At 31.6% G+C, this 144,179-nt stretch overlaps 12 protein-coding genes and 1 long non-coding RNA gene across 34 annotated transcripts; 6 read left to right on the top strand and 7 right to left on the bottom strand.

Annotated features, from left to right (window-relative positions):
* Nucleotides 1-2,390: 2,390 nt before the first annotated feature.
* LOC108330719 (allene oxide synthase 1, chloroplastic) lies at nt 2,391-4,286 on the top strand. The gene has a single exon (XM_017565236.2). It carries the CDS (start codon nt 2,539-2,541, stop codon nt 4,102-4,104), a length of 1,566 nt encoding a protein of 521 aa, XP_017420725.1. The 5' UTR covers nt 2,391-2,538; the 3' UTR covers nt 4,105-4,286.
* Nucleotides 4,287-17,737: 13,451 nt separating this feature from the next.
* LOC108338556 (protein JINGUBANG) lies at nt 17,738-20,115 on the top strand. Its single transcript, XM_017575509.2, has 2 exons — nt 17,738-18,789; nt 19,107-20,115. The coding sequence occupies exons 1-2, from the start codon at nt 18,208-18,210 to the stop codon at nt 19,896-19,898; spliced, it is 1,374 nt and encodes a 457-aa protein (XP_017430998.1). The 5' UTR covers nt 17,738-18,207; the 3' UTR covers nt 19,899-20,115.
* Nucleotides 20,116-25,373: 5,258 nt separating this feature from the next.
* LOC108323674 (uncharacterized) lies at nt 25,374-31,893 on the bottom strand. The gene is made up of 8 exons (XM_017556175.2): nt 31,548-31,893; nt 31,102-31,235; nt 28,534-28,628; nt 26,803-27,863; nt 26,520-26,680; nt 26,288-26,364; nt 25,890-26,190; nt 25,374-25,802 (listed from the first exon to the last, which is right to left on the bottom strand). Exons 1-8 carry the CDS (start codon nt 31,891-31,893, stop codon nt 25,653-25,655), a joined length of 2,325 nt encoding a protein of 774 aa, XP_017411664.1. The 3' UTR covers nt 25,374-25,652.
* Nucleotides 30,891-31,593, top strand: LOC128197925 (uncharacterized). The gene is made up of 3 exons (XR_008250648.1): nt 30,891-30,996; nt 31,097-31,260; nt 31,507-31,593. It is a non-coding gene; the product is annotated as an uncharacterized LOC128197925 (long non-coding RNA).
* Nucleotides 31,894-43,208: 11,315 nt separating the features above from the next.
* Nucleotides 43,209-47,494, bottom strand: LOC108324916 (probable transcription factor KAN4). Its single transcript, XM_017557867.2, has 6 exons — nt 46,225-47,494; nt 45,873-45,949; nt 45,556-45,595; nt 45,178-45,286; nt 43,785-43,887; nt 43,209-43,662 (listed from the first exon to the last, which is right to left on the bottom strand). Exons 1-6 carry the CDS (start codon nt 46,706-46,708, stop codon nt 43,531-43,533), a joined length of 945 nt encoding a protein of 314 aa, XP_017413356.1. The 5' UTR covers nt 46,709-47,494; the 3' UTR covers nt 43,209-43,530.
* A 13,635-nt stretch (nt 47,495-61,129) lies between these two features.
* Nucleotides 61,130-64,264, bottom strand: LOC108341071 (B3 domain-containing protein REM16). Its single transcript, XM_017578724.2, has 4 exons — nt 63,986-64,264; nt 62,849-63,524; nt 61,861-62,042; nt 61,130-61,707 (listed from the first exon to the last, which is right to left on the bottom strand). The coding sequence occupies exons 1-4, from the start codon at nt 64,097-64,099 to the stop codon at nt 61,369-61,371; spliced, it is 1,311 nt and encodes a 436-aa protein (XP_017434213.1). The 5' UTR covers nt 64,100-64,264; the 3' UTR covers nt 61,130-61,368.
* A 9,093-nt stretch (nt 64,265-73,357) lies between these two features.
* On the bottom strand, nt 73,358-77,257 carry LOC108331396 (B3 domain-containing protein Os11g0197600-like). The gene is made up of 7 exons (XM_017566045.2): nt 77,099-77,257; nt 76,758-77,009; nt 75,708-76,251; nt 75,290-75,465; nt 74,369-74,861; nt 73,928-74,097; nt 73,358-73,781 (listed from the first exon to the last, which is right to left on the bottom strand). Exons 2-7 carry the CDS (start codon nt 76,842-76,844, stop codon nt 73,467-73,469), a joined length of 1,785 nt encoding a protein of 594 aa, XP_017421534.1. The 5' UTR covers nt 76,845-77,009; nt 77,099-77,257; the 3' UTR covers nt 73,358-73,466.
* A 4,097-nt stretch (nt 77,258-81,354) lies between these two features.
* LOC108333586 (uncharacterized) lies at nt 81,355-83,942 on the top strand. Its single transcript, XM_017569059.2, has 3 exons — nt 81,355-81,599; nt 81,673-81,984; nt 82,984-83,942. Exons 1-3 carry the CDS (start codon nt 81,504-81,506, stop codon nt 83,731-83,733), a joined length of 1,158 nt encoding a protein of 385 aa, XP_017424548.1. The 5' UTR covers nt 81,355-81,503; the 3' UTR covers nt 83,734-83,942.
* Nucleotides 83,943-90,604: 6,662 nt separating this feature from the next.
* On the top strand, nt 90,605-106,333 carry LOC108319620 (nucleobase-ascorbate transporter 3). Its single transcript, XM_017550816.2, has 14 exons — nt 90,605-91,002; nt 91,393-91,490; nt 91,583-91,759; nt 97,675-97,775; nt 97,897-97,972; nt 98,076-98,135; nt 98,215-98,399; nt 98,493-98,589; nt 98,800-98,886; nt 98,976-99,034; nt 104,877-104,968; nt 105,058-105,135; nt 105,231-105,391; nt 105,907-106,333. The coding sequence occupies exons 1-14, from the start codon at nt 90,852-90,854 to the stop codon at nt 106,123-106,125; spliced, it is 1,641 nt and encodes a 546-aa protein (XP_017406305.1). The 5' UTR covers nt 90,605-90,851; the 3' UTR covers nt 106,126-106,333.
* A 2,513-nt stretch (nt 106,334-108,846) lies between these two features.
* LOC108321300 (probable disease resistance protein At4g33300) lies at nt 108,847-112,305 on the bottom strand. The gene is made up of 5 exons (XM_017553015.2): nt 111,547-112,305; nt 110,632-111,026; nt 110,143-110,498; nt 109,814-110,025; nt 108,847-109,727 (listed from the first exon to the last, which is right to left on the bottom strand). The coding sequence occupies exons 1-5, from the start codon at nt 112,244-112,246 to the stop codon at nt 108,916-108,918; spliced, it is 2,475 nt and encodes an 824-aa protein (XP_017408504.1). The 5' UTR covers nt 112,247-112,305; the 3' UTR covers nt 108,847-108,915.
* Nucleotides 112,306-114,459: 2,154 nt separating this feature from the next.
* LOC108328012 (probable disease resistance protein At4g33300) lies at nt 114,460-118,089 on the bottom strand. The gene is made up of 5 exons (XM_017561818.2): nt 117,291-118,089; nt 116,371-116,762; nt 115,777-116,132; nt 115,483-115,688; nt 114,460-115,387 (listed from the first exon to the last, which is right to left on the bottom strand). The coding sequence occupies exons 1-5, from the start codon at nt 117,964-117,966 to the stop codon at nt 114,561-114,563; spliced, it is 2,457 nt and encodes an 818-aa protein (XP_017417307.1). The 5' UTR covers nt 117,967-118,089; the 3' UTR covers nt 114,460-114,560.
* A 5,479-nt stretch (nt 118,090-123,568) lies between these two features.
* Nucleotides 123,569-126,797, bottom strand: LOC108331934 (protein OSB1, mitochondrial). 2 transcript variants are annotated; one of them, XM_017566965.2, is made up of 4 exons: nt 126,259-126,797; nt 126,001-126,139; nt 124,894-124,969; nt 123,569-124,305 (listed from the first exon to the last, which is right to left on the bottom strand). In XM_017566965.2, the coding sequence occupies exons 1-4, from the start codon at nt 126,780-126,782 to the stop codon at nt 124,046-124,048; spliced, it is 999 nt and encodes a 332-aa protein (XP_017422454.2). In that variant the 5' UTR covers nt 126,783-126,797; the 3' UTR covers nt 123,569-124,045. The 2 variants fall into 2 exon arrangements, with proteins under 2 accessions (XP_017422454.2, XP_017422463.2); XM_017566974.2 differs by having other exon boundaries at nt 124,900-124,969.
* Nucleotides 126,798-133,813: 7,016 nt separating this feature from the next.
* LOC108321675 (mitogen-activated protein kinase kinase kinase 5) lies at nt 133,814-143,816 on the top strand. 21 transcript variants are annotated; one of them, XM_052879813.1, is made up of 21 exons: nt 133,814-133,963; nt 134,080-134,397; nt 135,374-135,492; nt 135,581-136,115; nt 136,214-136,301; nt 136,878-136,940; nt 137,069-137,232; nt 137,340-137,415; nt 137,606-137,665; nt 137,738-137,863; nt 138,040-138,255; nt 138,611-138,711; nt 138,806-139,201; nt 139,284-139,333; nt 140,000-140,179; nt 141,200-141,462; nt 141,721-141,849; nt 142,143-142,603; nt 142,690-142,770; nt 143,041-143,096; nt 143,377-143,816. In XM_052879813.1, exons 1-13 carry the CDS (start codon nt 133,929-133,931, stop codon nt 138,984-138,986), a joined length of 2,082 nt encoding a protein of 693 aa, XP_052735773.1. In that variant the 5' UTR covers nt 133,814-133,928; the 3' UTR covers nt 138,987-139,201; nt 139,284-139,333; nt 140,000-140,179; nt 141,200-141,462; nt 141,721-141,849; nt 142,143-142,603; nt 142,690-142,770; nt 143,041-143,096; nt 143,377-143,816. The 21 variants fall into 21 exon arrangements, with proteins under 21 accessions (XP_052735773.1, XP_052735772.1, XP_052735779.1 ...); XM_052879812.1 differs by having other exon boundaries at nt 138,806-139,333; XM_052879819.1 differs by having other exon boundaries at nt 138,806-140,179; nt 141,200-141,259; nt 141,375-141,462.
* Nucleotides 143,817-144,179: the final 363 nt, after the last annotated feature.

Genomic DNA, 144,179 nt, shown 5'->3' with positions numbered 1-144,179 from the left:
AACGTTGACAGATTTAATCAAATCACTCATCATCTTCGATCCACCTCCCATTTCTCTTGTCTTTGACAAAGACTCATGCTTTTCTTCCCACTTCACATTCGTATAGCTTTTGTCATCACCGTCTTCACAACACCATTTGAAGAAATTGCAACCACCTTCATGTCCAGTCTGTGAAAAAAATAAAAATTAAAACCACTTTCCACTCAAACAAAACCCTACTTCTACACGTTCTTACCTTGTACTTAGGGCAGCTCCAGAATTGCTTCCCTCTGTTCTTAGCAGTTCTAGCTGTTCTTACCACTGTTTTCTCTCCACAGAGGCAAAGGGGTGATACACCATCAATGGTAGATACTCCACCACCACGAAAAACGACATCACAGTTTTGATTCCGCCACCCATTGCATGTCGAAGATGAACAAGAATGCGACTTTTGCACTTCATTATCCATCACTTCGAAACGAACAAAGAACGCGCACCCTCCCACTTCGAATCGAACAAAGAACGCGCACCCTCCCACTTCGAATCGAACAAAGAACGCGCACCCTCCCACTTCGAATCGAACAAAGAACGCGCACCCTCCAACTTCGAATCGAACAAAGAACGCGCACCCTCCAACTTCGAATCGAACAAAGAACGCGCACCCTCCCACTTCGAATCGAACAAAGAACGCGCACCCTCCAACTTCGAATCGAACAAAGAACGCGCACCCTCCCACTTCGAATCGAACAAAGAACGCGCACCCTCCCACTTCGAATCGAACAAAGATACACCTGATTTTTGGATCGAACTTAGGATCCCATTTTTGGCCTCTCACGCGAACCCTAATATTAAAAACCCTCAATTTCTTTCCCCAATCTCATGTGCATTCGTCAATTAAAACCTCTTGGCCTTTAATTTTTTCAAATTTCCTAGTATGCCCTTACCCAAAACTGAATAATCATACGTGCATACCAATTATTTAATACAAAAATCGTTTTAAATGCCACGTCTGATTAGTTACTGCACTCAACCATGCCACCTAACCAATACCGTAACGGCCGTTTCTCCAAATTAACGGCAGGCCTGTAATTGATTCAATTTTACAAAAACAAGGACTCAATTGATACGCCGAAAATGAAGAGGACCTATTTGAAATTCATGACCAAAATAGGGACCTACGGAGACATTAAACCAAGATTATAAAACACCAAAAATAAGATAATTTAGGATATGTATAATTGCCATAAAAACATATAAGAAAAATATATAATAAATTTAACTGTCTTATTTTGTTAAGTTTATCAAATTAGAATTATATGATATATGTATTTAATACGTTACTTTTAAAAAATAATTGTATCAATTAAAGGTATTTATGTTGTAGTTAATTTCTTTTTGTCTGTTGTGATGGTCATATTTTATTATGGTAGGTGTGAAGTACAAAAGTTAAAGAACATTATGTTGAATTTCTTTTAAAAGATAATGAAATTTAGTTAATGTTAATTATTTAGTTAATCTTAAATCTTCATAACTCATGTTATGTTATTTACTTAGGTTGAGAACTTAAAAAATTTGCTCCGTTCCTATATTGCGCTTTATTTTGAAATATAATTATTGTTTTACGTGATATTTTTTTATAAATTGAACTATTATACTTTAAATTTAATTTAGAGAGGATGAGTGAACCTTAATATTTAAAAAAGAAATCAATATAAAGATAATTAAATAATAATTTTTCTATTGATTCTTAATTTGTTATATTAATATATATGGACATATTATTATTTTATACTTTTCACACCTTGCACTACATTCTTGAAACTTGGTAGAACTTTGGAAGAGTAAGCAACTAATAGTTTGTCAAGGTATACTAATTACATTTCATAGGAAATATGTCAAAGTATATGTATTGCTACATTGTGTACATAATGATATAATTTTTTCTGTGATAGAGAAGAATCTCAAGAAAAAGTCATCCAAAATCTTGTTTAATAGATCTACATCATTTGGTATCTACGGTGAACACATGATAAACTAATTATTTAGTTATTAAATAACATAACGAGTCTTACATGTTTATATAATAATATGGATAATCTTATTTTTTTAATTTAAAAATCCATTTTTTGTTTTGACTTTGCTATTGTTTTTATTACACTAAAAAAAAACTACCTTGTTATGCCTCTTTTTTTTTCATTATAGCCATGCTTAAGTAATAATATAGTAAATTAATTGGACTAGATAGTAATTTTTGGTGAATTAAGGTGGAATGAACAGTAAATATGAAAAAAATGGCATTTATGAGAATTGAATTGTTAATAGAGAAAAAGAAAGATGGACGGAGGAAGAGGGAAACAAATAATGCAAAAATCTAAGTATGGTTCCCACTGGTCATAATTTTTCAGGTCAACAAAAACGACCAGTCTCTTGTACGCACGCACAGGCACACCCCCTTCAAGCTTTGTCTATAAATAATATAACTACACACTTAAACACATCATCACCAAAAACCACCCAACAACTTGACACCAAAAAGGAAGCAGAAGAAGAAAAAAAAAAATGGCAACATCGTCTTCCTCGACACTCTCCTCGCCATTCCTGCGACTGGAGTTCCCCTCTGCGAGAAAACAACGCTCTTCCAATTACGTGCCCTTCATCAGAGCGTCAGTTTCTGAGAAACCACCACCGGCAGTGTCGGTCACCTCCCCCGAGCCCACCAAGCTCCCGATCCGCAAAATCCCCGGTGACTGGGGTTTGCCGGTCATCGGTCCCTTAAAGGACCGTCAAGACTATTTCTACAATCAAGGGCGCGACGAGTTCTTCAAATCCCGCATCCAAAAGTACCAGTCAACGGTCTTCCGTACCAACATGCCTCCCGGTCCCTTCATCACCTTCAAACCAAACGTCGTCGTTCTACTCGACGGCAAGAGCTTCCCCGTCCTCTTCGACACCTCCAAGGTCGAGAAAAAAGATGTTTTCACCGGAACATACATGCCCTCCACCGACCTCACCGGCGGCTACAGAGTTCTCTCCTACCTCGACCCCTCCGAACCCAAACACGCCCTCCTCAAGCAGCTCCTTTTTTTCCTCCTCAAGTCCCGTCGCGCCCACGTCATCCCGGAGTTCCACGCCTCCTACAAAGACCTCTTCAACCAGCTCGAGTCCAACCTCGCCGAAACCGGCAAAGCCAGCTTCGGCGACGCCAACGACCAAGCCGCGTTTAACTTCCTCTCCCGGTCCCTCTTCGCCGCCAACCCCGCCGACACCAAACTGGGCCAAGACGGCCCAAAGATAGTGCAGAAATGGGTTCTCTTCCAGCTTGGCCCAGTCCTCCGCCTGGGTCTCCCCCAGTTTCTGGAAGAATCCACCATTCGCACCTTCCGCCTCCCTGCCTCCCTCATCAAGAAAGACTACCAGAGACTCTACGACTTCTTCTACTCCTCTTCTTCCTCCGTCCTCGACGAAGCAGAGCGATTGGGAATCACGCGCGACGAGGCTTGCCACAATCTTTTGTTCGCCACCTGCTTCAACTCCTTCGGCGGGATGAAGCTGTTCTTCCCCAACATCATCAAGTGGATCGGACGGGCGGGGGTGAAGCTCCACGCGCGCCTCGCGCAGGAGATTCGCTCCGCCGTGAGAGACGCCGGCGGGGAGATCACGATGGCGGCGATGGAGAACATGCCTCTGATGAAGTCCGTGGTTTACGAAGCCTTCCGCATCGACCCTCCAGTGCCGTTGCAGTTCGGGAGGGCGAAGAGGGACCTTCTGATCGAGAGCCACGATCACGCGTTCCAGGTGAAGGAGGGGGACCTGCTTTTCGGGTACCAACCGTTTGCCACGAAGGATCCTAGGATCTTCGAGAGGGCCGAGGAATTTGTGGGAGACCGGTTCGTAGGGGAAGAAGGGGAGAAGCTCCTGAAACACGTGCTGTGGTCGAATGGACCCGAAACTGAATCTCCCACACTCGGGAACAAGCAATGTGCTGGGAAAGATTTCGTGACCTTGGTCTCAAGGCTTCTGCTTGTCGAGTTTTTTCTCCGCTATGACTCCTTCGATATTCAGGTTGGAACTTCTCCGTTAGGTTCTAAAGTCACCATTACCTCCCTCAAGAGATCAAGCTTTTAGCTTTTAGCTTTTACCTTCTTTCTCTCATTAATTATTACTATTATTCTTCCTTTCACCAAACTGTAATTTTACATTTCTTTTTTCTTTTCCACTTTACTTTCTAAATTTTCTAATCTTCCTGTAATTTTTAATTCCATATACGTTTTATTTTTAAATACGTTTAATTATTATTCATTATTGTGCCAGTCTTTTTCTCTTCATATATCACTTTTTGTTTTTCGTTAATGTTCAAGGTCAAATCACACATTAATGAATTCTATCATCAATTCATCAAAATATCAAGATGATATACTTGTAGTATTCCACGGATGCTATTCACACAATTGAAATTTAATAAAATAATATAACATGTTCATGTTCATGATGTAAGTTTAAGATTTATCGGTATTATTAGATCCGGTAAAATTAACGAGTTTTACTTTTAGTTTCTATGATTTTTTACTTTTTATTTTTATAAAATTTTAAAACACCAGTTGTGTTCTTCAGAAAATGCATCGAATTTTGGTTTTAGTTAATAGAAAATATGTTTCCTTCATTTTTCATCATTCTAAAATTTCAAATCACTGTTTTTAATCTCTAATACTCGTTTTAAAATAATAAATAATTTCACGAACTTTAAGAATTTTTTAGTGTAAACAGCAAATAACACTATCATTAGAACGATAGTTGACTTTCTTTCTTTCAACCCTCACAATTAATTAGTGTTATACAAGTTGGCATCCATTAAAGAAAGGTGTATAATAAAATGGAAGAACAATACATTAAAATTAAAATCATTTAATTATAACGATCTCCATTTTCTTCATTCTTCCTCTATCTCACATACAATAAATATATATATATATATATATATATATATATATATATATATATATATATATATATATTTTGTTAAAAAGTGAATTTTAATTTAAATTTAAATCAATACTAAAAAATCGATTTATAAGATAAAATTTATATTCACTTATATATATATTAATTTAATCTTATCACTAGTTGATACGAGACTTATAACACTGACTTTGATATCATGTTAAGAAATATATTTTAAATCCAACTTAATACAAAAAATTGGACCACAAATAAAATTTGTATTCATTTATTATTAATCGATATAGGACTTCTAACATATATAATACATGTATTATACATAATATTAAATATCAATAAGTAGTCTAATAAAATAACCATAAAACTCAATAAAAAATAATTTTCATTAAACGTAATGATAAAATAATCATAAAACTCAATAAAAATAATTTTCATTAAATGTATATGGTGTGCCGACCAACAACATGATCCGACGAATTGCCAACCAATGGGGCATGGTCGATCCGTGTAGACAGCCGTTGAAGGTAGTTAAAGACTAATTAATAGCGTAACGATCATTAATGGATGTTAAACAAATATATTAGTGGTTAATAATGGTCAATTAATAGATTTGATTACCATGTATATTCTATAAATATAGATATGATATAGGTAAAGACACTCTTGACATAATTCAATTCTTGAAACCTTTTTGAAGAACATTCATATAGAAGTGTGGATAATTAAGATACGAAGCAAGACAGAAATGGACTCCCTTCCCTCCTCGACCCTATATTGCGGAAACATAAAATAAAATTTACATATTATAAATACGATAAAATAACCATAAAACTTAATAAAAAAATAAATTTAATTAAGTGTTAAGTAAGATCTACATATTATAAATTCGTTTTATTTTTATAAAATTCGTTTTATTTTTAATTCACTGAAATCTTTAACAACTTTTAGTTGATACTTTAAATATAAGTATTTTGAGAAAGATATTAAATAGAACAAATTTATAATATACACATATTTATAAATATTACTATAAAAGTTAGTTTTATAAGATGGGATAAAAGTCAAAAGTTCAATTATTTGATAAGAAATAAAATTACGAAAAATAAATTGAAATTTCATATTTTTGAAAAAAGTTTGGGATTTTAAAGTCTAGAAGAGGTAAATGTTGTGATTTGATCTGTGTTTTGATAGCTACAATGTCCTGCCTGAAGCAGATTTGAGAGATGGAGTCTAATAATAGGTTTTGTGGTGGGGGCAATGTGCAGTCCACTATAAGTAGTGGAAGCTCATACTGTTCAACAATAAACAACAAGATAGAATTGGGTTGGGCCCTAATTTCGATGTGACTTTCAACCAATTATATGATATTAATTTTATATATATATACACTGCTAGAGTTGTATGCTATTATCAGGTAACCTTTTCTCCTCTTTTTTTTCCCATCTTTTTAACGTTGGCCTCAGCAAAATGCTTCAAATTCACATGCAAAACAACATAACAACATAGTTGAGATACCACAGAATTTTTAAAGATGTCCTTAAGAAATTATTGAAACAATCAAGTGTGGATCATGTACCCTACATGGTCACTTATAAAGAATATATAAGCAACCGTTATGTATTATATGGATGTTGGACGGTTCATATAGTTAAAAACATGTAATAAATGATTCAGAAGCCGGTTGATTAGACATGAAAACAAGATTATTATCCGTTAGAACTGTGATTAGATCGATACTAATCAAAAATCTATTCTGAAATTTATAAATATATATTTGAGGTGGTAAATTAAGATGATTGTATTTATTACATATTTATTGTTGAGTTTATTGAATCTTTGCTGACTTTGACATCAAAATAATTTATGCAAATAACTTTCTAATAAGATCGAACGAAGTGAAGAACAAATAGTGACATGAAGAACAATTAGACGTACAAAACTTGGATGATTTATATATTTGATTTTATAACCGAAACGCGTTTTAATGTCCTAGATTTTGTTACTATAGGGTTAGACCCGACCGGTCAGGCGTGACTGAGTGCAAAGTCGAATGGGCCGGACGACCGAATTATGAAGTAGGACTTCTTAGCCGATCGGTCCCTACAACAGCGGACAAGAATTAATGTACAGTTAATATTACAACGGCCACTGATAAGTGTTTAAGGTTTGTATTAATGATCATTAAGAGATAAATTAATTAGTCCGATTCTTCTAAACTCTATAAATAGGGGTTTAATTTCGAGGTAAACTCACATTTTTACTCCCTATTAAATTTCAAAAAGTCTAGAGAAAGATTATGACTTGAGCGTCTGAGTGTATTCTACATGTTATCCTTATCCCATTTTAATATGAACAGATTTTATAATTTAATATCTTCATTTTGTGTTGGAATAAGTTTGAAACTAAAAACAATAAAAAAAAAAAGTAATTTAGACTCGTTTGATTGAAAGTTATCAGTTGTCAAATAAAAAAAAAAAAGTTCCAAATGAACTTAAGAACAGTTATTCTAAAACTTAAATCAATATTAGTTGATGATTCTGTTAATTCGATTGATAGGTTTTAACTTTATTGTTGGTTTAATTTTTTTTTACAAGGAAGTTGAAGTTAGATGTTAAATTTGTATTAATTAAATGAATTATAATAATAATTTTAATTTATTAACATATTATTCATCTTGATTTTTGTTTTAGTTAAGAAGTAGAAAGATTCTTTCTTATGTTATCTATATTTTTACCATATTCTTATTATTTTATATATTTTTTTAACCATAGAGTCACTAACGGACCTTAATGGTGACAAGAGAAATCTTCACCCCAATTTTTCATTTTTTAGTTTATATAAATTAATATATAATTTAAAATATTTTTTAATATTTTAATGTATCTTAATATATTTTATATATTTGGTATATCTAAAATTTTATATACATTATATAAAGATTTTTGATATATTTAATATATGTGTTGAAGATCCACCGATGAATAGAGTATAAGATGAGATTTAGAATAACTCTTGTAACAATAAATTGAAAGATAGTTTTAAGGTTTTGACATTTGAATTCTCTAACTTACTTAAAGTAATATTTATTTTGAATTAAATTATTCATTATTTTTTGTTTAGAGCTACCTTTATGTCAGAATAATAATAAATATATTAATACAATTCTTTTGTAAAGATTATATTTTTATCCTGTTAATCTTTTTTTAATTTATTTTAAATATTTTATATTTGTATAAGTGATTTACACATATGGTTATTTGGTCTAAAAAAGTAATACATATTTTCAATACAAAGTTATTGTTTTATAATTTCAATTCAAAATTAAAAAAAAAAGTAAATTAATTATATGGTTCATTAACTATTCAAATATATTTTTTCAAATAATGTTACGTCTTCATTTTAATCGTAGCATAAACCTTTTCCTATATTCATAAAAAGTTTAATCAGTGTTCTACGTACCCTTCAAATTTTCATGTAAATGTTAATTAATTTATTTTACACTTTTCATACTTATACTATCTATTAAATATGTTGACTTTTAGATGTTTTGATTATATCAAATTTTCTAATTCCATTCACTTTGTTTATGTTATTATTTCAAATAACTAATATTCCAATTAATAAAACACAATATTGTTATGGAAGAGTTTTTTATTTGACCATCAATTTTAAAATTCAACATAAAAATGAGTTATTCTTTTTTCATGTAGTCTTTTGCCTAAATTTGTGTTTATTATAAATTAGAATTAGACTAGAATTCACAAGCTCTTAAATATATTTTTACTATTTTCTTACAATGAAGAAAACATATTTTTTATTAAAATTTATTATATTTTGCTTTTTTAATAATGTCCTCTTATTTGATTGTATTTACCAACTAATGAATATAATAATATATTTTTAATTATATTATTTTTTGTTAGAATAAGAGAGAATGTTGCACAAAGGTGAATTGGTTTGAAGTTATAGTTTCAATTTTTAAAACCGTTCAGCTATTCAAGACTTGTTTTATTGAATCTTAAGTATGTATCAAGTTGTAGTAATAAATATTATAATATTATCAAGTGTGTAAAAATTTATCTTTCTGAAAAACAATGAAATATGTAAAGAATAAAGAATAAAGAAAATCACACATAAATTTTATGAGTTTAAATTAAAATAGATTTTACATCTAGTTGCAACCACTTCAAACAAAGTAATAACTAATTACTGTCTTGAATTTGATATTACAATCACTAATCACCGTGTAAAATCACGATCAAGAAGATAAAAACACATCTCTGCAAAAACTCATAGAGAATGATAAATCACCTCTCTTAAAACCACAAGAGATGAAACTCACCTTCCTTGAATAATCACAAGTGATGAAGACACATTCTTTAAAATACCACAAGGAATGAACAACACATTTCTTAAATACCACAAGAGATGAACTTACATTTCTTAAAAGACCACAAGGAATGAAAAACATTTCCCTTACAAACTTGAACACCTTATAACTCAAGAACACTATTGAGGAAACTTAAAAGTTACTATTTCATAACAAGTTTAACCAAAAATGGTCAGAAAGCTAATTTTCGCAATCTAACTTTTATTTTTCAAAACATAAAGCTCTATTAAATTTACACAAGGAAAGAATAAATCTATCTAAAAAATAGCTAAACATAATCGATTATTTTTTAGAGTTTTAAGTTTAGAATACACTTTTTCAATGTAATAATTGATTTTTTTTGAGAGTTTTAAGTTTAGAATAAAAATTTTCAGTGTAATAATCTATTATTAACAAAAATAATTAATTATTTCAGTGTGACAACATTTTTTACAAATTTTTTTAAGAGTTATTAGTGCATTAATGAGAGAGATGCATTGCACTTGTCTTCTACATATCATTTAAACTCTCTTTTATACTTATTTAATACATAAATGACATTTTCAAAACTTCAACATAATTTTTCACATCTTCATTAGCATGCAAGATACTTCAACACAATTTTCTACAAGATGTTTTTAACTTTCCATGTATTTTTTAGAACTTTCATCTCTTTCTTTATAATTCATTATCATCAAAAATTTCTTTTTCATGTGATTTAATGTTAAATAGCCATCTTTATGTTAAATTAACATTTTCACACCAATTAGAATAAGAATTTACCTTTGCTATAACGTAAAATTGAAACTTCTGAACGAAGTATAATCATAAGTATAAGTATTGATGTTTATTAGCCCATAAATGATAACATGAGATTAAAACATCTAAATGAGGAAATAGTACTAATGTATTTAAATCATAAAAATAAGATTGAAGTGTTTAAAATCAACATGCAAGTTATGATGCCTATAAAATTAAATGAAGATAAAATAGTAAATTGTTAAATTTACTATATATTATTCATCAACTATTTGACTCTCGATGAGAACTTTGAAAAGGTTCCATTTTGGACAAATTCTAGGACAATTTTTTTTTTAATTTGATTAATAATCTTTTCTCTAAAATCATTAAAGGTAACAAAAATACGAAACCCTTTATAAAAAGCAATTATGAAAAATTTGAAAACCATCCCTTTAATCTTCCCTATAATCAATCAAATCCCTATTCTCTGTTATGTCATGAAAATGAATAACTAAGACGTCCTTATTCATTCATGTTACTATAAATTTTAATTTTTAATTGCAGTCATATCAACATGATAATAAAAATTAATAAATTGAATAATAGAAGAAAATAAAGGATTATACACCCTAATCAAGGAAACCTAATCATAATCTTAAGAGAAATAATTAATTATAAATAAATGGTTCTCAACCAAACATAAAACACTAATAATTTATGAGAAGTATCCTAAACTACAATACACATTCCCCATAAGCTTATCTAACTAGTACCAAGTAGGTAAGCAATATTTATCATTAAGTTGATAAGAAAATAACATAATTAATTATTTAATTATTAACAGTATTTGTCATGATATATTTTCCTACCTAAAACACGAAAAGTTTAAATATTAATAAAAACAATCACAAAAAGCTATAAGAAAATAGGTTAGGAAATAAAAGTTCTAAGAAAAATTGTATGAGGTTATATTGAGGAAATTAATGAAACCAATTGCAAAATAATAAAATTAGTTTATAACAAAATTATTTATACTAATTTTTCTAATAATAAAATAATTAAGTTTCGTTATTTTTAAATTATTATTAATTTTAAAGTATATCTTCTTAAGTCTTTACAATATTTATCTCAATAACTTATAGAATGACAGAAATAATTTGATTGTAAATAGCGTTATTATATGGGCTGCAAAACACGCGTCGAATAAATGTTAAGGTGTTGCTCCCTCCACCATCCCAAGTGCTTCTGCACCTCCTCACTATTTTCTTTTATTCCAAAAATACCCTACACATCCCCACTATCTTATTGCAATGACTTTCCTTTACTGCTACGTGCGTAGGGCGGTATTGGCGCGGTGACACTGGCTGACACGGGAGGTGGAGGTGTTGTACGCAGCGGAGATGGAGAGGGAAAGGGTGCAGTGCGTGGTGAAGGTCACATGCGACGGGAAGGTGGGAGGGGAAGTGCATGTGAGGGAGGTGAATCTGGTTATGGAAGAAGATGAATCTGGTTATGGAGGACACAGATGGACGACAGCTGAGTGGGAAGGAGGGTGTGGCGATTCTGCAAAGAGGGATGGAGTGTGGAGTGAGGAAGAAAGTGGATGATGTGAGGGAGAAGGAGAGATTTCAGAAGTTCGGATGAAGGATTCACAATAAGCAAACTGACCTATGAGATGGTTACAAATTTCTCGAGTTCTATTCACATCCTACTGCTGAGAAATTTTTACAAATATGCAATATCCGTGCACAAATGTTGATATCCATGCACGGATGTTGTCATCCGTTTAACGCATATTCACATTTCTTTAAATTAAAGGGCAAAAGAGTAATGAAGAGGTGCAAGGAGTCTTATGTGGTGGTGGAGGGAGTAACTCTCTAAATGTCATAAGTATAACCGGTGACCAACATAGGTTACTATTCAATTTTTTTGCCCATTTAGTTCTGGGCTTCTGAAAATTGGCCTACTAAACTTTCCACTTAAATCAGTTTGGTCCATCGGTGTGCAGACAAACAAATACGTTTATTTATATAACTAAATGAGAATATTTCAAAAATAACTTTAAAGAGGTAAATATATGCGATAATAACAATATATTAAAAAATGAATAATGATCCTCAAAGCAACTCATTTATAAATAAATTTACAAACATCTATTTTCACTTTTTTTTACCAAACAACTTTAATTCTCATTTTTTTACTCTACATTCATACTCTATTAAATTATTTTCATTCATTTTATTTTTTATTTATTTAAAACAAAAATGTAATAATTTTTTATTTATTTTTTAAGTTTTTGAAATACTGTGTATCGTTTGGCACAGGGCAAGCGCAAGGTCCCTTTCGAATTTCCCTTCTGAATAATTCATTTCACCGACGTACTTTACTTCCTTCTTCTGGCAACACAGTGAGGGCACACATTCCAGTGTTCAGCGCCACGTGGAAGACGGAGAGAGGAACCTGAATTTTCCGACCAAGCCAAACGATAGCGCATATGAGTTCGTAGGTGTCAGGATAACAACATTTGGAGCATCAAAGTCATTAGAAAAAGAAAGACAAAGAGGTTGATGAATCCCTTGAGGGTAGGGTATACTACTACACAAGTATCTTTGCTTCTTGTTTTTCCTTCCTGTTCATGCATTTTTAGGTTTTTGAGAAATTCTATGATAAACGAAACCTCTGAATGTGCAATGCAATGTATGGAGACAAATATGACACAGGGGTGTTACAAGACAAACGTGTCAATTTGACATGGATTGATGACACCACCATCTGTTACCAGTTTGCAGGTTCTGCTCTATTATTCATCACCATGTTACAAGAATTCAAGATAAAGTTCCTTCTTTTTATTTCACTTTTTATCTTTTTTGAACCATTTTAGGGCAACCACAATGTGGTGGAAAGAAAGTTACTTTTCTCTATTTAAACACTCTCATTGCCATTTTTGTTGATCTTCCATTTCTATAAAATCTAATCATTCTTTGGAAGGCAAGTGCAAATTATGTAACAAAATATAACTTACGGCTCTAAATTTAGTCATTAATTTGTGTAAAATATCTCATCTCAAAATAAGATTAATTTATAATATATAAATAACTTTTGAGATTAATTTATAATATATAAATAACTGTGAATCTAGTTTTAGTGTAAGTTAAGTTATATTTAAAGTTTCACCTAAATTAATGTTTATTATAGTAAATTTTATTGTTTGTTGAGTCTATTAGTAAATTATTATTATGATATTTAATTTTATATTAAAAGTATATATGTTATGATATGAAAAAATATATTAAAAATTTATATTGATTAGTAATAAAATTAATTTTGTAATATATAAATGAATGTAAAATTTATTTATATGTTAATTTGTGAAGTTGAGTTAAGTATAAAGTATATCTAATTGTTTCACTACTAATGATAGTTATATTTTACAGATTGTTTTTTACATTATCAAACCAAATGAATCACTTGTGATATAAAATAATAAAAATGATATTTTGATAACCATATAATTCTATTAAATATGCTTTTAAGATAACAAAAGAATAAAAAAAGTAAAATAAAATAATAGATATAATTGTGTAAATCTCACTTTATATTCAAGAAATTTACATGCCAATAATTGAGTTAAATCTAAAATTTATTTGTTAACAGTTAAAAAATATATTTTACAAGTTTTTCTTTTACACTATCAAACCAAGTGAATTATCTTTGATATAAAATAATGAAAATGACATTTTGATAATCATATAATTCTTTTAAACTATGTTTCTAAAGATAACTATAAAAAATAAAATAATGGATATAATTGATTGTGTATATTTACTGAGAGATCAGTGTATCATTGTCCATCAAATAACTTAAAAAATCGAAAACTTTCTTGCAACTGAAACTTCTCACAAATTTTCTAGGTTTAAACCTGTAGATTAGTTAAGCAACAATTTTATGTTTTTTTTTTTCAACTCTTAAGCAAAAGAGTTGCATAAGAAGTTATGACACTTAGATCTGGGAAGTTAATTTAGAAACCATGATGTAAGAATGTTATATAAAATTTCTTTTTTAACGTTACAATAACATTTATTAACAGTAAGTATAAAGTTCAATAATGAATCTAATAATTTTGTAGTCAGAATTGCTTCAATTTTTCCATTGAAATTCAATAAACTATGCTCGAGATGTAAATAACAGTGAATGCCCCCGGATTTCTCTAATTGAATTAAATATGCGTAATAATTACTTTCATTTAAAAAATTAAATATATATAATATTATTTTATCCTAAACAATATTATAGTTTTTTTTTATGTTATACAAAATAACTATATGATAGAAATACTTTATATGAATTTTGATACTATGCTTACTGAATTTTTGCTTGGCAGTGTCTGGTTGGTCCTTCATAATAATTCCCTTCAAGAAGATCCAAATTTAGGCTATTAGAAATTCCATGAAACTGAAGGAAGGAACAAAAACATTATTGATCACCTATCTATCTCTTAGGTTTCGTAGAGTCACATCACATGGGTTTACTGTTTTAAGGTCGATGCATACTTTGTTTTCACTTTCACAACCTCTGAATGTGTCCCTACCTCATAGGTCCTAACATTGAGAAATAAAACCATAGCAATATCAAAGAATGTCACTTAAAACATATAAGGAAGACAAATGCTCCTCTTTCTATTTCTGTAAAATGCTAGCATAACATTTTCATACAAAATGCATCATTTCACGTGATGTTATCACAGATTCAACTTGTCTACATTTTATACAGCAAGTTGGGCCACACAGAATGGTCGTTTCAGAAAATCATTATAGGATCTCAAATTTCACACTGCACACTTTTTCACTTCCATGATTCATTATGAAGTTCAAGCCTGTATTCTGTGTAATTTAAAAAAAATTTGTTTTTTTAACAATTTTTTTTACAATTTCTTTTACGAAATAGATGGTTTCTTATAGGTTATTTTAAATATACGATCAATAAAACAATGATACATAATTTATTGTTAAAAGTTGTTAAAATATTATTATGTTACGTTTTGGTGTAATATAATTAAGCCAAATTTCTTCTTTCTATAAATATAAAAATCGTTAGTATTTTGTTAGTTCAAAATTCTCTTCCAGGGATTTATATAATGGAATATTTATAACCCAATTTATACAGTAAACCAGGAAAATAAATGAAGGAAACCGGTGTTCCCATATAAAAATATAGGTGAAGGATTATAGTACAGAGATGTATTAAACGTTGGAGCGTGGAATTTCTTGTTGGGAAAAATATATTTTGACACAAATATACTGATAATATATCAAATATTTTGAAATAATATATGCTATTTTTTTACTAATTTATTATTGTATTAATATACTAAACTTAATTAAAAAAATTATACATATGTTATATTAAAATATTGTCAACAAAATTGTGTTAACATATCATTATCTTCTTGTTTTGTAACTACAATTATTGGGATTCTACCTAACTTTGTTATAAGACTAAGGATTGAATTCCCTATATTAATATTGACACCAGTGAACCAATAATATGACACAAAATTTAAAATAATTATATATATATATATATATATATATATATATATATATATATATATATATATATATATATATTATCAAACAATAAAATATTAAATAAATATAACAAGACATTTGGATCAAACAATAAAATATAAAATAAATATAACAAGACATTTGGGATGTTTTAACTTTTTTACAACCATTATGCTATACTTTCATAATATAATTTCGAAGACTAAAATCATTAACGAATACCAATTACATTGACATAAAACACTATATCATAATATCACTATACCAATGTTATTAACAATTTCATAAATCATTCTACATCTATAATTAAAAAACTTATACATGATCCAAAATAATAGTCTTAAACCTTTATATTTTCACCATATTTATTCCAACTTTTAGATGTGGTTACAAATAACCCTTGTAAGCATTTCATTTAAGTTTTTCAACTTTGTTTAACTTATGTTTAATCTTGATCTTCTTGACTTTTACTTCTTTCTCATAAATTCTATTTGCATGTTAGTTCCTAACATATTCTTGCAGAATATTTTATACTATATTACTCACATTTTTCTTTGAACTTGTATTGACTTATCTATCAAGAGAACTATCCAATTCCTATCTTTGGTGACAATAAAATGTTCTTAATACATGGATTTGAAATAAGTAATTGAGCTCAAACACCAAGTAAAATATGAAAATTATGTTTTTAAACAGTTTATTTGTGTGATTCATGTATTCGTACAAATGGAACTTGTTCCGTGTGAGGCATTCATATTATTAGTTTATATTCAGATTGGATCAAAGTTGTAGTGATTTTAAGCTAATGAATTCACAAATCTCTTTGACTTCTTTTTTCCGTTTTAAAATATTTTTCTAGGATTATCACAATTTTGTTTTTATTAGTAACAATATTATGGAATCAACGTTAAATCAATTTTTTACAGAGATACTTTAACAATATTTTTTTTATAATATTTTAACATCATATGTCATTATGTGATTTGTTTAAAGTTACTCTATAATCAATAATAATAATAATCATAAATATCAACATGAATCAATCACAGAATGATACGTAAATGATATTAAAATGTTGTTAAAAAAATGTTTGTATAATATTATATAATAGTGTATAAAAGGTAGTCATAATTTAAAGTTCAAAGTTTAATAGACAAGACGTTAATTGACAAGACTTCGGACCTAAAGTGCAACCTATTACTCCTCATTTGTTAACATGATTGATACCTATATAATTTGTTGTATAGATAATTACGGATATGCTTTAATTTAAATATTACGATAAAGAATAACGTGTGAGTCGTGATGGTGTAATTATAGGTATTGTTCTGATGTATAACCCTTGTAATCAAACAAATTTATTTGTTATTACTAAGAGCTAATATCACAAAAAATAAATATGGTCAGATTACACTATTCTAATTGAAACAATTTAGTCTAAAAAGTAATCAAATTAAAGTAAAAACAAAAGAAACCAAGTTTTTATTACAAAAGAACAAACAAGAATAATTAAGTAGTATCCACACATCTTGTTACCAGAAAAGTTGGTAAAAGGAATATTGTGTTTTGGGAAAACATCTTTTTCTCCCGTACTATTTTATGATTAAAAATTTTTGTTAATAGAATTAATCATATAGCGGATGAAACAACATACTCAACAAACAATAAATATCGTTAAGATAGATTTTGATATTTTGTTAAAAAATGAACTCTAAATATAACATAATTCTACAAAATTGATTTATAAAATGAGATTTACGTCCACTTATATATTATAAATTAACTTTATATCTAATTGATATAAAACTTTCCACGCTCTACAAAATGAATTATCTCAAATTAACTTTTGTCAAATTTATCCAAACAAAAACTGGATTTTTAATGTAATTAATTTCAACAAGAACCAATATCGAAATGGTATATATATTGTTAAACTATATATATATATAACAATCGAAGTCAAATTCTGACACCAAACATCATTAGCTAACATCATAAGACGACATCACATGCATCACTTGAGAAAACATGGTTGTTTCAATCAAACATGCATATAGAACTTGATATATTTCGTAAGATAAGAGAAAGGAAATGATATTAGATGGAGTTAAGTTTCCCTTATTATAAGAGCTTTGGGGAGCTAAAATAGTGAATGAAAAGCTGAGAACGAGGAAGAAGATGTTCCAAAGATGACAGCCATGAAGAAAAAAAAAAGAGTGTAAATATAGGAAGGAAGCTTAAAATAAGACGTGACATGTGTCGAGAAACGATTGACGTAACGATTTGAACCAGCGATTCAAATTCCATATATGAAGTTTTGAACATTCTCTCTCTTGTCTGGGTGGCACCACCAAAGCATTCTTCACACTCTTTAACCTCTCCTTCGCTCTCTCACTTTCTCTTCCCAACCAAGAATCAATCAAAGTCTTCGTCCAAAATTTAGTTTCCTCTTTCCTCTCTCCATTTTCCTGTAGCAGTTCAATTTCTTTTATCTGCTCCACGGTGAATGAAATTACAATACACACGTTAAAGAAGGAGAGAGGATTGTCAATTATAAATTAATTAATTAATTAGATAATTAATTCATATAGGGTTATGTTTGGTGAAAGCTTTCCCCGATCACAGTACATGCAATCGGAGCCCAGAATGTCCAACACGGAGGCTTTAACCGACGACGAGTACACAATGCGGACTAGCAGTTCAGCGTCGCCGATGAGTCCTTATTTCTACGACCAGGGTAGGCTCAGCGGCGAGGGTTCTCCCATGATGATGTCGCCGTGGAACCAGACCGCCAGTTCGCCGTTTCAGAAGGTGCAGTGGTTGCCGGATGATGACGGCGGGAGCTTGCCTCAGAACGCTCTCGTAGGTTCTCTTGTCCGAGAGGAGGGACACATATACTCGCTGGCGGCTACCGGCGACCTCTTGTACACGGGGTCCGACAGCAAGAACATTCGCGTGTGGAAGAACCTGCAGGAGTATTCTGGGTTCAAATCCAACAGCGGATTGGTCAAAACCATAATTCTGTCGGGACAGAAAATCTTCACGGGGCACCAGGACGGCAAAATCCGCGTCTGGAAGGTGTCGCCGAAGAACCCGAGCGTGCACAAACGCGCCGGCACGTTGCCCACGCTTAAAGACATCTTCAAGAGCTCCATTAAACCCAGCAACTACGTCGAGGTTCTTTTCGCTTCCACTTTTGTCTTGCATTCTTTTCACCTTGTTGCTCATGCAAGATTTCGTCACACTATTGCTTTCTGATGTATATCAGAACAAAATGACGATAAAATTACACGAAAATCAAAATACAGATACGTTAATATTTTTTTAATGAATTCTTTTAGTTTTTAATCAAAACAAAAAAGTTTGAATTTTTAATGGAGATGCTGGAATCGAGTTATATTAATAGTTTCTTTCTGGTAAAAAGCATGCACATAAAACAAACAGATGATGATGTGTTGAGGTTTTTCATGCAGTGAATTGTTTTGGGTTTTCAGGTTCGGCGACACAAAACGGCGTTGTGGATAAAACATTCGGACGCCGTTTCGTGTTTGAGTCTCTCCGATAACAAGATGTATCTATACTCTGCGTCGTGGGACAGAACGATCAAGGTGTGGAGGATCGCCGACTCCAAATGCCTCGAGTCCATCCACGCGCACGACGACGCCGTCAACGCGGTGGTGTGCGGCGAAGACGGGATGATGTTTTCGGGGTCGGCTGACGGCACGGTGAAGGTGTGGCGGCGGGAGCCTCGGGGGAAGGGGTTGAAGCACACTGCGGTGAAAACGCTGCTGAAGCAGGAGTGCGCGGTGACGGCGCTGGCGGTGGACACGGATGCTTCGATGGTTTACTGCGGCGCCTCCGATGGGCTAGTGAACTTCTGGGAGGGCGAGAAGGGTTACACGCACGGCGGCGTCCTGAAGGGCCACAAGCTCGCCGTGCTGTGCCTCACCGCCGCGGGGACGTTAGTGTTCAGCGGGTCCGCAGATAAGACCATATGCGTGTGGAGAAGAGAAGGTGTGATTCACACGTGCGTGTCTGTTCTCACTGGTCACGACGGTCCCGTGAAGTGCCTGGCCGTGGAGGAGGACCGCGAAGCCGCCGGCAGCAGAGACCGGCGCTGGGTTTTGTACAGTGGCAGTTTGGACAAATCGGTTAAGGTTTGGAGCGTGTCGGAATCGATGAACAATTATCAGGCGCAGCATCAGCGCATGATATCTGATGCGGAGTCGCTGCCGTCCATCTCCGACAGTAGCCTCTCTTCGGGCTGGGCCAGTGGGAGAAACTGATGGGCCAGGCCCGTCTGGGCTTCGGTTTTTTTATGGCCACGTGTTTTGATTGGATGATTGTGCCTTTTGTTTTTCTTGCTCTTGGTCTCGTATTTTTTGCTCGTTGACTTTGATTGATTGATTCTACGAGATTGGGAGTGTGGCTTGGTCGAAGATCTGTATTATTAATTAACATGTATTAATGTAATGTAATCTGTGTAAGAATGAATGGTTGAGGTAGTTCAAACAAACTTCTTTACTGCTTTGGTTTTCTTTAATTGGAAATCAGATTTTCTCAATAAGCCCAACGATTATCACTCACTAAGATTACCTCCCTTTCAATGTATTTCTTACTGCTATAACAAAAATCAATTAATATATTTTCTTACTATTATTTATTCAAATCAAAACTTATTATTTTATGTTGTCAGATTTATTATTAATTTTTAACAGCTATAATTTAAAGTATAACGTCATCACCTTATAGAGTTTGAATCCCATTTCTAGTTAAAGATGTCTCATATATATAATCTCATATTTATAGGAAAGATTTCTTTTGGAAATTTATTGATAAATACTAAATATTACAAAATATATTTGATAAACAAGAACTTCCATATACTAGTAAACAAATTTTGTTAATGAAAAATTTAATATTATTTTATAAGCTTTTAATAATAATGTTATTGACGATCATTTCATATTCTTTTGAATTTGCATGAGATGTTTAATATATATTTTTTTTATCATGCATACTAATCGATTATTGGATCACATTAACCTAATTTATCTTAAATTTAACATTTAAGTCTTTGACAACATATATAATGTTAGGGATGAAATTCAACCTAACATTGTCAAGTGAGTTGAACTAAAGTTATAAAACATTTATGTTCATATAATAGATCATTCCTAATAATGTCATAAAAAGAACTTATTTTATTCTTATTTTTTAAATGATATATTTGTTAAGAATTCAAGAAAATCTAAGTCTCACATTAGATAGAACTGAATATGTAGAACATCATATAAATGTAAAGACTCATCAATCTATTGTCTTAAAGTTTTGAATAAAGAATTAATGGTGTCAATCCCTTGTGGAATTGGACTTCAATCCATGGTGTTGTGTTTCTCTAAAATAAATCTAATAACAGTGTAAGAGGAGGAAGAGGCACTATCCCAAACCTTTAACAAAATAACCATTTTTATTTTTGTTTGATCTTGTATGTCCTCCTCTTTTTATATAAGTTTTTTGCTCATAACCTTGAAACTTGTCACAATTTTTATTTTATGATTATTAAAGTTTATCATAATTACCATTAACACGATTATTGAATATCATCATAATTAGTAATGAAAACTATTAAAGATCACCATAATTATTATTGATAAAATTTATTAAAGGTTACCATAAGTATCATTAACATAATTACTAAATATTATCACAACTATAATGATTATAAATATTTGAACTCGTCATAGTTATTTGTAACAGTGTTAGAAATCATCATAAGTATCAATATTCAACCGAAGTTTTTTCTAAGTGATGAAGCTGAACTAGATTTGTAGAGCAATTTAAGTCCATATATAAGAGGTTGATCCTACTAATATCACTAAAACACTTAATTCACTCTAATTAAAAAACATAAAAATCATAATATTGAAAGAGTATATATGCTAATAAACACAATTAATCTATATACAGAGAGATTATTCATACGAAAAGAAAGAACTATATATTAGATTAAACAGAGATGGGAATGAAATAAAGATAATATTGTAACATGTGTGTATATTTTAGGCTTATAAGTATGCATAGCATATGATTTGAGTAGATATTCCAAAGGTTGAAAGAGAGGAGGCGTGTAGACATGCTTCTCTAAGGAGTAGTTAGATGATTAATTAATGGTGCATTGGTAACGTGGGTGTATGTATTAAGATATGGAGATATCATGAAAAATATTTTTAAGGGTAGAAAACAGGGTCATGTAATATAATCAGAAATTCTTCCTAATTAATTTCTTCATAAAACATGAATTTTCTCACATTGTGATCTAATTTTGGTCGTGGGCTTTTACCAAAGGCCTTCTTCCCCATTTGATCCAAAAAGTCAATATCCAACTCAAAAAATGTAACTTTGAAGCGCTGATTTGCATAATATTCAGCTATCGTGTTCACACTCTCCAACAAAAATGAAAATGGTGAAAAGCATACAAGTTTTTCTTTTTCCCCACGAAATGCAGGTCAGTGAAGAAGTTTTCACTAGTGCAGAATTGACCTTTAACGTCACTTCATAGACGTTCGTTCACCAAAACTCCAACGTAAATAATTGACCGGTGACATAAATGTAAATAATTGAGTGTGGAGACGTCCGGCCCCCCGTCCTGGAGGGGGCCGGACGTCTATAATATAGTAGACGTCCGGCCCCTCTAACGGACGTTCAAAAGACTGACGGGAGAGTTGAAGATTCAGCCTTTTGATCGTCCGTCCTGGAGGAGGCCGGACGTCTATATATAGTAGACGTCCGGCCTCCTCCAAGATGGACGTTCAAAAGGCTGAAGCAATCAACTCTTCAACTCCACCCTGTCAGTCTCTTGAACGTCCGTCCTGGAGGGGTCGGACGTCTACTATATATATAGACGTTCGGCCCCCTCCAGGACGGACGTTCAAAAGGCTGACGGATGGAGTTGAAGAGTTGATTGCTTCAGCCTTTTGATCGTCCGTCCTGGAGGAGGCCGAACGTCTATATATAGTAGACGTCCGGCCCCCTCCAGGACGGACGTTCAAAAGGCTGAAGCAATCAACTCTTCAACTCCACCCGTTAGCCTTTTGAACGTCCGGCCCCCTCCAAGAGGGACGTTCAAAAGGCTTACGGGTTCAACTACCCTGTTAGCCTCTTGAACGTCCGTTCTGGAGGGGGCCGGACGTCTACCATATTATAGACGTCCGACCCCCTCCACAACGGACGTTCAAAAGACGTTTAAAATAAGGACATACACACCAAAACGCGAACCTGCGAGGAGTTATGCGAACCCGTGAGAGTTCCCTCTGCACCTTGCATTTCCAGGTTGGTTTTTATCTGTTTTGGACCATTTAATCTTACTTTTATTCCGATTAAATTGTTCAGTGATGCAATATCTTTCATTTGGACCGATTAAAAATCGTTTTCGGTGCATTTTGGTGCAGTTTGTTGCGTGTTCTTGGGTGGCGTTTTTTGGCCTACGTTTTAGGTCGTGCACTCCTCCATCTCCCTCCATTTTCATTTCGAATCTGCTCTTCAGACGTGTGGCAGTGCACAAACAAACGTCCAAACCCCGTAATCCTAAATAACCCGTTCAGCCATATAGACGTTCGTTCCGAGACAAATGGACGTTTATATAGACGTCCGTTGTGTCGGAACAGACGTCTGTATAGACGTTTGTTTGTCCCATAACGGACGTCTATATAGACGTCTGACCTGGCACAACAGACGTCTGGTTAACATCACCCACAAAGACATCGGGTTCATGTCGGACGTTAAAAGGCCAAAATAACAGACGTCTAAAGCCCTTTCTGCACTAGTGTTTAGAATTTGCTTTTTTAAAATATGATGATATTAACTAATTTCAACTTAACATAAATCATCATTTTCTAATAAAGAGATATAAGAGTATTTAGTATGTTGTCATTTTTATCATGATCTTATCAATCTTATTTATAGTCAAATATTCTTTTGGAATTAAAATTCTTATATTAAAATTAAGTTTTATGTATTTTGTATTTAGTTAAGTATTATTGTAATAACATCTTTATATATATATATATATATATATATATATATATATATATATATATATATATATATATATATATATATATATATATATATATATATATATATATATATATATATATATATATATATATATATATATATAATTCATAATATTTAAATCATAATATATTTAATTAGTCTTTAAGCAAGTAAGATTGTATCGGAATAGTCGAGATCAAACTTATTATTGCACAATCATAATCTTCAAACGAGTAAGATTGTATATGATAGATCAGGATTAAACTTAAACTTTGCGTAACCTTTTTTTTCAATTGAGTAATAGAAAACATAACGTGCCTACAAACATCTTACATTGTATTGTGTCCAACCCTTTGAATATCATATCTAGATTTGAAACAGTTTGAGATGTCTTGTTATAAATTGAGCTTTCAAACCATATAATTGAGAGGGTGTGGTTCATTTATGTTTCTTTCATAAAAGACTAAAAAATTGATTAGGTTAGGACAAGTTTGAGATATGACATCTTCTAATATGAAACATACACCTTGAGTGCTAGATAAAGTTTCTTATTTTTCTATGCAAATGCGAGATTCCTGTGACTCCTTATGAAGTTCTTATTATGTGTATTAGGTCTTGTCCACCTTTGCTCGCTTCTTCATTCTGTCATCAAAGGTCATTCATAGTACTTACTATTTCTTGTGGAGTAGGTCTTACTATCTCTCTCTAATAAGATGGTGTTTGTATAATTCCTTATTTTTCTAATTTTAAAATTTGTAAACAGTTTTATCTCTCTCATTGGACGCGAAAATGTTTAAAATCTCTAGAATACTCTTGATTATGACATCCAGTATGAGTTGATTTTGTGTTAGTGTGTGTGTTTTCATTCACTTAACAATTTATTTTTTTGGTAGAGTTCACACATGTATTTGATGTATATGACTTTTAAGAAAAGAAATTATCTTTGTAATTATTTAGAAGTTATATAAAAAAATAGTTATTAAAGTCATAAGATGTGTCAGAAATGACTTCTTTAAACTATTAAAAGTTTAACTTAGATAGATTAGTTCTAAGCATGATGGGTTAAAAAATTGACTTATGATTATGATAAAACATATTAGAATTTTCCTTGAAAAAGTACACAACTTGTCCCTCTCCAGCTTGTAAAATAATGAAACTCCTGGTCTTTTGATTCAGTCCACTTGTTTTTCATGTGAGTGTACACTTTACTTTAACTTGTACTTTGGAAAATCATCGTTGCTAAATGACTGACGATTTTCTAAAGATCAATAAACCCTTTAAAATATATTTTGTGTAATTTTGTCACTATGGTGTAGTTGAAAATAAAAAATACTACTCCTATTTTAACGAGGAAAAAGATACCAAACAACATGGAATCAAACACAAATATATAAAAATAAGTTTAAAATAATAAATATATCATTTATTAACTATTAAACTACGTTGAGAGAATACATAATTAAAAAAACATCCTTTTTTATACTCATCTACTCCTATTTTAGCTTAGACCTTTTTTCAATTTTTGCTAGAACAGTAATCCATCAAGGTAGTACAAGAAAATAGATGATGTAATGGGAAAGATATAGAATAAAACTAATTTTAAAGGAATGTAATATTTGTGTTCAAAATTAATATATTTTCTTCTGCAGAAGAGATGGGAAGAAATATGGTGAACAACACACATGCACACTGCTAGTCCTGCATATTGAAATTGACAGTTATTATAGAGAGCCTGAGGTTGTACAAACAATTTGGGGATTGGCCGATGCAAGAGAAAATAGAATAACGAGAAATGAAATTTTTGCTATTAAGCATATGGCCAGTCAGAAGTACAGGGCTCCAGAAACACCAGCCAAATTAGAAATCTATTTATGAATGAGAAGGCTAAGATAATGATTTCTTTCCTAGTTGTTACCTACAAGTGCTTTGCATATCTGAAAGTTTGAATAAGCGTACGAAAGGTCCAAGAGCGGAGGGAATGATCAATGTGATAGTGTACGAGAATGAGTTATCGTAGCTTCTGGTGGAGTGAGCGACTTCAAACCGCTTAAATGCCCACTTGTGTTACCAATTGAGTTTATGTCTAAACCCATAGGACGAACTGGATCACCCCCTTCCAGCACTCTCAGGATCTACATTCAAGTTAAAAAGAAGGGCCTTTTTAATAAAAAAAGTAAAAAGAGTTTCTAAGTAACAAGTTGAACCCATGGAAATCATACCTTTGACATTGGGGGTCTGGCATCGGGATCCACACGGAGACACAACGAAGCAGCTCGAGCCATAGCTTGCCATTGAAGATTAAATTCCAATGGTTTGGGAGAACTGACGTTTTGTAAGATATGACTGGGCTCTAACATGCGTAGAGGGTGAATCCATTCAGGAAGATACGAGAATCCGTTGAACTGTTCCAACTCGCTAATTCTTCTACCTGTTATTAACTCTAGTAATACAATTCCAAATGCATATACATCTACTTTATATGTAAGATTTCCGGCGTCAAGATACTCCGGTGCAAGATACCTAGTTTATGTAAGGTACCATCAATTAGAATCAAAACCGTGATGTCCCTTATCTTGATGGTAAGAAAATATACATGCATAAAAAGCAAATTCGTTACCCTGAAGTTCCTAGAACTCGATCTTCTGTATCTATATTCCATTCTGAGTACCATCTAGCAAGCCCAAAATCCGCCACCTATATCAAAGTTGCATTATTAGATTTAAAATGCAGTTTTTTTTATTTATTTATTTGACGTGTGAAGCATTGTCGTTTATAATTACCAGATTGCAAAAATATTTGAACGTCAAGTACTTTTGGCCAAAAAAAAATGCGGAAGGTGAGTTCATTACCAGAGGTTCAAAGTCATGGGTTAAGAGGATATTTTTGGGTCGAAAGTCTCTGTGCACTATACAACCAACTCTACAGTCTTCATGAAGGTAGCGCAAGCCTCGTGCAGTTCCAATTGCAATCTTTAAGCGTGAGTTCCAATCGAGAGGCATACTCTCATCTCCTGTTAATCAAGTGATAGACTGTTTGATCTCTCTTTTGATTGATGTAAGAACATTCAAAACAAATTACAGAGACAGAAAGAAACGACAATAAAGAAGTGTTTGAAATAAAGTTAGTAAATACCATATAAGTAGAGGTCTAAGGATCCGTTGCATATGTACTCATAAACTAATATCCTCAAATTGCTCTCTGTACAAAACCCTATCAACAGCACAACATTTCTGTGTTGTGCACAGCTCAAAACCCGAACTTCCCTGCAGAAGTCAATATCTGCTTGAGAACCCCCACACTTTAACTGTTTCACCGCAACAACCTGACCATCTTTGAGGATTCCCTTGTGGACCACACCGAATCCACCTTCAGCCAAAAAATTCACATCTGAGAACATATCAGTAGCTTCCTCTAGCTCTTTGTAAGAAAACCGTTTTGGAGGCTTTCCAAATACTGGTGCTTTATTCTGACACTGTGAGCACAAGGGAGGAGGTATTGAGGTAGTTCTGCCCAAAGGTATGGAATTATCTCTGTTGCCCGTGTCGTATCTTCTACTTTGAGCTTGGTCAAACCCGTATTCATTTCTTCTCATCTCTTGATCACAACGCTTAAAATTCTCAAGTAAAGTTTTCGAAGATGGAGATTTAGTTCTTTGGATAGTACTGTTGTTTTTAGTTTTCTGAAACTTCTCGTCTACAATGTGGTTTTGAGGAATCCAAAATACAGTCTTGTTTTCACTAGCCACGGATGCTGTTGGACGCGGCCATAGCGGGGGAGGGCGATCTCTTTCAATGTCAAAGTATAATGGTGGCTGGACATTGAAATCTATCTGTTCGTTGATTGCTTTGTGTATGTTTTTTCCTGGGCCCTGACCCTCGTACAGAGGGTTTTGTTCATAGACAAGGAAAGGAGAAGTCATCGAGTCCGAACTTGACCCTGAATTTACTCCTATATTTCTTATAACAGAAGTACCTGCTTCTTCAGGGCTACCCACTGGGGTAGAATGCATCAATCTTCCGCCTTTTAGCTTTGCAATTTCTATGCCTGGTGAAGAAGTAGCCGAGAAAAAAGGGGTTTGGAGTTCATCGGAACACCCTAAGTTAAGTCTGAGGATTTTTGCCTGTGACCCATTCATCACCACAATGCTACAGTTGAGTTCATCCATGCAATGATTTACCTCTTGCTTTAATTTCCTGTTTCAACAACGTAGGTATTCATCAACAAATTTCTCGTATATTTATCATTCGACAATGAAGCTCCGAAAAATTCTACCTATGAGCAGTTGTTCAATCAAATCCTAGAAAGGCAATGCCTCTTCGAATCTCAAATAACCTACTTGATTAATTAAACTGTTCACTGGACCTAGCAAAGAATTAGGTGGGAAAAAATGTAATAGGTTGCTTTCTCTGTTTACCGCCATGTAATAATCGGAGAGACAATAGTTTAGGCTATTGCATGCATAAATCAATTGAACGATTAACCTGATGCAGTTGGTTAAAATAAGGTTCTCTTGTATGGCTTATCAACTGCTCGTAATAAAAGAAATAGCCAATGTGCTACATATGAATTGCAGAAACCGGAAGATATCAATTATCCCCTTGTAATATATGGTTTAAGTGTTAAAATTAATTTTTCATAAACTGGAAATTTTAAAAAATATGTTAAGATTGTTCTGAACCATGAATAAACGATGTGGTTCTCTTCCACACAACAATTTCTCATCACCAATCCATCAACGTGTCAAATATGCAAAGCCAAATGACCTCATTGCGGCGTGCATGGAACAAATGAGAAACATATTTGCAATGAACAAAATAAACTAATAGCTCAGAAAAAAAGAAATACTTTTTCATGTTTAATTACTTGTCCAGTATGACCCAATGGGAACCGCTCCATCTGGCCTCGGCCGCCACAGCACCACTGGGAGTACCCGTGACCACCTTAATCTTTACCCTTACCTGCATTATGAGAAATAAATACAAACTGTCATACCTTGATATACAGTAATCATTTTACGGAAAATGCATTCTTAAACAAATTAGGAGTGAGAGAACGCGTATTCATATCTCACTTTAGAAAAAGAATTTGGACTAGAAGTATCCATATACTGTTGTATTTATTATTGTATGTATCATATCGGTATATGGCAGAATTATGTATCTTATGGCAGTGTATTACCGAAAGTTCAGTCTAGTTAGTGTGAATACGTCGTAAGATTCTATTTGATTAGCTTGGTATAATAAGGGGCTGATTTCCATGGCCTAGGGCCCTAGTTGGACCCTTTCCCGCATCTTTGACCATCTTCCCACAAAATAAGTAACCATTTCTCACAATTGATTAACGTAAATTGGAGACCTCGAATATCCAGGACAGAGATTCGGCGTGAATACAATCCTGCACTACTGAGATTAGGAGGAAAAGGGGGGAAATAATTCTATAATTACATAGGGGAGGAGGATTAGGGGATTTCTAAGAGAGGGAGAAAAAAGAAGGTAAATGCGCTCTAGCTTGGAGTAAATAATTTCAGACTGCAACAACTATAAACAGTACAATTTGATTTAATAATATTGAAAGTAAAATGTTTTTTTAACAATTTTTTTATAACAATTAATTTATGTGGTAGTCTATGATTGGTTTATTATATATGGATCAATGAAATAGTGAGTAAAAAAATTGTTAAAATATCATGGTCTATGTATTTTTTTGTTGACCTAGAAAATGGAGTGAATGTTTAAGGAGAAAGAATTGTAACAGAAAATAGAAGTATGCACGTCATAGTGAGCTTTATAAAGCTAATACTAGTAGATATAATGCATGAAAAAACGTAAATATTAAAAAGGAAATTTTAAAGCAAAATATTTTATCACAAAAAAACATAATCTTCGTCTATTTGTCCTCACAAATACGTATAGGAACCATAATCATGAGGGTAGTCTGACTCAGTAAAACTAATTGGGATCAACTCTTCACTGTCAAATAACGGCCAAATCTTTTCATTTATGATACTAAAAAATATAATTCAGAATGTTATTTTCACTTTCAATATTTTTTACACATATTTTATATTTACTATTTTAATTTTAATTTTAATTTTCCTTTTATAAATATAAAATTAACTTTTTTAATGATAAAAATAATTCTAAAATTAAATTATCAATTAATGTAATTTAGTGTCAAATAAAAACATTTTCTATTATAAAAATAAAAATTTCTTTTCCATTTTTCTCTACCATGCATGGACAGTTGTTTATCATATCTTTGTGTAGTTTGTCCTACCATGCTTTCTGCATGTGCAATTATTGATAAATCATAAACTCCATTGTAAGACAAGATTTTAAAAGCATATACGAATCCAAAGAATTAAGTCAAGCTGGTACAACTTTGAAGAGATCAGAAACTTCCTCAACTCTGACATGTTACTGAAAAGCAAAGTTGAGGACGTAGTGGTTTATACATTGCCCTCTTTTGGTGGAAAAAAAAATACATATACACATATACAGACATGCATATTTCAAATGATTGATATAAAAAAGACAAATTATTAGCAAAAATTATTGATATAGATTTGACAGAAAGTATATAATATATAAAATTACTGGAATAATAATTTACTATGCTTCTGTTCTAAATTTGCTTTAGTTTAAACAGATAAGAGGACATAAAGATAATAATATTAAATTAAAGTATAAATTTTTAACTCACTGATTGAGGGAAGAAGTAAAATGGAAGAAAATTTAAAATAATGTAGTTTTATAACAAAATAATATAATAAACATTTTCGTATTAAGAAAATAATAAAAAATAGTAAAATGTTAATTTTTTTTAGTTAAATTTAATTTTCGTAGTTAGTATAAAAATAATACAATTTATTAATTTTCATTCTTTATTCTCCCTTTTGTTTTTTTGGATCAGCATTCTTTATTCTACTTATCTAAATCAACAGAAAATTCCACTTCTTCCATTCTATTTTCTTTTAATATACGCAACTCATATTTTTATTCTATTTTTATTTTATTTATCTTATTTAATTATATTTATCTTATGTGTTTCAAAAATTTCTTGTAAAGTGGTAATGCAAACATCGCATTAATGATTGAAAAATACATCTCCGTTCCCGGAAGAAAGAGAATGAGACAAAAACGACAGCGCGAATATGGTCATAAAGTCACAACGTTTTTAAAACCGGAAAAAAAAATTGATAAACAACGAGTCATCATGTTAAAAAAACCAGGTGGAAAACGGAGTCCTTTTCGTCGCACTAAACGTTAAGGGCCGAGGCAACAACTTGAGAGAGAAAGGTGGTGGAAGCGATACCAGTGACAGCAGGTACAGGTTTTCTGTTTACTCGAGTGCATACCTCAATTTTAGTATTGACATCACAGTTTTCTTTAAAATCGTGAATCGTTCGGGAAAATTAAATTTCAAGGTTACCTCAACTTGATTGTGCAACTGAAGCACCATCTGCGCACAAGACTCGGAGATATCTGAAATTCGCTCCGGCAACTTCGCCGCCGGTCCGGTCGTACAGTCTCCAGCAATTCTCGAAAAATGCCAGAATCTTCTGCCTGCAACAGTCCACATCCACACAAAGTTAGTTCAAACTCTAAGCCAGTTGAATCGGCAAGAAGTAGAACAAGTTAAACAGAATTTCATAATATAATTTCAGTGTTCTTCTCAAATCAGCGTGTGAAATTCCAGTATTCATACAAAACGACTACAGAAATGAAACTTCAATTCCATTAAAAGTACAGCATCATAAGCATGTGAATAAAAACATCTAAGTTTTGTTGTGAGAATTAATTCTTTAATTTTGCGATTGTTCAATACGATTCAAAGGAATTGAGATTCATCGAGAGAGTTCAGACAAAAATAGGTACCGGTTTTTTGAGCAGAGTAAACGGCAAGGAGCGTGATGGAGTCGCTGGAGTGAACGACATGAGTGAGAGCCCAGGCTAATGCGGTGTTGGAGATCACCTTCTCCGCCTTGACGGCGACGAGAACCTTGTTGGAGACGGTGGCGGAGGCGGCGGTGTGCCTGGCACTTCTGGAACCCACCGTTTCCTCTCTTAGCATTGGTGGAAGATGGATGAGCGAAGGTTTGGGTTTGGATCGGGTGCTGCGTCGCCTCGTCTGGTCCTCACGTATGCATTGCGTTGCGTGTAGTGTGTGTGATTGAGTGACCTTGATCATTGCATTATTTTGCGGACTTAACTTGAAGCCCATGTCTCCCCAACTGGCATGTCCCAACCCTGGTTCGGTTAATCTAACCAGAGTTACGAGAACTGGGTAGTTGTTTGTTAGTTGTTACTTGAGCGGGGCCTGGTGGTGAGGCTGGTCGTGTTCTGTCTGTGTCTCTGAAGTGGCACAAAGGAAATTTGCCATCGCATAAATAAAGGTCAAAAAATCATTCCCTTACATGTTGAATACAAAAGCATGTAATTACAATTATTACTTTTACATATCAAGTATTTTTTTCATTAGAATATATTTACCAAGCTTTTCATTTATATTTCCTCCATTTGTTACCTATGCGTTTATAGAGATACTATTTTATTAGAATCAAATAGATACACAATAATTGAATTTATAAATTAATTAAAATTAAAAAGTATGAAAATTATAAATAATAAAAAGTAAATAATCTAATATTCAACTTTACATACATAAAACAAAGCTTTTGTTAGTTAAAAAAAATAGTATGATGAAACTTTTTCTTTCATATATTAAAGTCGTGTTAATAATTAAGAAAAAGTTACTTGTATGTTTGGTTGTGAAATTTTTAATAATATAAAATAGGTTTAAATACTATTTTTTTTTATTTTTGTTGAGTCTTTTCAATGTAGTTTTTTTTCTTATTTTTTCAATTTTTGTTAATTTTTTTCAATTTGATTTTTTCTTTAACGACGTTTAAATAGTTAATATAAGCTGACATGGTTTGCATGAAGTGTATTGTATTTCATTACATAATCCATTTTATGTATCTATCAAAATGTTTAATTTATCTTGAAATGAAAATTGGGGTTAAAAAGAGAATTTGGGTTTACAGTGCATGAAAGGAACTCAATATAAGTTTTTTCGTGGCTTGAAGAAAAAAGTTATCCTAACTCCTCCCCTAAAATCGTGTATGTTGCTTAGAGGTATGTCTCATTGTTAATCTTTTTCCTCTTGCTGTAATAGTTGGCAACAACATTGTTGCAATCGTTCCTATCATGGTGGTGGTTTAAGAAGAATGAGATTAACCCACATTTGCAATTTGGAAAGTTGACAACCTTGAGAATGACAGAAACTTCATCGAACGTGGGTAAATAATTTTGAGATTATCCTAACTACAAGGTTAGATTAATAATACCAAATTTTGTTGTTATTTTTAATAGAATTTTTTGTTGGTAACTAATATTGTGTTTGTTATTTTTGTGTTAAATATAAAATAATGGTTCTTCTAATGTGGTGTAGTGTGGTGTAACTATTTTAAATGGTATTGTGAAGAAAAGGTTGATGAAAGGGATGTTATTTTCGTCACAAAAGGAGGAAGATATATGATTTGAAGAATTCACTAAGGGTTTCCAAAAAAAGGATCAAATTATTAGTAGGAGTAGTTTGTATTGTTGGAGTAATGAACATGGTGATGGTGCCACTAATGTTGAAAAAAAATTGATGTGTTTAGGTTATCATGATGTTGTGTTTTGGTTTGGAAAGTTATTAAGGCCGACTCAATTGTTAAGGTTGTAGCACTCTGTTTTGTAATGATAACTAACGAATCAATGGAAGAAGTTATGACTATTTATGTTTTGTTCAAATAAGTCCTAATTTTTGTAAAATTTTGTCAATGTAGCCCTTGTTGGTAATGTTGTTTTTGTAGTTAATTGTACAGAACCTATGAATTGATACATAATAATAGTACATCCAATAAGATTTTTAATAATATAATAACATTAATGTTTGACAAAAATAATACAAAGTACATAATGTATTTCACCATAAAGCAATAATTGCCAAAAATATGTGTAACAAGCTATGTTAAAGATAAATAAAATTAAAGATAAACAAAATAGATGTTCAGAAAGGTTTTATCATTAATTCATTGATTTTGTTTATTATCAACCCTTTTGAGGCTTGAGTTGATGATATTTTTTTTACTTCACAAAAATGCATGCTAGATTTTGCACCTATGTGCATGGTGATAAATCGTTTTATATTGGTCTTTAAATGAACCTTCTACTTGGTTTGATGTCATTACCCTTGTCCTAGGAGCCATAACTATTGACACATTTATATTTCATTTCCTCACAACTTTGTTACATATATGATTTATCTTCAAATTTGGATTTTCTCTTAAAGACCTCTTTAAGGTGTTATTCAACCGCTTAGAATTGATTATCTTAATGTTGAATTATCTGCTACAAGTATGAACATATAGAACTTTCCTTAATTGTCAAGTATTATGTGAAGGCATATACGAGCACAATAAGCTGACCATTCAATTTTTCCTTGAGTCCTCATGCATCTAATCCTAGCTTTCTGTTTATCATATTTTAAGAATTTCATATTTTAGCCACCATACACTGCATAAGTTCTAATAGCTTCCTTGAATTGGTGCTTGTATGTAAAATTTATTTCCATTTTCCATTTATAATCCGTCATAAATTTTAGCATTACAGATGTCCCAAATGGACCACTAATGGTTGTTTCATCCCTCCTGTGTCACTTTTAATGTCTTTCATACTCCCATGATTAGAATGAAGTTTGGGATTGTTGACAAAAGAAGATGGACATCTTGCTTTAATGACGACGATGATTTATGGAGAAATGTGGAAGACCTAATGATGATTCATGAAGAAGTGTTGAAGACTTAATGCTTAGATTAAAGAGTTATTTTGAAATAAGGTAGAATCAAAGCAGCATCACTGGATCATAGAGCTGTCAAAACGGGTAACCCGACTCGACCCGGCTCCGGCTCACTTATTAGCGAGCTGAAAAAATTCGAACCCGATCTGACCCACCACGGGTTGGTGGGTTAAACGGGTTGGCTCACTAGCTCATTTAATTATAATTTTTTTAAAATAAAAAAATTACAATTTTTTAATTCAAATCTAAATAAACATCGCAGCACTAAAATAATGATATTAAATTTCAAAGACAATTCAAAATAAAAATAATGTATCATACAATCTAAGCGTAATCCAAAAATATGTACAAAAGGTAAACAAATAAATTTTTAATATTGATAATTTTTGTATCACTTGTCCATTTATAATATTAGAGTCTTAAATAGATAAATCTATAATATTTTTCTCTCTTGAAACATCTTCTTCTTTATCATCATGTACAATATAATAAAAAAAATGTTAACTAATAATATTGAAACACAAAATAATAAATAATTAAATTAAATTAGGTGAGTTGGTGAGCCAACTCGGCTCACCACAGGTTCAACCTAGTGTGCCGGGTTCTAAGTAAGTCGGGTTGAAAACTAGCCGCATAAAAAAATTACATTTTTTTCAAACTCAACTCGGCTCAAACCCACGATGAGTCCGGTTGACTCGCGAGTTACAATCCATTTTGACAGCACTACTAGCACTACTAGATCACTTGAAAAAAATAAAAGGATGATTGATTGTTGTAGAGAAAAATTCATTTTGAGAAACTGTATGGATTTCAAGAGAGGTATTTTAATCCTTTGTGGGACTAAAATTACAAAATGTAGTCCTTTAATTTAAAAGAAACGATTTTTATTTCTTTGAGCGGTACTAATATTATACGTGTAATACACTGCAACTTTAAACTTCCAGGATTTAAATTATTGAATAATGTTGTAAGATAAATTTATCAACAAATTAAACTCTCAAAGTCTAGCGAAGTAAGCCAAAATATTGTATTTACATATTCTAACCATAAACGCAGCAGAGACTTGTGTGTTTTGTGTAATAAATAAGTGTATGAAATAATTCATATATGATACTAAAATTTAATTTATGTATACTTTAAATCTAATTTAAGAGATTTATATGTTAAATAAGGATTGGAGTGAGAATAGGAATTAAAGAATAGATGTAGCATAGAAGTTCTGGGCTAGTCTTGTCGGGCTTTGAGAATAAAAATAAAAAAGAAAACGAAAGAGAGGCGAGGTTATTGTAAGCATGGGGTGCGACCAGCAAGTTGGAATAACTTCTAAATTCCTCAATCATCTTTCACTTTTTTTTTCTGCCAAACACACCTTAAGGTTTTCATTTCTTTCTTTCACTCCTTATAGAAATTGAACTCTAATAAAGTTTATCACCAAAACTATGTTTGGCTATTATTGTTAAATGGAGTGATTTTAAACTCATATGTATGTATCAACAATTATTTCAAATTTGTTGGTCCTTGCTACAAAAGGCATCATATTTTATTTGAAAAATAAAAAAATAAATAAAAATTTAATCCATGACAATGTAACAAATAACATAAAAGATAAAAATAAAAACTATAATGAAAGTCTATACTCAATGAGAGGAGAGGTAAAAGAGAGAATTAAAAAAGAAATTTTAAACATTATCAAAATTATTTTTCTCAAATTAAATACGTGTTAGTTGTGCAGCAAATTCTTAACATCAATTTTAGAAGTCAAAATCAGTTATTTTTTAATAAGAAAACTTGAAAATTCACTTTTAAATGTAGGTACTAAAATATAATTTTTAATTTGGTAGACTAAAAAATTATTTTTAAATTCGAGAGATTTAAATATTAATTTTAAATTTGAGTGATAAATATATTACAATTAAATTTGAAGGACTAAAATAAAATGAAGTTCAAAAGTGAGAGTATATTTTCTAATTAATAATATAAGTTTCCTATTTATTGATTTCTAAAACTTAATATATGTAAGATTAAATGGATCCGTGTAACACATGTTTATTTAAATACTCTTAAGACTTTATATTACTATTAGGATAAGATTTAATACATAATTATTTTATTTATCAGAGCATTACTCATATAATATTATTGGTCCATGTATTACTAATTTTTTGCCAATATTTATCTATTAGTTATATTTAAATAGGATATATCGTTAAAATAAAGAATTATTATTTTAATAAATTTAATACTCACTTTTAAATAATTTAAAATGACATTAAAAAGTTTCAAAATATAAAAAAAACATTTAAATTAAGGTTGAACAAACAAATTGTATGTGACCAAACCAAATAAACCCAAAATAAATTTGATCATTAGATTATATTAGAAAGCAAGTCATTTGATAAATAAAAAAGTAAAATAGATAATTACAATTGAATTCGAATAACAAATTAAAATTTTATGGAAACCAACTTAATCGAATTTATATTTTAATATTTATAAATTTATAAATATATTTTAAATTTTAAACTTTATTTTCAATATGATAATATTTTATTAAAATTTAATAATAAATTATAAATCCATTATAATAATCATTATTAAAACTATGCATCATGTCTTTTTCAGTTAAAAATTTAATATATTTACGTTATTTATTCAAAATGAAAATAATTGTTAATTAAAAATTTTAATTTAATATAAATTTACAATCTAAAATCTAATCAAATTAAATTGCAATCCCAAAACAACTTAAATCTGAGTAATCTAATAAATTAAATACTCAAATATAAATTTAAAAATTTGAAATTTAAATTAGACTAGATCGGGAAGTTGGATCCAAATATTTAATTTAATGAGAAAGAAAGCGTGACAAGAAAGAGGTATTGAGATGCAGCAGAGAAAATGAAAGAGGCATTGTGACAATCCTTTTCGGGCATCATTGCTATTACCATGTGGTCGCAGTTATGACACAATGAATGATTATCATCCATCAAGGACCACGCTTGTCTTGTCACAACTTCCGGTGCCTTCTATGGACCATGTTACACCATATTATTCTATTTTATCTATTAAACTTTATGCTAATTTTTAATATAACTCATTTTTATCTTTTATTTATGAAAATATAATTACAAAAAATAATAACAATACTTAGGTATTGATGTGTGTATAGTATCAATGTCCTGTGAGTCACGGACGGTCAACACTCCTTAACGCATTGAGAAACATTTGGTCGGTTAGACAGTCGAATCATAAACAGAATTAGTAATAAGAATAATTATATTAATTATAATTTTGATTGTTTTGATTTATAGGACCAAGGTTAAATATTTTTACATAAATTATCTTCAACTCTTAAGCTTAGACCAAAGTTTCTATTTTTGGTCTTCTCTCTCCATTATTCGGTTTGATTGGGTACAGCGAGTGCTACCTCCATAATGCACTCTGATGATAAAGTGAATATTTGTGTGAGTACTTTGATAATAAAACTAATTAACTACTTAGATATCAAATTTGTATTTATAAATTTTAGGATAAACTTCTAATTAGTGTCAGCCTAATCACAGTCCAATTCGATAATAATCGAGATTAGAGTTAATATAATTATTCTTATTGTTAATATTGTTTGTGGTTCGATCATCTAAAAGACCAAATGTTTCATATCAAGAGGTGTTCATTGCCCGTGTCTATTGCTCAATTCATAGCTGAGTAAGCGGTTACTATACAATGTGTATCTGTTTATTGTTTAAATAAAATAAGATTTAAAAATATCACAAATAAATCTAAAATTATATAAATTATTTATTATTAAAAGTTCATGGTATCACTTAACACTCCAAAACACATATATCATTTATCATTATAAAAAAAAAATTATTAAAAAGTAAACAATCTTAAGAGACCAAACTATCAAAGAATGCATAAGACACTTTTAAACCAAATAAATTATCTTTAATCTCATTTGTACTTTTTGGCATATTATAAACATATGAATAACCATGTGTTTGGATTATCAGCAAAGCCTTCGAAGCAATTAATAATTGGTTTTACGAAATTTGTGAATGTTTTCATAAATTTTGCAGAAACGAGGTTGTAAAATGCAAACCAAACCATTGGAAATATCATTAAATATCAATTTATGATAGTTTTAAAAATAACAGAAATCGGTCAAAGATAAACAAAATTAAAATCTTACTTAAAATTATTAATTCAGATAGTTTCTTTAAAATTTTAAACTAGTTCAATATCTATTTAGTAATTTAATTTACATTATATACTACTATGCATAGCGTGGGTGTCTTCAATTTTTTTACGATAAAAATAAAATAAAATTATAATTATAAAAACAAATATAAATAATTTTTACAATTTAATTCTAGATAATTTTTATATATATTATAAAACAAATCGGTATATTTGGACCCTAAACTATATTTGGACCTAACAAGCTACATCACTCGGCCCGTTTATATTTAGTAGATCCCTTGGCCCTCACACATTTCATCATTTAAATAAGTGAAATATAAATAACAACAATAAAAAAATCACCAAAAAAAGATGAAAGATGAAAAGGTTACAGCCAAAGGACACTTTAGGCATAACACACCATTTGTTTACGTTTTTATAAAGTTGACTCCCTCCACCACTACCAAATGTTTCTTTCACCTTCCTATACCTCTCAAAAAAATTTAGTTTCAAAAGTATCCTCTTTTTTACTTTAATTTCAAAAGTATCTTTTTTTACTTTAATTATATTTATTTACATTAATTATACCTTATTTTCACTCTCTTTCTCTCTCTCACTATCCCCTCCCCTCTCTCAACTCTCACTTTTTTAGATTTGTTTCTTTTCACTCCTAACTTTTACTTTCAGATATTTGTTTCTTTTCATCCCCCAACTCTTACTTTTTTCCTTCTCCATATCCGTTTCTACTTTTTCTCTATTTTAGTTTTGGTTTATGGTCGTTGTTCATGGTACGGCAATGTGGTGATGTGTGCGATAGTGTATGCGGTGGTCATTCGTTGATGGTGCTTTGTTTGTGCGTCTACTATACATCCACTCATTCTTTTTGTCATGAACATTCGTTAAGGACATGAATTGTGTATGTAGAAGACATTCTTATACTCAAATTAACTTAGTACAACAACAATAAACATAATTAACATGACTTGTAGGATGCGTTATTTATATTATTATTTATGGAATTTTATTTAGATAGATTTGGTCCTAATAGCTCAAATACCTATTAGCTTCTTAATTGTCAGAGCTAACAACGAACCATTATAATTAAGTATTTTGTATGATATTGTACTGATAAAAAAATAAAATGGATTGAATATATATTGACTTAGTAGTCTGATATATACTGGATAAAAAACGAGTTCTATACTACTATGATCAAGAGGTCATTAGTTAAATAACCACAATTCAAATTAGTCATTAAAGTTAAGGGTTTGTAAAATTGATTTTGATTTTATAAAATAGGTTTTAATTTAAATTAATTTTGAATGATTTTGATTTTATAAATTAGATTTATAAAATATTTGTTTAATTCCTACAAATCCTAAAAAAAAATATCATAAATCATATATTCATGACAGAACTAGGACAATGTGGTGGGCCTTTTACTTTTTCATTTTTTGTACTTAACACGAGATGATTGAAAAATGGATCAGATCGGCAAAACGGATTTCGGCCCACAACAAAAGTGTTCAATTGGGCTGGGGAATGCAGAGGGACACATCTACACTTTTTATATACTTAGTACCTACAGAAAGTGACTTTCTAACAAAGGAAAAGTCAAGTACCTTTTAATATTATATTACCCTCTCTATCAATGTTTTCAAATATTTAAAAAATATTTTTATGCCATTTAAATTTATCTTAACATATATTTAATCACATCTAATTTAATTTATCTTTAAATAATTTTTCAACATTATTTTTTATGTTTAGTATTATCTTTTTATAATTTTTTTCCTTCCAATGATAATTCAGTGAAAATTATTATAGATCAGAAGTCATAACAGAGGTAGGACCAAATGGGTGGGCCTTCTACTTTTTCTTTTTTCTACAACATAAAGGGATTGTTCTTACCACATGAAATGATTTAAAATTTGTCGAAATCAGAAATAAGAACTTCGGCCCACAAGAAAAGTCTTCTAATGGGCCACAATAAATAGAACTACACCTTTCCCCAAGGCACTACGGAAAAGGAAAAGGTAACACCCAGTGCCTGTTTGCTTATTGACCTTTTCTTTTCTAATAAAAAAATATTCCCTTTCTTAATATTTTGTATTTCAGAAGAAAAAAAAAACTTTAAACATGTACTCATGTATATAATTTGGCAAGATATACTTTGTAGACAAACACAGGCAACTTTTTCAGTTTTGGGTAAAGTAATAGTTAAAGTCTATGTTAGAAGTGACGCTAAAACTAATTTAAAAAATATAAATAGGTGTAAATATTATCTTAGATTTTATAAAATTAAATTAGATTTAAAGTTCAATTTATGACATGATTGTTAAAATTAGAGTTCCTATATCTCAGTTCAAGAAGAACATGAATTGGATTTAAAACAACTTTTAATCGCTATTTGAAAATTTTAGTTCTTGAAACCAATTCACAAAATATTATGATTAATAAGAGAAAATATAGAAACTTAAATAAGATCACACGCTAATTTTATACTAGTTTGATACTAAATCTGAGTCTACATCAAGTCCTCCTCTAACAACCTGAGTTGGAGGAATTATACTATATTGCAAAGGGTTAAGAATACAAAGAAACACTCGATTATATCTTCACACACTTCAATACACAAAATTACAAACTAAAGAGGCTCAATAACATATTCTCTCACACCTTGCCTACACAGCTAAGGTAAATAAGAAATCTATACAAGAAAACAAAACCTAAGTGCACCACTTATCTATACAAGAAAACAAAACTTAAGTGCACCACTTATGTACAAATCTTATAAATGTTCTTCCATTTTTAGAACCTTGGAGATTTTTGAGATTCTTCAAAATGGATGGTTGATTGTTCCAAGAATGTCTCAAGACAACTCCTTGATGTGTTTTTTTGTTCTTGTTTCACTTTTTGTTAGAAGGATCAAACTACTTCGTTATATAAACAAGTTAGATCACACATATATATACAAGGTATAAAATCCTAATGCATTTAATCGATTAGGTTATTTCTTTAATTGATTAGGCCCAACTCTCTGTTTTAATTGATTAGATTATTTCCTTAATCAATTAAATTAGGCAGTATAACCATATTATGCTTTTGACATACTTTAACTGATTGTGGACACTGCTTAATCGATTAATACAATTAGATTCTAACAATTTAATCACTTAAGAAATAACATTTTACATAGTTCAACATCAAAAAAATACATTTACCACACTCAAGAAAGCTTCTCCTCTTAACAAATCATTTTACTAGTCAAAATCAAGCTAAATTTAAAGTTTTTTTCTTAATATATTATTAAATTTATGAGTTAGAACTTATCTTATTGAAGTTTATTATTTTATTCGCTATCAGATATTATTCAATAATCTATTAATGTTCAACCTCTCACTCGATATATATATATATATATATATATATATATATATATATATATATATATATATATATATATATATATATATATATATATATATATATATATATATATATATATATATATATATATATATATATATATATATATAAAACTTCTTAACTATTTAAATTCTCTATTGAACTTTTGGTATTGTCTATCGTAAAAATACATCGTTGTTGGTATGTTAAAATAGTTTATAGTATGTTTTAAAACATCAAAATCAGTTTTTATTAGAAATTTGAATTTTCTGCTAAGTTTTTTTTTATATTGTCCTCCAGTGTCTTTGATTATCTAGGTGTTTTACAATATATTAAAAGTCTTTTTAATATACGAAAAGTAATGTATTTTTTGAAGGCATCATCTTTTAGTGTATCTTGAAACTTCAGTAAAGGAACGACAAAAAAATATTCAGCAAAAAAACCCAAATATTCAGAAGAATATTAACCTTACAATAATATATATATTCTTCTATAAAAATGTTTATAAAACAGTTAAAGAAAGATATTTTTATTAGTTGATAGGATAAAGTTGGAGGGTGATTGTTTATATGAATATTAAACTCTTAAAAGTCCTTCTTAAAAGAATGAATCAATGAGATATTCGAGTGTCAAGAGTGAAGAAAGCATATTGTAGTGGTCCGATCAAATTTTACATTTTATGAAGAATATGAATCCTACATTGATGGTTGGAAATAAAAAATCCAAGAAAGAAAACCTCTATCGCACACTCATTTTAATCAGAAAATTAAGTTGTTGAGTGGAAACAAAATTAACAGTAACTTTTTATATTTATATCAATTAATCAGTTAATATATTATGAGTTTGAATGTGTATACAAGAAGACAACACACACACACACATATATATATATATATATATATATATAAATAAATAAAAGAAGACAAAAAAGTTTGGAATATTAATTTGTAAAAGTGAATTAATGTGGGTGATAGATAACATGTATGTGTATGTGGTACATATGTGATGATGGTCTGGCAGAAAACATGACCCACCTGTCTCATATCAGCATTTCCAAATGGGTCCTATTTTGCCTAACTATAACCTATGCATGGTCCATGACCTCAAACAAACCATTCCATTTTTATTTTTCATCATGTTCTATTCTATAGCTTCCACAGAAAATGACATCAAAGACAATGCCTGAAAAATTCCTTGGACTCAAGCATATGTTCTTTAGCATAATTTCTTTATCCCATTCCTCTTCTCTCTCCCAAATACATCCTTACATACACACACAATCAAAATCATTCACATACAACAATTCCTCATCTCTTCTTCATCAGCATCATCATCATCATCCACACATGTCAAAGGCTGGTTATTTAAACTTAACCTAATTTAACCTTAACTTTCTTTACTTTTTTTAACGTTGTTTTAGCTGTTTCAGCAGTTTAAAAGAGTTAACTCTCTGGATGATTCTGCGTGGTCTTTTTGCCAAATGGGTCTTCCAAGGGTGAATTCTAGGTCAAGCATTCCCTCGGAACGTGACAAACTGGTAGAATCCAAGCCATTCACCTGTAATATTATATATATAAATTATTACCCTTGTTAGTGACATAAGCCATTTCGAGAATATTCATAAATGCATGCAACAAAACTACAAGCCAGAAGCTACATCCATTTATGTCACAACTTACCATGCTTTCACTTCCCTTCACCTCACAATACGTCAAACCCATCTCTGCTTCTTGTCTACTGTTCTTTGTTTTTGTCTCTATTGATGATTGTTGCCACGCTGTCCTGAAAAGTGAACAACAAATTAATGTTGAAAGTGAACATCTTCTACTTAGTATTATGTTTTACACTGTGTAACAAAACTCCAAATCCAATTCCTTAATGTGTGCAACTTCAAACGCCATTGCTACATACGAGTTCATCTGATTGCCTTTTCAATGAGGCGAAATGCCATGTGATGCACTAACGGTCAACATCCAAAACTTTCAATTTGCCAAGGAATTAATTGAGATGTTGAAACTTTATATGTGATCTTATTCGGAAATGGAAAGAAGTGAGATTTTATAACATACAACCCTCTTCATGAAGAGAGGAACAGTTTTTGTTTGCAATCTCAATTTTGGTATTGAAACATATATTTAACCAAATAATGAAACTGTATTTCTTTGTAACTCATTCATGTCATTCTCCTTATTGTGTATTTATAGACAAAAATAAATTATTAGGTGGTGGATTAGTTGGTCCACGACCAATTAAGGATCTCACAAGGTTATTACTATAACATTTGAAGTTTATTGTATCACTTTTACTTTTCTTTAAAAAATGTGGCTTATGTAACACATTGAGATTTGAACCACAGGGTAGAACTTTTGCCATGCATTGGGATCAAGAATACGAAAGCATTATTAAGAATCCATGTAGAAAATGACCGCCCTCATACCTACCTATAGAAACCCTAGCTTTTACTCGTCAAAATCTATGTACATGTTTTCAAGCTGTCGTTATAGAAGCTTGTAATAAAAAAAATAAGAAAAAGCCAATGACACACGTGAATTTAAAAAAACAAAAAAAGATTTGGTAAAAAAAGTCTTACCGACACCAAACATTAAACTTTTAATTATAGGGGATGTATAAAACTTAGAAAGTATTAACTTTACACTCAGTTTATCTCTTTTGTGCCAAACATTCACTCAATTATTTTTTCCATTTTCTATTTATATAACAGTTCTTTTTCCGTTAATTTTTTTTCTCTATTTTTATTTTCACGTAAAAGTGAGGTATATGAGTATCGCTATTGTAAAAAGTTTGCAAGGAAAAGAAAAAGAAAATAAACAAAAGGATGAAACAAGAGGGATTTTTGAAAAACCGTGCATATACATTGTTCTCCGACACTCTCGTAGGTTGCTTTTAATGTAATGGTCCAGTTGAATCACCATTAGTCAATAAGTCAACATTAAGTTCACATTAATTTGCATAGAGAAAAAACATCATGGTGTGTGAATGAAATCTGAAAAAGCACAGAAAATTAAAAGACAGAATCGTTTAGGGAACTGATGCAAAAAATGAATGAATAACCTGTGGGAACTTTGAATCGGGTCTGGTAAATTGGGTGAAGGTGCATGCAGATGAACAATGTTAATCCCTTGCCTTGGATTCAATACTGCAATATCTGTCTGCCCATGACCTGCAAAATTCATCAACAATGGAGCCATTGCTCTTCCTTTATCAGACACCAGAGGTTAATAATTCACTTGGCGATTTTGAAACAAGTCCTATATGCCAAAGAGACTTTTGTTTTTAACGGGGAACAGTACTAGGCAAATCATAGAGTTTTCTGTCACACCCGAATCACCAAAGATCTCAAACAAAGAGAATAATAATGATGATAATAATAGAAGAAGAAACGAAAAAAGGGTCCTTGAGAAGGAACACAACACTCCGAGATTCAATTACCTGTGGTGCCTTTGTCAGTGCTCTTCACTGTTCTATACATCTGCATGAACACCCCGCATAAAAGATAAAATGAGAAGAAAAGTCCACAAGGCTAAGATTGCATTACATAATCTAGATACCCCTTTTGTCCCTAGTCCTTGGTTCTACCTTCCCCACTACTAGAGGCAACCTATAGCGACTAAAAATAGTCCTTTTTTCCCTTTCTTTTCTTCTGTCTAGTCAGAAACTAATTCAAAGAGGAAGAATATAGGAACTTCACTCATTAAGCTCAAAGACTATGGAGAAATATAATGGGGAGAGAATAGAAACTACCCCACCTGCAAGTGACTCTTGACGTGGGCTAGGGTTAGATCCTTAACATTCATTAACTCTAACACAGACTTCGGAGTTGCTCCTGCAAGTGTGACAAGACAAACTCAAGATTAGACATAACCTAGAATATATATCTATATCTATATATATTCATACATATGTTTTATCTCAGGACCATCACCTTTTACATTCCAACATATAATAACAAGACCTCAAACAATACTCACACGTATAATGTAATTAGACCATGGCTTATAGAACATCATGGTTTTTAAAGTAATTCAAGAAAAATATGGTTTTTTTTTTCATTGATTTTGGAATCTGCTAAATTTTAGCGATGGATTTCGAAAGACTTACTTTCATGGCCGCCAAGAAGTTGAACCGCGTGAACAAAATGGGCATGGAGGGTGGTGGTCCATCTCATCCGAGGAGCCCTGACGCTTCTTTTGACGCCATTGACGACTCTTGCAGTTCGTTTGAAATCGCGGCCGTAGATGTGAGGCTGAAGGTGGTGGTGGTGGTGGTGGTGGTGGTTATGGTGAGTGAAGCTTCTGGTGTCACCATGAACCTGATGATGGCGAGGATTCAAATCCATTGTTCCAAAGCCTAACTTCAACGTGGGCTCACGATGGTGACCAAGGTTATGGAACTCATGGCTCAAATCACTTCCTCCACTGCTCCCAGAATCAGAAGTTGAACACATGTCGCTGTAAATCACTTTGCCGAAACACCCCACTTCCTTGACCTCAGAAATAGAGGGAGGGCTTATGTTCAAGGAGAGGTCTGGCTCCGGCAAAGATGACAACAAAGTTTGCATTAGCGTATGTGAATTGGTGAACATGGAGATAGGTAGAAAAAGACAGATAAAAATATAGAGAAACCGAAGAACGGAGAAGATCTGTGTTTGTTAAGGTAGTGAAATATATATATATAAGGGAATGGAAGAGTTGAGAGTTAAAGTGAGGGTGTGAAGTGGAAAAGCAAATATAGTAAGAGGTGATGGAATTGAAGAAGTTGAAAGAGGTGAAAGGAAGGGTTTAAGGGTGTGATTATATCATGAGTGACTTATGATTTGAGATGGTGTGGTTATAGGCTTTTAGTATAGGATCCCACTAGGGTTGAAGGAAGACCACCATATGGAAAATTTTAAAAGCTGAAAGAGAGAGAGAGAGAGTAATTAATTTCCAGGGACTACTTGTCACCACTAGTCAGATAAAAAAAAGGGAAAGAGAAAAGATCAGAGTTTTTTGGGGATGGTGGTTTGAACCAAAAGTTAGTGAAAAGGGGTAGCAGTTATTTATGGAAGCTGAGAGATATATTAGTCATCAAAGTACTACTACTACTGCTGTAGATAGATAGATAGATATATATATAGAGAGAGAGAGATATAGATAGAGAGAGAGAGAGAGAAAGTGAAGAAGGGAAGAGTCTGGTCACTGGTTTCCCTTATCTGCAGGTAATTAAATTAAAAGAAAAGAAAAAAGAGAAGTTTGAAGCGGCGATGTAATGGTGGTTCTTGGCAGGAATATGGTTGGATTTCGAGAAAAACAAAAGGGGTACTATTGAATGGAATATAGGAATGGAAATTGAGTGTCTAGTTTAAGACGATGGATCGCGACCGGTTAAAATTCCCTGCTCTTTTTGTTTCTATCAGAGTTTAGTTTATCTCTTTTAAATTGCATTTTTCTTCAATTGGAATATTCCTCTTTTATTATGAACGAGGATTCACTGCCACCCCAAAATATCCTCTTCAAACTCACCCTCCTTTCTCTTTCTCTCTCACTCTCTCTGTTACGTGCAGATGTACACATATGTGCCATTAAACCTCATCGTTTTCTACCTATGACATGCTTAACCTTGCCTATATATACTCACAGGAAAATGACTGTTTCTATATCTGTATTTTCCATACCCAACCACACATCATCCCCACAAAAATTAATTAACACTTAGAACCCTAACTCAAACTCTAATCCCAGCTCTTGGATTCTCCTACATCTTTTTTAACTCGTTTATCAACAACATCTCATTTTCATACATTTCTTAAGCTCGTGTTGTACACGTCCGAATTTGGAGGTGAGAAGAAAGGTTGAAAGATTTAAGAAAAAGGAATATATATATATATATATATATATATATATATATATATATATATATATATGAGTGTGTGAGTATGAGTATAGAGAGTGTAGGTGAGAGCAGGTTGCAGACCCACAACCACATGCAGAAGAGAAAAATATGCTGATAAGGCCCTCAACTATGTTGTTGTCATATCTCTCACAGTGTTACTCCAACGCGCTTTTTGACTTATATACCACAATCTATCTAATCACAACAATGTTACCTAAACTCTCCTTGATAGTTTTTCTGAGACTTATGTCTAGTGATTGGAATTAATAAAAAAAAAAGTCATCACTTTGGTGGGTTTTTCTTCAAACTTTTTAATTGCTCTGTCATTCTGATTTAAAAGTGTGATTTTATTTTATTTTTTTACAATTTGGAATGAATTTTAGTGATACAAAAGTCGTAGCAAGAGAGAAAATGTGGCTAACATATAACTATATGACCATATATGTTTTTTTTTTCAAAATATATACATTTTCTAAATTATCCCTTTATATGTATTAATTGGGATGATACAAAAATTTAAAATATGGATATTTTAAATAACTAAATTTACACTTAAATAGTTACCTACATGTATAAATAACTATAAGGTTAAACTTCGTATAAAGTAACATAGCCACATAAGAATGACTAGGTTGAATGAAACTGAAGGGAAGAGACATCCACTTCCATTGATTTTATAATCTATTTTAAGGCCGATAATACACCCTTCATTTTATTCGAGTAGAGTGTCACTAAACACTACATTTAAATTAATAATAAAGATTTTCTCAATAAAGTTACAATATAAATAGTATGTAATGTTATGTAATCATGACCAATAATTTAATTCATAGATATGAAGGGATTTCTTCATTTTCGTCGTGATATCTTATTGATTCTAGAAAAACCAAACCCTCGTGATATTTTATTGATAGTAGTTAAAAACATAAAAGATAAATATGTTATTGATTCTAGAAACCTACAATTTTGAGAAAATTTAGAAGAATTGAAAGGTAATATAGGAGAAAGTAAAAGATATAGGAGTTGCGATTAATTATTAAAAAAGTAGGGAAGTGTAAGTGTGTGAAGGGAGCGTGGGAGGAAGTGCAAGTAGGAATAGTATAAAGAAGTGCATCCGTTCCAACGTTAACGTTAAGAATTTCAACGCTAGCATTTGTCTAATTATGTAGCATATAATCCTCCTCTCCAATATTCCCTCTCCGTGTTCAAATATTCCATGTCTTATGTCCAACAACACTACCTTTACCTTAAGCAAGTCTTCTTTGTATTTCCAAGATCATCAACATCATCAATGTGTTGTTTTATTAATAGCATATTGATCGGCGTCAAGAAGGGTAGGGTCACGTGAGTTATGGGCGTGAGTTTGTCTAGGCAATAGGCTCTTCTTCTTGCTTTCTTGTCTTGTTTTGATGTTATGTTATTCTGATGTTGCTATATCACTCCAAAACTTTAACATTTTATGGCCTATTCATGCTTACTCCTTTCTTTTCTTTATTCCTTTTCTTCTCTTCCCATCAATGTGCCAACAACATCGAACCATTTTCTTAATCCATTTCTTAATAGATTCCCAACCCATGGTCAGCGCCTCATGCGCTCTAGATTCTCCGGGAACTTCAAGCTTTCCCTTTTCTTTATCATTTTCTATCTCTTCTCTTTTCATTCCTCCAATTATTCAACAATCAGCTTGTGATCTGAGAATATCCGGTCAAAATGTCCTTCTATCACCCCATTGCCATTTGCCTCTGTCCAATTAATATTCCATGTGTTTGTCCAATCTATTCCATCGTATTAAACTATTCAAACTTACACTTAACTCAATTTCACTCTCTCGGTATACTTAAACGTAAAATATATATACATAGATTTTCACACTATTAAGGTATTGTCCGCGTTAAGTCAAGTTTTCACATATTTGCTTTTGGTACCATTTCGAAAGATCTTTACCAAAGGAGATGTCTTATATGTATATAAACATATGTTCATCTTTTCTTTTATCCAACGTTGGACTTTGTTTGTATCCTAACATGATAGACATAAATATTTACTATGATAGACTTTTGCATGACTTTGATAACATATTAAATACACCCTATAAGTAATTTTATTTACCTAACTGAGCTATAGTCCTTGTGTTTTTGATACATATTTTATCATAGTATGAAAATAATTACTTGTCAAGATGAATATTACATGATCGAATCCCTCGAAGATATAATAAACTCAAATATCGATTAAGATAAAATTTGATACCATATTAGAATATAATATCAAGTCAAGATATTTTTTTTATTAAATTAAGATGTATTATTAAAAAAAAGTGAGAGTTAAACGAAATAACTATAACATCCGTAATATCTAACATATCTAAAAATGAAATAAATTCTTATATAATATTTATGTAATTATAATATTGGCAATAATATTTATCTATAAGTTTGGACAAATATTTTATGACAAGAGTGATGCATATGTTAAGTTGTGAAGTTTGTGTCGTGGGTCATTGTTTTTTCTTTAATTGTGATTTGTAGAACTGAACGTGTGTGATTGGGCAGTAACTTTAGTGCAGCTGAAGGAAGAACAGACATGATGTTACACATTGTGTAGTAAATGAAAATTGCTATGTTTCTCGTGATTTACTTCTTATAGGATGCTTGCGTTTTACTATTTTTTGCCAACCTAACTCATGTGGAATGCCATATCACTATTTCATTCATTCATGCAAAGGCATGTGCGTTCGTACACCACTGCCTACACTATTTCATTAGATGTCTCATAAAAACTATAAAAAAGAACTAGGTTGTCAAAGGAACAAAAAAGAATAACAACAACTTTCTGCACTCATATTCAATTCTAGTATCATTTTTTTTTCTAGGGTTTAAGGTAACCTATAGCCTTTAAAATTCCAACTTATTGACAACTTGAGGTTATGTTAAGATTTGTGCTCATTATATTTTTTTATCTAGTTTTTTTTTCTGAAATTGATACAATTAGATCGAAGTAAAGAATTTCATAAATTAAGAATATTTCTACAAAAGCAGTCTATTGACATAATTAATTTGAACATGATCAACGTATCATAGTTAATTTGAATATGAATCAATGAAAGTGTACAAATAAAATATGTTTAAAAATAAGAAATGTAGCACTAAATTTAAACATGTGATTTATATAATGCTATTGTTAGAATGATCTTGAAAATAAGATTAAATTATAATATATATTGAATATAAATGTCATTTTCCGATATAGGTTTAGAATTAAATTAAATTTAAAATCTTTTTTTAATATAATATTTTAAAGAATATTAAAACTATATTGGAATTTATTATAATAAAAAATTTTGTTGATTAGATTTATTATTTTATTTGTCATATTATTATTATCTAATCATCGATATATATTTACTTTTTGTAATTAATATATATATATATATATATATATATATATATATATATATATATATATATATATATATATATATATATATATATATATATCGAACATAAAAAAATGTATTATAAATTCTACTGAGATAAAATCAATTTATAATATATTAATAAATTAAAAATTTTATTTTTTAAATCGATTTTATAAAATTAAATTAATTTAAATTTTATTTTTTAACCAATATGTTTCTATCTTTTTAAAATAGAATTTAACTATTACGATTTGGATTTCATTTGCACTTTGGCCTAAGAAAAGGATAGTACAATAATATTAAAGAAAAGATTAGTAAAACTCGAGATTTGAGCATTGATTTGATGGTAATAAATCCTAATAGGAGTTGTGAAACAGTGGATGAGAAGAATATTAGGTTCCATGGGAATACAGCCATAGAAGCATGTGTTGCTTGGAAATTAGAGTTTCATCTTCCCCTAGTTCATCTACTTTGAGTATCAAAGAAACGACAAAAAAGAAAGCAAGGAATCACCGAAATCAACGCCGTTTAGGCTCATGTGCTCCACGACATTACATGGTCCATAACTCCATGTACTCTCATAACAATTCACACATTTATTATTAACACTTCACTTCTTACATAATCATAATTAATCAACCAATAATCAACATTAAACTACTACTTATATATAAATATAGGAGTTTGGTTTGCTGCTTCAACCAAAACCTTCAACAAATCCTTGCTGCCTTTTTGTAAAGTGTGTGACAGCTTTTAGGGCACACTAGTGCTGCCAAATGCCAAATCCTCAATCAAGATTAATCAATCATGGGATAATAATTCACTAATTATAGTTAACACTTAGGTCAAAATCTCCCTTCCTTTTTTCAAAACAACAACAAACCTGTTTGCCTTTATATGTGATTTTCATATTTTTTAAATTTATTATTATATATTCACTTTTTTTTTTCTTTTCAATACAAATTATAATATACTTAATGTTGTTGGAAGTTCTACATCAATTAGATATAAAGCTAATTTTAAGTATATAAGTGAATGCAAATATTATCTTATAAATTAGTTTTGTGAAATTGAATTAAACTTATAAATTTATTTCTTAATATTATTCCAAATAAATTATACTAATATAAACTTATTCGTTAATGGCAAACTAATTAGGTCAAATACAATATTGATAGATAATAATGCATTACAAGTATGTAAATTAGTTAGGTGGGAAAGTAATCTTAGAATATTATACATTCATTAAAATATGTAGGGTTAGGTGTATTTGTAGAAAAATATAATTATCATCTGTTCAAACATATACTAAATATAAATAATGAAATAAAGAGAAGTGTAAGGACATTTCAGTGAAAAAAATATTCATTTTTTTTTTAAAATGCGTATGCAAAAATCTTAATTGACATATAAAATTAAATGAAATATGCAAATAACTTACGCTCTTAATAAATAAACTTCGTTTCTATTTAAAAGTATCGTATCTTTATATAAAATAAAAACATAGCAAGCTTGTTTCTTACATTAATGAAAAATCTTAAAATTTATTTTTCTTAATTAAATTTTTTAGATGATATATTGAGTCATCTCAAACGATGGACCTTATTATAAAAATACATTCATGGAATCAGATTTCTGTCAAACTTTGTAGAATTAAAATTCCTTTATCTAAATGTCTCGATTTTCTCAGTGTGTGTCACAGTGTTGAACTACATATTTTTTGGTTTTGAATGCCATTTGAAACTTAATTAATAAATTGGTTACTTATAATATAAATAAAGCATCAAAAGACGTTAAATTGAATATTATGGACGATGCAACGGGTGATAATTAATTATCATGTTTGTTTGAATTTCTTGTAAGAAGATAGTATTTAAAAATATATACATAGCATGTTGATGATTAAATATATTTATGAAATTCATTTCCTTTTACTTAGTTGCAAAATTACTTATCAAAATTTGTAATTAAACATTTTTGTCATTTTACTCATAATATATAAAATAAAATATTCCATTTAATATATTCATTAAAGTAAACATTAGATATGATTTGAGTATATTTTAATTTGAAATTTTTAATATCATAAGAAAAAATTATTTTGGTCATTAAAGTTTAGCAATTTTAAATATTAAAACACAAATTTCAATATGTAAAAAGTGCTGAAATCATGGATAAAATCATTCATTAATAATGTCCTAACATCATGAATAAAATCAAACTCTCACAATTGTTCACATAATAGAAAACTAAAAAGGGCAAAATAGAAAAAGTGAAAAGGCGTCATCTTTGAACTGAAAAAGAAAAAAGAAGATATTTTCAATACAATTTCTTCTGCTAATAATAATAACCACCTTTACTTTACACATCAGATCCTGAGAAATTTCAACGGCAGCAGTTCATCATCATGCTCTGCAACATATCACCTGCTGCTGACTGACATAGATCATTTTGTGTATCTTCACGCTAAAATTCACCACCCTTTTGTTTTATTTTTCTAGCCAAACATCATTCAGTTACCTATTATCAGTTCGTATACATGTGCTGTGGTGGAAGCATGAAAAGTTTAAAACTTGGGATAAAAACAAAAGAAAAGAAGTGGTTTGTACACAAAACAGAGCAATTCCTAATACTTGGTACTCAAAAACTGCAAATGGGGCAGCGGATGTAAAGGAAAAAAGGGTGAAGAGAGGAAACTGAAAAAACCAGTTTAGGTAGCAGAGTGGAGAAAAAGGTGTATGCACTTGATGCCAATAGCAGAGAAGCTTATAATATAGATGCAGTGTTGTGTTGTGTTGTGTTGTCTTGGTAATATGTTGTGGCTGGAGCACTGAATAATGTACTGGTGTAATGGGACCACTCAGAAACAGAAAATCATGTGCCTGAGATCAGATTGTGTGGGCATTGCAGAGTGGCCACTCAAAACTGGTCTCACCCAGAGAAAGAGAACTCTTCTCTTGCTTGGTATATGCTTGTAATGTATCTTAATGTGTGTGCTTTACTACGCCACTAAAACTATATTTCCCTCTTCCCTTCGGGTCTTCCACTGCTCAAAATCAAACACTACATTTTATAAATTTGAGTCTAAGTGTCACATAGAAATAAATAAAACACTATATTATTAACTCGTTATTTTAAGGTTGTGAGTAAACACCAATATCAATCACTTATATTGTTAAATCTAAATTTTATTAATATTGTATCTTTTTAATAAACTTTCGTAACGTTAAAAAATGAATTTTAAATATAGTTCGGATAACAGATGGAATAATATATCTAACAAATAATAAATATCATGACTTTAATATCATATTAAGTAATAAATTTTAAGCTTTATTTAACCTCATGCGACCGATTTATAAGATGTAACTTACATCATAAATTGGTCTTCTATGTGAGGTTGTACTTTCAACACATAAACTCAAAATAAGTTCCTCAAATTCATCACAATATTCTTCTGTCTGTGATTTCAAGTTTACACAATTTCGCTCTCCAACTTTGGACAGAAATACAACAAATTTCAAGTTTCATGATTGTAAACGTACACAGAGACACTGCACATTTGCAGATTATCAATCACAAACAGCCATTTCTTTCATTCCTGACCCCTGAGAAAATACAAAACTTAATTCAGAGCTGACATAATATATTCAGTATTACTATTATGATTTAGACCAGTCGTAGTAGTTCTAAATTGGACTAATGATCAATGTTAATGATGTGGTTGAGTAACAGCTGATGCTTACTGTGATAAAATGCAGTGGCAGAAAACAGTGAGCACATATTAAGAACAGAACATAGAAACTATTCCTCATCTGCCATTTTTCTGTCTGGTTATCACTATTGAATCTTTGCGTATCTTCTTGTATTATTCAAGTTCAATCAGAAGATTGAGATTTTAGAACGTTGGATCTCAGCATTTGACAGAAATTTCACTGTCGAAAGCAAAAACTAAAATTTTATATTGTAGTAAGTCTTTAGATTTGTGAAAGTTAATGCGTAACACTGTTTTTCTCGTATTAAAATGTTTCACTATCTGTGATTTTCACTGACATCAATTAACGTTGTTTCCATTTCCATCTCTGCATGCATCAATGGTCTTGCTCTACATTATCCCGTGACAATTTTTCTTAATTTGTGTATATATTTTTAAAATGTATAAATACTTTTAATATTTCGTATCTATTTTATAAAATCTTGTAACTAATTCACACCCTTTTGAAATTTTTTTATTAGTTTAGTTATTGACATTAAATTTATCAACTTTTTTGCTAACTGGCACAGCCCTAATAAGTAATTAATTAATTAAACAACAAAATGGCGACATAGAAAAAAAAAACAAAAATGGGGTCCCTTTCAGCAAGAAGAAGCCAACCCTGTTTCCTATGACGTATGAATTTATGAAATTACTATTTTTAACGTTTTTAATTTTTGTGTTCCAAACGCTACATATTCCTTTTTCCTTTATGATAACTAAATATGAAGATAAATCCACCAAGAGTACCAAGAAAACAACAAAGCCATGACGACTTTGTTTGGCTTTGCACGACCATTACTAGATTACTTCCATTTGTAGCTTCGTAAACTTTTACGGCAATGTTTAATAGAAATTTAATTAATTGCTATACAAATGACCTTTTTAAGAATTCAATTAATTTAGGAGACTAATTTTTAGAATAATTTATTTTATTACTGTAAAAAAATGACAATGTGTGTAGTTAGTAATAATAGTTTAATTTAAAATAAGCTATATATCAATAGGTATATAATTAGTTTAGTATAATATGTATGATATATTTTGTTTTTAATATAATAATGGAAAATATTAAACTTTTAATTTAATTTTAACTCTATTAATTTTATTTAAACTCTAATAATAATTATTATAGTTAAACATAGATTTAATATTTAGTAATTATAATATGTGTCTTTTCATAATTAATTTATATTTAGGTTAGTTTTTAATAAATAAAATTAATCAAATTAAAATTTTATTTTTTTTATTATATTAAAAAATATTAATTTTTATATTGATTCGATTATTTATTAGTTTACTATTAAGAAATAATATTTTGTGTTGTCATTAGATAAGTCAAAGTATAATTAATTCCATTGCTAGTGAAAATATAAATTACATTATCATTAATTTAATTGTGGTACAAATGTGTATTTTTGAAAAAGTAACCTTTATATATAGTTAAATCATTTTCCGTCAAATTTCATATGAAATACTACCCATCCAACGGAAATACGTGTTTCCACTGTTTTTGTTATGTATTGCAAAGTCATAGATATTTAAGTAAAAAATTTATCGAAAAATTGGGCTGAGTATAGCATGTGAGAATAACATGGCTTTGTTCGTGGATTTTTTTCTTGTGTGGGCCGGGTGGGTAAAAAATTGCTTTGTAGCCCAAAATATGTTGAAATAAAAAAAAAAGACTTCTCACTAAATGGGTTAAAGTCCTCTCAGTATTTAGGTTATTTTTGTTTAGTTAGAGTTATAATTTAAAAAATTTGTAAATAAAACAATAACATAATGTTCAAATGCTAACAAGAATTGAAATATATATTTTATATTATTTTTGTAAATAAGACCAGATGTCATCACCATTTTCTTTTCAACTTTTACTAGACATATTAATTCCTAAAATGTGAATTTACATAAAAAAATATTTATAATTTTCTGGTCATGCACAAGTACTGCCATAACCACTTCATAACTGAAACAAAATAAATAAAATAACTTTTCTTCTGTAATGGGGTTTAGTAACAATTCACACCTTCCTTATTTTCAGATAAAATATTTTAGTTTCACTTTTTTTAATATTGTTTTTCTTAGATAAGCTTACTATCATTTTAAAAATCATAAATAGTTTAATTTCAATCAATTTATTGATAAGTTTTCTGTTTATTTCATATTAAACATTATTTGTATCATTTTTCAATGATAATTTGATAAGTAATATATTTTATTTTAATCTAATATTAAAGGACCATAATTATTGAGCTCTTTTTTAACACACATCAATTTTAGTTTATTAAATTGTCAAACATTATTTGTGACATATTAGTTCCAATGTAAAAACCTTTTTTATTACATTTTTTAATATTTTAAAAAAGTATAAATTTTTGTTATTTTTCTTTAATTATATATATACCAATTTAGTGAATAAGTCACTATTATTTTTTAGTGTATAAGAGTTAACAAACACTTGTTCCTAAAGTTTAAATAATGGTTGATGGAAAAACTGAACTTCATTACAACATTAGGTTTGTTAATAATTTACCAAAACATTGTATGAAACAAAACAATGATTTAAGAACAGTGACCGGCTTTCGTAAAAAATAATACTAGAATATTTTAATAATAAAATGTTTAAATTAAAAATTGACTTCTAATAACTCAAATTCATTATATAAAAAATCACCATCTCTCGAACTTCCTTTGCTTTCTCTATATTATTTTGAGTTTGTCTCTCATATGTTTCACGATAAGAGACTACTAATGGATCTACAATGGAGAAGTCATCACTTCTGACCGATTAGAATCTCAAACAGAGTAAGTTCATTCTTTGCTCGATTTTTAAGTTAGTTTAGCATTTTAAAACACACATGGTTCTAAGATCCATGCATGTGACTTAAAATAGTTCAAAGTAAATATTTGTTTAGTTATGATTGTAAAGATATGCTTAGACCTGTGATTTGTTGTCTATGTAATTAGTTAAAGCACTCTATAAAAAATATAGCTCTAATGAACAATTATGAGTTAAGGGATTGTTTAACTAAGATAAGAAAAACTAGTTTTAAATTTAATTCTTATTAAAGATTGATGAATTGCAATATGTATGATGATTATCTATGATGAATATAGTGGATGAATCTGTTTTAGAGTGATAATTGTACATGTTTGAAGTAATTGATTGGATTGATGTTGAGGTTTGAATTTGTTGTGTAACTTGATTAAACTATAAATTTTGATTTTAAGTGGACATATGACAGTTGATTGAATTGATTTGGTTGATGTGTGATAAGGGGATGAGTGAAAAAGTTGTGTTGCATGTTGAGTTTGATAACTAAGTTGGGAAATGAATATGTAGAATAGTGTTTTAATCTCTAATGAACTTATTTTGATTTATCTAGCTGAATTAATGAATGGCATTATTTGGATGGTTGGAGGATTAATTAAGTGTGTTTATAAAATGGTAATGATGAGTGTCGTATGTTTAGTATGGTAGGATTTCCTTAAAGATATGTGAGTTTGATTCAATTGGCATTATAGGATGTTTTGGTCTTGTGAATTTGAGTTTTTGATGTTTATGGATGTGAGCTCTTATAAGACCTTTGATTGATTAAATTGACACTTCTTGAACTAAGACATGGTGAATTTTGTAAAGTTTATTAAATGGAGAATAACTCAAGAAGAGTCAATTTTCTCAATTAAAACTCAAAGATGAAGTTTTTGGTTTTGGTATACCTTCGAGCATAGTTATAGTGTTGTCAGGTACCATTTAGACACTAACCATTGACTTGGAGGCGTTGGACGCCACTTATGAATCATCAGATGCTCTCAAATCAATGTCTTCCTAGGGGTTGTACTATTAGATGCCACTTACTCAACGCCATATGTCATCCTGTTTCCAACCTTAAACAATCTTGAAAAAATTAAGATTCTCGCTTTATTAACCATTAGATCGAGCTGAAAGTTTGACAACTATTCTTAGGCATATGAATCTTTTATTATATGATTATGGATAGAGAATTTTTTTTTTTCTGTTTTGATGTAATTATTGGAAATCTAGTATTTGAATGTTATAGTAATGCAATAAAACATAAAATATTAATTTTTAACTTGAAATTTGAAATAAACAATAGGTGATTTATATTATGAGATGAGTTTAGATTGAATTAAAGTAAATATGTATGATATATGTGGTGATTTAAGATTTTATGAGAATGTCATGAATGAGTTAAGTGTTATATATTGTGTTTGTTAGTTTTCTTGTGATTGTGCTTACTATCTTGGTAATGTTTTTTGTGTGAATTAAAATGTATATGAATGAAATGATGAGGTAGTTATTCCTAGAGTGAAAATGCTACAATGAGTTATTTAAGTGTGAAGTGTGTTAATGATAGGAACTAGACCGAGATCATTTGGACTCCGCTAATACTTGGATTTAGGTAGACAAAAAGAACTAGTTGTGAGAGTCAAGAAAGGTTCTTGTCTACAGTGTCAACACTAGTCGAACTCATTAGATATAAAATTTATCTTGTCATACTCTATGAATTGGGAGAAGTATTAGCATGTTATAGGTATAGTTATTGGAAAGCAAAAGTGGTTGAGAAATGATAGATGAAAGATCTCATGATACTAGTCAATACATTCATTCGCATGTTTTATATATATATATATATATATATATATATATATATATATATATATATATATATATATATATATATACACACGTGGTTATTAGTATAGGTTTTCTATTATTTGAGCCTTAGTATTTATGTATGTGGTTATTAGTATAGGTTTTGTATTATTTGAGCCTTAGTATTCGATGTTGTTTATATGATTTAAAAGCTATGTAATTACTTTTAAACTGTCAGTTCTCTTCTTATTTAAAACTTATAAATTTTAAATTATTTCTAACTTATGCTGTTATCTATATTCAATGATAGTGAATTCCATCAAAGCATATGACAGGGGATCTAAGAAAAGACAACATTGAGTCATTAAAGGATGTTAAATGTTGGAAAAAAGTTTAGAGTTTTATATCTATAATTCATGATATTATGTATATGTCACTTCAAGTAGTTTCTTTTGATATTTAAGTTTTGGTTATAAAGGACTATATTTAATATTATAAATTATATCTTGAATTTTGCTTTGATATAATCATGTAAATTTCACTAGTAAGTTTTGACTGTTATTTTTGGAGTGTTACAAAACCAAGATAACCTCATATTGTTATTTTCAATGAAATTCAAATTTGGTGTGATACAAGGAATGTTTTTAGGAAGTAACATTTTTTGTAAACTTATGAAGTAACATTTTTTTATCTTTCACACATTTAGTTCATTAGTTTTCTCTCATTTTTATCTTAGTCTTACAGTCAAATTTCTCCACTCATTTGTTATATAATTCATGATACCTACATACACATTATCATTACGCAATAATTAATTGAAAAAATATAATGTTAGCCTGAAATTACAAATACTTATATTAATTCAAAAAATCTGTAGGACAGTACAAAACGGTGTCATTCAGGATGTTACTCTAAAAAAGACTAGAAAACTTTGACCATTGACATATTTTTTCTTAGTTTCTCATCCTTTGTTATCAAATTACATTGAAATGCTACATAACAACTCAAGGCAAACTTAATAAAGCACAACAAACCAAAATCAAATTTAATGTCAACTCAAATTTCTATTTTAAGTATACATATATTAGCAGGAAACACGAAAACACTTCATAAACAAACTAGGCATTTCATGTCAGTTAAAATGAACATATTCATTTGAATTTGGTGAAGTGAGAATTCTCCACTTTTCAAACTTTAACTTTGGAAATTACTTAATTTATCTTCTCTTCATAAATGTCCTTAGAAAATCAAAACCAACATCTTGAATAAATTACTTTGAGACACTGATTAAAACAGACTAAAATTTCATCACACTAGATTTGTTCTAGTCAAACTCAATATCTAAAAACTCTGCAGATATCAGTTCATATTTAAACCAGCTAGGTCTAACAGGACCAATAAGAAGTACATACATATATATATAACTACACTGCGCCCCCTTAGAAGACTGATAATAAGGCTAAACAATCTAACTCAATATCCAAAATACACACAACACAACTAAAGAACTTGGTCTGCAGTCCCATGATAAATTATCAACTTACATTGCAATGCTTTCATTCACCCTCATGATGATGCAAATTATGTTTCAGTCAGAATAGCATTCTGTGCTGCTGGTTTTCTTCCTCTTTTTCCTGTTGGAGACATAACAGAAAGAGGAACAATTTCCTCAACAACTCTGAAAATGCTCATATCAAGGACCAAGTTGTCGTTCATTTGGCCAGCTGGTTTAAACACACAAACATCATACTCTTCTAGGTTGTTGTCCAAGACAAAGTGTTTCCACCCACCAGTAAGTCCACCAGTATGACGAATATTATGGTAGCTGTATCTAGCAACCCATTCACCCTTGTCCATGCGCAAGATCACATCTTGAGACATTGGAGGGATGTGTTCTCCTATCCACTTGTTGGGCATTGACTAGTCACAGAAAAGGATTACAATGAATAACAAACACTTACTTAAAGAAAAGACAACATGGTAAAATGTATTGAGTTTCTCCATAACCTGAGATGATTTTAGCTTATGTATGACAGATCAAATAATGAAAGATTGTGTGAGGCAAATGTTTACCACAAAGAATCTCTTGTACACGTGAGAGGGTCGCATGACTACAACCAAACTGTCATCAGTGCGTCCTGCCTGGGCCAATGCTAAGGCATTTTTAATCTCATCATCTGTGACAGGCCTTCTATTTGATATAAATGCCTCTTGTGCAGCACTTCTAACAGCAGAAACAGGTTCAGCATCTAGTCCTGATATTGATTCAAACAGAAGCAGCAGTGTTATAAGGTCAATGTAAAAACAGACCAGGTTTTTTTTTCTATTTTTACTTTTAATCAATTTTACAAACTGAGAAGCATGTGCTAGTCCAACTTATTTTCAAGAAAGAACCACTTAAATGTGTCAACTCCCTGAGATTTTGAATATAAAACCAGCGATTATTTTCTCCATAATCAATCTCAACCACGCATGTTTTCTACATGCAAATAATCAACTAGTTGTTTCAAGATAATCACATAACATTTGAGTTTAAAACACGCAAACAAGAAGCCTACACAAGCAATAACAGCCAACTATCATCAAAGCAATCAGTTGGTATCTGTTGTAGAGTTCAGGGCACATCTATGCAAAAGCAAGTCTTGCCTTATGCTATTACTCACATAACTTTTTCTCATTGTCAGAAAGAAATGATGGATTTAACCTTCACTTGAATTAAGACATCTCACAAACGTAATTTGCTTTAAATCAAAGGTATGAGCAACCATACTTTCTCATTAGCCAATTCATATGCTTCGTTACATAATAAAAGAGAGCCAAATTTCAGTATATGATTAGGGAAAACAAAGGTAATGTCGGAAGCCTACATTCGGCTTCCATTATTTCATATCAGCTATATGTATTTGAAGTTCAAAGCCTAAGAAAACATTGTGGTTTTGAAGAATCAAAAACTGGTCAGTAAATAAAAAATTCTCAAATTTGATCTTCATAAGAAGAAAAAAAGTTCATTAAACAGTAGTAATATCATTTCCTTTCAGTTTTTGACAAGTAAACATGTTACCAGACACCCAGTCAAGTGCTCTCTCTATAACAGTAGACACTTTAGCTGGTCTGCCCCTGCCCCTCCGTTTGGTCTGCACATGTTTAACAACTGAAGCAAGCTTCCTGATCCTTTTTCCATTAACAGTTTCTTTGGGAACAGCTGACAGAGGGACTCCATCCGATGTAATTTGCTCAGCACCAGCAGATTCAACATCTGCATTGAAAGCCTCTTCACTGGGAGTAGGAGTTTCAAAAGGTACATTAATTGGCTCCTTGGTACCATTAGCATGCACAGATTTCCCAGGTGAAGCACATTGCACACCAGCTTTTAAAGGGATGTGACCTTCTTTCATAGGATCTTCTGCATTGTCCCTTTTCTTGTTGAGACTTCCACCCACATCTTCAGCTTCGGTGTGCCCACATTTGCGAACAAAATAAGAAGATGCCTTCTCACACAAGCTCCCCCCATCAAACACTAAAACATCAAACTGAGATTCACCATTATACTTAAAGACTAGGAAATCATTCTCCTTCAAACAGTGATCTTTCACAAACTGCTCCCAACCACATGCAAAGTACAAGGTATCTCCACTAGTAATTATCCCTACGTTCCACGCAACACCACTAGGACCCTTTAGGGTCACATTTGCAGGCGGCTTCTTCTTTAAGTTGTCTGAAAATGTCTTCGGAAGTGCCTGCAAACAAGCTTCAAATTTCATCAATGAGAACGACATACAATAAGCAGCAAAAACATGCAGTTAGAATAGGATACACATCAAAGAGCAACAACAACAACAACTTGGTTGATAACCAACTATTTCCATATCAAGCATGCAAAGTAGATAGTGTTTGCAAACAAGGAACAGAACAACAGAGACAACAACAACCAAATCACAAGACACAAACTATTTAGCTCATTCGTTTTTTTCTCTTTTTTCTATTTGCCCTTCGCCCATATCCTTAAACATATCAGGGTGCATGCAAATTTTTTTACCAAAAAAATCGATACAAAAGAGATGATAGAATGAAACAAAGGGGGTAAAAAAATTGTGGACATAGAATGAAGTTCATGAGCTCAATTCAACCCATGTTCCATTCCTTGCCAGATTTATCATGATTCACAACAGAAAAGTAAGAGGTGGGATGGAATACTAACAAGATGTTGATCATAACCCGTTCGGAGAAACTGCACGAAATGGAGGAATTGAAAATGAGACCAGTAAATGTCCTCCTCCCAGGATCTGCAACCATTACAGCTTTGAACCCCCATTTGAACAGCAACAGTCAAAGATGAAAAAAGTTTCAATCTTTAGTGATTTGAGTCCAAGAGACGGTGAAAGGGTATGAGTTGAGAACAAAGGCACACGGCCCAACGAGTATAAACTGGAATGACAAAACACAGACCAAACCCACTCATAGTTAGATCACTTCTTACAACGTAACAAAAGTAAGAAAAATTAAAAACAAAATGTGATGACACTAATTTCCGACACAAGAAGAATCTTATCGCTCTAACTCTTACGACCAATTTCTTATATTATTTTTTAAAAAAATTACTTCAGTATATAAATATTTTTATAACTTTTTTAAATTACTTTTTACATTTTAAAATTAATTTAATTATCATATTAATATTATAAATATTTTTCTATTTCAAAATCTAAAGCTTTATTTAATTTTTTTTTAGAATATAAATTTTTTACTTTATTACATTAATTTTAAAACTTTTTTTAATTTTGTTTTAATATAAATCTTTTGTAAGACTTATAATTTATAATTTTTAATATATTCAAGAAATTAATTTCATTATTATATTAAAATTAAAATTTGTTTTTTACTTTTAACCTTAACATGTTCTAACAGTTCTATTATAACTTAATTCTTAAATTTATAATGTTAATCTTTTTAATTAAGGAGATGTAATTAATGGTAGAGTGACTAGTTACTGAAACGGACCCAGATGATGCTATTAGCGGTTACCAGTTTACATTCATAAATGTATTTAAATTATTCAATTAATTTTTTTCATAGTTTTTTTTTAAATTCAAATTTGGAAGTTTATTACAGTAACATTTTTTAGAAGCAAATTCAATGTAAAAGTTCATACATACACATTTAACGATTTTTCTAACCACAAGTCTTACTTTAACAGTTATTAATTAAGAAATTAAATTGATTGACTTTTTATTCCAAATAATAATATTTAAAAGGAGATTCCTTTGTAGTATTTTTAATCACATCTACTATAATTATAATATATATATATATATATATATATATATATATATATATGTATATAACTAGCCTCATTTGAAAGAAAAGTTTAAAGTATAAGCAAATTTAGTTAGCCACGTATAGAAAAATATTTTTATTTAAATTCAAATCACTATAGTTTAAATACATCAAAATTGATGATTAAGCTTTTTATAATTTCTTATCAAATTATCATTTAATATAAGTGTGTTATAATTAACAAAAAATTAAATATAACTATAATTTAATATCTTATGAGTGTGCGCGTGCGTATGTGTGTGTGGTGAAGGGGTTTGCTAACACACATAAGTTCTTTTTTTAGTTGGTACATTTTAGTAATGTATATTGGGTTTTAATAGACAAAAATATTCTGATATATTATGATTTTAAGTTATAAGGTCAAGGATATTTGAATAATTTTCATTCTTAAAACACAATAATCAACATTATCAATTATTTTGTTATTAAAATGAAAAACAAATGAATGAAAAAAGCAAACAATAAATTGGAATGTCGTCAGGTTTGGTGTGTGTGGGTGAGAGAGTATGGAGAAGAGAGAGAAACAAATTGGATAAGTAAGAAAAGTGGATTAGAATTAGATGAATGTTTCTGAATTTTTCAGTTGGAGCTACATTATGGATGATAGAGAAAACGTTGGATTAAAATAGATGAAAGATAAAGTGTTCGAGAGGAATGAGGATATGAGTGAAAAAGAGATGAAAGATAAAGTGTTGAGAGGAATGAGAATATGAGTAAAGGTTTCAGCATTTCTTTTTTTTTTTTAGGTTTTGAAAATAAAAATTATTCAAATACCGTTAACCTTAAAACTAAGAATCCATAATATATAAGGATATTTTTGTCTACTAAAATTCAGTACACAAAGAACTTACGTATATTAGCAAACTTTTATATATATATATATATATATATATATATATATATATATATATATATATATATATATATATATATATATATATATATATATAACTTTAATATTTATTATTATTATTTTTCAATATATTTGTTTATGTGTTAAATGATCACAACATAATCACGAAAACACCATATAAAATCACGACATGGACATAAATATATTAATATTTATATAAACATATAATACAATTAGTCTATGAATAGAAATACTATAATTATCAGCACGGCAAATAAATAAAAATCGTACAAAATATTAATATAGTTATTCGATATAATAAATATATTAACGTAATATATGTACAAAGTAATAGGTAAATTAAATAAGTTTTTTTAAAGATAACAACTACTAACGAAGCATTTAACTAAAATACTAAAAATCATTGGACGATATTTTTCGTTTCCACCAAAGATATATTAATATCTAACTCATTATCTGTTCATATCATTGAAAAAAAAACATTATAGACAAAAAAAGATAGGATAAACTAGTTTCAAAATAAATTATCATAACAACTTAACATATCAATTATTAGTTCATCAATAATAACATTCTATAATTCAAATAAACGTATAAGCAATTGACTCTGTACTCAATTTATCTGGATATATACTTTGACACAATGCTTCATTGTAAATATGCACTTGTAGTAAATAGAGTCATAAATGCAAGGATTATCATCCTACTACTCACAAAGTTAATCTTTCACACATAAAACTAATAGTCTAGAGTGAAGACATCCTGTCATTTTCTCCTCCACCTCATTCATCTCTCTATGAGTTGAATGATTGGTAGTATATATTAGGATATCTACTTTATGAAATCTCATATGTCAAAACACACACTGAAAAACACCACAACCAACTCCTACTTTGATTGATTACAATCATTCTCAAATAACATTACAAACCAGATATCACATTAACATTCACAAAACAACCTTTAACCATCACAAACTAGTAAAACACGCATATAAATTAAGTGTTGGACTATGTTAATCTCGTCCACCAAGAGTATATATTCGCTCATCAAGTATCAATTCACTCAACGACTAGATAACTCATCTAGCGAGATCATCACTTAATGGCACATGCTTAAAATATCATGAAATTCGTCTGACAAGAATGGTCTCGGTCATCCTTTGTCAAGTTAGTGAGTCTCTGGTTTTAGTCTCGCTCAACGAGAGTTTTCTCGCTCGATGAATACTAAGTTAGTGGCTCTCTGACTTTGAGTTTGCCCAGCGACCATATTTTTGCTTTACGAAAACCAAGTCAGTGAATCTCATGACTTTGGTTTCGCTCACTAAGAATATATTTGTCCAATGAGTCTACATAATTCTGCATAACACGACTTCTGAAAATTTATGCCTCACAAGCCTCTACCATCCAGCCTAAAATTAACCACAACTGTCAAAACACCAAATTTCAAATAATATATAATTTCAACCAGACAATTTACTTCTAATACACTTTCAATCATTCATCATAGTATAATTTAAATCATATAATCTTTAAAGACAATTCAATTCCCTAATCTCAATTCAACAAGTCAAATTGCATCAGACAATGAAATTTCACAATTACACTATCATATAAGCCTACAACTAATAATTAAAACCTGTCTACCAGTTAAAATCAAAGTAAATAGCTTTTGTTACTTGTTAGATAACCCAAACTACTTTAAGGTTCCTAAAAATTTAAACGAGTTAAAATCAAAGTAACTAGCTTTTGTTACTTGTTAGATAACCCAAACTACTTTAAGATTCCTAAAAATTTAAACTATCTACTATCTATACTATAAAGTAATAAAAAGACTTATATTAATAAATAATACAACCTAAAATATACAATACTCATCAAAATATAAATAGTTAAAATAAAAAAAATGTAACTTTATTCTCGTCCAAATGTTCTTCTAGTAATTATATATACATATATACACATAATAAATATATATATATATATATATATATATATATATATATATATATATTGATTAATAAGTCCAACAATTCACTTTGATTCAAAATTTAACACACAACATTCACATAGATTACAAATGAATCTATACATCAAAGATATTTAATAAACGAAATAACAACCAATGTCTTTCAGAATACTCACACTAAGTATGCTTTAACATCTTATCTAATATCAAATATTTTGATCTACAAGCAACTTTAAGATAAAGGATTGAGATAAACTCATTACAACTAAAGTCACATATATACACGTCACAATATGCAAGAACTTTCCTTCAACTTCATCATCTAATATCGTAATCTATGTGACTTAAATAATCAATGAAATAAGGAAATCTATATTATAATGTCAATAAGTAATATACAAATCAAACAATAATTCACATATCATCCTAAATATGTCACTACACTTTCATACAAGTCTTATCATCTTCAATAATATTTTCATATTGCATAATTTGTAAGAACCTGGATATAAATTAAACAAAATTAAAATTATATATTATTATCACACTATTATATTTTTTTTCTTGTTAGTTTACATATAATAAAAAGTTAAAGCATGAAGTTTATTTCAAAAATAGTTTTTGAAAACCCTTTCATTTTCAATTCCGATGAGCTTTTGCTCATTCTTCTTCCTTCTCCATCAAACAATATTTGACCTCATTCCTTGTTTTCTTCAATATCCAAAGTCATGGAGTGGTTAACCTGAAGGTTTTTATCATATATTCCGATTTCATCTTAAGGTAAGGTCAAGTTTCTTCAATTTTTGTACAATCAATCTGTTAGAAGTTTTACATCGACTAGAGATGAGGTCAAATTATAATATATAAGTGGGATGTTAGTCTCACCTTACAAGCAGATTTTGTGGAGTTGAGTTAGACTTAAAATTCACCTTATAATATGGTATCAAAGCCGTGATTGAAGTCTAATTGAACTTTTTGTTGTGTAGTTATAACAATCTTAGGTGGTAAAACTTTGTTGTAGGGAAAGAACGATGAGGAGGTATAAATGTTATAGTTACATGTTAACTTAAATACAAGAAAGTTAAGAAATTATTGTGAAAAACATTATTGTTCAAAATGTGAAGTTGATTAATATTTTTAATACCGTAAAATTATGGATTTTCTGGGTATCAATGTGGTTATTTTGTTTGGAATTTTCATCATTAGAAAGAATCATAAACTCCTTAGCTATTGTAATATGTGACTAAATTCTTAAAAAAAGATTAGAATAAAGAACAGATTAATTTTTAGAAAGAAAGACATGAAAATGAAAACGAAAAAGAGGGTGTGCAGGACGACTTTACAACCAACATTATTAGTAACTGAGAGAACATGCTTCTACTTATTACAGCAATATAAATTAGTAAGTCAAACAATGCATTTTTTTTCTGTTCTCAGGAAAAAATATACTAAGAGTTTAGGACATGTATTTGGTATTATTTGGTTTCTAAAATTTTAAGGAAGTAAATAGTGTATTTTTTTAAAAATTATAACATAAGCACACATTTTAAGCTAATGGATAAGTTTTACCTCGTGTTTAAAACCATTCAACTTGATACTAATAGAGGTTAAAGTAATCTCATTAAATTGATTAACTAACAATAAATTTTTTATAATATAAAAATACAAATTGTAATTTCAATACCATTCAAATATTTATATATATATTTAACGGGGCCAAAAACAATATTTATATCCTTAAAGACAAATATATCCAGTAGTATAATATTTTAAAACTGAATTTAGAGAATTTAATATGAAATACCTTTTATGTTGTGTTAATTTTCAATCGGCATTAGTTAAATTAATTGTCTCTTAATACAATGAATAGTGTTTCTTAACTAGTGTTAAACATAATTATTTTCAGTTAATTTGAACTAAAATTATTTTTAGTTGATGCTAAACGAAATATTTTTCAACCAATGTTATTTAGAACTTAACTTAAGTAATATAGATAGAACTTAAGTTAAGATAAGTTAAGGATCTTTCAAAAATGACAAAATTAAAAATAAATTACTGTTAGTTTCTTGGATTAGGTTAATTACTACTTTCATGTTAAAATTATTTTAATAAACATTGATGGTTAAATTTGGATTAATTTTGTTGTCTTAATTTCTAGAACTTACTAGTTTTGTCTTGGAATTGAAATGGCAGAAGCTAAACATAGGTCCGATTTTCAAAAAGCTGTATCTGAAGAAATCACAGACAGCACAGTGCATCGAACAAGTAAGCGATTGATGCAACAATTCAACACATTATTATTATTATTCATGCAATCTTCAAAACCCTAATTTTTCTTTTCTGCATAAACATGTTGAAGTGTAAAACACCCCTTCCAAATGCAAAAAAGTTATTTTAAATAATCTTTTGAATAAATGAAAATTTTTAGTTAATAAAAATAATTTTTTATATGAGTAAATGTTGTTTTATCGTAAAAATGAGTTTCGTAAAAAGATGTGTAATTTGGTATTGGGGTGTGTTAATTCAACCAGCAATTATGGTTGTGAAGAATTTTGACAGTAACGAATTACGAAGTCTTATCCACCATCAATATTATTGATTACAGAAGAAGATAAAGTTCATAATTTAAAAATAAAAATAACTAAGTTTTATCTTTAATTTGTGAAAACATCTTTTTTTCTTAAAGTTGTTTTTGATAAAATTGTAAAAAAGCTCAAATTATCATTTAATAAGCTATCGTAATGTACAATTTCACAAACAAACTAAAATGGTGTTCATAAGTTACAAAATTGGAAACTGGAAAAATAATCAGGGCATAGTTATTATTATTATTATTATTATTTATTATTATTATTTTCACATTACATGAATTATTGTAATTTCTACTCATAACAATAATAAATATAATGATATAATTTATAACTATACAAACTCGGATGGAAATTTTTTACATTAATTAAGTATTAATAATATTTAATTTTTTAAATTAAGGATGATGATGAAAAGTGTGTACATATCCATCTAATTACGTTTTCATACATATTGATAGTTTTATTTCCCTTTTCTTCAGCCTAAGATTAGTTTCCGTTTTAAATTAGTAAAATATTTTCAATTAATTTAGTTGGGAATGTAAAAAATTTATATTGACTTTTATTTGATACTCAATTTTTCGTAGTTTATTTGTAAGACATTGATATTTTTACTGTTATGTGTAATTATTTTATTGTTACTTGGTATCATATGTAATAATTATATACTATAACTATTTTATATTTGATGCTGAAAAAAAAATGTATATTAATTATCTTATAATATCATGTTTTATTTATTATGGTTTTTATTTATTTTTTAATTATTTAATTAATTATTGATATAGTAAAGAGAGAAGTAGGAGGACATGTAATGATATATCTATTTATCCAAATAAATGTGAAAAAAAAAGTTATATCTTTTAAATATTGGGTTGGAGATGAAGATAAATTTTTAAGGATGAATTTTCATTTAAAAATGAGATGAAATAGTTTACAAAGAATTAATCCATTAAATGCTTTTATTCAAGTTTTAAAATACATAATGGTATTTTACATTTACCTTTTTAACTTTCTTTAAATTAAAATATCAATGAAAAGGTTAATTATACAAAAAATATAATTACAAAAAAGAAAAGGTCAAGATTCAGTGACATGGCAAAGCCAGAGCTACTGGTATCATACATTGAAAGACTACTTGTAGGAAATGAGACTTCAATCATGGTGAAGAGAAACTGAGGGAGAAATTACTTTTAAAATTTAAATAGAATAAAAAAAGAAAATAAAATGTTGTTTATTGTTTATAGAAAACTTTGGTTTCTTTAAGCAAATCAACAAATACATATTAGTATGTGTTTTGTGTCTTCTCTGATCTATTTGCTGGCATCAAACATTTTTTTATTAACATTACGAATGATTTAAATATTCATGTACAAAAATAATTAACTGATTTTATAATTGCTAATTAATTTACCAGTTAGAATTGTTGTGCATTTATTGACTTAATGTCATAGAATAAACGAATTAATCCTCATAGAAACTGAATAATTAATTTAATTCTCCAAAATATTAAATGCCAAATTAAATAGTGCATATAAATTTAAGATTTGTGTTAATTGATAGTTATTAAAATTAAACAAACTATATGTTCCATACTATTAGAGATCGAATAATTGAATAAAACTAATTATATGAATCAGACGTTTATTAATAAATACACTTTGCATTATAACTTAACTTCAATTTAAAAAAAAAATGCCAATAAAAAACATAGAATGTAAAAAAGAATGTGTAAGTTATGAGTTATAATAAAAAGGAAAATAACCGGCATTAGGCATGTTTAGATATATTTTAAATGCTTAACAATTTTAATTAATATCAACGTAAATACAAAAAAAATAACATGTTAAAAATTGAGTATAATATATATACATATATATATATATATACATATATATATATATACATATATATATATATACATACATATATATATACATACATATATATATATATATACATATATATATATATATACATATATATATATATATATATATATATATATAAACCTTCACATTTTAAATAAACAAAAAAATATTATACAATTACACTATAGTGAATTTTGCCACTAAGTTTTTTTAAGTATTTTCATTATATTTTTTTAAGTATTTCGAAGACAAACAAACATCGACCTAAATACCAGTAGAGCACGAGACTACCTCGGTACTGGCAACAAGAAAATTTGTTAATTATATTATTTTTAATCATATTAATTTTTAATTAGGTTAAACAGAAAAAAAAAATTAAGTGTATTTATAATTTTATTGGACGATCCTAGCCGTCTTAAAAATTTAACTTTTAAATACTATATGTAAAATTATAAGATCTTATAATTTTGCTATTTAGATATCGATTTTATCTGGACTACTTAGACGCGTAAGAATGTATCACATTTTAACTCCTAAAAGTAAGATTCAAATACCGAAACCAGCTTCAGTTCTTGATTTCAAAATTTAAAATATCCTTTTATTATATATAGATGAATATTCAATGGATTGGTAAAATACGAAAATTAAAAAACAAGACTGTAAAATCTGTGGGAAAAAGTTAAAGTGCTAAAATATGGGGGAAAATTCTAGAAATATATTTATAAAATAATATAAGTTAATATTTCTTTTCATTAAAAGTCAGGTAAGGAAACTGAAAGCCTAAACGAGATAAAGTTTATAATAAAGATATTCAGTGTAACTGGTTTAACTATCCACACCTAGCTTAAGTCGGCTTGACTAATTAATAAACTGGTTATATTCTAGGATCATGACATGTAACACACACACATATATATGTATACACATATATAATATAGATCAAAGAGGATGAAATTACTGAAATATGTACATAAAACAAAAGATCTGAGACTCAGAAAACAAACATCCTCAGTGAAGATTGATTCTCAGAAACAGAAAAGAAGGTTAGCAGGTAGATGGAAGGATAGACAATCTGTCAAGTTTTAAGTGGGCATTTTGATGGTCAGGCCCTTCCTTTCCGACCCCAGATATGTACACCTGCATCTCACATTGAGTAACCAGTTCAAAAATGCATGTGTCACCAAAATTTATGTCATTGTCACGAACAAAGGCCATCCAACCCCCACAAAAGGTGTGAACTGTTCGGCCTTTTGCATCTGGTACAGAGTTCACAGTCCAACATTCACCTCTTGAATTACGAAGTATAACTTCAGTTTTGTAAGTTGGGAGATGTGCAGCTGAGAACTGGTATGGAATTTTCTACAATGTAACAGACATTAAATAACTTAACATTCATATTATATATATATATATATATATATATATATATATATAGAGAGAGAGAGAGAGAGAGAGAGAGAGAATAAAATGTAAATATGGATACTAAATGGTTGTGCATAACTCACCAAAGTGTATGAGCCACTGACATTGAACATTTTCATGATTTTAACAAAACTGGGAAAAGGGGAACTAAAAGCTTGAGCTACTCTTTGTTCATCCAGTGCAAACAACATTCTCAAACCAGATTTAGCCTGTGAGCTTAGCTCATCTTCAACCCGATGTCTCCTCGGAGTAGCTGTCATTGTTTAGAGTTCAAAACATAAGTCATAATTTGGAAGTTAGAAACCTTAAAAGAAGGAAAGTATTCAATATTTATTCATTTTGTTTTTCCTTTCAATAGCAAAGTGAAACAGTTTCAATTCTCAAGGAATTGAGTTATGCTGGTTTCCTTTTTTTTCTGAAAATGAAAAAATTTCATAGAAATTTGTTACAAAATAAGATATAAATCTGACATGTAATTGGAATGTTAGTGGATCACAAATTGGGCAAACAATGAAAAAACTTACCCAACTTTTTATGGGCAGCTTTGGACTGAGGGCAAAGGCCCATCTTCTTAGAAGTATTTGAAGCTCTACCAGATTTCTTAAGGTCAATGGATAAAACAGTTTCTTGACCAATCTTGGGCCATTTTTTATCTGATAGATCAACTTTTCTTATGGACTTTGAGTTTACTTTAGCATTCATTGGCATATATCTGGTAGTTCCAGCATGCCCTGCATTCACTCTTCCAACCTGGTCGTCTTCTAGACCATCTTTTCCAACCCCAGCAATGTGAACACGTAATTCACACTCGTTCACAAGCTCAAAAATACAGATATCTCCAATCTTAATGTTATTACCACGAACGAAAGCCATCCATCCTCCACAAAGTGTGTGACTAGTATGCACTCTAGTTGTTGGCACAGAATTGACAGTCCAATGTTCTCCTTTCAAATTATGAAGAATAATCTTTATCTTGCAATTGGGAAGGTGCGCCATGGAAAACTGATATGGGATATTCTGCATTACAAAATTTGTAAATCAGCATCCGCAAGAAATTGATCCCCGTGCACATTCAGGGAGAAGCAAAAAATTCAAGGTTAATGGCAGGCACAGCGAATAAGAAAAAACCTCTAAGTACTATAGATAATTCTGGGTGTGGGAAAATCACTCCAAGATGCATTTAAGTGCAAGGAAAATAATAGTTCCAATCTACCAAGGTTGACTTTCACTAATTCGGACTTGTATGGATGAAAGTTTCAATCAGGGCATCTTTTAATAGTGTACATGAAATGCTTTTCATCCTATGTTTATGAAGGATGAAGGACTTTCAAGGAAAAAGATAATATATATCAATTCAATTTCTCAAGCCAATGAAACACTACGAAAGTAACTTAGCACTTAGTGTAGAGTCATAAAACAACATTGTTTGGAAACTAACAACTCACCAGAGTATATGAACCACTGACATTGAAGCTTTTCATGATTCTAACAAAATACGGAAATTTGGAAGTAAAAGACTGAGCAACTTTTTTCTCATCTTGTGCTGATACATTTGATAATGAAACTCCACCAAGAAAATAATGACCATCTTCCTTTCCATTTCTGTACAGGATGGCAGCCTCTGCGTTACATTGAACAATTCGAGCAATCATGAGTTCATGACTTTGTCAATATACTGTATTTTAGATAGTATTTTCACATATCAAACTTAAAGGAACAAGTACTAAAGAAAAGTATACTGTGGCATATAATTAATGATTTTAATGCAAAATAAGTTTTTCTAGACACGTATAGACTTATTATTGGAAAAATTTTAATAGATCATTTTGTGTGAGAACCAGAATTTGATCAAAGCAACTGTACCTTCATTTCGATGGTCCATGTGAAAAGGCACAAGGCTATCATTAGCCAAACAAGCTTTCGAAGTTTCTTCAGTTTCTCTGAACATTCTAATCGGTCTTACTACCTCATATCGCAATAGTTCTTTACCAACAAACCCTGGTTCATGTTCCCGGTTCTCATATTTACAACCTCTCCTTTTCTTAGCAACACCATCAAATGCAATATCCAAAGAAGAACTCTCCTTCACATCTCTTTTCTGTCCAACAATTTCCTCAAAGTCACTCGAACTTTGACTACATTCAGACATAAATGCTGCCTCTTTCTCACATCCATCCTTATCAAATACTTGGACGGTGAAATGCAAGTGACCTTCGTATCTGAAAACCAAAAGGTCACCACATTCTAGACGATGATCCACCACAAATGACGACCATCCATGATGGAAGAATAGATCATTGTCCTGCTTAAGTAAGTGCACTGTCCATACGTTTCCACTGGGACCAGTCAATGAAAATGACCCGTACGTCCTTCCCTCCATGCGACACACAAATCCATCTGGAATTTTCTGCATAAAAGATAACTTACTTTTAAACATAAAGATTCCAACAAGAAATTTATGATAAACATTATTGGATAGCGACATCAAACATTTCTCAAGCCCTCTTTAGGACTAGGCAACACTAGAACATGAATAGGATAATCCAACTAAGTGTGTAAAATAAATATTACTGTTGTCGTTTTCTAGTTAACTGATAACAAATAGTGCCTTTCAGACAAAAAAAAAAGTTAAAAACTTTTAAGTTACACAGAATTTTCTTTAAAGAAAAAGCATATTTTTTCCCATTTAAACACACTTTACCCTGTTATTGTTGCAGTAGCATAATGATGCTTAGTCATAACACATTGTGCTAAAAACCGAAAGGAGCACCATAAGTTGTAAAACCTAAGTTTAAGATTGAATTTTCTGGTTTCATTCATAAGGGTAGTTAAATATATACTTTGGGAAAATGAAGCTAGGTCTGCGAGAACAGCAGAGAGTGAGAGAGATAGAGAGAAAAATTGGACAGTTACCAGTCTATGAGAGCTGAAGGCAGAGGAATAAACCTCATAAAAATGAGGCTTTCTCAAATTTAACTTCCCCCCACAGTCACACCCCATCAATCAAACCCTATTCCTCTGTTCCTCTCTCGATTTTGATTCTGACAAGGAATTTTGAGTAACGCCTTGGCACTTTTCAACATTAACAACCCCAAAGCGCCTGATTTTACTTTTATTTCGATTTCTGGATAATCACTTGGACCTGATCATAGCCAAATCGCACATCTGAAGGGAGAGAAATGTGAACCATTAACGAGATTGAAAAACAATAATAATAAAAAAGGAAAGGAAGAGAGGGAGTGAAAAGAAGGTACCTTTGGGTGGAGTAGAAGTTGTGATCTACGGAGCAAGCTTGGTGTGAAATTGATATTCTTAATTTCTCTTTTTGTGTTCGTTTTCATTTGAGTCTCATTGTATGCTTCTGCATCAAATTTAGTTTAGCATTGTAACGTGGGCGCGTGCAAATTTAGTCCATGGAAACGACGCCGTCTCTGTGCTCCCCAGCACCAGCGCGTGAGACCTGAATTCTCAATAGAGCGAGTAAGAGAGCCATGAAATCATAAAAAGTTAATTACTCGTTTTTTAAAACATATATTTTTTAATTGTTTTTATAGATACACCATTTTTAATCACTTTATCTACTAAATTTATAGAGATCAAAGATAGAAGTATAAAAATTAAAGTGAATACTTTTTATTATAGAGCTAACAAGTAAAATTTGGAATACAGATTATAAAATAATCCGTAATTATAACATAATAAAATTATAAACAAGTTCCTCTGTGAAGCTTTTAATTATTTTATCAAATTTAGTTTGTAGTAAAAAGTTATATTTATTATTCATGAAATCATTCATATTATAATTTTTTTTTTATTCATCTATCTGTGATTCAATACATATTTTATCTCGTATTTCTCTTTCTATAATTTTCTTCTTCGCTTTATCCTTTAAATGTTATAATAATTTTTTTTTATGTGATGAACTAAATTGAAATAATATATTCACCTTGATTTTTACATATATTATATTATTTTTTTTTGTGTAATATCACGTTGGTTCAGGTCAAAGTCAAAATAAATATAGTTTAGTATTTTTATGTATTGAAAGATTTAAATGAAAGTGGTTAGCTAAATATTTTGGACATATAGGAGACAAGAAAATTAAGTCAACCCAGAATTTCACTCATTGTTTGACTTTTAATTCTCTTTTGGTATTAAATAGATTTTGACACAAGTCAAATAATTAGATTTCTATTTATAGTCATTATCTATATTTGTTCTATTTTTAATAAAAAATGTTTATAAAATATGTATAATATATATATATATATATATATATATATATATATATATATATATATATATATTTGTTAACTTTCTTAAAGTATACAAATTTTAATTGAGAAAAATATTTTTATATACTATGAATTCTAAATTTTAAGGTTAAGATTAGTTAAATAATTTTTAAATTTTCTTTTATTTTTTATTTTAAATTAAAAATAAAAGTTATTAAAATATCTTATGTTTAAAGTGTGTATTTTTTTAAATGTTATTCAAAATAAAATAGAATGTCAAATAAAATAGAATGTCAAATAAAATAGTGATTTTGTTTTTTAAGTTATCTATTCAATTTGATAGTTTAATGATTTAAAATGGGATAAATATCAAAACTAAAAAAAACTTTCAATGAATTTTTATTGACAGATGATGATTGTAATAACAATAATTGTGGTTTCATTGAGATGACAATTATAATAATTACAAAATCTTTTTCTTATTATAAGGGCTTGATTAACAAATATTATCATTAAAAATAACTTTCCAAATTATAGAATTTTCATTATGTATAACAGTTAGTAAAGAATTATTATTTTAAAAAAATCATTATTAATACAAAAACTAAATTATATATATAAACTAAATTATATATATATAGATTTGCTAATTTATCTTACATTCATTTTAATTGATAAAAATATAGGAAAGAAAGCGGTTGATGTACATATAAAAAGTTTGGTTGGGAATGTTCGAAATGGTCCCAATTTTTTTTTGTTCAATGTTGTCCTAAAGAACGTAATTTATGTTTAATTTAGTCTTTTTTACAGACGACGTTTAAACAGTTAAACGGCCAGATGTTCAATAAATGATACATCACGCTTAACACGTCATCATCATCATTATCTCCTACCTCCATAAGCCCTAATTTCCCCTACACAGAAACCCTAGTCACCACCTAACCCTAACCGCCGTCGCCACGGTCACGGCCGACCATCATCTTCGCACCTCCATCATCTTCTCCACCACCTAAGCCCTAATTGTTGAAAATGTATTTCTGATTAAGGTCTCAGCTCGCCAGACCACCATCTTCGTGCATCATCTTCCTCACGCTTCCAAAACCTTAGGCTGCCACCACCGCTGCGTAGCAAAGCCCATTTCAGGTCGTCGTCGCCGTAACAATCGCGCCACTTAACGTGAGAACCTGCAACCACCACATCTCCATCTGCGACGTCATCAAACCTGCAGCAAATCACGAGTCTTCCTCCTCTAGCACCAACCTAAATTGCGAGTTTTGTACAACATTCATAGTCAACAGCGGAATCTCCATGGCCGCTGCTACTACTACCACTCTCCCTTCTTCAACGCGGTGTCGCGGCACACACCTCTATCATCCTCGCCAACCCCAAACCTGCAAACCACAAGAACCAGAAATCCGTCGCGGCAAACACCTCCATCGCCTCCACCATTCAGTAGTCTCACCCCTTCAGCCGTTCGGTTCCCTTCTTCTTCTCCCTCAATGCTCGACCTCTTTCTGCCTTCCAACTCAACGCCACAAAGGACAACACGTAAGCCAATACATGACATTTCACTCTGTAATTACACATCTGGACATCTGGCCGTTAACGATTTAAATGACGTTTGCAAAAGAGACCAAATTGAACACAAATTACATTCTTTAGAACTACATTAAACAGCAAAATTGGGACCATTGCGAATATTTCCAATCAAAATTGCGACCAAAATAGGTATTATACCTTTTTTTTTCTTACTTTTCCTTTTTGCTTTCTCCTATATAAACGAAGCTTTGTAACATAGTGTAGAGGTACGTAGGATAGAGTGTGGTGACTGACAAGCACTACATATAGGTTAAAGTTGCGATTCATATTTTTTAGTTTTTAGCTTTAGGTTTCTCTTAGCTTTCGTATAAGTTAGATAAATTGTTTACTTCACTGGAATTCGTGGAGAATCACACTGGGTGACAAGCAATGAGCATTCTTGGTGATTCTGGTAACATGTACATTTGTTCTCAAATTTTAAATGAATTCTAATGTTTCCTTTTAGTGTTCTTGATCCAGTTTTATAATTTTGCTTGTTAATTGTTTCCTGCACTTGAATTTATTTTCCAGCACCTTTATTTCTTTTATTTTACATTTTGATTTTGGATTATGTTCCCGGTTATGATTTCTGAATTTTGCATTTAAGTTTTTTTCACTTGATTGAATTTTGATGATTGTTTTAGGATTCTATTTCATTCTTTTTAGGTTTTCGGCACTGTTATTCAGTGATTCTGCATTTATCTGATATTGCTTTGGACTTTATCTATTTTCCTTTTATATTTCTAGTATTGAATTACATTTTGAAATCACTTTTCTGATTCATATATTCGTGTTTGTTTTGTCCTATTTTGTTTGGTAAGATTAGAAACATGATTGTTTACCCTTTTATGTGTCAATGAGAACCTGCAATTCTCTGAATTAGAGTCTGCAAGATCCTAAAGTGGGCTTATTTCCAACCAAAATGTCTTATCGAGACATATTAAGATTCACACATATCAAATGAATTAAGTAATCGATTTTGGGGTTGTTTTGTTTTGAACTTGTGATTTTGAATGTTTTTACTCAGTTTTCAGTTTTCAGTTTTCATGCATGTAGCCTTTAGTTTCTTTAGTTTTCCATATTCAAGTTTAATAGTTTGCTTCCTTTTCACATTTAATTAATAGCATGCATTTGGTATTGATTAGAATCTATTTGAATAATATGATTATTAATCTAGGTTCTTCTTATTCTTACCTTCTTTGCATCAATCTATATTAGATATTAACCATTTATTTAAATAGATACAATCATGATTATCAATTAGTTTTTTTTCTTTATATTCCATTTAATTTTTCTTTTCTCCACCCACCTTTAGTATTAATAAACAATAGATGCTTGCTAATTAAACTAAAAATGTTGTTGCAAGTGTAAATAGTAACGAGTTTCACATCAAGTAAGCAACCATTTTTAAATCTGTAAATTATTCAAAAATAAAGGTAGAAGGATTTTCAGGAAGAATAACAAGAAAAAATCATCTATACAAAATTGAATGAAAATAAAGAATAATTAACTCAAAATAGAAACTCAAGTAAAAGGTGAAATTAAACTATATTAGTAAATTGATAGAATATAAATAAAATTTAAAAAATAGTTAAATATACTTTAAGTTACACGCAAAATTTCCAAGTAGATGAATTTTTGGTCGAATTTCGAAACTACAAACATATTTAATTAAAAATAAAGAATCATCCATGGAAATTTTAGAAAAACCAGATACTTAGTCTCGCAAATTCAATTCTATCTTTATCGTCTGCAGAAAAGAGTATTGTTTTGGTGAATCTGAGAGAAACGCTGCAGTTCCGATCACCTCTGCTTTCGTCGGAGGTACTAACGTGTCGCATCGAGGATGATCACAGCTCGTTTTCCTCTTTCCTTCTTCATCGTATTTCTCTTTCAATTCACAGCCTTTGCATCTTCTTCCAACCTCACCTTCATTCTCCAGGTACCCACTTTTTCAATAATTTTTTTTAAATTCTGAATTCGTTTATTCACTTTCACGATTCGTGGAAACCAAGGATGTTCTGAGGGCGGTGTCGGCGAAACAGAAGTGGGATTCGAACGACGTGAGAGTGGCCAATTTGGATGTTGCAAAGGTCAGATTCGGAACTTCCCGGAGCTACGAGTTCCGAATCGGATTGGGCACTGGTAACTTCACCCTCAAATTCGCCGACCAAGTTGCCACCTGGAACAAGTTCAGAACACCCTTTCCCGATTTACCCTCTCTTGTTCATCGTCTCAGTTCCTTCCCACTCCTTCCCACACTCAAATTAGAAGGTCCCTTTTCATTACGTGTTGATGCCCTTCATCACCTTTCGTTATCCCTTCCCGTAAGTAATTTTTTTTTTCTTATTCAGTTCAGATCTCAGTATGCTACGCCCTAAAGTTTTTCTTTCATTTTTTTCATTTGGAACTTGTAGTTGTTTTACTTTGATTGCTGAAACTCTTATCCATGAACAAAAAAAAAAAAAACTTACGCATGAACATGTAGCGAGGAGTTTTAATTTTTATGCTATAGTTTCAAACCATTAGAAATTACCACTGACATGACTTTTAAGTAGATATTGTTTAAGTCAATAAACATACCAACTCACATGGTGTGACCCAGGAAGCTGGTAGCTTGGTCCTTTAAGCATATAGCAGTAGTTTGATTCTTAGCTACGCATAGCAATACGTAGGTAGCATAGTTGTATATTAATTGATACTCTACTTTCTCGCATGCACTAGTCTCTTGACTTTTATTTTGTGGGATGTGCCCTTGGGTTCAGTCCCTGGTCTAAAAAAGGTCAATAAACTTGTGATTGAATGATATTATAGAAACTCCTTACTAGTCAATGCATATACACTGTTAACTCGTATACATGTTTATGTCTAGGCTTTGAGGGGAGTATGTGAGTGAGCCAACGACAGTCATAATACAAAAGAAAAGTATCGAGAAGAGTAAATATCAGCCGTATAGTTAAAATAGACGATTAATATTAAAATTAGTTATAACAATCTTGAACCATCTAAGTATGGACATATGGTCAAGATTCACTTCAATCACCACTACAGAATAAAGATTGAGTCTTATATAACTTCGGATTTTTTTATTGCTGACAGCCTAACATAAAATCTTTCGTCTGTTGTAGCCAGTCATGTCTCAGAAGTTGAAGATATTTTACTATTTTTTTCAATGTTCTGCACTTAGTTTAGTTGGTATTTTTGATGATTGTCCTGCTATTGTTGATTTTTTTTCTGTGCAATCTATGATTGTTCTAGTTAATTCCTATGGATATCGAATGGTCTTGATATTTCAATAAAACCTGAGTTCTGTTTCTGTCTGGCAGATGAATGTTTCCTACACTGGTTTGAAACAAATCCTTGTTGGTGAGGGTATTACAGTAGAAGTTAAAGGAGCTCAAGAAATCTCTCTTTTTTACTCTTCTGATATCGATCTGCCAATGAATGGAAGTGCCGTGTGTAGTGGAGGGAAGGGTGACATTTGGCCCTTTCTGCATTCAACTTGCATGGCTCTGATTCCTATTCGTATATCAGGGTCTGCATCTTTGGTTGCTTATAGAGCTCGAAATCCTTATGCACACTTAGCAACTACATTGATTTCAGAGGATGTTATTGAACTGCTTCCAGAAAAATGTTACCATGGTGGTATGTTTAAAAAGCGAGCATGTCCAATTGATTCCTTAAGTTTGAAATTAAGTATGTTGGAGAAAGTTTTGAGGAGTCTTCTTGGTCGTAAGATACTTCAAGGTCAGCTTTTTGGCCTTCTCAAAGCAAATATTAAAGCATCAGCTGTTGTAAAGTTCCCCATAGAATTAGAAAGAGACATAAGGAACAATGTCACTCATAATCGTTCGATTCCTGATTGGAGAACAAAGCCTAGTTTTGAAAGGTTTTTGTTTGAGATAGTGGCCAGAGTTGAGGAAAACAGGCTCAAGCCTCTTTCAATCAAGAAGGTAAAACCTTTTATTGAATCTGTTTCGGTTTCATGGGCCAATTTGATGTCGAATATGTCATATACAAAGTTGAGACCCGTTTTTCTTCCTCCAGAACCTCTTACACTGGATGTAAAATGGTAAGAGAAACAAAGTTATGATATCTTTTTTAACGAGTTTCTAGATCATGTTTGTAGATTCTTCTGCTGATCTTGTTATATGCAAGAGTTCACCAATTCTTGTAAAATATTACTCATGATTGGTCCTGTAAATACCAACATAGGATAGGAGAAAGAAGTGATTTTACACAATTTATACAGTCTTCCGTTATATGAACTTAATTCTTTAATTGGTACCTCTGATGGAGCAGTCTGGACTAAGATGGTGTGTAACACTGCTGTTATTCTAAGTGGCTGCGCTTCTAATGTGCTTTATGCATGATTATAAATATAATCTGCAAGAACTAAGTTATCCTTAGTGTAATATGTCACTGTTGACATGCTGAAATTTTTAGGAAAGTTTTGTATAGTTGCATACTGTATTTAAATCCATCACCATGGATTTTGGTCTTGGGCTTTTTTCCTCTTCCCGGGTCTTTACATCTGACTAAGAACTTTATAGTATATTTCCCTGTTGGCTCGAACACAGTGAACACTGCATAAAAACCTCAAAATATATCCAAATTCAATGGCACGAGAAGTTGCTACAATTCACCTTCAATTTCAGCATGATTACTTTCTATATGTCAGCTCAATTTCTGAATTTTAGTACCCAGATTTGGGCATACTATACAATCCATACCATTCAAGTTGACCTCCATTCAACTTGGTACTTGCCACTCACCCTCCTGTACTGATCTTGTTGATCATTGTTTGGTAATTTAGTGACATTATCTAAGGAATTGCTATGCTTAGTAGTGATTTCATCCCTGCTGGAATCTGTATTAACAAAGCTCCAAAACACCAACGGAATATACCATAATGGAAATCCAACATTTCTATTAACATTTTGAGTCATTTGTGAGAGTCAGCTGACGTAAAACTGGATAATATATAGGATCTCATAACTATGACAGTACCAGTAGACCAAAAGGTTAGAACACTCTCAGAATGCAACAAAACATGATTGAAGCTCTATAACCCCTGTAATTGTCATGAAAATAGCAGAGTGATCTGGATATAATCTAGTGATGGTGTGAAATTTTATCAGTAATTCCTAGGATTCTTCAGGCAGATGGGATAAAAATGGTCATTCAAAGGATTAGGGACTAAAATGTCAAATGTGTTATAGATTGGTTTTAGCCCACCCTATATTGGATCTCTGCCTAGTCCAAAAAATGATTCAAAGGACTTAAAAATGCAAACATTGACCAAAATAAATACTGTAACAAGTTTTTTTTTTCTTTTTAATACTTAACTACCTTGAGTAAACAAAAGGGACGACTTAGATAGATGGAACATGGAATTCAAACAAACCCCTTGATGCTGAGTTCTTAGTGGTGTTTTGTTACAGAGGCTTGGACTGAGCAGAAGGTGTTCACAAATATGTTGTTAAGTACCATTTGAAGCTTGAGAAATACTAGTTAAAATAAATATGAATCTGGGTTTTATGTATATATTTTCATACAAAATTTTAAACTAATTGGGCAAAGTATTCTAAATTACTTGATTGTTTGAAAACGGAGAATTATGCATGAAAATGTTTTAAATTGTTATTTTACTTGCAAGACTTCATATATATTACTTTCCAGACATAATAATAATGTCCATGCATGTAAGTAGAATTATGAGTATGGGCTAGTACATAACTGTATGTACCACCAAAACTTGAATCCCATACTTACAAAGCAGCTAATTAATGAGGTACGACTGAAAGCAGCTAATTAAAGACAAAAAAAAAACTCAAAAAATTACAAAGCTGTCGCATTGGGGCCATTTATCAAACTGGTCTGAATAAAATAAAAAATAAAAAATACAGTGTGCCTTGAATAGGTCTCATTTTTTTACTCAACAATTTCTTTTAAATTATTCATAATCTCTTTCTTAATAGGAGTCTTCATACAATAAAAAATTCTCTTCCATCTTGAAAATGTTCTATTAAAGAATCTTTGAAATTGTATCTAAATCATACTGTTTGGTAATTTGAGTAGATTATTACCAAACCTGAACTTATGAGGCATATGCTGCAAAATTTGTGTAGTGTTTGGCTGAACTCAAACTCTGGATTCAGATCAGAAATAAGTAATAAAGAAAGGAGATATAGAACATTGTATGATTAAGGTCGGTGCCTATATATTATGGCACTGACATTGCAAATCTCAAAATAATAAAAAATTGAAGAGAGTAACACAGATGATTGGGTATGAATGAAGCATTTCCAATGATCACATGGCTCCTACATCATCTTCCATATTTTAAATCCTTCTCCTCATCAAATTACCATTGCAATTACCATTGCATTTGCATGTTCTTCTCTTCTCATTTTAACTCTTATAAAGGATTTTCTGTAAATTGCACAACTCTGAGTGGTAAAAAGGACTTCAAAACCAATGATTTTGAACTATATTCTACCTTATATTACACCTAATATTATGTCTCAATATTCACATTTTTGGCTACTCATTTTGTAATCTAAATTAATTTCACAATTACTTCTGAAGTAACAATTATTTTCTCACTTGTATGTTTTTTTAGATTTTTTATTTAATCAATGTCAAATTTAGATTTTTCACATTATATTATAATGAAAAATTTAACAGTAATAATTATCATAGTTCAGAGGGTATTTGTTAATGATTTGAATTTGAGTTTGTTAATTAAATTGAAATAACTCTATCATTTTATTAACATTCTCCATGGTTAATAATATTCAATAATAATGTTCTGGCAAAAAAAAATTGTTCTTAAAATAAATTGTAATATTAGAAAGATAATGTAATCGAAACAAATATTGCGTTAGTAAACTTGTTCTTACCTTCAATTTCAACTATCCCATTTTTTTATTTAAAAATTAAAATGAGATTAATAACAATAGTTTTATGTTGAATTGCCTAATTACACATTTTTATTAGATGAATATTGTTTAATAATTTATCAATGTATATATTTTTAATAATTTATCAATGTATATATATTTTATGAGAATTTGGTGTGTATTAATTATAATAAATTTTGATGTTACTATCTTTATTTTACACAGTTTGAAAATTAATGGGTCAAAATTTTGTCAAATATAAAAAAATTTGATTTCGAAAGGGATGAATTTTCTCCCAAGGATAGAGGATGTATTACAGGTTTAAAAACATTAGATAGTCAAACACAAATCAAATAAGTTATAATGAATAAAATACTTTTGTAAAGAAAATGCATTGTCCATCCATCACTACAAAATAAAAGGAAGATATTACTTGATAAAAATAAAATACTACTTGATAAACATAAAATACAAGAAAAATATTTATTTATTTTAATGATTATATTGCCTACAAAATTTTAAAATATTAAATTAAATAGATATTAAAGAAAAGGAATCACAGTATATATAAAAGAAAGAATGAAAATTTTAATAACATTACATATGATTAACATGCAAAAGGAGTTGTGTATCTTCTAATTATTTCAATATTTAAGAAGCATTTCTGGGATAATAAAAAATAAACCTTAACTGTTGAGAGGATATGTGACCAATTGTTACACCTTATCTTAATGTTTAAAGATTAAAGTGCGAATGCCAAAATGATAAAAAAAAAGATAACACTTATTCTAACTATTATTTATAACTTATCAGCTTTCTTATCACTGTATTCAAATAAAATCCTAAGTTATTATTTTTTTTTTATAATGATACTTTAACAATATTTTTTTGACAACATTTTAACACTATTTACGTGTTATTCTGTGATTGGTCTATGTTGGTATTTATAATTATTATTATTAATTGTAAAGTAATTTTGGACCAATCACAAAGTGATAGATGATATTAAAATGTTATCAAATTATCATAGTATCATTGTCCTATTTTTTTTTTAAACAAGTGAATCTAATTATATAATTTGGATTATTTTGAAGCGACACTTAATCATGAATATGGACAAAGTACTTCATTATCGAGAAATTCAAGATGTCAGATTGTACATATGTGAGAAGATTATAAGAGAAAATATTTCACATAAGATATGAGAATGATTAAAGTTGCAGAAATGATGTTTTGTGAATTCTTACATCATATGATGCTTTACTTGATAGCTGCTTTTTTTATTTAGATGTGAACAACTTTTGAGATCAAATCTTTTGAAAAAAGTGCTTTTAATTATTTGTATTGTATTAATTAGTGGTGTAATTTAGTTGGTTATATATTAATTGTAGTCTTGATTAAGAGTCCAATTAGTGGATTAATAGGACAAAACTCATATTAGCATCAACTGCACTTATTCTTACTTTGAAAACTAATGCATAATTAGAAATGATTAAATAGTCTAATCAATTGAATCAAAATATATTGAAATCAAATTATTTATTGAAAAATAAAAAATATTTTGGATATAATATTTATAAGTTTGGTAAATTAAAATTTAGGAAGAAATTATAGTATGAAAAACTTTTCTAGAAATACTTACCAGAAATAAAAGTTTTGGTTTAAGAGTATATTGTAAAAATAAAAATGAGATATTTACATAAATATTATAATCATTATTACTTGGATGAGGTTGCTTTAGAGGGGTAACATTAATCATTGAAAGTTGAATATCAGAGTATATATGAATTATTAATTGTGTAGGTAGTCTTTAATTGACTCAAAGGTTTCATGGCTTACAAAAATGGAGATGAGTAAAAATAGAAATTAAAGTAGAAATATAATTTGGATGAATAATTTTTTTAGTACTACTTTTATTTAGTCTTATTTTTAAATTAATTATTAATTTTATTTGATTAAAAAGTAATTAACTATAATGACTTATGATTAATTATGAAGATTCTAATTATTTATAGAAGTACTTTAAAACATCTAGTATTTTAATAAAGTAAACAGTTGTATTATATTTTGACCTACAAGTGAATATTATTTTCACCTTTCACCATCACTAAATTACAGAAACAATTTACAATGCAACAAATATATAACTTAAAAAAAAATATATCAGGATGACATATTTTTTATAACTTTTTTGGTGATGACAAATAAATTTGTATAATATTTTGAAAACATTTAATAATATTATATTTTTTTAATTGTGTGAGTACTTTTTTTAAATGTTTTTTTCAATCAATTAGGAATTATAATGTTATAAACATTTGCCTTTGTGTATAAATTTTCACTAAAAAAGATCAATGTACACTATTATAAATTATATTAACTATAACACAATAACTTTATATAAAGTATTAATTGGAATAAAAATATATATAATTTGATGTCAATTTTAATAAATGGATAATCAAATAACCCATATTATGATGTTTTAGAAATGTATTTTAAGCAGCACAAAAAATATATTCTGTTTATTTTGATGCATTCTAATGAAATATTAAAAAAAATCAATTTTGTTTAATATTTTATAATTATCATAATATATATGATATGATATGGTATTTTATTCAATCCATATATTTTAGATGATATTATTTAATAAAAATATTAAACGATTTTTTTCATAATGCATTGCCACACTATATTTCTACTTTGATTTCCAAGTAAATGAGGTAAATTTGTTTTTATATTAAAATATGTTATATACATATAATAGTATTTTTCTCTATAGTGTCCATTTTATTCTTTAGACAAAGCAGGAGAATAAAAGATGACACTCAATTATAGTCTGCAGTGAGCAGTTTAGTTCATTTATTTATTTTGTTAAACTCTGTAACTGTACATGAATAATTAATATATATATATATATATATATATATATATATATATATACTATTTTAAATGTTTTTATATACTATTTCAAATAAAAATAACAGTTTTTATTGATATTCAATATATGGATTAAATTACATAATATTTTAAAATATACATTTTAATAAATAATTAATATTTCAATGGTCATAAATTTATTGCCCAATCAGAAAAGTATATTTAATAATATTACTAAACTTAATATTTTTATGTAACATCTTTTTATTTTAACAATCATTTAATAAATAGAAAGTCATACATTTAATAAACACATATTATACTTGATAACATCATGAATGATAAATAATATAATATATTTTCTAAATGAAATAACTAATATATTATTAAAATAAAAAACCTCTTTAGTTACACACTTCTGAAAACAATTCATTATTGGCAACAGGTACAATATTAATGTTCATGACCTAGTCTGTTTTGTTTTGTTTTGGTTTTTTTAATGTTGTAACTTCTAATAACATTAAATGTTTATGTAGTACTCATTTTAAAATCTTCAACAGTAATAATCTTTTCATCTATCCTAGTTAATGAATGAAGGATGTGAAATAATTTCAATTAATAATTGAATAGATTCAATAATAGAGCTAAAGATTAATCACACAACTGTTTCAAACAACTAAAACCTGCATACTTGAAAGTGTAACAGTTTTTATCACTCACCACATTTTTTTTTATGTTTATCTGTTTTTGTTGTTGACTGGTTTGTGAAATTGTCGAGCAAAAAGATGTGGACCATAGCAGTTTATGCAGCATCAGATGAACGAGTTTAGTAACAGTTTCATATTTACTACAGATAATGACATTGTATCCGAAGACGAAGAAAAAGAAGATGCTGTGTATTTGAATTGAAAATTTGAAGTGTGTTGACAAAAATGGCAAATGGTAATTTTGGAGAAGTGTTTCAATGCAAAGTGCGTGTAATGTGAAGAGGTTTGAACATCCTCGAAGACTGTAAAAAACACTTCAATCCACGTGTTCATTCGACCCATACTTTCATTAATAATCTCAAACCGAAGAAGAAAAGAAGAAGAGAAAAATACTTTCATCAGAACACGACAATAATAAAACGCAACCTATTAACTTCTTCCTCCCTATTTCCTTGTACTTTTCTGGAAAAAACAACTCTTTACTTAATTATTCTAATAAGTTTATAACTCCTTTTTTCGAAATCAGAAAAAGACTCTACCTTCAATACATTTTACTTTCTTTCCTTTGTTTCAAAGACACCCCTTTCATTCAGCATAAAAAAAGGCTACTCTTTCATTTCCCAGCTTTTCTTTTCATTACCCACAGACTGAAATCGAAATATTTTCTCTAAAGACTCTCTCTTTTCTTTGAAAAAAAAAATGGGTGAGGAGCACCACCATGCACCGCCACCAGTTCAGGCGCCTCCAGCTGGTCCACCGCCTAATCTTGCACTTTCTAGAGGTCCAGTGTGGAATCCAGCTGAACAACTCTTGCAACTTCACTATTGCATCCACTCAAATCCTTCTTGGCGTTAGTATCTTTCACTTTTTTCCCCCACCCTTTTCGATTCATTTTTTGTGTTACAAGATGGAAAAGAAAATATGCTTGATGTCAACAGAAGTTAGGAAATAGGAATCTCTTCTTGCAAAAGTTTCCTTTTTTTTACTCAGTTTTGTGTCTCTATCATAAATAAAACAATTCTATGAAACTTGGTATGTCTGCAGACTGCTTTTTGTTACCTTTATTCCACTCTGATTTTATTCTCTTAAGAAAAAAAGGTTCTTTGTTTATTCCTCTTGTCAGTTTTGAGAATCTTTTAGGTGAAAAGTCTGTTAATTTAATTTTGGGATTCAATCATGATATTGGTGCATGTCTCTTAAAGTTTCTACCTTTTTGATTGCATAAAAAAAAAATTGGCAGCGGAGGCGCTTCTACTGGGATTTCAGCACTACATTGTGATGCTTGGAACAACTGTTCTGATTGCAACCACGCTGGTTCCTGCAATGGGTGGGAACCATGTAAGTGAAATTTATAATATGCAGATTATAGTTCTTGTTTCTGTTATATAACTTATGTTATAACTATATGAAACCTTGTTATTTTTGGACAGGGTGACAAGGCCCGTGTTATTCAGTCATTGTTATTTATGTCTGGGTTGAACACACTGCTTCAGACTTGGTTTGGATCAAGGCTTCCAACTGTGATGGGTGGATCATTTGCTTTTCTACTCCCAGTGTTGTCCATAATAAATGATTACACAGACAGAACATTTCCTTCTGAGCATGAGGTTTGCATATGATTATGTTGCTAATAGCTTTTAACTTCCAACTTTTAATGATATTAATGATATACTTATGTTGAATTCAAATGTTCTGGGATATTCAAGAATATGGAACTTACCACCTCCACCTTGGTTTCCAAGAAAAGCTTTCTGGTTATTGATTTTTCTAAGTAGTGTTGTATAAGTTGACAATAAAGGAATAAAGATCACGAACAAATATAACAGGAACTCTCAGAATTTCTGATGATCTCAGAACTAGCAAGGATCTCTTAGAAAGAGAATAAATAAACCCAAAATATTTTTAGGGAAAGAGAGAGAATGAGATTAGGAGAAAAGAGAAAGAGAGAAGAATGATTCTGATCATTTTAGAGTGAAGGAGGTGCTCTATTTATAGAGTTCATGGACCAGGCCCATGATCCAAAATATCTTCTATTAAAAAAAATGTTTTTTAATCAAATAAAGAACGTTGAAGCAAAATTATAACGTTGCAGTGTGAAGTTTGGGATATATCTCTAAATCAAAACGTTGGAAGCTAAACTCTCGGTCCAAGCTCAGAAAAATCTTCCGCATTTGATGGCTCAAATCTTCTTTTGCAATATTATATTCAAAAATAATAACAAGTAGTGGGTAATATTTGTTTCTTCTTTTTATTTGTTTGCCAATGTCTTCTCTTTGTTTCAAGCATCATGTTTGACTTTCTTCAAATGCTTTTTCTGGAATTTTGTAGCTTTTCTCTTAACTGAACATTTTTACACTGCAGTTTTGGTTCTCTATGTGCTAGGTTACTGATAGTTCAAACCGATAATTCTATCTATTCTTCATTCCATAAAATGGTTTCTTTATATACCAGTGCACGTCACTTTGGTAACAAAAAGAAAATATCACTTTGGTAACAGAAAAAAAAGTCTATTTAACAATAATAAACATTCACGAATAAGCACTGCGGACAGCTATAGCTATAAGCTATAGCTATATATCATCTAGAAGCATGTCTGAAAAGTGACTGTTCTGGTTCAAAGTTAAGTGACTTTGGCCTTAGTTGCGCTCATATTTATGGGTGAATTCATGGTGAAACCTGTAGATGGGATACCCAAGACATTTGGGAAGATCATTTTATAGTTGCGCTCATATTTATAGGAAAATTCAGAATACTGAAAAACTGATCTTTCTGTCTTTTTATTGAACCCGATTATGGAATCCCTAATCTCACTGACAACAAAACATCTTTTTCCAATAACAGACCATTTTTCCGAAATTAGCACCAAATATGTTTCTATAACTTACTGGATGAGTCTCAGTGACTCTCGGCTTGACTATGTGACTATGAAACTATTGACTTAAGATGGATTGTGGACAGTGATCCCACTTGTCTAATAACCGACCAAATGGCAATATATCCACATGTTTGTACAAATATATAAATGAATCGGACTAAGATATATAAAGGGATGATATTCGGCCTTTGGATATTTTCTCTAGATTATGATGGTGCAGTATAGGTGATCACACAATATCCTGAAAGTTGAGTTTCTTTGTGTAGTCGTCTTGGGATGAAAGGTTTGGGCTATGTGGCTAACAATTTCCCCATTGGGGAAAAGACTTTGTCCTCAAGGTAATAGTGTATGAATTTCATCCCACTCCACTAAGGTCACATATTCAGGAGGAAGACCCAACTTGTATGTTGAGCCCAACATCACTGTAATGTTGTCAGGTCCAATAGAAACATCAACACGAAATATCACCTTGTGACCCATGTGCGAAAAACAGAAGATGAGACACCTCCCAACCATAACATAGAGAGAGGATGTAGAAACTGTGGGAAGACCAAGGTGATTGGCAACACAAGATTGCACAATATAATGTGTGCTGCCATTGTCAATCTGGACAATGACACAAGAATTGTGAAATTAGTCATGGATGCAAGTGTGTCGGAACCTGGTTTTCTAAAGAGGGCATGAAGGCAGAGATAGGAGGAATGGGTGAGTTGTCACATCTTCAAACTCCAGTTTGTCAGAGATGGATATGAAAATAGAATTGGGAATGAATGGGTCATCCTTTGTATAATTGATTAGAGCTAGGAAGTGTCCTTTATAAACTTCTCATCCCAGTAATATCAAAGACCCTCCTCATGTTAGGCGGGGTGATCTTCTAAGATGGGGTTTCAATTGGGGGAGGCGATGGTGGGTATTGGCATGGGCACCAAGGAATTGTGACAACAGTCATTGAGCTTGGTCTCTTGAAGTTTTGCAAAGTTATGGCTCGAGAAAGTGAAATGAGGTATTGGTGAGCTTGCACCTCTCGACATACAAATCAGGTCAATAGGAATGTTGGTGCAAGACCAATTGGAAAGGCACTCAAACTTGGTAAGTTAGTGATTAAAGATTCATTTTGGACAAGCTTAAACAAAGTGCCTTTGGGATCATTGTAGTAGGACGTGACTAATTGAGTTTATAGAGCCTGGAAGTCCCACCCATGCTGTAATAAACCTGTTCTGGTACACCATTAGTACCAGCTTAAAGCAGGAACCTCCATATGGAAAGAGGCAATGATGAGCTGCACCTCCTCCAAGGTTCCTTGATAATTGATGACTTGCAAGATTTTGGCCATCCATCCCAAGGGATCATGGCTGTCAAACTGTGGAACCTCAAGTTTAATATAAGCATGATGCACGGGGGGTGGTGTTAGTGTTGTATTGGGTGGTATAGTGGTAGTGAAACTTGAGAGATGATCCAGAATGGTCTCAACTAGAGTTGTCAAGTTAGCCCATTTGATAAGATTTGGCCCTAGCCCATGTGGGTTGGGGCCAAAAAAGCCCACAGGGACAAAACAACCCCTTTATTAAAAAAGCCCACAGGGCTAAATAACCCCAAACCCCTTTGGGTCAGGGCCAGCCCACGGGCTTTCATTTTTAGCATGAAAAAAATATAAACTCATTTAAATACAACTGAAATGTTAATATACCTATCTCTAGATGAAAAAAATATAAACCCATGGGTCAATGTTCTCTCTAGATGAATCAGAGACATTGAACCTGGTTGGACAAACAGTTGATTAAATGCCAACTTACGGTAGCTCCGAAGTCCAAACTGAGAAGCGTGATAAGCCACCTTTAATTCATTGCTTTCAAAGGGGTCATCACCTAATTCAAAACTACCATTAACATCATATATTTTTTCTCTTTCTTTTATATATTTTACACTATTAGCATTCACTTGAAGGCATATATTCTATTCTATCGCCTTTCAAAATTGAAAACCTTTATAGAAAGAGCAAACATGGTAGCAAATAGCACTGCAAACCGAACAACTACACCTGCAGCAACTCCAACAAAATCATCTCTATAGATAAAGTATCTTCTCAGAAACTCTTTCACTGTCTCGTTTACCTCAACTGTAGTTGTTACATCCAAAAACTGTGATGCTACCAATCCATATAAGGTCAAAGCCACAGGACATGCCCAATAGTATCATCTCCACCACACAAGAATGTTCTGCCACCATATAGAAATTAAAACTAAACATCAGCATATAGAAGCAGACTTATGATAGGATAATGTGCTTATCTAAGGAGTTTTCATGGAAATCAACCCGTGGCATGTCTACTGAGTAAGTGATTCCGTCAAAGGTAAGAGAATGTGGCTCAAATGGAAGAATCATTCCTCTTTTATTCCCGTGGCTGGACTCAACAACTTCCTTTGGCCTCACTGGTGCACAAAAATTGAAAGGCTTTTCAAAATCTGAAAGAATTGATGTGAATTATAAAGGGGAAGCATAAGTATGCTTGTGTACATGCAGGTCATACACAAAATAAATCACCTGTCTCTGTGTTTCTATTTGGACCATTTCCTGGGAGTTTAAGTGGTAATCCAATATCCTGTAGAGCTTTGTCTTTATGCTTATTTCCATGAGATTCTTTCAAGATGATATCCTGTGGCTTCTCAAGTGCTGCTCAATCATTAGCATAGCATAAGTGAGCCATAGCAATATTTCTGCATGAAAATAAAAACAGTGGAGGAAATAGTCATGGTTGAGAAAAGTGAGAGCTAGAGTGAATATGATGTTCAATAGAGAAACAAATCCAAGCAATATATCAAAGAGAAGCTATCACGAAACAAGTATCTCAAAATCTTAAGTTGTTAGGTGAAAATAAATGGTTTTAATAGTACATCCCTTGCACACCCGCTCATGCAAGGGTCCTTTGAGATTAAAGAATGATTAGTGCACAAGTCCAGCTACCCTGTGTTTAAATTCCAATTTTTATGTAAAGGAATAGAGAAGACAAGAATAAGACTCTAAACTAAATAATTTAGTTATAGAGACTCTTACATAATGTCATGAATGATCCAACCAGTCAAAAAACATCAGTGCATTCCTAATAGAAGCAAAGCAATCAGAGAATACAAAAAAAAAGCACATACCTTCAACATTACTAGTGATGTTATTCTGCCCAGCAGCATGTAGCAAATAGCAGCAAAACCACAGGATGACAACAACTTCATGCTTGAAGCTCTTTGAAAGATACATCCCAAAAATGAAAAAGCACTAGAATTCTCAAATATCTCTCATGAACTAGGCAGTGTACTTTTCTCTCCCTGATAACAACAAAACCATGCTTAAAATTGAGAGAAGAATCTCTACTTTTCATTGATAAATTGCATTAAAATAAAGGATTAATGTCGATTAGCACCTAAGAGATTCATACAACTCTGCTTGAATACACATGTGTGCAGATATATTCAGCTGAAATTGACTGATAATGGACTAGTATAGACTGATACATTTACACTACAATTATCTCATTCCAAGTAAGAAGTATGAATACAAGTTCAAATCCCAGCAGCTCTTACACTAAAGCAAAACCAAATTCAGAAACAACTCTTTGAAAGTAGAGGAGAATACCTGAGACAAGAGAAGAAAAAGTGAAGCCAAAATACAAAAAGACTCAAACTTTGAAAGAAGTAGATAAATAAAAATAAAAAAGTAACATATGGGTGTGCGACATGTGAAGTACCAAGAAGGTGAAAGGGCGTCACAGTATGCGATTGTCTTGTCTGGGAGACCAGGTTGCCACAACAAGAAATGCAACAGAATGTGGATTTGAACCAAATGCATTAAAAAATTGGTGAAAGAAAAAACAAATAAAGAAGCTCTGAAATGAGAGGGTGGGCGAATTTGACTTTTATGATACATGAACCAGACATTCACTACACCCAAAATCAGCATGAAAACGCATCAATGATATGAGAAACCAAACAATAACCTGATCAAGATTGGACTGTTCTCAGAACATTACGGTGAAACTGAAAGCACGAGAAGTATTTGAAAGAAAAGCTAACCTTGTTCATGATTCTTCTTTTCAACCACTCGATTGTTGCTATCGCTGCCAGTATAGAAAAGGCCAGGGTTGGCCTCAGGGCTTTGAAAAAATTTGACAGCTCTAGTCTCAACCTTGAGGGCAAGTTCCTGGTGGTTATTGGTGAGAGTATATTGTTTACGTGGGAGACGGAGGCAACATCTTCTAGGTGATGTGGCGGACTTGTGGGTATTGTGGTTTGCCATGGCAGGTTAGGCCAATTGTTAGGTTTATGATGGCTAAATCTTTCCCTTCATTCCATAAAATGGTTTTTTTATACACGTGTACAAGTGCCAATCATTCCCTACCTGAACACTTAACAGTAATGCATATTTATGAAATGAGCATTGCTGACAGTTATAACAATATATTATCTAGAGGCATCAATGGAACATTACCATAGGTGATCTCACTAGATCTTGTAAGTTGTTGAGCTTCTTTGTAGTCATCTTAGGTTGGCCATGTGGCTAACAGTATACTTTGTCTTGTTATTTGTTGACTGAATTGTTTTCTCTATCGTGAAAATGGTGAATCAAACTGCTAATGAATTATTACACTGGCACTTGTAGAGGTTCGTCTACACTATCAGAACAATTCAAGGGTCGCTCATTGTTTCTTCTTTTGTCAATATCTTCCTTGGGTTTAGTAAGACATGGGGAAATTTGACAAGGTAAACTCTTGACTTGTTTTCCCTTTTTATTTTAAGTTCATGGTCAATGTTTAAAGTAACATCTTTAGTTAGATTTAATTGTAAATAATTAATCTGTTGGTGAGTCTTCTTTTCTGAACAGGTTGTTTAGTCCCATAAGCATTGTACCTGTGGTATGTGTGGTGGGTCTTGGTCTGTTCTCCAGGGGCTTTCCATTGGTAAATATTCCTAATTTCTCTTCCCTGAATAAATTGGTTATTTATTATTGTAGATGACATAAATACGAAGAATTTGTGAACTCATCTTTCCTCTTTTGTGCAGCTTGCAAATTGTGTGCAGATTGGCTTACCTATGCTCATTCTACTTGTAATAACACAACAGGTTTATATCTTATCTGAAACAATTTCTTAATCAAGTTTTTTCTCCGAAAATAATATGCCCTTTTTTTTTTCTCTGGCAGTATTTGAAGCGTCTTCATCATGCTGCACATCATGTACTTGAGAGGTTTGCTTTACTTCTCTGCATTGCTGTCATCTGGGCATTTGCTGCTATCCTTACTGTCGCAGGTGCGTATAATACTGCTAAAACACAGACCCAAGTGAGTTGTCGCACAGATCGCTCATATCTTATGTCTTCTGCTCCATGGTATGTTCACAAAATAATCAGTTCAACAGTTTATGAGTTTGATTGCTGTTTCTGGAACTTTATAATAACAGTTAAATTGCTTTCTTATTCCAGGATTAAAGTTCCATATCCATTCCAGTGGGGTACCCCCATATTCAGAGCCAGTCATGTGTTTGGGATGATGGGGGCTGCACTTGTCTCTTCTGCTGAGGTCTATCAACTATTCCTTAATATTTTGAATTCCACACGTAGCTCTAATAATTTGCATGTTAACTCTCATTTTTTAAGCATTTGACAGCTTTGCCCTCTGGAAAATTATTATTATTTTTGTTTTTTGTATATATGCCATTATTTTCTACCCATTGTCTTCAAATTGATAATCTAATGTGGAGTTTTTTCCTTGATGAAATTTTGAATGCAGTCAACTGGTGCTTTCTTTGCTGCAGCCAGGCTTTCTGGTGCAACACCACCTCCTGCACATGTGCTTAGCCGAAGCATTGGGTTTCAGGTGATTCTTACTTCTGAACAATTAATTTAGTTGTTCTTTTATATTGCTGCAAAATCTTTTATATTGTTTCTCACCCTTCCAAATGGCAGGGCATTGGCATGCTGATTGAAGGCATATTTGGTTCCGTTGTTGGTACTACTGTATCTGTGTAAGAAAGCAGTTTCTTAAGAACTCCACATGCCCACAATGACAATGTTTATCTTAAAGTTTTGGTTCCTTTCTTGTGAAGTCTTTTTTTATTTCATTTTTCCCTTATTGGTTCTATGGGTAATAGCTATTATATTATATCCATTCATGAAAATTAGATGGATTGCAGCTCAGCTTTATAAAATTTTAATTATTTAGAATTTGAGGTATCGGTTGAACCAATTTTAAATCCTTCATCAACGATTTCACTAGAAAACTAAGCTGCTTAACCTGTTGGTAGTTAAATTACTTCAAGGTTATTTTTTCAATCAAATATGTATGCAAAAGCATCAGTGTGTTGACTGCAACCCTGATAGATACTAGAAATAAGAAAGCACACAATAGCTGAATAGTCACTTTATTATCAAAGAAAAACAGAGTGCATATCCCAGAAAGAGAATACAGATCTGTAACAGCACAAAAAAGGGTAATTCTAGACAGTTAGAGAGTGTCTAGTCTCTCCCGATTCCCAGCCAATTCCAGCCCCCCCTTCTCCCCACTCTCTTTCCACTCCTTATACCCCAAACAACATAATCACTCCTTTCCTACTGTGCCAGCTCAGCAGTTTGTTATATAGAAAGATTCTTCTCATTCTCTCTCTGACCATTTTGATCCCCTGCTTTGCCCTTCCATCTTTGTCTAACATACACCTTAGATATTTTGGGTTTGGGCCTAACTATTTCCGGGTTCCTATCAACACTCCCCTCCACAAGATGCACCTTGTCCTCAAGGTGGAAATCAGGAAAATGCTCCTTGATTATAGATAAAGCTTCCCACGAATTTTCAAAATCTGGTAAATCTTTCCACCTAATAAGAATTTCGAGATCCCCTTGTTGATTCCTTCTAACAGCAAGTGCTTCTGCTGGTTGAACCTTCAATTCCCAATCATCTGCTAAAAATAAGGGTAATGGTTGGCTAGTAATTGTTGCAGCAATGGATTTCTTAAGTGCAGAAACATGGAAAACTGGATGCACTTTGCTTCCTGAAGGTAGTTGCAATTTATAGGCAGCAGGACTAAACTTCTCCACAATTTCATAAGGCCCATAATATCTCGGACTTAACTTTTGATTGACCTTTTTAGCCAAGCTTTTTAACTTATAAGGCTGTATCTTCAAATATACTACATCTCCAACTTCAAATTCCACCTCCCGTCGATGCTTGTTGGCTTGCTTGCACATTCTGTTTTGGGCCTGGACAAGATGCTCTTTTAACTCATCCAACATATGATTCCTATCTGCCATCAGCCTATTGACCTCCTCCACCGAAGACTGTGTCATATCTCCTCTAATTAATACTGGAGGTTCTCTCCCATATAAAGCCTTAAAGGGAGTCATTTTGGTAGATGAGTTATAGTTAGTGTTGTACCAAAACTCTGCCCAGCTAATCCATTTAGGCCACTGTTTAGGCTTAGTTCCAGTGAGACACCGAAGGTAAGTCTCCAAACAGCGATTCACCACTTCAGTTTGCCCGTCCGTTTGAGGGTGATAGGCAGAACTGAATTTCAGCTTAGTGCCAGCCATTTTAAATAGTTCTGTCCAAAAATGACTGATAAAAACTCTATCTCGGTCAGACACAATTGAGGAGGGAAACCCATGCAACCTAACAATATCTTTGATGAAAATTTCAGCAATGTCCTTAGCAGTGTAAGGATGGGCAATAGCTATGAAATGCGCATATTTTGTTAACCTGTCCACGACCACAAAAATGGTGTCAACCCCTTGGGTTTTAGGCAATCCTCCTATAAAATCCATCGAAATGTCAGACCAAGTGTGAGTAGGTATTGGCAAAGGTTGTAACAGCCCACCTGGGTTCAAGGCTTGATACTTATTTTGTTGACAAACTGCACAACTCAACACATACTGTTGTATTTCTTTCTTCATACCTTCCCAAAATATTAATCCCGAAATTCTCGTATATGTTCTGAAAAATCCAGAATGCCCACCCAACGCTGAATCATGAAATTCCTTGAGTATTAGAGGAATTTTAGAAGAATTCTTTGGTAGTACCATTCGTCCTTTGTAATATAATCTTCCTTTTATTAATTGAAACCCCGGATGTGCATCCTGTTGTTTCAATAAATCCTGGATGATCCCCCTTAATCGAGCATTAGCTTGAATTTCATCTTCCAACCCCTCCCATTCATTGAATTGTACCGTGGAAAGTGCAGAATATTGTAGCTTCCTAGAAAGGGCATCTGCTGCCCTATTTTCACAACCAGGTTTGTACCTTATTTCAAAGTCAAAACCCATTAATTTTGAAATCCACTTTTGCTGCTCCTCCCCCATAATCCTCTGGTCAGCCAAAAATCTCAGACTTTTCTGATCCGTGTGCACCACAAAATGGCTACCCATCAAGTAATGCCTCCATTTCTGAACAGCCAACACTATAGCCATTAATTCTCGCTCATAAACAGACTTACTTTGAGCTCTATCAGACAATGATTGACTCATGTAAGCTATGGGTCTGCCTTCCTGCATAAGCACTGCTCCTACTCCCTTTCCTGAAGCATCTGTCTCTATTACAAAAGGTTTCTCAAAATCTGGAACACCTAAGACAGGTAAAGTGGTCATTGAATCCTTGAGCTGTTCGAAAGCTTGTTGAGCATCATTTCCCCACTTGAAATTGTCCTTCTTGAGCGACTGTGTGAGTGGCCAAGCAATCTTGCCATAATTTTTAACAAAACGCCTATAATATCCCGTGAGCCCTAAAAATCCTCTCAACCCTTTTAAATCCTTCGGAACTGGCCAATTTATCATTTCATTCACCTTGTCTGGGTCTGCGAAAACTCCTTTTCTAGAAATCAAATGTCCCAAATATCTCAGCTGTTGCTGCCCAAAATTACATTTCTTAGAATTTGCAAATAAATTATTTTCCCGCAACAATTGGAGCACCAATTTGAGGTGTTTTTTATGGCTTCCCTCATCCGGACTATAGATTAGAATGTCATCGAAGAATACCAACACAAACTTCCTTAGATATGGTTTTAAGACCCTGTTCATAAGAGCTTGAAAGGTAGAAGGAGCATTTGTTAACCCAAATGGCATGACCAAGAATTCATAGTGCCCTTCATGGGTCCTAAAAGCTGTCTTAGGAATGTCTTCTTCCCTCATTCGAATCTGGTGGTAACCAGATTTTAAGTCCAGTTTGGAAAATAGTACAGCCGATCCTACTTCATCCAATAATTCATCAATTACAGGGATAGGAAATTTATCAGGTATTGTCAACTTATTAAGTGCTCTATAATCCACGCAAAATCTCCAACCACCATCTTTTTTTCTTACAAGAATAACAGGACTAGAGTAAGGGCTAGTACTAGTCCTAATAATCCCTGCATGCATCATCTCACCTACTATCTTTTCAATCTCATTCTTCTGATAATAGGGATATCTATAAGGTCTGATATTTGGTATTTGAGCACCTTCTTTGAGATTGATTGCATGATCATGCTCTCTCCTTGGCGGTAGCCCTTGTGGGTCTTGAAAAATGTCCTTATACTCCTCTAGGACAGCCTTCATCTCATCAGATAATATTTGTTGATTTTCCTTTGTATCCTCCAACTGCTGATATGCAATATAGTAGCCCACTCCTTCATCTTGTAAGGCTTTAATCATGCTCTTCCAGGATGCTTGCGCCTTGCTTAGGGAAGGGTCTCCCTTTAACACCTTCTTGCCTCCTTCATCTCCCCATTTAATGATCATGTTTCGAAAATTAGCTTCAATGTCACCAAGATCCGCCAACCAGTCCATACCTAATACCACCTCAGTTCCACCCAAATTAAACAGAAAAAAATCTTGTTTAATTTTGACTCCCTGCACCTCAAGATCAACTCCTCTACACAGTCCTCTACTCTTCACCTTTTCACCTGTTCCTACCTCCACCGTATAAGTAGGGGTATTCTCCACTGGAATATCCAACTCATCTACTAATTTTCTAGAAAGGAAGCTGCTGGTTGCTCCACAATCCACCAATATCAGCACTCGTCTTTGGCCAATAGTTCCCCAAATCTTAAAAGATTTGTGAGAGGTCAGCCCCACTTTACTTTTCAAAGACAATTGAAGTGTCTTGTGCTCCAACTCTGCTTTTTCTTCCCCTTCCTCCTCCTCATCCTCCGATTCTTCCTCTCCACGTTCTTCCATCAAAACCAACTGATAATGCTTCAGCTTGCATTCATGTTCAGGTCCCCATTTCTCCCCACATTTAAAACACAGCCCCTTTTTACTCCGTTCTTGCAACTCAGCTTGCGAAAGCCTTCTGCCCATAGTGATTTGTTTTTCTCCACTGGGCCCATTTTGTGGTTTGGGCTCCGTTGTACCCGCACTTCCAAAATTGGGCTTCTTAGCATTCAATTTATTCTTCATAAAATCTACTGTTGCATTATACGATCTACCCATCTTAGTCACCATTGGAGAAATCTCCTTCTCACCCATGCTTACTTTCTCACCCGAGCCTAACACCCTTTTCTTCAAAGCCCAATTCTTCTCTTCCAACAATAAGGCCCGATCCATGAGTTCTGATAACGATTCTATGTTGTACAGCTTCAGTTCGGCTTGCAATTCGACATGGAGTCCGTTTAGAAAAATTCCTTTTAACATCACCCGGTCCGCTTTCTTCAATGGAGCTGAAATCATCTCAAATTTTTCCCTATACTCCATTACTGTCCCAGTTTGCTTAATGCTCAACAATGGCCCAAAAGGATTCTGCACTAAGTCCGGTTGAAATCTCCGAATCACTGCCTCCTTGAACTGGACCCAGCTTGGTGAAGGTGTTTGTTCCTCCCACCAATGGTACCAATTCAATGCCCGGTCCTCTAATGCTACTAACACCGCACCCATCTTTTCAGAGTCATCCATATCGTTCACCTTGAAGTAGCGTTCAACTCTGGTAATCCATCCATAAGCATCATCACCAGCAAATATAGGAACCTCCAATTTTCGCCCTCTGTAATCCCCTTTCGGTGGTCGACTCCCTCTCCGCGAATCGCGAGTTCTAGAATAGGGTTCAGAAACTCGTGATGAAATAGCTCGACTACCTTGACTCTCCCCTTCCGCGTGACGTCTCGGAGAACGTCGTTGTCGTGATCGACCCCTTGTGTCTCCGCGATTTTTCTCCTTCAATAGCTGTTTGATTTCGTCCATTTGAATTTGACTCTCATGCTTCCATTCAAGCATACTTTTCTCTAGATTTTCAATCCTCGACTCCATTGTTGTTCTTGTAATAACCATCCAGACCCCAAGAAGCGCGGGCTCTGAATACCAATTGATAGATACTAGAAATAAGAAAGCACACAATAGCTGAATAGTCACTTTATTATCAAAGAAAAACAGAGTGCATATCCCAGAAAGAGAATACAGATCTGTAACAGCACAAAAAAGGGTAATTCTAGACAGTTAGAGAGTGTCTAGTCTCTCCCGATTCCCAGCCAATTCCAGCCCCCCCTTCTCCCCACTCTCTTTCCACTCCTTATACCCCAAACAACATAATCACTCCTTTCCTACTGTGCCAGCTCAGCAGTTTGTTATATAGAAAGATTCTTCTCATTCTCTCTCTGACCATTTTGATCCCCTGCTTTGCCCTTCCATCTTTGTCTAACATACACCTTAGATATTTTGGGTTTGGGCCTAACTATTTCCGGGTTCCTATCAAACCCTAACTAGGTTACACCCCAGTCAACACCAATCATTTGCAGAATACCTCTAATATTATAAAAAATAAGAAAAACAAAGTACAATAGATGAATATTAGTAGAAATTTGAGATCAAGAATTGTATGAGTAATAGTCTAACAAATCCCTTTGGCAATTGCAGTGAAAATGTGGGCCTACTTGGTCTAACACATATAGGGAGTCGCAGAGTTGTGCAGATATCATGTGGTTTCATGATCTTCTTTTCTATTTTTGGTACTGTATTCCACCTGAAACTCATGTGGCTACTAGGCTTTTCTTTCAGTTTTACATTTCTGGTGTAATCCTTTTACTTTCCTTTTCAGGGAAATTTGGAGCCTTTTTTGCTTCGATTCCCCTACCGATATTTGCTGCTATATACTGTGTTTTGTTTGGTATTGTGGGTAGGTGCTGCTGCTACCCTTACATAAATTACAATAATTTTTACTAGTAGATGCAGGCCTTTCATTTTATGGTTGTTTTTTTCTTCTTTTTGCAGCTTCTGTTGGAATTTCTTTTATACAGTTTGCAAATACCAACTCCATAAGAAATATCTATGTTCTGGGCATAACCTTGTTTCTAGCAATATCAGTTCAACAATATTTTGTCACTAACACTGCACCAGATGGTCATGGTCCAGTTAAAACAGATGGTGGATGGGTAAGTGACTCTTAAAATATCTCATTTCTACATTCAATGTGATCATTATGCATATCAGCTTTCCTTAATCCATAGTTAAGGTTATAAGTATGTGTAACATGTTTAGATTAAGGAAGTGGAACAATCAGATGCCATGTTTTAGGAATTAATTTCTTCCGACAACACTATTTTGTTAGATCAGTGAAGTCTATGAATTATGCAGTATCTAGGTGCAATTTTCCTACTCAATATCATTCACTCAGTCGTTTTTTCATGCAAAAAGACTGAAAAATAAAGTGAAAAAGGAGATTAACATTAACCTTTTTCAACTTTAAGTGTTTTTTAAAATCTCAAGGACTAACAAGTCCAACTGATATGTACTCAAGGACATGGAATTTCCATCAGACTTGTTTTATATTTAAGTGGTTTTCCTTCTAAAGTAAGATTGTTGTTGAACTGTTTATTTGCTTGATGTCCTACCTTTTGGAAATGCATTCATCTGATTATTGATCCTACCTTGTATTATGTGACAACAGTTTAATGACATTTTGAACACCATATTCTCTTCTTCCCCAACTGTGGCTATAATTGTTGGGACCCTTATTGACAACACACTTGAAGGAAAATCTAAAGCTGTGGACAGAGGACTTCCATGGTGGGGTCCTTTTCAGAATAGGAAGGGAGATGTTAGAAATGATGAGTTCTACCGTCTACCTCTCAGGATAAATGAGTATATGCCCACCAGATTTCTCTAAAGTACTCATATATGCTTCTACTTAACCCCTTCTGTGAGCTTAATTATCAAAATTTCATGTACAACGACCTTGTAAAATATGGTTAAACTAATTTTTCCTCAAGTGGTCAGAAGCCAAATTTTACCTTGTATAAATGGATTGGAATAGTAATTCTTTGGATAAACTACTCCAGAAAGATGCTGAAATTACCTTTCTCCTCTTATTCAAATTACTCTTGATTTTTTTAGGAGATAAATGAGATGCAGTATAGTCCTTTATAATGCAAATGAACTTAACAGTACTGAATAATTGTTGATGTGTTTCCCCTATGATAAGTGCTCTTTCCTAAAGTCTTAGAATAATCAATAGCTATTTTTGAAACATTTTCTTATTGGTTTCAGTATTTCATGAGGTATGATGAAGTGCTAAATACTTCTAAATTGTTGTTTTTAAAGTTTCATTTAGGTGTTTTGTTCTGAGTTTTCAAAGTTGATAGCTGATACAGAAAACTTACTGCAACCACTGTTGTGAGGAAAAATCTCTAATAATTTCACTTACATTACAATAGATTTACTTCTAAGATATTCATCTTTGAAGTGAAAAGAATGTGTATTTCAATAGCAGGTGAGAAAAATGTAATATGAGCAATTTTTTTACTGCAGGAGAGTGCAAATTATTCCAATTCTTTATACAGTAGTTTCTTTAGTGCAAAAGTTCAGTTTGAGATGGTAGATTTTGTTCATCACCAAGTTGGATGATGCTGAGGCTCAAATCAAAGATTTGGAATAGAGTATTCAATTGTGTCACTCACAGTATTATTATTGTACTTTTTCTTAAGTCCAAGTCTTTTATCCGTTTATATATATTACAATTGAATTGTGAGTTCATGCATTGTCTTACTCTTCGTTTGACACACACATAGGGAATAAAATTTTGAAGAAAATTGACTTTCTTAGAATTTTTAAGCCTTGGATTTTCAATTTCCTCATCAGAAAATGTTTTATTTTTATCTTACACTGATGGTTTGGTGTCTATTTTCCTTATTTTATTCAAAACTTGAAAACAATTTTGGACTTTATATTCATTAAAAAAATATATGTTTCTCTCCATACTATTATGTTTAGAGGATAAAATATCTCCACTAACATTTAGATTATAGCAACATTTTTTCTCTGTTTGCTCGTAAGAAACCCTTATATTTTGAAACCCATAAGAAACACCCAATTCATTTTAATTAATGTAATAATATGTATTATAATTTTTAATTAAAAATATAAAGATAGATTTCTTAAAACACATGTTCTATATGTTTTGTTTATTTAAGTTTTAAATCCGATTGTTGGTCCAAATTGACTAAGTCTTACTCTAAGAAAATGACCTAACTAAGATAATTGCTATTAATTTAAATTCAGTCCTCGATAATTAGCTTATCACCCTACAATAGGATGAAAGAAAAATCAACAAATTGAGTGGTGTGATTACATTTTTCATGTCAATTGTGTCAGCTGTTTATTGACAGATATATTTCTCATAGTTGCATCATGTATTAGGCGAAAGCATGGCGTAATGCTACCCTAAGAAAATAAAAATTATTTGGAAAATCTTATTAAGATATTTCTCATTGTAACCTCTCAAATAAACGTTGGCCACTTATTTTTAAATACCCAATAAGTATGTCACGAATATTTTATATACATGAATATATATATATATATATATATATATATATATATATATATATATATAAAACTTGTCTTATTTTGAAGTACAAGCAATTGTTATCATTCTATAGACAAAGTTAATAAATTAAAATTTATATAAAAGAAAAATGGTAGAGAAAAAAAGCGACATATATTTATATTCATACATAAAATAATCATAAAAAGTAAATTTTCATAAAAAGGTGAATTTTTATGATATCAAATAAATATAAAAAAATTTATGTCAAAATATTATTTCTAAAAATGTTAACTATACATTGTCTCTCTTATGCTTCACATTCTATGGTAAAAATTGCTTGAGACTCATACAGGGGTATTTTTGAAAGTCAACAGGTGATGCCAAAAATAATTTTATAAGTTTTGATGATGATGATGATGACGACGACTTGGGAGGCTTGACTTGCACTATATACGGATTGAACAATGTGTGAGGATAAATAATGAAAGAAAGACATTGACCAAAACGGCAACAGTGAAAGAGAAGAAAGATAAGAAGGAAGCTTCAAGGTAGACACATGACAGCAAATTTGCGAGTGTGGTGAATCAAAATCCAAAGGTTGCTTTCAGTTTTTGTCTTTATGTTTCTCTTTACGCGTTTTCTCAGCTGAATGCAGAACATGGCCTTTGGGTGGAGCCATGTGATGGAAACTGGTCGCACATGTACAATGTATATGTACACAGATAATGATGGTGGCCTCAAAATTCCAACATTAGGGTCTCAACTTTCCATTTCAATATGGGAAAAGCACTTCCTTTTGGAAATCTAACTTGTCCATTTTCCTTTTTTTCTAGCCGCCCCTAGTATATGTGTGTATATATTTGATTTTTGTGTTCTTGTTTAACTCATCTCAAACAATCAACATTGGGAATGTGGTTTTTTGAAAAAATGCTTTTAAAAATTGAAACTTTCTGTCTGTTATGTTATCTAACTAAGTACAGGAATCTAAGGAGTCTGAAATAACAGTGGTTATCATGTAGTGGTGTACTTCAGACAAGTAAAAAGATTGTGCCATGCCATAACTTGTGGAAAAAGAGAAAATTTCCTTTTACTATGAACAAGTATATACAATGAATTGGGGGGAGTGATGCTTCATTCTTGAAGCCAGTCCAGATCAAAGTGTTGTTCTGGTACTTGAATGTGAACATTTGACTTGGCCATCTCAGCAACATCTCTCCATGTACCATACACCTCCTCGTCACAAATTACAAGCTGCAGAGAGTGTAATGACACTGCAGACTTTGGTAAATACCTAATCATGGGGCATTCCCTCATGTCAATCTTCTCTAAACTTACTAATCTACCAATCTCTTTAGGGAAGCAGGTGAGGTTAGTACACTGAGAAATGTCAATGTACTTCAATTTCTTCATTTCACACATGCTAGGAGGAAGTGTTTCTAGATCAGGACAAGCATATAAACGGAGGATCTCTAGAGATTTTAGATTGCCAAATTCAACAGGTAGTTCAGACAAATTGTGGCAGTCTGTGAGGCTCATGTTTCTGAGTGACTTTATTCCACAAATGCTTGAGGGCAAGTATGTTAGATCATTACAGTGATCAAGTGTCAGCTCAGAGAGGTTAGGGAACTGTTTTCCATCCAAACTGTTGTTAATCTGGCAGAGGACTACGAATAGTTTGCTCAAGTTTTTCAAGACAGTGCCTGACAACTGAGGGGTGGAAACCTTTTCTAGCCAGAGACTCCTCAAGTTGGTCAAATTCCTAAGAACTGAAACATTGTGAAGGCGAGCATATGAGGTACTGTAGTTTACTATTATCAGTGCCCTCAAATTTGGCATCTTACTGATGAAGGGAGGTAAAAAGTAATCACTGGACGTGAAATTGATTATCAACACTTCAGCCTTGGGAAAATCCAGCTCAAACCAATCCATTTCTGTCATTTCCCCTGCAATGTGAAGTTCATCACAGATGAATCACACAACCAGACAGCAAAATTCATAGTAATTAAGAGTTATTGATATTTGTACATACCTGTGTTGATTGAAACAATCTGAGCTTCAAAGGGTCGGTCCTGGTATCTTGACCATTCTCTTGGGAGTAGTCCATTTTCTTCTCGTTGTGCCATGACCAACCTTCTGTGTTCATGAATGCTCCCGCGCTTGCTCAATATAAGAGCAAGGTCTCTCAGTGTGTCATGCTGAGTCACAGAAATCTCAAAGCAGCTACTATACATGCCCCCGGCACTGAATGATTAAAATGATCAAAAGGGTGTTAGAATAATGATTCTGATAAGAGATAAATGAAAAAAATGAACACATTAGACAAGTTGAAATGCATTTCTAAGTCTGCAATTTGCGTACCGTGCTTCTTTCACTAAGGTTAGAAGGTTCTTATTCGAAAGCTCAACCGCAATGGCATATGCTTCCGCCTCACGAATGTCATGGATTTCAACCCACATATTAATTAGAATTTCGAGAGGGATCTTTCTATCCTCAGGGAAAGAGCACAGGTCCAAGAAGCACTCCTTGATCTTTTCTGGCAGGTAGTTTGTACTAATTGCCATTCTATCAATCAGATTGATCTCATAGGACTCACCAATGCTGTGACCTTGAGACAGATTACTCTTAACACTCAGCCAAAACATTTCATTCTGGTCTCGCAAAGAAGCTCCAATCACCTTCAGAGCCAGTGGAAGTTTTCCACACTCAGCCACAACCTGTTCTCCATTGGATGGATACAAAGACAGAACAAGAGAGAAGGTAAAGGCACGTCATACATCACAGGATTTTGGTTTGAGCTATTAATCAATAGTCAGGGACAGAGAACAGAATTTCAGTTCCAACCATTACCTGCTTCACCAAACTCACATTAGCACCCAAAGGAATTGACTTCTGTCCAAAAGCATGGTGGCAAAACAAAGAGAGGGCATCCTCTTCACCCAGCAATTCCACGTGATAAGTGGCACTAAAGAATGTTGGGAACCTGAATCGAGACACCACAAGGAATTTGCAGCCAGGGATTTTCCACACAAGCTGCTCCAGCACGGAGAAAGACCACACATCATCAAGAACAACAAGAGCTTGAGCTTCCCCTTTGCACTCAAACTGTGGCATCCATTGCGGAACCTCGTAATTTCCATTCAAGCCTTGGTTGCCCATGATGTGTCCCCAGATCCTCGCTCTCAGCTGCTCCACATTCGGAGACTGTGACACGGTCAAAAACAAAATCCTGTCCTTGAAATAACCTGCAAAAAGCAACTGTCACACTCTCGAAACACTTTTAAACAAACAACAAATGCATTCATCCATTTCAAGTTATAAAACTGCAATCTTGTCGCACACACGTGCAAGAATAAGATTGTAAATTACCATCAGTCAAAAAACCACAACTGCAACAAGCACAGTTAGCATAAAACATGAAACTAACATCATCCCTTATCCTATCTAGTAAACATAATCTCCCCCGAGGTTTTCAAAAGTTCTGTTCACAACCCAATTCTTTTGAACAAGACTAAAGGCTCCCCCATACTGAAAACTTTAAATTCAAGACCACCCATTAAACTCAAACAATTTTTGATCAATTGATTCGCGAGAACTGATTGTTGAACTGAAAAAAGTCTGTGTCAGTTGATTCATGCAAATCAGTTTTTAACTGAAACAACTGATTTAGTGTTTCGTCAGCTGCATTCACATTACCAAGAAGGAAAGAAATTATTATTATTATTTTTTTTTTTATGATGGGTGAAGGTGGAATGATGGACTTACATCGGACTTGGTCGTCTCTGCAGAGCTCTCTGGCAAGGGTGGTTTTCCCGGAGCCACCAATCCCACAAATCCCGACAATCCAATCAGCATCATTATTAGAGAAAACCATCTCCATAACATTCTTCTTCCCGAAATCCAACCCAACACCGAAACCGTTATTCCCGTTACAACCTTCCACCCACGTCTCATCTTCCTGCATGCTCTTCACAGCCTCCTCCACCCACCCACCGCCGTTCACTCCGATCTTCATCTCCTCCAGAAACCGCTCCATCCGCCGGTTCGACGCCTCCACCCGGTCGAACCGCTCCGCCATCTCGAACCGCACGTGATGCACGTCGGCCAGTATGTGCGCCTGCATGGGCACCTGCAGGAACCTCGTCACGTGCTTCTCCAGCTTCTCCATCTTCTTCGCCAGCTGGAAGTTCCGGTACACGTTCCAGCGGCTGGAGGACAGCGCCTGGTGCGAAAGCTCCACGCCGGAACGCAGAATCTCCGACAGGCGGTCCAGCTGAGACTGCCTCGGCGCCGGAAGCTCCACCCCGGAGTACTTGATTTCCTCGATGGTGGGAAGAATCTCGCGCACGTAGGTGATGAGTTGCTCCGCGCTGGACTTGCAGCGCAGGGCCTTTCGGGAAATTGTGATGAGCATTTTCCAGAGATCGGAGGCTATCTCTCCGGTGAATAGGTCCGTAAGGGCCATGGTGGTGGTGGTGCTCTTCTTCTCTTCCTTTTTCTTCCTTCTTCTTCTTTCTTGGTATTAAAGGAGTCAGCCAATGGTGGCTCTTGCGAAATGACGATATTGTCCTTGAGTTGCCAATCATCGTTTCTCAATTCTCAGTACACCAATAGCGTTCGGGCACACGTGACGTGATCAACTTTTGTATGGCGCAACAACATTCATTTCCAACCGTTGGATCTGGGAACATACGTTTAACTAACACCGCAAACTGTTAGTTAACTCTCGTACTTTGTCATACTTCACAACTTCAAGTATTCTAGAAACACTTGGTATTTTTAGGTTTAATAATTTTTTTCAACTATCTTTAATGTTTTTATTTTGTTTTCATATTTATTTACTGGTAACCATCAAAATTAGTTAAAAAATTGTGATAATTCTTTTAAAATTAAATAGTCGATTCAATAAATAATTACTATTAATAAAAAAATTATAATATTAATTTTTATTTTAGTAAACAGAGATAATAATTACTTCAATCATTACCAAATTTTAAAAAACTAATAAAATTGAAATTTTTACATTAAATATATTATTTTACATCCCAATTATTTTATTTCTAGGAGTTACTGCTCATCCAAAATCCTCACCACTAAATTGATGTCAATGAATCTTAGTAATGTTATTAAAATGAGTAAAAGAAAATCTTTAAAAATGCATTAGCCTTTAAATAACAGACAATGATATGTAAGTAATTACGTAATATCATTTGCTTCTATTTTTTTAATCTTTCTTTTTAATGAGATTATATTACTCATTATCTCTCTGTCCTTAGAATATTCATGAGTCTCTGTCGATTTCCTTAGTATATGCTATATTATGTAATCTGTGTCTCTTTTTTATCTTGAGAAATAAATTTTTAGAAAAGGGATGTTAGATCTGACTAAACTAAATTAAAGTAAGTCTTAAAATTCAAAAGATGATAATGTTTATTTCATTTTCAACAATGAGATTGGGACTCAAATGTGTAATTTTGACCTATTTGATGCACCCCATTGGTTGGTATTTGCAATCATTAATGACATTGATAGAGACTTTCAGTATCAAAATGCTTTGTCAAATCTGGAAACAGATTTAGGATAAAATGCATTAGTTTCTAATAATATAAAATTTTATCTTCAATTTTAAAACTTGAAATATTTTTAAATTTAGAAATTAAAAAAAAAAAAAGTGCTGTAGAAAAAGATGAGTGATTAAAGTCACATAGATAAATTACAATCGCACTTTGTGCATTTCCACGAAAGTTCTCACTTCAGATGCCCTTTTTTGTTTTTATCAATATAAATTTCAATTACTTTATATGATAATATAAATTCGTACCACTTTTCCGGCATCATAGATATTTTTTCGACAAGAGAAAATTCTTCTGTTTCTTTATACGTATGTACAGGAAACCAACTAATGACTACAATTTTATTTTCTAAATTGATTTTATGGTATGTACGGAAAACCAACTAATGACTACAAATTTATTTTCTAAATTGATTTTATGGTATTGAGCTGGATTTAAAATTTATTTTGATATCAGAACAATGGATTTGAATATATCTTAATTTTATTATAAATCAATTTTATAAAATTAAATTAAATTTAAAATTCACTTATTAATTTAAGTATAAATAATATTGTTCGGTTTCAAAATAAGTTTAATATCAAAAACTAAACTTATACAAAATTAAAGAAACTAAAAATATATTTTATTTATTATTTAAAATATAACTATTTGTAAGAAATACTATGCTTGATTAGTTTTGGTTTCCAAAAGATATTTTTATATTTAAAAAATAAAAATAAAACATATTTGGATAGATTGAAAATTATCAATTTACAGTATTTTTAGTCCAATTACATTAAATTTTTTTATATATCAAACATACTTTTGAGCAATTTATACCATTTGAAATATTACAGCTCAAAGGTGGTCTCAATTGTTGTTTAACATGTCTAATAAAATTAATGTCGTTATATAAAAGTAATTATATCTATTATTTTTAAAATTTAGAAATCAAAATATATAAATTTTGAAATATAAACAAATTTTTATTTCATTTCAAGTTTAGAAATTAAAAATATAATTTAAATTTTTATATATAATAACTAAAGTCACTTTTCTTGGTATAAGATAATGTTTATAACTTTTTTCAATTTTTTTATTTTTATTTAATATGGAACTTAGATTTTCAATTGAAAGATAATTTCCATTTAAAATAGAAGTTATATACAAGTATTCACACCAAATTGGAAAGTAAAAGATGACAAGAACATACACAGAAATGAGTCATTCTTTAAGCCAGTCCAAGTCAAAGTGCTGCTCTGATACTTGAATGTGTACATTAGGCTTGGCCTTCTCAACCTCTTTCCAAATCCCAGATAGCTCTTCGTCACAAATTACAAGTCGCAGAGACTGCAATGACAATGCAGACTTTGGTACATTTCTGATCATGGAACATTCCCTCATGTCAATCTTCTCCAAGCTCACCAGTCTACCAATTTCTTCAGGGAAGCATGTCAGGTTCACACATTGAGAAATATCAATATACTTCAATCTCATCATCTCACATATGCTATTAGGCAGTGTTTTCAGATCAGGACAAGCATATAAACGAAGAATCTCTAGAGATTTTAGTTTCCCCAGTTCAAGAGGTAATTGAGTCAGATTGTGGCAGTTGGTGAGACTCAAGTTTTGAAGTGATTTCATTCCACAGATGCTTGAGGGCAACTGGGTTAGATCATCACAATGATCAAGAGTGAGGTCAAAGAGATTTGGGAAGACTTTGGCTATATCTACCTCTTTTTCAACCAATCTGTTGTTAATCTTGCAGAGGACAATAAATAGTTTTCCCAAGTTTTCCAACACAGTGCCAGATAATTCTGGGGTGGAAACTTTTTCAAGCCAGAGGCTCCTCAAGTTGGGTAAGTTCTTGAAAACTGAAATGTTGTGAAGGCAAGCATATGTTGCACTGTAGTTTATTATTATCAGTGCTCTCAAATTTGGCATTGTGTTGATGAAGAGAGGTAAGAAGTACTCAGTGGATGTGAAATTAATGATCAAAACTTCTGTCTTTGGAAATTCCATATTACACCAGTCCACATCTTTCATTTCACCTGCAAAAAATGTGAAATTCATCACAAAAAAGAACAACAGAAGCAAGGAAAGAGAAGATAAGAAAGCCATTTTTCAGAGGGTAATTGGGATATACCTGTATGAATTGAAACAATCTGAGCCTCAAATGGCTTGTGCTTGTATCTCAACCACTCTTTAGGAATTGCATTTTCTCTTTTTGGCATTACTAATCGCCGGCGTTCATTAATGCTAGCACGGTTGCTCAGATTAATGGCTAGGTTTCTCAGTATATCATGTTGAGTAACTGATATCTCAAAGCAACTGCTATACATGCCTCCGGCACTGGTAGATTAAAACATCAAAAGGGTGTTAGAGTGAAACAGGTAAAACAAGAAAACCAAGTTGTAAGAGCATTTTTGATGTTGCATACCGAGGTTCTTTCATTAAGGTGAGAAGATTTTTGTTGGAGAGTTCAACAACAATGGCATAAGCTTCTGTTTCAGGAATATCATGGATTTCCACCCACATGTTGATGAGTACATCCAAAGGGATCTTTTTATCCTCAGGAAATGAACACAGGTCCAAAAAACATTCCTTGACTTTTTCTGGAAGGTAATTGATACTGATTTCCATTCTTTCAATCAGATTGATTTCGTGGGATTCTCCAATGCTTTGACCTTGAGATAACCTGTTTTTAACACTTAACCAAAACATCTCAGGTTGATCTCGCAAAGAAGCTCCAATCACCTTAAGAGCCAAAGGAAGCCTTCCACACTCAGTGACAACCTATTTGCCATTAGACACAAGAATAAAAAAAATGAGTAAAGTCCATGCATAGCATTCTACTTGTTCAGTGCTTCATGTTAGAACCAGTTTTGGAACTCAAATAATTTCTGAACATAGAAATAAACATGTGTACATTCTCCGAAGATCTTTTAGATGGTATTTAACATGATTCTGTATCTAATGGGAATCCAAACATGCCATGCAGTGGCAGAGTTTACAGTTACAAACCACACATTACCTGCTTCGCCAAATTCTCATTAGCACCTAAAGGGATTGATTTCTGTCCAAAAGCATGGTGACAGAACAAAGACAAGGCATCTTCTTCACTCAGCAATTCCACTTCATAATTCAACACCGTTTGGAATTTAGTTCTGGACACCACAAGATACTTGCAACCAGGTATTCTGCACACAAGCTGCTCCATCACAGAGAATGTCCACAAATCATCCAAAACAATCAGAGTTCGAGCTGCTTCACTTTTGCACTCAAACTGTGGCACCCACTGTGGAACCACATAGTTCGAATCCAATCTCTCATTTCCCATAATGTACCCCCAAATCTTCGTTCTTAGTTGCTCCACGTTTGGAGACTGCGACACAGTCAGGAACAAAATCCTCTCCCTGAAATAACCTGCAAAAAAATTGTCAAACGCTTTCCTGAATAACCAAAATTACTAAGCAAAAACCCATCACTTCATCAACTCAATTCCCTCGCACCAACTCCCATTTCGATTCTCAAACCAATCATACACACGGAACCTGTATGCAAGTTTTCTTTTTCATTAACTTTTCATCAGAACTAAAATTTCATCTTCTTAACACTATTTCCAGAGACCAAAGCTATCGATTACAGAAAACAATCCCACTTAAAGTAATATAGAATCACAGTAAGCAACAGATATAAATACATGACTCCAACTTGAAATAACTGGTTAAAGCCTAAACAATATGCAACATTTGATTCATGCGAAGAAAAACTCCACACCGACTAACCTATGCATGGAACGGTATCGTACAAGTTGAAGCGCGATAAACAGTTTCCTGATCATATATGTTATCTTTTTTATTGCACGAATTGCGAAGGAAAAAGTTTGATTTTGATCATAAATAACTTTGACGAGTTTAAATTAAGGAACTTTACTTCACGAGAGGAACTCACGTCTAACTTGGTCATCTTTGCAGACCTCTCTAGCAAGAGTGGTCTTCCCGGAGCCGCCAATCCCAGAAATCCCGACAACCCAGAGATCCTCCCTCCCGATAATCATCTCCCTTACCTTAATCTTCCCGAATTCCAACCCCACGGCGGAGCTTCCTTCAACAACATTCTCATCCACGCTCCTGACAGCCTCCTCAACCCAGCCGCCGCCGCCGACACCAATCTTAATGTTCCCGAAGTACTGCTCGAGGCGGCGGACGGAGTTGTCAACGCGGTCGAAGCGCTCCGCCATCTCGAAGCGCGTGTGGTGGACGTCGGCCATGATGTGGGCCTGCATGGGGCCGAGGAGGAACTTCGAAACGGTCTTCTCGAGCTTGTCCATCTTCTTGGCGAGGTGGAGGTTGCGGTAAACGTTCCAACGGCTGGAGGCCAGGACCTTGTGGGAGAGCTCCACGCCGGACCGGAGAATCTCCGAGAGAAGGTGGAGCTGGGACTGGCGCAGGGCGGGGAGCTCGACGCCGGAGTACTTTATCTCCTCGATGGTGGGGAGGAGCTCGTGGATGTAGGTGATGAGTTGGTCGGCGCTGGCCCGGCAGAGGAGCGACTTCCGGGAGATGCTGATGAGCATTTTGAGAAGCTCCGTTGCGATCTCGCCGGCGAAGAAGTCGCTGAGGGCCATTGTGTGGTATGAGCCCCCGCACTCTGAGTGTCACTCTCTTATGCTCTGTTTTCCTCTGTTTCCTGAAACATTCGTTACTCTTTCTCTTCTTTTCCGTTATTTCGCTCTTCTTTCGTAAACTAACTTCTTTCTATTAGTCACTGTCCAACACTTGTTTTTTAAGCTCGTTTACTAAGATAATTAAAAATAATAATAAATTAAAGTAAACATAACATCTAACTCCAATTTGGTAAACTGCAAAACATATCTTATACATTTAAAGTTATTTTTATAATATAATACTTTAATCTTAAATATTCATAATAAAAGAAATCTTAAATAACATACATGCAAAATCAACACAAAGATAAAGTAAGGCTACAAAAGAGGTTACAAAAAAAGAATATATTAACTAGATAACGAATCTAATCTACCCTAATCTAACCATGAACAAATTTGGTTTAAAAACATTAACTCTTTTTTTTCAAAAGCACAAATATTTACCAAAAGTAACTTTTGGTAAATTAATAAAAATTATATAAATAAGAAATCAAGTAAAAACAGAAAAAATGGTAACCCAGCTTAATTTCTTTTTTGAAATTAGTATACTTATTTAATCTATATTACATCAAATTTACCCTCTCTCTTTTTTTATGAAATGGGAAGGTAGGGATTAGGGATTTGAAAATTCAGTGATGATGCACTTTTCAATATTTTTTCTAACTTCACTACTTCAGTTTTCAATGGAGATGACTGACTCACTTTAAGAAAATAAAAGCAGCTTAAATAACTTTACTTTTTCTTTCTTTTGATTATTTTGATTTTCATTTTTCTGAGCAGAAAAGGAACTTTTTTTATATAAGTACTTTTGGATGAAGAGTGGACGCAATGCAACATTCTAGAAGATGGCTTAACTTTTTCCCAAAGAGAATAAATAAATACCCACTTTAATCTTAAAAAATATTGGTTCAATAGAAGAAACAAAGGATAATTTTTTAATAAAGAAAAAAAAAGCCGAAATAGATTTAATTAAATATTATGTTTATCTAATTAAAAACATTAAATAACTTAAAAAAATTGATTAAATTAATAAACTTAACAAAAAATTTAGTTAAAAAAAATTAAATTCATACATTTTTAAAATTAAAATACTAAATTAAAACAAAATTTTAAAGATACACTAATTCCAATTTTTATTAAAAATTAAAGAATAAAAACATATACCTCAACGTGTGGAGATATATTGAAAGTTTCGACAAAAGATACGACTAATTTATAATATATAAATGACGGCAAATTTTATTTTAAAAATCAATTTTATGAGATTGAGTTAAATTTTAAGTCAATTTCTTAACATAAATAAATATTATTTTATTTTTAAAAAAATTGTCAGTCGAAAATAATTTTAATAAAAAAAAAAAACAAAATATTTATGAATTTGTCTCATCTCATTCTGTTTATCATTTTTGCATAACCACATGAGCATTGAGTTGAATTGAAATGAGCATGATTGTGACAAGTGAGAGTGCAAAAATAAATTTCTTTATAGTGCAAAAATGAGTGTATACTAAAAATTAGATAGAAAATGTAGAATGAAAATATGATCACTAACTATTGGACGACATAATTGTTGAAGGACAAGTCATAAATCTATAAAAGACGAGTTGACTACTGCAATGACCAATATGCCCTTCACCAACCCTAAATCATGGAAAATGCCTAAACACTAAATTCCATGATAAACTTTTAACCTATAAACTTTTAACCTATTATTAGTGTTTCCATGATTTCTTAAAGATAAAATTCCAATGGCAGACCTAAATCTTTGTGTTGATATTTTCTATATTCTATATTTGTCTTTTACTTTATAGGTCCATGGAATTTATATGTCCAATTATCACATACCTAACTACAAGATGAGAGTTTTATTTGTGTTTCCTTGGTGCACCTTTTTTTATGCACACCAAATACATATTTAATATTTAATTTAGTTTTGTAAAAAAATAAATATAAACAAAATTTATTTTTTAATGGAGACAAAAAAAAAATACATCAAAGCTTAGTCTTTAATGGTCATTAATAATTGGTTTTATGAGTTTCTTTATTTCTAGTGGGATATTTCTTATATTATTTCTTTATTTATTTGATATGATGTGTACTTTATTAGATATAGATTATTTAATTCGCTACTGAATCAAATTGGTATCTTTAATTAGGACCGTGTGAAGTGTTTTTTGTTTATTAGCACTTTGACGAGTGTACTAAATTATATCTCTCGGGTTAAGCTAATCTAAATATAAATATTACACCATAGTATGTAACTCGCATCAAGTAATTAATTAGAAATTATATAATTTATACGGATAAAGGGAACATATAAAATAATGTGTGACAAATATTTGACAATTGCAACTAATCAAAACTTATTTCAATTTATTATAAATATGAATAATTTTTATTTATTATGTTAAATTTAACATATTTTTGGTTAAAAATTATTTAAATAATAATATACAAATAATTATTTAAGAAAATATATTATAATTTTTTCTTACAAGTTTCTTTTATAAAATTTCTTTTTATTTTTGTAATTCTTTTTATCATTAACAATTTCAATTTTATTTTATTATAATTTTTAGTATTTAAATTTAATTTATATCAATTTTTTACATAGAGACAAATTGATAATTATTTATTTTTATCAATTAAAATATATTTTTTCATCTACCACACTCATCACATCATTTAAAAACTTTTTTTTTTTAATTTCTTCATCTATCCTTTCAAACCCCTTAATTCATACTACACCACGTTCTCCATCTCCTCAAATCTATCTATTCATTCTTTCTCATATCCATTTTCTAATCCAAACACTACTGGGTTTAAAAACTTTTATTTATACTTTTGTTTACTTTTAACTTTTCTTCAAGCCCTTCTTGTCTTTAGTTTTATTGGAAGATCAAGTTTAAAGCCATTTCTAGATCGTAAAATGAACTTATTTTCAGTAAACGTAAAACTTCTAACATGTTTTTGTAAGATAAATTAATGCTTAACAGTCATATATTTTATTAAGATGTTTCCTTTCAAAATTATGAAAGATAAACCTAATGCTAACATAATTAAGGTGTACTTACACAAATTAAAAACATGTATTTATGACGTAATTTTTATTTTTATTTTAATAAAGTAGTAAAGCAAATTTTCTGCCCTAACATAGGTGATCGGAGTGGAACTTTTTTTTTTTAATTTTCATTTTATATTTTAGTAACAATTCCACTTCATCATAACATACCTAACATAGGTGATCGGAGTGGAACCTTTCTTTTTTAATTTCATTTTATATTTTAGTAACAATTCCATTTCATCATAACATACCTAAATAGCAGGTTGAGAATGTTAATTTACCTCATCATGTTCTATTTTACTTATTCCACAATTATATCCAAAACATGACTTTCTTCCTTAGATTATGTAGCTGTCAAAACTAAGTTGCAGCATTTTTTTGAGTGCCACATATGAAAGTGGAAATCCCCCTAACATTGATCGATATAGTTGGCTCAACAACATCACATTGAAATTAGGATATTTCAAATAAAAATCCGAACTTTGAACCAAAATGCATTCATTTCATGACACCCATTTGGATTTCCATAGTAGTATTTCAAGTAATCAACATCAGAAAAGTAAACGCCATGTTACGTTTTCCACTACCCCAAAGCAGCATTAACTTGTCAAATTTTCCCATGGGGCAAGTCGTGATTGCATTAAACATGCCCTTGAAAGACCCTTAGGGTTGGCATAGTAATAGATTTTGATAAACAAGGTCTTAATTTCTAACTTTGTTGTCATCATTATATATATAACAAAAAAAAAGTTAGTTTCTCTACTGTTTTTTGGTATCTTTATGCTATACTTTTAACATATACCGATTTTGATATATTAAAAAAGTTTTTAATGTATTATAAAATATTAATGTCAATGTATTTTGAATATACAACAGTGAGACGGTAAAAAAAACTTAACAGAGGATACATATTCTAAAAAAATAAACTTGGGTCGTGCATAGAACATAATACATGAGAAAAAGTGGTATATAACGACTTTGTCTTGGGGAAGGTAGGTTTGCATTTGGTTCCCAATTGAAGCAACATCATCCAGTATAATACTAAAGTCAATTAAGGATTGAACATGACCACGTCCAAAAGTTCATAATGTGAAAACTTAAAGGTTACAATTGCACTCAACATTCAGAAAACTTGTAAAGAAAAACACTTTTCAGTTTTCACACCCTGTTATGTGAATCGCCTTAATGAAGCTTTTCAAAATTTCCATAACAAGCAATTAACACAGAAGTAGAACCACCACCAAAAAGACAAATATGCTAACTATATGTGACCAACTGATGACCACCCACCAAGACACACTTTCACCTCTAAAGTCTTCAATTCAGAAAGCAAAGAAAAATAAAGTGAATATAAAGAACGGTTGCAATTACTTCCCAGTGCAAAGCAATCGCAAAGGAACCTAATAATAGGATTTCAGGATAAATAAATCTCTAATTTATATAAAAACTCTGATGAAGTTTTATTCTACTTTAAACGGATTCATCCATTTTGTGTCACTTTAAAACAATTCTCACAAATTTTAATTAACAGCTTACACTTATATTTTATTTGCAATTCAATTCCCTCTAAAATTTAGCATAATGATACATATTAAAAAATTGTTCTTTTTATTCTTAACACTCAAGTCAAGAGTTTAAAAATTTATAAATAATCTAGTTCTTAAATGTTTAAGACCTCTTTGTATCATATCAACATGCTTATATAAATTTTTCTTATGAAACTTGAAGTCTTAAATTTAAGGCTACACTAAAGATGTTCTAGGAGCTAGAAGGAAATCCTTCTAAAAGTATATTTCTCATGCACTTAAGAATAAATTGTTTGAATAGACTACTAATTTTGATCCCAGTTATCACTCTCTTTCCTAAGTAATATTCAAAGTAATGATACTATTTAAAGTAATTTCTGAAATATCAAATATTCATCAATGTAATCCTCAAGTTAACATATTCTAATCAAATTCAAATATAAATTTGAAAGTTTTTTAATATTTCAAGAGTTATTTATGATACTTATAAGGTTGACGGGTGAAATTACTTATATTCTTTATAGATGGTACTCGGCTGTGATGCTGCTGATACTACCTGATTCGGCCATGGAAAATTGAAGTGGTAAGAAACAAACGAAAAAGTAATAAGACACTTGGTAATGTCATAAATAATAACGGACTCAGCACAAGGGGGAAAACAGTTTATGTGCAAGTATGATATGTCTTACATAAGTGTAGTCTGTCAAAAAAAAAACCAGTACGTGAAGCTTCCACCATCTGAGAATTGACAAACATCATCTTAAGTTCTCAACCTATTTAACAAGGAGTTCCGAAGATTTCAAACCTCGTAACCTTATCATTGATGCATGTGTACACACAAATGTGGTATACTACGGGTTTACCTAATCATATCTAATAATAAATTATCATGATTTATTTTTTATAGAAATAATGTGGAACAGGTAAAAGAAAGAATGAACAAAAATTTAACAAGAAATAATTCACAGAGAGATGAAAAAACAAAAATAGCAGTATTATATTAGTGTTTATAAAATCCTAACCCAAAACATAAAGGTCCAAATCATAGGGATCGAGCCTCGCACGCCCGACCAGGATCAGTAGTGGGCTCTTGTCTCGGGCCCGATAACTCAACTAAAACCAAATACTAAAGAAATATTTTAAGATATTTCTTCACCAAATTGGTCAAACCACAACCTTTTCAGGTTAGACCACGAATTCGAGTCATTAACTTTACCTCTTTCATTCTTTCAGGCTTCTGAGTAATTATCAACAGGGCCAAGCTTTCTCACAGCTGAGATGGTTTGCCCGTAGAATATGGTCACTAACATTATCATAGTGATTTCCATTCTCTTAATAAATGGTGCCACTATCACTCTGCTGTACATTTCGTTCCATATGCTAAGAGTATGTACAAAGCTATAGTGTATAATTTCCATTACCGACACGCATCGTCTTTTAGCCATATAGACTAATCATCGTAAACCCAGTTTGAGACACGAGAATGATGACGACCTCCTGCCATTTCTGAGTCTAGCAATTGGAGTTGTCTTCTAACCCATGGAGGATCATATGGACTTAACCACAGAACTTCACCAGTATCCTTGTGCTTAAAATCAGGCTGTTTTGAATTTAACTTGCGCTTTCTTTGATCCCACCACTCATTTGGATTGGAAAAAAACACTTGCCAGAGGTGAAGCCGATTTTGATTATTTTGCATGCCAACGTTTGCTATATTTTTGTTTATGATAAGAAGAATAAGACCAGGAAAATGCATTAAAAATTAAAAATAAATCAGTTTAAGACCAATGAAGCAACCACAAAAATTGTACAACCAACTCAATCAAGAACCACCGAGAAGCCTGTTCAAGCAAAAATTTAAAAAGGGGTGTGAAAGCGATAACAGAATATTAGTTTATCCCAAAATATAGCCCACCAGATTTCTCTGTCTTGAAGTGCACAACAACGCCTGTCTAGTAATAATACTTCCCAGAGAAAAAGTGATTACTTAATATGCATAAAAATGCATAAGATTTCCCACAGATTCCTTTTCCTCTGTACTCACTAGATTAACAAAATTAATACCTGCATCCAAATCTGCGTTTTTTTGGCTAACGTAAAAATTGTTTTATCAATAGAAAATAAATATTGCCAATGCTAGAAACTTTATTTGTAAATAAGAATTTGTCTTGATTCTTTGATATCAATTACTGACCTAGTTGGGAAATATGTTTTGATACTTCCAAACAAGATGAAAAAATCAAAGAAAAACAACAGTTTTTGGCTTTAGTATGAACTTAAGCAATCAACAAAACATACCTTTACCTGATTCCAACTTCTCGTGGCCTTGATAACCAGACCTTTGAGTAACAAACTTGAACTCCTTCACATATAGCTGTAGAATTAAATGCAAAATTTACACACATAAGAGGGAAACATATCAAATTATGTTATGCAAGTTAAGAAAAAAAAAGTGTAATGATAAGTGAGCAATTTGAGCATACGAACACCACTAATGCATTTTCAAGGATAGGAATTTAGAAACATGAACATTAAATCTTAAGAGGCAATTCTCAAGACGTTGAAGTAATAGGAAAAGGAGGAGTTCTTTGCACGTAATATCCATATAACCGATATTGACAGGGGATAGAAAATCTATTGAGTGAGAGGGTATTAGCCACCTAATAGCATCTTAAGGTTTGCTTAAATTACAAGAGAAGATTGCTTTCTTTTTTCGTTTTTTTCACTTTCAAAATGTCTCTTCAAAAGACATTAAGTACAGCCTATTCCTAACACAAAATAAACTAATCCACCCACACACTAAATGAGATATTTATCGCAAAGACTATCATAGTAGCTAAACTGAGTACAATCCAAATAAAGCAATACTCATCATCTGGTTTCACACAGGCACGCAAAGAAAACTTCGTACCATAAAGTTCAAACCAGATTCATGCGAATATGTAAAATGAGTGAAGTTATGATGAAATAGTCCCTCAAACAGAAAATCCAGGGATAAAATTGCACCGATGGACTACTATTGGTTCCAACAAACAGAAAATGACCAAGTAACAACATTTCAAATTTTTAATCATCACTCCAGTGCATTGTTTTCCTATAGTATTTCGCAAAGATTTTTACTCTATCCATCAAATTAAAATTATTCCTAGATACAACTTTTAAAGGAAATTACATCAACACCCTGAAATTTCATCAAATTGCCTCCTATACCCCTCCCGCTTGTATTCCTACACTAACCCCTCTATTTGATTGAAATAGACTTCACTGATCATCCAAGAAATACATTGATTACTATAAACGTTAAACGACAACATCAAATCGGGTATCAATTTAGTTTGCTCTAACATCTAAAGTAAGTATCCCTAAGTTATCAGACATCTGTGAATGGATAATTGTATAAATAACCTTATAATTCAACCGAGGGATTCCACCAGCGTCAGGTTTAGTGTAAGACCCCAAAGAACCTGAAGCATAAATAAAATCATTTGGTTTCAAGTGTTCCAAAGCAAGTTCTGCCACACTGTTCCACATCATCAGAAGCACCCTGGTAAACAAAAGGCACAGCACAATGTAGTTTCTGTCACAATCTTCCGACCAAAGCAATAAACACTGCAAATTTCATTGAATTGTAATCATTTTAATTTCAGAAAAAATAGAACGCACCTTATAAAGGAGCTATTTGCTTGGTTGGATATTCGAACCTTGAGCACAGTGTGAATTCCGAAGTTACCGGTTTTTGAGTTAATACGCGCCGGCTCGCGCGTGACAGAGCCGATGAAGCTGGCGGTGTTCTCCAGGCGCGGGCTCCACCGAATAGTGGCGGGGCGCTGGAATTGGAGCGCGTGACGATAAACGGCGCTGCATCCTGCAACGGAGTCGTCGAAGGAATGGCGATTGTGAGTGGAGAAGGGAAAATATCGTGAAAATATCGATGGAATTGAATAACGTTTCGTGAATATGAACGGATTTGGTTTCATAGGCTCCGATGAAGCGTGCCAATTCCGGCGACCAGGTTTCCCGCCGGTAATAAATTTCGCCGGCGAATTTTGCGTTGCGGTTTTTTGGAGGGTAGGGTACACGGTTTTTACACATTTCCTTACCCTTTGGGTTTTTTTGGGTTGGGTGGCTGAACTTGTTGGAAGGCTTTTACATTTTGCACCTCTCAAAATTTCTCCATGCACCTCCATGAGTTTTGAAATCCTAGCTTTGCCCCTGTAGTGTCAACAAAATCTGTTGAAATTGTTTAGTATGCTTCAATATTTGAAAATGTTAGAAAAGATGGTCTTTAGGTGTATATGACTGGTTAGGAATCCATCCTCCGAATTCTAAAATTTAACAAAATAAACTATATTTTTTTAATAATTTCAACCTTTTAAATAATCATAAAATAAATTTTTTAAACAAAAATATAAGACTTAAGTCTTTTTCCATCACAGTTACAGTTAGTAAAAATTTGTAATAACAAGTTAAAATCTTTATCCAATTCTTCAAAATCATGTAACCAATCTTAGGATAAAATGAGTAAACTCTTTAGGTGTCATATTTATTCCAATCCAAATAATTATTTTTTTCTTACTCAATTTAGAGGATTATAAGATTAGCCTAATCTAACTCACGACAACAGTTGTGAATAGGTTGACTTTTACTTTTTTATAATTAAATTACATTTAAAAAAAACATCATGGCGGATATTTAACAAATATTTTGGACGTCACAAATTTGTATATAAATATATAATTTTCTTTTGAAATATCAATATATATATATATGGTTTGCTAACTTGCGTATGCTCTTTTTTCAGTTGGTACATTTTAACAATGTGTACCGGATTTTAGTAGACAAAAATATTCTCTATATTATGGATTCTAAAAGGGAATTGAATAATTTTCATTCTCAAAACTAAAAAAAGAAGAAACCCCCTCCTTACTCACCTCTTTCATTCCTTTCAATCCTTTCTCTTTCATCAATGAAAAATAAATAAAAAACACTCGTTGTTAAACAATTCCTTACAAAAAATGATTTTATAATGAGTTTTCATTTTATAATTTTTGTCTTATCTAATTTTCACAATCATAATGACATTCGAAGAAATTGGTAATTGGCCTGGAAAAAAAATCAGAAACACTCTTTGTTAAACAATTTCTTACAAAAAATGATTTTATAATGAGTTTTCATTTTATAATTTTTGTCTCATCTAATTTTATCTAATTTTTACAAGCATAATGACATCCGAAGGAATTGGTAATTGGCTTGAAGGGTTTTTTTTAGAAATGATGATTCAACATCTACCGATGATGAAATTAGAGAGGCTAGTGAAGATGATAAAATTGAAGAGATCTTAAATGAACCTTTGTCTGAAGGCAAATATGTCAATGACTTAACTTTTTACAAAGACAAATTGTTTAACCACAAGTGTTTCTGATTTTTTTCAGTTGGGACTAAGTAGGGATAACAGAGAAAATGTTAGAGTGAGAGAGATGAAAGAGAAGGGAGATGAAAGAGAAGGGGTTGAGAGGAATGAGGGAGGTGAGTAAGGGTTTGGGGGTTTCTTGTTTTTTTTTTTTTAGTTTTGAGAATGAAAATTATTCAAATATCCTTGAACTTAAGCTTAGAATCCATATATATTGCAAGTATATTCATCACAAAATTATAAAACCATCATGTTGGGTTGTCTTCTTTTTACGACTTATAAAACACGTGTGAGAAAGTTTTCCAACAAGTGTTAGTCTAGACATTCTAAGAGTTTTATATGCATTTCAAAATGACTTCTTTCATTGTCACTAGTAATAACATACTAAAAAAAGGACAAAAATGACTTAGTAAAAAATTATATTCTTTATCACATTGAAAAATAAAAGATAACTAACTATATATGATTTTGTGCCTGTAATTAATAAGTGACATAAAGTATTTATAATATATTATTTAATTAATGAAGTTTTTTACAATAAAAAAACTTACATAATATAATATAAAAAAATAATATAAATTTAAATGTTTAATTGTAACAAATAGAATGGAGAAATTAGATTGCACTGGAAATTCGGTTGAAAGAATTGGATAAGTGGAAGAGGATCCGCAAAAGAAGGATACAAAGAGAAGCACGAGACCACACAAGAAGAATGTGCTTTTAAGGGATTTTTATCATTGAGAGATGAAGTTTTTGGTATGAACCTTTTCTCTGTTCTCTTTCTCTCTTTGTTGACTAATCATTTTATTCCTTGTGAAATTTTGTTACCTTATCTCATCTAGGTAGAACTTTCGAGAATCACCTAGGAGTGTTATGTTATATTTATTTTTTCAGTCCGTTGTAAAAAACACTCAGATTATTTTCATTTGTGGTAATTTCGTTATCAATATAATTTCACTGTTTCATTGGTGTTTTCATTGTCATCAATGGCTAAGAACACTCGTATGAAAGATATGCAAACCCAACTCACTAAAATTTTGAATTGGATCGATAAACAATCGAATAATTGAGATATGATCATCCAATTCCAAACAGTAAACAATGATTGAATGAACCAAATGCAAAAATCGTTAAATTTGTTGAATCAAGGCAAGACTTGACACAATGATGATTCGAACTCAAATAGTTCACCGTTGATAGTGACATTGTGTGGTGTGCTGCCGGTACGAGATATCTCCCTTGGATTCCCTCACTTTGATGGCACAACTTTTGTTTTATAATGGATCTTTAAGGCTAAGAAGTTTTTCAATTAACACTGTACTCCTGACCAAGAGAGAGTAGATATAGCTTCAATCCATTTTGAGGAAGACGTGATTCCGGGTTCCAAATGTTGCAACGTGTGTTAGTAGTTCAGACTTGGTTAGATCTGACTCGAACTTTGGAGAGCCATTTTAGACTATTTCCTTTTGATTCTCCCATGGTTGAACTTTTCAAATTGTATTAGTTAGGTACTGTTTTAGAATATTACTTGAAATTCATGGTGCTAGCAAATAGATTTGAAGGTCTTAGTGATGCAGTTGTGTTGAATTGCTTTTTAAGTGGCTTAAATCATGGTGTGAGAAGGGATGTTGTGGCTCAATGTCCTACTAACCTACTAGAGCAGTTTCCTTAGCCAAGTTGTATGAAGAAAAGTATACTCTTGTTATTCACCAACGTTCTACCAACTACAATAAAAAATACTCTCCACTTTCATCTACAAGTACTAATCTTAATTTAGCAAAAATTACACCTAAACAGTCCTTACCACCGCTTCTACCCACACCTACCACTCCTCCATCATAAATTCAAATGAAAAAAAAAATTACACCTGCTGAGATGAAATTCAGGAGAGAAAAAGGTTTGTGCTAATTTTGTGATGAAAAATCCACCTTTAATCATTGATGTCCCAACAAATAATTATTGATGTTACAAATGGAAAAAGAGGATTTTGATCTTGATAATCATACTGAAAATGTGCACTCTATCACTCATACAAACAATGAAGAAAGATTAAAAGATAATCAGCACATGTCCTTAAATTTATGAAAGGAGGCTTAGGAGTTGACATTGTTCATTTTATTGCTCATATCAATACCTTCCTAGTCACATTATTAGTGGATGGATACAACTCGAATAATTTCTTGCAGCCAAGGATTTCTAAGTTCCTTAAGTTGGCCATAGAACTAGCTCCACTGTTCAAAGTCAATGGTTTTTCAGAACCATTGTATTTGACAGAGATAGAGTCTTTATCAGTTCATTTTGGCAACACGTATTCAAAGCTCAAAGCACAACTTTGGCCATGAGCTCAACATATCATCCCCAAAGTGATGGACAAACTGAGTTACTTAACAAGACATTAGAGGTGTATTTGAGGTGTTATGTTTTCGAAAGCCCAAAGCTTTAGTACTCTAGGCTTCCTTGCACAATACTGGTACAACTCTTCCTATCATCACAACATGGAAACGAGTCCCTTTAAAGCTATATTTGGTAGGGAACCTCCCTCGGTTATTCCTTATGAAGTCAATTCTAAAAAGATCCTTCTACTATTCAAGAGTCCTTAACCAATAGAGACAAAGTGTTGCAAAAACTCAAGAACAACTTCATGAGAGCTCAAAACTATATGAAACTACAAGCAGGTAAGAAAAATAGAGAGTTTTAACTGTAAATTGGTGATTGACATTAGTGAAATTATAGTCATACAAACAACATTATATGACTCTTAGAACGAATTAAAAACTAAACATGAGGTTCTTTGGATCATTTAAAGTAGTGAAGAAGATATGTACAATTGCTTTCAAGGTAAGGCTCCTTGATACAACTTGAATTCATCCTATTTTTCACATTTCTTTGCTCAAAAAGTTTGTGGGAAATCAGTCCAAACAACACTTACCTTTACCCTTAACCACTATTAAGTTTGGACCTGTCACAAGTCCAATAAAAGTGTTGGATAAAAGAGTTATGACACGTAATTTCACTAAAATGTAATAAGTGTTGTGCAATGGCAATTTACTGAACCTAATGAAGCTACTTGAGAAGATCTTGATGTTTTTCAACAAGTTTATCCTCAATTCAACCTTGAGGACAATGTTGTTGTTAAAGGAAAATGTATTGTAACAAGTAGAATGGAGAAATTAGATTGCACAGAAAATTCGGTTGAAAGGATTGGAGAAGTGGAAGAGGATTCGTAAAAGAAAGGCACGAGGAGAAGCACGAAACCACGCAAGGAGAATGTGCTTTTAAGGGATTTTGATCATTGAGAGACAGGATTTATTGTATGAACCTTTTCTTTGCTCTTTTTCTCTCTCTATTGATTAATCCTCTTATTCCTTCTGAATTTTATTACCTTACCTCATCTTTTCATTCTTTCCATGCAGAACCTTTGAGAATGAGTTGAGAGTGTTATATTATATTATTATGTTATATTTTCCTTTTAGTCCATTGAAATAAAAACTTTAATTATTATCATTTGTGGTAATTTCGTTATCAACATAATTTAATTGTTTTATTAATTATTTAATTTATTATATTAATTTCCATTTGGACTGTTTTTTATAAGTTGATTGTGAATATTTTCTTAAAAATTATATATGATCTTTTTAAAACAATTTCCAAACTATCAAATTAGGAAAAAATTTCAAAAATAATTTTGAACCTTATTCAATACTCCTTCACAAACTAACTTATATTGTGTTTATAATAATTAGTGAAAAAGCTATAACTTCTCTCAACGGTTTTTCAGATAAGTAATTCATCTTTGATGTTTGTTTTACTTCTATGCTTATTATTAAATTGCATTTTAATTCTTAAAATTTATAGTAAATAATTTTTTAATTCCTCAAATACAAAAAGATTATGATACTTCCTCAACTTTTGTAAAGTATTATTCTAGTTCTCACTTTAAGAAATAAAATAATTTTAAAAAAGTTACTTTTGTCCAACAAATTTAACATTTAATAATTAAAACAATTTTAGGAACTAAAGTAAAGTTTTTAAAAATATAAGAGAACCAAAATCAAAATTATTGTAAATCACAAATTATTATTTATATGGTTCAACACAGAACTTTATTTAAAATACGTAAGTAAGTAATGATGATCATTCTATCCTCTGTTTTTTTGTTTTTGTTTTTTTGTAAATATTCATCAAATCTTCCTAATTTATTTAGTTTCTCAAACAAGCATAGTTATAGATATTTTTGCTAAAAAAAGGTAGCAACTGATATTTAGTAAATTTCTTGACCTATTTTTCATCTATCACTTTTTATTTAAGACATATAACACGTCTAATTAGGGAATATTTATATTTTTTTACATGTTAAGAGTACATATATTAAAATTGAATTTAAATTGATATATATTTTTTTTAAAGTAATAAACGTTTTACTTGTATTTGATTTGGAGAGGCGTTTTCCACAATTCCGTGTCAAGATGTCGGTTGCCTTTTCTACAGCACAGGAAACACGTCACTTCTATTTTCTCTCCCACGTAAACACAAATATATATTTTTTCTTGTTTCTACCACTTGTAAAAATTGAAATTTGTTTTTATTATATATTTTGATTTCAAAATTTTAAAAATAAATAAAGATAATAATTTTAATTTAAGAATTTTAATTTAAGAATTTTAATATTTTGTATGTTTCAAAAAAATAATTTAAAATAATATTCCACATGTCAAATTGTATATACAATATATAAAAAAAGTATGAAATTGAAAATGTTGTGATCCTTAAATTTTAAAAATTTGTATATGTATTAAAAATTTACTAGAATTAAATTAAATAACCTTTTTATATAAAACATGGTTCATAAATAATGAAATATAAAATTAATTATTATAAAGAATAAAAAATCTCACCTTCGCATAATTTTTTTTATTATAAAAAGGATAATTTTTTATTATTTCTATTTTCATTTTTCATATTTATATTTATTCTTAAAAAAATATTTTTCTTGTCTCACTCAATACTGGAATATTAATTTATAATATATTATATTTTATCTTAAGAATACTTTGTATAATAATTATTTTTAAGAGTATAGAAAGAAAATTTAATTGTTACGTACTTTCTCATAATAATTTTTTATAGTGGTTTAATCTTAACAAATTTACTTTTTAATAATTACGTTTATTAGTATTTAATTTTTCTTTTCTTAATACAAAATCAATTGTTCATAATATTTCTTTTAATATTTAAAAATGAATTTTATTTTTTATTAATTTAAATCAACTTTAACATTTAATTGTTAATGCTCATAATCATCACATTTAAATATATCGTTAACTACGGAAAATAAGAAAACAAAATCATTTTACTTAATTGACCTAGTCTTATTTTAATCCTTTATGTTTTTATATTTAAGTATTAATGAAACTAAGATTTTAAAATAATGAAAGACAATTACTTGTAATTATATTAAATTATGTATTATTTTTATTATACTAATAACACTATTAAATATATTATTTTGAGTGCTAAAATATATATTACCGATATGATCTACAATATATTTATATTTAAAACATGTTAATATTATATAAATTTTCACTCTAGGCGAACAATTCTCTCTGCATCCTTAAAAGAGAAGGGATACTTTCACAAAACAGAAAATTATTATACTTATTTTACATTATTTTAATTCATTTTACAAATATAAAAGTTTATATTTTTTTCATATTAGTAATATCTTATAAAATAAATATAATAAGTGTAAAACCAGTGTAAAAATTTATTAGTATGTTTCTGGTAATTAGACGGTGTAGAAGGTAGTTACTGTTAGAGTTTGTATCTCCGTCCAAGAAGAGAAAAACGACCTCAACAGAAAGTCAAGGCGAGGACAGTGCAGTATGTATTATTCCAGACACAAGACAATCCTCGTTGGAACATGGAAATTATTAGCAACCAAAGTCCACACAAAGCGTAGGTTCTTTCCATAGTTTTGCTTCGCAATGTTATAGTTCCGTTGCAACCACAAATGTTAAATACACAACCCTTTTTCACCAACAATCACCACTCTCTCCGATGCCTCTTTCCAGAAAATCTCTTTCCACCGGAGCCCACCCCAACGATGCCGGACCCGATGACTGCACTCCATCGCGGCGGTTGACCAGGCAGAGGAAGCTCCGCCAACTCAGCGACCTTGGCTTCTCCTTCTTCCACTCCACCGACTCTTTTTCTGCCTCGCCGGAGCCCCGCTACCACTCCGCTTCCGAACACCGCTCCCTCTCTAGTCTGCCGCAGCCGCTGCCTCTCCCAGAAGCGCCGTTGACCCGTCGAGCCAAGTCAGTCAGCTCCGGTTCCGTACATCCTCCCCTCTCTGCTTCCGTAGAACATCCTAATTTTTCTTCTTCCGGGTAAACTTTGCTTTGTACTCTAATTCAATGTACAAAATTGAAAACAAGCATGCAAGTGCAGTAACGGCTTTGAATTCAAAAGCCTGCAACAGTAAATTCAGAAGATATTCACACTATATAATATGGTTGAAAAGAAGTGCAAAATTGAATATTACTTGGGAAAAAAAAGACATAAAGAAATAAAATTAGTTTATGTTTTGTAGGTTATATGATTCTTGCATGTCTCGTGCTAATCTATTCCTGGAGATAAAAGGATAAGATAGATTAGTTAATAACACATGCATACCTTATAAGAAGGACAGAAATCAAACCAGTGTATTTTTGTTGGTTAGAAGAATGATTCCTGCATAGCATGTGCCAATCTTTGCCTAGAGATAAAGAGAGAAAAACTGTAAACTTCATAGGTAGTTTTATTGAAGAAAAAAAAAACAGTTTCAATTAAGTATGTGTATCGTGAGAACTTTCGTATATTAATATCATAAGCAAAAGGAAAAGAATGTTCGTAATTCCTTTTACTTTTATTTTTCCTATCCTAATGAATCCCACAATCGGCTAGAGTTTGAACAACTGTTTCCTTTTTACTGCCAGGTACCATTTGTATACCGATTTTATTGCTTATATAATAATCAGTCTGTAGATTAATTGAGTCTTTGATAAGAAATGCTGTGAAATGGGTGGAGTGATTAATCAAGGGAAAGTTATTGTGAAATAATGTTTTAAGGCAATGTAAGAATGTGTATGCTGTCAAATTACATTAGTGTTTTCTGAGGAGTTGGTGACCCTTTGGTTTTTAATATTGGTTTTTATATGGAAGTTGATCTCTAGAACTTGCTTTGCTATGAGCAAGGAGAATGTATTACTAGTATTGTATATATAAGTAACAATTGGGATCTGCTTCAGTAATTAACCTTTAATAGAGTCTGCAACTGTTCTTTATGTTTATGCCACATGTTGATTTGTTGCAATGATTTATCAGGAAGGCGTTGCCTCATGATGCAGTGACACGTGAAAAACCTACACTCCATTTGGATTCTACTCCTGCAAATGCAAAATACAATCTGAGAGAGCATATTCCTGCAGCAAGTTTCTTGACAGGTATTGTTTTTTCTCCATTGTTGTTCTATGCCTCAAGAGTTGAATATTGAACATGCTATGTCTTCCTATGTTGCTGTTGTAAATACAGGCCATAGTTCACTGAAAAATCGAAGAGCAGCATCTCATGGTAATGACTCTGAAGTTAATCCCCACTTGAATTTGGGTGTTGTTGCCAAGCCCAAGAGTGCTCCAACAAGTGTGGTCACTAGTCCTGATACTAGTCCATATAGATCAAATAACATAGACTTCTTTGATTCTACCTTCAACTTCTCTTCAGAAGTTAATGACAAATTGAAAATGTTATCAGCTAAAAGTGTACATAGTCCAGACCATTCCCTTATTCATTGTCCTCTAGGCCTCACTCGTTACTTCAATCCTAAAATTGAGGAGGGATCTCAGAACCATAAATTTTTGTCCAAGGTGTGCCCTGAAAATAACCATCTTGATGCACATCCCTTGCCTCTTCCTCCTAGAGCTTCATCTCCTGCACAATTATCTGTGCTGCATCAATCAAGTTCCATCCATCACGCTACTGAAACTATGCCTTCAGTCAAAGGTCAATGGCAGAAAGGAAAACTTATCGGACGAGGAACCTTTGGAAGGGTTTTTCATGCAACCAACCTGTAACTATTTAATTCTTATTGTTTTTCCAATAGTTACTAGTTTACATCATCTACCTTTTTGTACAGTTACTCATGTGCATTACTACTTTATCTAACAGGGAAAATGGAGCCTCGTGTGCAATGAAGGAGATCAATTTAATTCCTGATGATCCTACATCTGCCGAGTGCATGAAACAACTGGACCAGGTTCTTCCCTTAGTTATATATGTATATGCTTAGTAATCTGTCGAAAAATATGGGTACAAGAAATTAGTTTTCATCTTGTGGTAAGAATTTATTAGCGTCAACCATTGATCTTAACTATTGCTCTGCAGTTTCTATTGAAGTTAAACACCTACAACTGGAAGTTAATTTCTAATGTAAATGTTACACAAGAAAAATTCATCTGTTCAGGAAAAGTTGGAATGTATAGTGGAACATCGAAAGAATATTATTTTCATCCTTAATTGTATGTAATATTGGAAACGGCTCTGACTTGTTTCCATCTTTCCCTCCTGTGTACTTGACTTGGTTTCTTCTTTTACTACATTGTGTTTTTCAATTCATTGTTCTGATAACTAGTATAAGTAATCCAAAAATGTTTTCTGTAGAGAAAAGAAAAGTAGGGTAAAGAGAAGCCTATAGTTCAAGACTAGGATGATAATTTAGTTATGCTTCTCTAGATCTTAATATTTCCTTTTCCATTGTGATTATATTATACTTTTGCACATTCTTCAAATGGATGGTACATAGACTGCAATCATTAAAAGTTTATTGTTACAGGAAATCAAAATTCTTCATCAACTAAACCACCCCAACATTGTGCGGTATTACGGAAGTGAAATAGTGAGTTAATTGTTGGTTTGTTAACTTCTTGTTTCAAGTATAATTTATGCTGAGTAATGAAAATTTATGTGTATTTGCCATTGTAAATTAGATTGACGTTTTGACTTTTGAGGCATTTGTACTTTCAGGTTGGCAATCATTTGTACATATATATGGAATATGTCCATCCAGGATCAATCAGTAAATTTATGCGTGAGCATTGTGGAGCTATGACAGAATCTGTAGTTCGCAATTTTACAAGGCATATTCTCTCTGGTTTAGCTTACTTACACAGTAACAAAACCATCCACAGGTAACAAGGATTGTTTGATGAAAAAAAACCATTTTGTTGTGCTAATTAACTCTGATAGGCCTTGCAAATTGAAGTTTTTCTTTAAAATGATTGCTATGGTTCTTTAGAGATATCAAAGGTGCAAACTTGCTGGTCAATGGATCCGGCATTGTGAAACTTGCAGATTTTGGGCTAGCGAAAATTGTAAGCTACTAAATTCTATACTTTTAATTAGATATACATATACTTTTAGTTTGGTATAGCTGTTGTACTGATCTGGTTATAATCACCTCATTCATGTTATTTGCCTTTTATGGTTTGCATTATTATTGAAGCTTGTGTCTTCTGCTTTTGTTTCTGGTGGTTTGCAATCTGACCAATCTGCTTTTTCCAGCTGATGGGGAATTCATATGATCTTTCTCTAAAGGGTAGTCCTTACTGGATGGCTCCAGAGGTATTTTACAGCTCAAATTATCTATTGTGTAGTAATAACATGCCCCTTTTGACAATAATTTGTCCATTGAAGGTCGTGAAAGGTTCCATAAAGAACGAATCTAATCTTGATGTTGTCACGGGAATTGACATATGGAGCTTAGGGTGCACCATTATAGAGATGTTAACAGGCAAACCTCCTTGGAGTGAAGCTGAAGGGGTGAGAACCTTCTTATTCTTGTTGGCTCATCTTAGCAAGCCTTATGCATGTTAACTATTGGTTCAATATAAAAGTGGTCATATATTCTATGTTTCAGTTCTTCTTTTCACTTCATGTTATAATTCTACTCCAAGAAGAATGAGAAAAAGTCTACTTTCTTGTGTTTCATTTGTTAGGCTTCAGCCATGTTCAAGGCACTGCAAGAGTCCCCTCCCATACCTGAAACACTATCATCAGTGGGAAAGGATTTCCTCCAAAAATGTTTCCAAAGGGACCCTGCAGATCGACCATCTTCATCAACTCTTCTTAAGCATGCCTTTGTGCAGAATTTGCATGATCAATATGTTCTAGGTCATCCACAATCCTTTCCTAGAGGAGACCTTGGACCAGGAGTAAGTGTTAACTTTATTTCATTAATTCTTCCATCTGAATCAATGACGCTGTCCAAAAGGGTCTTAGCAATACAGTTTCTAATATTCTCTTTCTTGTACATTGCCTCATGTTGATTGAAATTTGTGTGGGTTTAACTAGTTTTTGCATAACAGTCCATATGGCAAATCGAATCACTCACTTGAATTTCATCCGATAAAAGAATATGTCAAAAAAGAGTGTTGGAAAGTGTCTTGTTAGCATACTTTATGAATGAAAATACAAAAACTGACACATGCTTGGTGTTAATGTAAAAAGAAAGGAAAAATTCGACAGGAATGAGTCCTTCTTACGTTGTTCAAAATGTTTGTTGTGCAGGGAAATTCAGCTAGTCCTAGAGACACCACCACCACCAGAAGTGGCATAATTCAAGCCTCCAGTAGCTCACGGTGTTTTAACAAGATTCAGAAACTAGTGGGGTATTAGTTTTGTGAATAAAAAATGTAAATTTAATAAAATATAATCACTGGTCTGATTGAGGTTTCATTCTCTCTGTTGATTTGCATTTTGCAGTGATACTTCCGAACAAATCAATGACCACAAGGAGTCTAATCATGTTATACCTTTTAGTCACTCTCATGTTCCAGAAGTGAACATTCTTCAATCTACATTGAAACCTGGTACCCTCAATTACATGTCTGCTGAAAATTCTAGAAACATTTCCACCATGATGAGAATGATCACAAACTTCTGAAGCATCTGATCACGCTTAAAAGTTGCAAAAATTCCACTGCTGAATAAATACTGCAGGGATCTAAAAGCCGGTCATTCATGATTTTTTATTTTTATTAAATGTACTCTCAGATTATGAGGCAAAAGAAATCATAAAATTCATATTGGTTTGTTTTGAGTAATGTTTTTTTCTGTACATTACGAGAGGGAGGCTCTGTTATTTAGACTTGTTCCCAGGTAAGAAATTCACGTGTAAATATACATTGTATGATTTCTGTAAAACATTCTTTTATTCCTTTGACTTTTTGATGTATTCCAGAGTTATTCCAATGCTGTCGTTGGCTTGTTTTTGCAGTAATTTATAATCAGGTAAAAAGATAAAGAATGCTTAGAATTTTGTTTCTTGAATGAAAAAAATATACGTGTATAACACATTTTTACTTTTTAACATTTTATTATTTCTTTTGCATGCATTTATATACCAAAACATAAAAAAGGATAAACTCTGCTATTTTTTAGTAAATAACGTAGTATATTTCTGTATTATTTCAAAAGCCAATAATTTGGCATGTTCATATTCACTTACATTTAAGTGTTTATAGCACTTACAACTTCAAAATAGATAATAAAAAGTGTGGGGAACGCGAAGAAATTTGTGACATGAGATTGAGCATATTTGAACTTATATATATTATTTTTGACATAAATATTTAGCGCTGTAACATGCTCCAAGATTCCATAACCTTTTTTTTTAAGAAAAAAATAAATCCTTATTTGTAGAGTTGGGCAAAATAAACTAATCCATATTTAACTATAGTTAACTGTGTACTGTATAATACTAAAAAATACTAATCCATTTTTACTAGAAACTTAAATATACTGTTTTATAGTTTAATTTTTAAAACTGAACTGATCACATTTTTAGTTCAGTTAACTATAACTGTATCTCCTTTCCTTTCCAATTATTTCTGAAACGTGAACTTGTCTTGCTTTTCTATCCCTCTCTCCTTCGCTGCCCATCGTTGTCGTCGAAAGAGAGCTTCAACGAAAACCCACGGTGACTCTGCCCTAGCCCTACCGTGATGCGCGGCCGCTGCCACCGTGACTCTGTCGACAAAGGAGAGTTACAACGATGACCCTGCTCTGACCCTTGTCGTTGTTGCTGTATCGACTGTCGAGGGACCTGTCTTGTTCACTGCCATACCGACCGTCGAGGTAAGTAGTGATTCGATTATTGTGTTCGGGTTTGTCACTCTTTGCCTCTGACTCTTCGTGTTGTCTCTACCTGTCTTTGCTGTCTCTGCCTCAATGTGCTGCCGCCTTACTCTGTATTTTCCTTAAACCTATGATTTATTTTCTTCTTTTCGCCATTTTTATTGTCCCTTTTCATTCTTTGTGCTTATTTTTCTGCTTGATTGATGAATTTAAGGTGTTTCATGGGACTTTTTTTGCTTAAAGATTTTCTTAGTAATTTCATTCTTCTTGCTTTTATTCCAAACGGATTGTTAGTAGTTCCTTCAACCGTTCCTGCATTCCTTTGGTCATCACATTATGAACTGTAACTCCTGATTCTTATCTTTTTTTTTTCGTGTTTGCGTAAGTTCACAATTCTTACTTATTCAATCATGTTTACTTGTGTTTCATGTTGTATGGTTCTTGTGGATGTGGATAATAGCAAACAGCTTATATTTAATTTGGTTATTGTTGAGCTTGTTATCGGCTTTTATGATTAGGACAAGGTAGGGCTAATCTGGAAGCTGGAGAATGGGGAATTTGGGGTTTGTTGGAAGTAGTTTGGGTATTCTACGGTTGTGTTGTAGTGTGGATAGCCTGTAGAACCCCATGTCCAAAAGGTTCTAGAAGAAGAAAATCAAGGGAGGAATTGAAGCAGTGAAAAAACCCACTGTTCATTTATAGATTTTTCACTAGCATTACACACGCGCTTTGGTTCACAAGTAGGAGATAGATTTTCTGGATCGTTCAAGAAAACAGCTGATGCGATGTACTTTAGGGCTTGAAATTGGGCTGAGATTCTTGTTTGGGTTGAGTGCAATGTCGGAAAGCATGGCTAGTCAAATTAAGATATTATTAAAATAATTCCTACACAGATCTTATTATAATGTTACCTCTATAGCCTATAGATACTATTATTGTGCAAGTATTAGTCTTGCTTGCTGTAAGAGAATACTGCATTTTGCTTGCTTAGTGTTTTTAATTTTTATATATTTTTTATAGTGCAAAGGAAAGAATTTTGACAAGCCTCTGGATCTGGCACTTTTATTCGTTGGTAGAGAGGTAATATCTTTCAAGCTTCTATATAGATAAAGAGTTCATATCTTTCAAGCTTCTATATAGATAAAGGGTTCATATCTTTCATTTGCTTAGACTTCTTAGCTTTTAGATTCTTAAGGTCTATGTCTCAGAAGCTTCAATTCAAAGTATGGTAGACTGATTGATTGGGCCAGGGTGCTACTACTAATCTGAAGCAGATATTATAGGTAATATTATTTAGTTTTCTTTCCTCATAGTATAGGTAATATTCATGTTTGCAAATACAATAGCAAGTAGTTACTTTCTTCAGTCAATAACATCAATTTTTCAATTTGGTAGATGTGTTTGATTACCATATTTAGAGGGGTTTTGAATCATATCCGATAATGGGTTGTAAATATCAAGGTATACAAGTCTAGCATCAGGAAAATTTTTCCCAAGAATATCTATTTGGGATGATAGCTTGTTGTTGAACAACATCGCAGGGAAATTGAAACTCAAAGAAAATGATGAGGAGATTTTTGGTGTGCTTTCGTTTATCATCTGGACATTTACCATCATTGCTCTCTTCAAATATGTTTTCATTGTGATGTCTGCTGATGACAATGGGGAAGGTAAAGTCTTGAATCATGATCACGATTAGCACAATTTATAAATTAGCAGAGTAATATTTCAGGATTAATTAACCTGTGACTTACTACCACTATTTGCTTTACAACAGAATGCAGAAATTTACTGTCATTTCCTACCTTAACATTGTATGTTGAACAGGTAGCTGAATGAGTTATTATTTCCTCTCAATTGTAGGGAGCAAGAAAACCTCTTGCTCCATGAGCATCAAAGAATTTCTCACGTTTCTGAGGATAATTAGTTAAATGTTTTTAGAATCAGTGGTTCACTTGTGCAGGAGGAACTTTTGCATTATACTCACTTCTCTGCCGGCATGCAAGACTAAGCATTTTACCTAATCAGCAAGCCACGGATGAGAAATTAACTGCTTATACCACCCAAGATTCTGAAGACACGTGGCTTTCTTCTCATTTGAAGTTGTTCATTGAAAAGCACCCAAGGTTCCAAAAAGGACTGTTGATCTTCGTTCTGCTAGGAACGTGTATGACAATTGGTGATGGTGTGATTACACCTGCAATATCAGGTAATTGATCAAGAGCAGCCCATGAGCTTCTATAAGAACACATGAAGTATGTCATCCATCATTCAGTACAGGAGGAAGAGTGGTTAGTCCTTATCGTAGTTGCATAACGCCTAAAATAGTGGAAGTGCTTGTTTGCACACAAGATTGGTTAAAAGGAACACCTTTCTCTATACCCTTTGACGAGGATCCTAAAGAACTTGAGAAATTTGAGCAAGGTGAGATTATATGACAAATTTATATATTTTTTAATTTATATTTTACGTGTTAAAAAATGATTAAATATTTTATTTTATTTTTGTAGAGATAACATCTCAAGATGAGGTGGGACCTTTAAGTGTTGCTATTAATTTGGATGATTGAAAATCAAGAAAGAAGCATTGATGTAAGTCCTCGACCTTAATGTAAGGCTATTGAAGATGTTATTCTTGAGCTTGAACTTAATGACTATTGTGTCTTGTTTTCCCTAACAATGGTTTTATGAAGTTTTTAATTCTTTACTCCATCTTCAATAGAGATTTGCTATTAGTGTCGGTATGCTACATTTTCATGGCCATATTGTTATAAGATATTGTGATAATTTTTCAGGAATATTATGATTTATTTTAAAAATGTGTCTCTAATACTTTTTCTTTGGTTTAATTATATGCAATAGATGGGAGAAAATGACTATGGCTCTATATCCTGGTATACCAACAAGCTATATGGAGGGTTAGTATTTGCAGTAGGAATTTCATTTCAATTTGATTTCTGGCTTGAGTCAACATATATCATGTTGCGTATCTCTTCAATTTGAACGTGTAAAGATTCATCGAACAATTTTGTTGTTTATCCTTTTGGTTTCCGGAGCATGTGATTTGATTTCAAGAGTGTGTTTTTATTTTTATGTGGATCGGATTCTAGAATATGCAGATTGCAGATAGAAGATCATAGTTTAAATGATAAAGCAAAGAAGAGGTTTTTAATATTTATTTTACTTTTCCAAATACAGAGGAGGCCATTACGTTTGGCTTTGAAAGATTTGCGAGGAAGGTTGTTTGCTTCATCTTCCTTCACCATCCATGGTTCTGGTGGCTTACACAAGCAGAGATGGAACAATGATTTGCTCAAAAGGTTTGCCATTGCAGCAGGTGATAAAGGAAAATCTGAAGCCACTGAAGTTGCTGTCACTGAAGGGAAAAAGACCTGGTATAGTAAAATAGGTTTTAAATATCTTTGTCCAAGCTGTTTATTGTCCATTCCTTCAATTCAAAGAGTTTTTACTGCAACTCATATAAAGTGTAAAAGTTAAAAGAATGCTTCAGAATGAGAAGTTGTTTTCTTAACAAGATAATAGAAACTGTTATTTACAAATATCATAATTCTGACAGCACAAAAGATGTAACTGATGATGCTTTGCCTGGTAGTAATTGGTGATTACTTTTCAGTTTTCCTACTACTACTTTCATAGACAATTAAAATCTTCATAAGACAATGAGATTTCTTTCTTGGAATATTATATATGAAATGTGTTACCTATATTTCTTAAAATTCTATATAGTATCTGATGTCTAATAAGATTTTGCAGATGTATTTGTGTCCTGGGACCACATCTGATTTGTTTTTTCTGGTCAAATTATGTTGAAAGTCTTTTTTCATCTACCAAAAGTAAAAAATCCTTTTTTTCACAAACTTTCTGAAGAATGCACCAGCCCAATTAGAGTACAGCCTAGTTAACTGAACTAAAAAATAGTTTAGTTCAGTTTTTTTGAACTATTTTTTAGTTCAGTTCAGTTTTTTTAAACTATTTTATAG

Source organism: Vigna angularis, chromosome 7 (genome assembly GCF_016808095.1).
Source record: "Vigna angularis cultivar LongXiaoDou No.4 chromosome 7, ASM1680809v1, whole genome shotgun sequence".
NCBI lineage: Eukaryota > Viridiplantae > Streptophyta > Magnoliopsida > Fabales > Fabaceae > Vigna > Vigna angularis.
This window is presented reverse-complemented; position numbering and strand designations above follow the sequence as displayed.

Excerpts from the sequence above, each read along its gene's own strand:
- LOC108330719 (XM_017565236.2), top strand. The coding sequence starts at position 2,539 with ATGGCAACATCGTCTTCCTCGACACTCTCCTCGCCATTCCTGCGACTG.
- LOC108338556 (XM_017575509.2), top strand. The coding sequence starts at position 18,208 with ATGTTTGGTGAAAGCTTTCCCCGATCACAGTACATGCAATCGGAGCCC. Across the intron at positions 18,790-19,106 it reads AACCCAGCAACTACGTCGAG|GTTCGGCGACACAAAACGGC; the intron begins GTTCTTTTCGCT and ends TTGGGTTTTCAG.
- LOC108323674 (XM_017556175.2), bottom strand. The coding sequence starts at position 31,893 with ATGGGCTTCAAGTTAAGTCCGCAAAATAATGCAATGATCAAGGTCACT. Across the intron at positions 28,629-31,101 it reads AGTTGCACAATCAAGTTGAG|GTAAGGGTAAAGATTAAGGT; the intron begins GTAACCTTGAAA and ends CTCATAATGCAG. Across the intron at positions 26,191-26,287 it reads CGAGTTCTAGGAACTTCAGG|GTATCTTGCACCGGAGTATC; the intron begins GTAACGAATTTG and ends TACATAAACTAG.
- LOC108324916 (XM_017557867.2), bottom strand. The coding sequence starts at position 46,708 with ATGTTCACCAATTCACATACGCTAATGCAAACTTTGTTGTCATCTTTG. Across the intron at positions 45,596-45,872 it reads ACGTCAAGAGTCACTTGCAG|ATGTATAGAACAGTGAAGAG; the intron begins GTGGGGTAGTTT and ends GTGTTCATGCAG. Across the intron at positions 45,287-45,555 it reads CACTGACAAAGGCACCACAG|GTCATGGGCAGACAGATATT; the intron begins GTAATTGAATCT and ends TGAATTTTGCAG.
- LOC108341071 (XM_017578724.2), bottom strand. The coding sequence starts at position 64,099 with ATGGGGGTTCAAAGCTGTAATGGTTGCAGATCCTGGGAGGAGGACATT. Across the intron at positions 63,525-63,985 it reads CGGGTTATGATCAACATCTT|GCACTTCCGAAGACATTTTC; the intron begins GTTAGTATTCCA and ends GCTTGTTTGCAG. Across the intron at positions 62,043-62,848 it reads AGCACTTGACTGGGTGTCTG|GACTAGATGCTGAACCTGTT; the intron begins GTAACATGTTTA and ends AATCAATATCAG.
- LOC108331396 (XM_017566045.2), bottom strand. The coding sequence starts at position 76,844 with ATGGGGTGTGACTGTGGGGGGAAGTTAAATTTGAGAAAGCCTCATTTT. Across the intron at positions 75,466-75,707 it reads CATGGACCATCGAAATGAAG|AGGCTGCCATCCTGTACAGA; the intron begins GTACAGTTGCTT and ends AATGTAACGCAG. Across the intron at positions 74,098-74,368 it reads AGCTGCCCATAAAAAGTTGG|CTACTCCGAGGAGACATCGG; the intron begins GTAAGTTTTTTC and ends AAACAATGACAG.
- LOC108333586 (XM_017569059.2), top strand. The coding sequence starts at position 81,504 with ATGATCACAGCTCGTTTTCCTCTTTCCTTCTTCATCGTATTTCTCTTT. Across the intron at positions 81,600-81,672 it reads ACCTCACCTTCATTCTCCAG|GATGTTCTGAGGGCGGTGTC; the intron begins GTACCCACTTTT and ends GTGGAAACCAAG. Across the intron at positions 81,985-82,983 it reads ACCTTTCGTTATCCCTTCCC|ATGAATGTTTCCTACACTGG; the intron begins GTAAGTAATTTT and ends TCTGTCTGGCAG.
- LOC108319620 (XM_017550816.2), top strand. The coding sequence starts at position 90,852 with ATGGGTGAGGAGCACCACCATGCACCGCCACCAGTTCAGGCGCCTCCA. Across the intron at positions 91,003-91,392 it reads CCACTCAAATCCTTCTTGGC|CGGAGGCGCTTCTACTGGGA; the intron begins GTTAGTATCTTT and ends AAAAATTGGCAG. Across the intron at positions 104,969-105,057 it reads GATCTTCTTTTCTATTTTTG|GGAAATTTGGAGCCTTTTTT; the intron begins GTACTGTATTCC and ends TTTCCTTTTCAG.
- LOC108321300 (XM_017553015.2), bottom strand. The coding sequence starts at position 112,246 with ATGGCCCTTACGGACCTATTCACCGGAGAGATAGCCTCCGATCTCTGG. Across the intron at positions 111,027-111,546 it reads CAGAGACGACCAAGTCCGAT|GTTATTTCAAGGACAGGATT; the intron begins GTAAGTCCATCA and ends TGCTTTTTGCAG. Across the intron at positions 110,026-110,142 it reads ACCTTAGTGAAAGAAGCACG|TGCCGGGGGCATGTATAGTA; the intron begins GTACGCAAATTG and ends TTAATCATTCAG.
- LOC108328012 (XM_017561818.2), bottom strand. The coding sequence starts at position 117,966 with ATGGCCCTCAGCGACTTCTTCGCCGGCGAGATCGCAACGGAGCTTCTC. Across the intron at positions 115,689-115,776 it reads ACCTTAATGAAAGAACCTCG|TGCCGGAGGCATGTATAGCA; the intron begins GTATGCAACATC and ends TTAATCTACCAG. Across the intron at positions 115,388-115,482 it reads GATTGTTTCAATTCATACAG|GTGAAATGAAAGATGTGGAC; the intron begins GTATATCCCAAT and ends CATTTTTTGCAG.
- LOC108331934 (XM_017566965.2), bottom strand. The coding sequence starts at position 126,782 with ATGGAGGTGCATGGAGAAATTTTGAGAGGTGCAAAATGTAAAAGCCTT. Across the intron at positions 126,140-126,258 it reads GCAAATAGCTCCTTTATAAG|GGTGCTTCTGATGATGTGGA; the intron begins GTGCGTTCTATT and ends TTTGTTTACCAG. Across the intron at positions 124,306-124,893 it reads GAAGTTGGAATCAGGTAAAG|CAAACGTTGGCATGCAAAAT; the intron begins GTATGTTTTGTT and ends ACAAAAATATAG.
- LOC108321675 (XM_052879813.1), top strand. The coding sequence starts at position 133,929 with ATGGAAATTATTAGCAACCAAAGTCCACACAAAGC. Across the intron at positions 133,964-134,079 it reads AACCAAAGTCCACACAAAGC|AAAATCTCTTTCCACCGGAG; the intron begins GTAGGTTCTTTC and ends GCCTCTTTCCAG. Across the intron at positions 136,941-137,068 it reads GGTATTACGGAAGTGAAATA|GTTGGCAATCATTTGTACAT; the intron begins GTGAGTTAATTG and ends TTGTACTTTCAG.